The sequence below is a fragment of the Anopheles nili genome, chromosome X, assembly GCF_943737925.1.
Source record: "Anopheles nili chromosome X, idAnoNiliSN_F5_01, whole genome shotgun sequence".
NCBI classification, from domain to species: Eukaryota; Metazoa; Arthropoda; class Insecta; order Diptera; family Culicidae; genus Anopheles; species Anopheles nili.
Genome location: NC_071293.1, coordinates 6,436,455 through 6,573,125, shown reverse-complemented (window position 1 = coordinate 6,573,125; position 136,671 = coordinate 6,436,455). Strand labels below are relative to the sequence as shown.

General features: G+C 49.4%; 17 protein-coding genes across 21 annotated transcripts; 10 read left to right on the top strand and 7 right to left on the bottom strand.

Moving 5' to 3' along the window:
- Positions 1–6,276: 6,276 nt before the first annotated feature.
- LOC128728642 (serine/threonine-protein kinase Smg1) lies at positions 6,277–21,537 on the bottom strand. The gene is made up of 6 exons (XM_053822273.1): positions 21,445–21,537; positions 14,946–21,355; positions 14,475–14,877; positions 8,417–10,030; positions 7,152–8,358; positions 6,277–7,083 (listed from the first exon to the last, which is right to left on the bottom strand). The coding sequence occupies exons 1-6, from the start codon at positions 21,535–21,537 to the stop codon at positions 6,875–6,877; spliced, it is 9,936 nt and encodes a 3,311-aa protein (XP_053678248.1). The 3' UTR covers positions 6,277–6,874.
- On the top strand, positions 12,578–14,240 carry LOC128729203 (adenosine receptor A2b). Its single transcript, XM_053822860.1, has 3 exons — positions 12,578–12,993; positions 13,076–13,373; positions 13,440–14,240. Exons 1-3 carry the CDS (start codon positions 12,578–12,580, stop codon positions 14,238–14,240), a joined length of 1,515 nt encoding a protein of 504 aa, XP_053678835.1.
- Positions 21,538–24,271: 2,734 nt separating the features above from the next.
- On the top strand, positions 24,272–28,503 carry LOC128728785 (structural maintenance of chromosomes protein 3). Its single transcript, XM_053822431.1, has 6 exons — positions 24,272–24,286; positions 24,359–24,473; positions 24,573–24,712; positions 24,787–27,173; positions 27,243–27,474; positions 27,556–28,503. Exons 1-6 carry the CDS (start codon positions 24,272–24,274, stop codon positions 28,270–28,272), a joined length of 3,606 nt encoding a protein of 1,201 aa, XP_053678406.1. The 3' UTR covers positions 28,273–28,503.
- Positions 28,504–42,509: 14,006 nt separating this feature from the next.
- On the top strand, positions 42,510–45,822 carry LOC128728597 (uncharacterized). The gene is made up of 3 exons (XM_053822225.1): positions 42,510–42,616; positions 42,697–44,683; positions 44,720–45,822. The coding sequence occupies exons 1-3, from the start codon at positions 42,510–42,512 to the stop codon at positions 45,314–45,316; spliced, it is 2,691 nt and encodes an 896-aa protein (XP_053678200.1). The 3' UTR covers positions 45,317–45,822.
- A 75-nt stretch (positions 45,823–45,897) lies between these two features.
- Positions 45,898–49,987, bottom strand: LOC128728574 (ionotropic receptor 93a). Its single transcript, XM_053822203.1, has 18 exons — positions 49,885–49,987; positions 49,405–49,557; positions 49,204–49,340; positions 48,999–49,119; positions 48,768–48,926; positions 48,644–48,705; positions 48,414–48,569; positions 48,173–48,340; positions 48,011–48,110; positions 47,752–47,900; positions 47,524–47,694; positions 47,370–47,441; positions 47,180–47,289; positions 47,074–47,119; positions 46,853–47,015; positions 46,736–46,795; positions 46,514–46,674; positions 45,898–46,416 (listed from the first exon to the last, which is right to left on the bottom strand). Exons 1-18 carry the CDS (start codon positions 49,985–49,987, stop codon positions 45,898–45,900), a joined length of 2,610 nt encoding a protein of 869 aa, XP_053678178.1.
- Positions 49,988–51,704: 1,717 nt separating this feature from the next.
- LOC128728870 (beta-1,3-galactosyltransferase 5-like) lies at positions 51,705–53,202 on the bottom strand. Its single transcript, XM_053822520.1, has 2 exons — positions 52,143–53,202; positions 51,705–52,073 (listed from the first exon to the last, which is right to left on the bottom strand). Exons 1-2 carry the CDS (start codon positions 53,200–53,202, stop codon positions 51,802–51,804), a joined length of 1,332 nt encoding a protein of 443 aa, XP_053678495.1. The 3' UTR covers positions 51,705–51,801.
- Positions 53,203–55,228: 2,026 nt separating this feature from the next.
- Positions 55,229–56,776, top strand: LOC128728653 (protein stunted-like). Of its 3 annotated transcripts, XM_053822287.1 has the most exons (5): positions 55,229–55,269; positions 55,388–55,450; positions 55,525–55,655; positions 56,413–56,454; positions 56,662–56,770. In XM_053822287.1, the coding sequence occupies exons 2-4, from the start codon at positions 55,422–55,424 to the stop codon at positions 56,421–56,423; spliced, it is 171 nt and encodes a 56-aa protein (XP_053678262.1). In that variant the 5' UTR covers positions 55,229–55,269; positions 55,388–55,421; the 3' UTR covers positions 56,424–56,454; positions 56,662–56,770. The 3 variants fall into 3 exon arrangements, with proteins under 3 accessions (XP_053678262.1, XP_053678260.1, XP_053678261.1); XM_053822285.1 differs by lacking the exon at positions 56,413–56,454 and having other exon boundaries at positions 56,662–56,776; XM_053822286.1 differs by lacking the exon at positions 56,413–56,454 and having other exon boundaries at positions 55,246–55,310; positions 56,662–56,776.
- Positions 56,777–57,245: 469 nt separating this feature from the next.
- LOC128728722 (uncharacterized protein F54F2.9) lies at positions 57,246–59,318 on the top strand. Its single transcript, XM_053822363.1, has 3 exons — positions 57,246–57,865; positions 57,929–58,155; positions 58,223–59,318. Exons 1-3 carry the CDS (start codon positions 57,386–57,388, stop codon positions 59,127–59,129), a joined length of 1,614 nt encoding a protein of 537 aa, XP_053678338.1. The 5' UTR covers positions 57,246–57,385; the 3' UTR covers positions 59,130–59,318.
- A 2,718-nt stretch (positions 59,319–62,036) lies between these two features.
- LOC128728571 (uncharacterized) lies at positions 62,037–66,372 on the top strand. The gene is made up of 5 exons (XM_053822198.1): positions 62,037–62,049; positions 62,188–64,460; positions 65,727–65,960; positions 66,045–66,110; positions 66,199–66,372. Exons 1-5 carry the CDS (start codon positions 62,037–62,039, stop codon positions 66,370–66,372), a joined length of 2,760 nt encoding a protein of 919 aa, XP_053678173.1.
- Positions 66,373–69,534: 3,162 nt separating this feature from the next.
- Positions 69,535–81,508, top strand: LOC128729315 (uncharacterized). 3 transcript variants are annotated; one of them, XM_053822984.1, is made up of 8 exons: positions 69,535–69,848; positions 71,351–71,754; positions 76,581–76,693; positions 76,755–76,903; positions 76,973–77,237; positions 77,306–77,646; positions 77,722–77,878; positions 79,892–81,508. In XM_053822984.1, the coding sequence occupies exons 2-8, from the start codon at positions 71,679–71,681 to the stop codon at positions 81,425–81,427; spliced, it is 2,637 nt and encodes an 878-aa protein (XP_053678959.1). In that variant the 5' UTR covers positions 69,535–69,848; positions 71,351–71,678; the 3' UTR covers positions 81,428–81,508. The 3 variants fall into 3 exon arrangements, with proteins under 3 accessions (XP_053678959.1, XP_053678960.1, XP_053678961.1); XM_053822985.1 differs by lacking the exon at positions 69,535–69,848 and adding an exon at positions 70,179–70,363; XM_053822986.1 differs by lacking the exons at positions 69,535–69,848; positions 71,351–71,754 and adding an exon at positions 75,644–75,742.
- Positions 81,509–81,614: 106 nt separating this feature from the next.
- Positions 81,615–95,297, bottom strand: LOC128729284 (uncharacterized). The gene is made up of 5 exons (XM_053822951.1): positions 95,178–95,297; positions 83,142–83,781; positions 82,897–83,047; positions 82,699–82,815; positions 81,615–82,607 (listed from the first exon to the last, which is right to left on the bottom strand). Exons 2-5 carry the CDS (start codon positions 83,779–83,781, stop codon positions 82,490–82,492), a joined length of 1,026 nt encoding a protein of 341 aa, XP_053678926.1. The 5' UTR covers positions 95,178–95,297; the 3' UTR covers positions 81,615–82,489.
- Positions 82,691–85,246, top strand: LOC128729283 (uncharacterized). The gene is made up of 3 exons (XM_053822950.1): positions 82,691–82,784; positions 83,850–83,962; positions 84,061–85,246. The coding sequence occupies exons 1-3, from the start codon at positions 82,768–82,770 to the stop codon at positions 84,957–84,959; spliced, it is 1,029 nt and encodes a 342-aa protein (XP_053678925.1). The 5' UTR covers positions 82,691–82,767; the 3' UTR covers positions 84,960–85,246.
- On the bottom strand, positions 87,451–88,607 carry LOC128729285 (uncharacterized). The gene is made up of 2 exons (XM_053822952.1): positions 88,486–88,607; positions 87,451–88,348 (listed from the first exon to the last, which is right to left on the bottom strand). The coding sequence occupies exons 1-2, from the start codon at positions 88,508–88,510 to the stop codon at positions 87,582–87,584; spliced, it is 792 nt and encodes a 263-aa protein (XP_053678927.1). The 5' UTR covers positions 88,511–88,607; the 3' UTR covers positions 87,451–87,581.
- A 4,296-nt stretch (positions 95,298–99,593) lies between the features above and the next one.
- LOC128728570 (ubiquitin carboxyl-terminal hydrolase 30 homolog) lies at positions 99,594–101,395 on the bottom strand. Its single transcript, XM_053822197.1, has 4 exons — positions 101,314–101,395; positions 100,614–101,249; positions 99,773–100,565; positions 99,594–99,705 (listed from the first exon to the last, which is right to left on the bottom strand). The coding sequence occupies exons 1-4, from the start codon at positions 101,393–101,395 to the stop codon at positions 99,594–99,596; spliced, it is 1,623 nt and encodes a 540-aa protein (XP_053678172.1).
- A 3,521-nt stretch (positions 101,396–104,916) lies between these two features.
- LOC128728568 (exportin-6-B) lies at positions 104,917–108,703 on the top strand. The gene is made up of 5 exons (XM_053822196.1): positions 104,917–104,922; positions 105,027–106,286; positions 106,378–106,802; positions 106,887–108,399; positions 108,478–108,703. Exons 1-5 carry the CDS (start codon positions 104,917–104,919, stop codon positions 108,553–108,555), a joined length of 3,282 nt encoding a protein of 1,093 aa, XP_053678171.1. The 3' UTR covers positions 108,556–108,703.
- Positions 108,704–112,009: 3,306 nt separating this feature from the next.
- On the top strand, positions 112,010–112,702 carry LOC128729092 (adenylate kinase isoenzyme 6 homolog). The gene is made up of 2 exons (XM_053822743.1): positions 112,010–112,133; positions 112,204–112,702. Exons 1-2 carry the CDS (start codon positions 112,106–112,108, stop codon positions 112,695–112,697), a joined length of 522 nt encoding a protein of 173 aa, XP_053678718.1. The 5' UTR covers positions 112,010–112,105; the 3' UTR covers positions 112,698–112,702.
- An 8,610-nt stretch (positions 112,703–121,312) lies between these two features.
- LOC128729294 (histone deacetylase 4) lies at positions 121,313–127,776 on the bottom strand. The gene is made up of 12 exons (XM_053822962.1): positions 127,648–127,776; positions 127,467–127,574; positions 127,252–127,383; positions 127,117–127,187; positions 125,954–126,093; positions 124,892–125,101; positions 124,258–124,487; positions 123,720–124,199; positions 123,389–123,651; positions 121,915–123,304; positions 121,530–121,837; positions 121,313–121,453 (listed from the first exon to the last, which is right to left on the bottom strand). Exons 1-12 carry the CDS (start codon positions 127,774–127,776, stop codon positions 121,393–121,395), a joined length of 3,522 nt encoding a protein of 1,173 aa, XP_053678937.1. The 3' UTR covers positions 121,313–121,392.
- Between the last annotated feature and the right edge of the window lie 8,895 nt (positions 127,777–136,671).

Here is a 136,671-nt window from a genome sequence, read left to right as displayed (position 1 = left end):
CGAACAAAAAATCCCACCTTCGAAAAGGACATGAAAAAGAAACAAAAGGATGAACGACCCACTTCTTCAGTGAGAAACCGGCCATGAAAACAAATCGATTACGTATCTTGTCGGACCTCACACACCATCAAAGGGACCTGGAAAAGGTGTAACGGTAGAGAACGAAAAAAGGACGAAGGCAACGCTAAATGAAACACCATAAACCACTTGAGATATGCGCACGGTGCACAACACCCTTTTCAAGCACCTTACGAGGTGTGTTTCCCATTCTTGTGGGAAATTGGCGTGTCCATACTGATCCTCCCTGTAAGGACGAGCGATTCCTTCCTGCTGTGAGGACCTACGGTCACCTTCCACGCGATCACACAAAAAGCATCCCCCTCTTCCTCTTTCTATCGCCTTTTCACGCCGCATAAAAGGCTCACCCCACTTGAGATGACTGAATGACGACGTTTTTCTGGAGAAAGAGATGATATAAACACATACACCGATCGACTAACACAGTGGGAACCCGAAAAATACCCGGGGGTTCCATTCTCGGGAGTATGATCGGGGGTAAAAAAGGTGTGAAATATAAAACAGCGTGTTACCTGGGATTTTCAAAACCGTTTATTGGATGCGCGTTTGTGGGGGAATGCAAACGCCTAGCTTTGAGTGAGTTAAAAGTTCACACAAAGCGGAAAAAAAGAAACCACAACCCGAAGCACATTTTGGAAGCGCGACTCGAGCGGTTTAGGTTAACATATATGTTGTGGTTAGCATTTTAAACTGTTATCAAAAAACAAAAAGAAACCTTGCGAAGCAGCCCATCCACGAGCAGGAACGGAACGGGTAAGGCAAGGGATTCGCAGCCATCAGCGCATCGCGTAGGTAGCAGACGTGTCCACACACACACACACATAGCTCCGTCAAATCGCTAGTACACAATCGGCAACACCGTACATCAAAGGAACGGAGCAAGCAAAAGCAAATGAATGCAAACAAATAAGCAACCCAGAGTGACGATAGACGGGCACCCCGCGGGAGGGAGGGAGAGTTGCAGAAGAAGCATATTTATTTGCTTTTATTTACTCCTCACTCCGCATTGTTTATGCTGAAAACGCGATCTAATCAAACAAAAAAAGGCCTTTCGCCATATACACCCAACCCCCGGGCCGTGGCGAAGGAACCTCGCCCACAAACGACGATCAAAACCGTCCCGAGAGAGCCCGTGTTGTGTCCCGCTAGCGTGAGTGAGAGAGCCTCGGTGCACGCGTGCGACCGAAAGAAAAACGCTAAGAGAGCTAAAAATAGTACCCTCCCTTAAACCCTACCAATCAGAACCGGGTGGAGGAGTTCGATTTCGATCCGATTGCACTTGACAACCAGCGAACAAGAGCAAGCGAGAGCAGATCTTGCACGCGAGAAAGAGAGCAATGAGACGCGCGAAACAAATCGAGAACTCAACGTGTGTTCGGGATGGTTCACAGCATCATCTCGATCGGGTTTCAATAGACGCGTGTTTTGTTGTTATTGTTGTTTTCCAATGATAAAACCACAGCATCCCCGCGCGCCGGTTAAGCGAGAGAGAGAGAGAGAGAGAGGGAGAAGAAACGATGCATAAAAGAAAAAGCAGAACTAACTGGTGTGACGCATTCCATCGACGACGAACGCGTCATCAGTAGCGTAAACAGAAGAAAAGATATGGAGAAAATACCATGCAACGGCGGAGAGTTCAACGTCAACTTGGACTGTCAACGAGACACGCAACTAAACATCGACTAGACGTTGATTGGGGTGGGAGGGGGAGCAGTGGGGAGAGAGAGGGGGAGGTCAAAGAATGGGTGAAATTGAGCTTAGTGAAGGTTCCAGCTTAAACACGAGATTAAAGCTTTAAAGCATCCAAGAAATAAGCAACTGAAGGATAGTTTGTTGACATACATTTGTTTTGATTAATAGACCATGCGTTGAATGTGTTAAACTAAATGGATGTTATTCAAAAATTTTAACCGTAAACAAATAGAAAGTTTACTAATTTTATGGATCTCATTCAAGGGGTGTATTAAAGCGCTTATTCTGATAACCAACACTAACCAACATGTGACAGCAGGTTAAAAAAATCAAAAAGATCAATAAAAGAGTCAGCGCCAACGGACAAGCTTATCCCAAAACCCTCAAAACATGATACCGCCAAACCGTTCCTTAAAAAACCTTGGGATTGTGAAATGGCCCGCAGCATTCTACCTTCCGAGAAGTCCACTCTAATGAGCGGATTATAATTCCAAACCGGCGCCATAGATCAACACTAAGATCAAGACTACATTTCTTCGGGCGCCATCAAAGCTCCCATCGGCACCCAATCCGTCTCGTATCATCCCCTGAGGCGGCTCTCGAGAGGTAGAACGGAGCATTAAACTCTGCGAACGAGAAAAGATCGGTCAAAAACACATACACACACACACAATCCATCATCGGTTTCCCATGCAGCATGATGTGAGAGGAGGAGCGCAAAAGATCGCGCTCGCTCTCTCTCTCTCTCTCTCTCTCTCTCTTTCGTCTGCCCTGCCCTGGTCAAGAGACATCAAGAAATTGACTAAACACACTCCCTACTAAAAGGTTAAGAGAAGGCCATCACTGCGCGACCGATTATCAACGAGAAACATGGCGATGGAAGAAAAAAAAATGCTCTCATAAAAAAGAAAAAGAAAGAGTATCCCCGGCGTTCTGAACAAACAGCATCCCAGCAGACGATCGCCAAAAAGAAAACTAAGAAATGAACGATAATGCTCCCCAAACGGGAGATAAACATTTGCCGTTCCCGGCAGCTACGTGACGGGGGATCGACGAGAGTTCACATGTACTCATCGACTTGTTCTCACGCACACGAGACGCTCTCACCATGCGGGACCAAAGTGGGAGAGAGAGCGAGAGCACGCGCTCAGATCGTAAGCAACGTTGTTTTGAAAAGCATCACTCGGTAGAAGCGCTACAAACTGCATGCAAAAGCCATAACCTCACCAAGCCCCGTAGAATGGGTTTTAAACAAACACCGCACGAGGTTCACTTTTTGTTCTAGCTCGATCGCGCACACACACGTGCGCAAATGTGTGCTGGATAAAAAAAACCGGCGATCGCGCTCGATCAACTGTTTCGTGTGATCTGTGCCGTTCGCTGAGTTCGTGGTTCCCTTGTTCGTACATTCGCCTCGCATACACCCAACCCAAGCGTGAACAGGCCCCAGCGGGCGCGTGCTGTACGACATCATTCCAACACACAACAGCACACACGGCTCGTCTTTGTTTTCAACGTCTGCTCTCGCTCTCGCTCTTCGCTCTTAAGCAAAGCGGGTGTGCACGAGAGGTTTGGTGGAAGGATCGTGAACCCCCTCGTTCCTACCCCAAAATGCTGGCTGCTTTCTACCACGGAACTACCACCACACTCATCTATATTTTGCAAAAAATTGTGCAGATCGACGACCGCACCGGGCCGCGCCGATAGATTGAACGGAAAGGCCCCCAGCGCGACACATCACATGTGAGCGCCGCGTACGGAAGCGAGACGGGAACACGCCACCATCGGGCGCTCTCGCTCATGCGTCACAGCAAATCAATTTCGAACGAACCCGAACCGAACCGATCAACAATCGCGATCGGCAGCCAGCCGAGAAGCCATTTGACAGCAGAGAAATTGCACAAACACGCGCTTTTAGCAAAATGGATGACAAAGCGGAACACGCGGATTCAAATTGCATGGCTGAGCGGGAGGTAGAGAAGGGCAAGAGGGGGGGCAAGCAAGCGAAGAGATAGAAAATGCGATCTTACGGCCCTGGGGGTGGCACTACATATGCAAACCATTGCACATTTGGTTGGTGATAACATTTTGGAGTGAGTGAGAAAGCATCACTCGTTAGCATCTTTTACGTGCTCCCGAATAAAGGCCCAAGGCCCTCTTTTCGTCCAGAGCGAATCAAAAACAACGTATGCTACTTCTGACGATCACACACCAATACCTGGGGTGCGTCTGGGCCGGAACGAAGCATATGCTAAAGCAGGTATGTCAGTATGCGCGCAGAGTTTAAGAAGGCGCCGTTCTGCATCTATAAATACAGATCTCGTCAGAAATTCCTTTTTCGGCATGCCGACGGGGTTAAGATCGCGAACAAACATGTGCCGGGTGGTGTCCAGGCGGAGTACCAGAACGTGGTATGTTGTCACTAACGGTGCATAGGTGTAGGGCTAGTGGCATACATTTATGCGCGCATCGTAATGTCCTTCGAATTGAGAAGGCACGATTAATAATCCCCTTCGTGACGCCGGAAACCAATGAGGCGAAAAATAATCAGAACAACCCCCCAAAAGAGAAAGCTTTGCTTAGCCGAATAAAATCAAATACTTAATAAACCAAAATAAAATGTACTTTTAAAATTAAATCACTTACTTTAACTCAGGATCAGTGCACATGATCGCTCAGCGACAAAAGAACTCAACACACACTGCAAACAGCTGATGAAACCTTCACCACGTTCGTAGCAAGCACCGCAAGCAAATATTCTTTTGCTGTTCGCTGCTTCGACAAACAAAACTTTGCACACTTTGAAATGGGTATCACATGTGTTGATTGAAGAAGTTCAACGGGAAGACGCACGTTGATATTGAATCGATACGTAGATAGATTTCTTTCAATAACACACTTCTTGAAACAGCGGCGCGAATGATAGTATCAAACTTTTGCGCACTACGAAAACGCCATTTCGAATGAAAAACGGAGTCGGTAAAAGTGAAAATCACAGAATCACAAAAGCACACACGATCTATCGCGTGCATCGGAGGCAACTGTTATGAGTCAAATGCCGGCTCCATACTAAAGCGCACTATAAGAAGCTATTCGCTCATGCCTAGAACTGACAAATACAGCGAAGAACATCTCTCATATTTCCAACGTGACCTGCTCTCTCTCTCGCGAGCGTGCGTCCTCTCTTGAGAACAGGAACGGCGGCAAAGAGAGAATGAACAAATGAATCTCACTTCTGGCAATAAAGAATATTAGGAAGCGCAACAGGCAAAACCACTGACAAAATGACTTAAAAAATAATAAACATTTTTAACTGCATGTGTATCAAGTTTAAAAGATATCTTTATGGCAATGTTTCAACTCATCAAACCAAATTGATACAAAAGGTCTTTATAAAACGATGAGGTCGAAACTATCATTAACTAATTCAAGCTCTTATCACCTAAGGATAATTAAGCTTTTATTAAAAAAAATAAATTAAAACATTAAAGCAATTAAAACAACAAAACAAACCCATGGTGGCACATATTCTGGCATGTTATCTTCGAAACGGCCTTAAGCTCCCTGCATATCGATCACCTTATACAAACAAGAGAGCACACGCAAAAAATTCTCATTTCATATCTTCCTCTCACAATAAAAGTTAGAGGAAATGATCAAATAATCCCTTTTTTCGTATGAGAAAGAGCAGAGAAGAGAAAGGTAGAGAAAGAGCGGAAGAGATAAATAGGAAAAGAACTAGAAACAGGGCAAACAAAAATCACAGTTTAAACTAACCCGGACGATCGAGAAGAAAAACTTGCAGCGTACATAACTACACGAAAAAAAGCTCTAATCGTAGAATTGAGTTAGCAATATTTCCGCCACAAAAATGTCCAACAAACTAAGATCAATTCGACCAAAAACACGCATGAGGCCTGACATAAATCATTGAAACAATTCGCAATAGTACTAAAAGTAGCAGCAAACATATCAAACGAGTAAGCCATTTCAATATCGCAAAACAAAAAGCATTAACTTTCAAGAAAAGTTTATCATACGACCTGTCAAGAAACAGCTAGCAAAAGTCCTCAACCGCATGGCCGGTCGCCTATTTTCCTTTTAATTTCTTTGGTTATCTTATGATAAGCAAATTCGTTTACTTCGAGGTCTCAAGTAATACAAAAAAGTTATTATAAAATACATATGGCTTTGGAGGGGCATACAATACCTATTCTCCCCTTTATAAACATGGATTTTGAAAAAAAGCTCAAAATTACAAATGTTGTCTAATTTTACCATCCTCCTTGGTGATAGCAAAGGAACTTCAGAGTTTTCCATCCACCATGTCCATGGTCACTTTTACAAGCCTTGTAAACTTGAACATGGTTTCTAAAAAAGGCCATAAAGCCGTAAAGTCGGTGGTATCGTAAGCAGCTTTGAAGTCTATCATGAGAAGGAAGAGATCTCCTCCATGATCTGCCGCAAGTCGAAAATCTGGTCAGCGGTTGATTTTTACGTTTGTGAATCTCAGCTGAGATAATTTTGTTTCGTTTCTTTTTATTACTTATCATCACACCTCGTACACATCTCTACAATACCCTTAAATATCCTCTCGTTTACAGTCTTCGACAGTTCGTGGCCTACGGATATTACAATCACTTTCCCACGCGGGCTCCTGCACCTGCGCCGCGTGTGTATGTGTGCGTCCCTGAAAAGTTTGTTGGTCTTTTTTTCTCTCTAATCTCCCAATGTCTGAAAATGTCCCCTCTGCGTGAATGGAAGAACCGCGAATGGGATTTGAAGGGATTTCTATTCTCTCGTACGCTTAACTCGTCCTTAAACGTCACACATCAACTCCCCTCTGCCTCACCTAGCCGGAAGGTAACGATTTAAAAGCAAAAGAACGCGAATGCAAAGAAAAATAACGACACGCTTATTCATTAAAACAAACTAAAATGGAAACAAGAGCATGGGGCTCTTGTGCGCGCGGTGTGGAGGCAGAGAGGTACGACGGCGGCAACAATAAAAAAAACATCAACAGCACCTCACCTCGATCGAAAACCCCCTATTTACAAATGACGGCAAGCGATCGCTACGAACTACCGGGCGTCTCCATCGGCTGCTAAACCCACGGCGTCCAGCCCTCGTACAGGACGGCCAGGTTGTCCGGGTCCATCGCCTCGTCAATCATATACGCAACCTGCTCGGCTACGCTACACCGACGAGCCGGATCCGGATCACGTCCTTCCAGCTTCATGCGGATGCGCCGCCACACGGAAACGGCGTACGCGTTCCGTTTCTGTTCCTTTTGCTCGCGTTGCTTTTGCTCCTCTGTCGAAAGAAAGAAAATGGTATTAGCATCTATTTGTCGTTGATCGGTTTGTTGATTTTTCACATACTTCCTTCGGCACCGGGCACATCAGAGCCAAGCGGAATCGATGAAGGTGACCCATCTGTACCACCGGTATCGATGTGTTCGTCAACTGGTGGCTCCTCACCATCACCAGCGCCATCTGTTGGCAACTCCTCGAACTGGAACAACTGCTCGAATACGTCGTGCAGCAGATCAAGCAATTCGTCCACCTTCTCGCTAACATCCACGGTTGTTTCGGTCGAAATTTTGCCAGCTCCCTCTTTCAGTGCCCGATAGGAATCCAGCAGCAGGTCCAGGAAGCGCCGATATCGGTGCAAATACTCCCGCAACATAGCCGATCCGTCGATGCGCAACTGAGTGCGTAAGAGCGACCGGATGTCCCCAGCGATGTCGTCGTGGGCACGCGTGAGGGCAAGCAAACGCCGCGTGGCAGCGTGAAGAGCCGCTTGAAGTGCTTCATCATCCTGCTCCAAGCGAGCGATCTTCGTCAGCAGCTGATCGGTCATGTCGTCGATGAGTGCACGCACGTTGCTGATCCACGTTTGATCGATCGAACCCTCCGGATCGAGCAGTTCGACGAGGGCTTCTTCCGTCGGTGAGACAAACGAGGCCCCACGCTGGCTGCAGCTGGCGAGCATCTTCTGCCAGCATTCGAGCAGCGTTTCAAACTCAGATGGAAGCGTTGCATCACTCGCGGGACGCGTTTGCTCGTATCGCAGCGTAGCCTTCGCGTGTCGCAGGACGAGGTTGAAAGCACGTGTCAGCCTTTGGCTGGCTGCTGTGTGCTGCATTGAGCCATGTTCGTACGTATCCGTTAGCTCGATTGTACAAAGTGGTGGATGGACAGCTGCTGACCAAGAAAGCCGGTTTCGGAGTGATTCTGCTCGGGTACTCGCCACGTCGTACATTGCCTGCAGTCGCGGTTGCAGTGACTCGAGCAGGTGGATCGTCTCACATAACTGCTGCCGTTGGCACTCGATTGGCGGTGGTTCTTCATCTGCTGAAAGTGAGGCATTCGCGAGCTCACGCAGGATCGTGGCCACCGCCAACGGGACCCGTCCAACCAAGCGCAACCGGATGAAACGTCTAATAAAGCACCGCAATGAGGCGGGATCTGAATCGTACGCCTGTCGAAGCTCAGCCAGCGCCTGCAGCTTTCCGGCCACTATAAGAGCTTCGACTAACTCGTCTATTATAGCCGCCACCGTGTCCGGATATGGGCCAAGCCAAACCTGTAAGTACCAGAAAGATGAATATGCAAGCTGAGAGTGGTAGAATAGATGTACATACGGTCAGAAACGCTGCTTGCTTTTCGAAAGGTGACGATGTGAGAGTTCCTTCCTGGTTCGACCATGGTGACGTCGATGTTAACAGCTGCTTGAAGGCTGTCTCCAACCTGTCAGGATGCAGCTTCCTAGCACCGTCCTCCATCCAGCTATCGATGAGCACGCGTGTCATCGCGTCAGCCGTTTTAAGCGTGTCATGTAGGGCATCATCCCACACATCATCAGCTGCGGCCTCAAGGACACTCTGCTCAACGCTCACCATCAGCCGCTCAAACTGGTTGTTCAGCAGGATCTCCTGTTCGCCGATAGATCGATGAGGCGTATCCTCATCAAGACCACCGCCTATAAGTGCAAGCGTCACTTCTTGGAACTGCTCCACCGCCGCGTAATCCGACGCAACTCGCAGGATGTTGGCAAGCGCTCGCTCGCCATCCTCCGACAAATTGATTGTGCATGCTTCCGCAAGCTGGCGCACCACCGCCGCCAATCGGTTCACCGGAATCGCAGGAGACACCTCGCATGTCACGGCGGTACGCTCTAGCTCGATCAATTCACGAACCAACTGCTCGATTTTGCCTGCAGGTGTATCTGGTACGTCTCGTGGGAGATTTACGTGACGGCGGCCCTGCTCCACGAGCTCTTGCTGTTCCTGTATGACCTGCTGAGCCGCAGCCAAGCTGGTGGATAAGTCTTGCTCATCACCGTCCGCTAGCCGCCGGTACCAGTCACTGTATCGTTGGAGAGGATGTTCGTGTTCCTCCTGTTGGTGACGACGATCGGCGAAGTAATGCACGAGCAGTTCTAGTACTCTCTGTGCCATAGGAACCGCCTGACGGTGGAGGGCGTTCAGTTTTTTGTGAGCACATACGTACTGCAAGTAGCCGGGTTCCAGGTTGGTGAAAAGCTCCAACAGCGAACGGAACGTTTGCTCATCCGGGTGCTGACCAATCAGGGTGAGCCCTTCGGTTAACTCTTTTTGCAGTCCCGCAAACCGATCCTGTTGCGCCAGACGCCGGCAGTCATTATAGTGAGCGAGCTGCTGCAGCAATCGATCTGCTTCACGTCCAAGCTGGTCCCGCTGATTAGCACACTCGTCCAAAAGCTGCGCGCGAAGGGTCAACCGATTTGCCAGACTCGCCAGCGGATGACTTCCGAACGCTGTGTCGAGGTATTCCGCTTCACCGATCAACTGCAGCTGTTGCGATAGGGACGACCGTAAGCGATCGGATTCGCGCAAGTCTTCCCGTACATCGCGGATATCTCGCAGCAGCTTCTGCATGCAGAGTAGGTGGTGTAGCAGTTCGTCGCGGTTCTGGAACCAATCGGCGCGACATTCGGCGAACCGTACCGCCAGGGTGTCGCGGGTTACCTCGCGGTCTAGCTGCTTCTTCGCGAGGCTGATGTAACGTGTGGCCACGCTGCCTGGTGCGTTGGAGGCGGCAGCAGCGGTAGATACCGTTATGTCGGTGGCCGTCATCGGAAGTCCGCTGCCGATCTCCTCACCGATCGCCCAATCGACAAGCGGATCGTACACGAACGCTTCTAGCAATGTCAGTAATGTTTCTCGTCCTTTCTTTAGGGATTTGAGCACGTGCTCGCACGCCAAGCGGAATGTACCCTGCAAATGGGAAGATAGAGTTAAGCAAAAAAAAAATGTATAAGCGAACTGAAGCAGGGTGGCTCTGATTGGAGCAGTAAAATTGTTAAGTTTTCGCTGAAAGGGCTGAAAGTTTCTCCAAACAATTTGAAGTTTGAAATTATTTGAAAATTGTAAATTTAAATAGCTCTTCCATCAGTGGACGTTGATCGTGATTTCAGGTGGATGATCGAATCGTTGTTTGAATGTTGTAGCGATTGATTGTAGCCGTTTGATAGTTTGATCGATGGCGATTGACTGGTCGAAGCAAATTGTCTTTGATTGTTTGATAGCAGAACATTTCTAGCAAAGAGCATACCTAAAGCGGTAGAACAATGAATAATACAGCACATGAGCGCATGCTTCCCTCCAAGAGAGGGCCAAAAGATCTTCACACATAAATCTGTTACATTATCGTACACCATTGCGACGCCATTGTAACGCACGTGTCGCGTCACAGTGTGGCCACACTTTTGCACTGAATTTACTCCTTCCCCCAAAAAAAGCGAGCCTTATCGAGCGTGGGTTGATATCAGTAAATTTAGTCACTTAATTGTTTCTTTACCGACCCTAGCACTCACGCACCTCCGCGGTTCATCGATTATTCGATTTAGAGCCACAGAGGGGGGTCTTTTCCTGTTCGACGATTGTGGGAATGCAAGAGCATAAAGATAAAGCGAAACGCACCAGCTGAAACATTCGCACGGATCTTATGGCTCTTGCTGATGATAAGCGCGAAAGGTTCCCGTCATCCCTGCTCGGGGTGTGCTGCTGACGATGCTGAGCAACCACGCGACAATATATGCTGATCGTGCTAAAGCTCGACAAAAAATGGTGACCCTTTGTGGAGGGGTACCATGCGGGGGATGAAACCGGAAGATGAAGAACCCTTTTGTGGTGAAGGCAACTAACAAACGGTGGTCTAGTGATCAAAAATGTTTGAACTTCTTAAAACCTTACCCAACCTAACCTTAAAATCTGTGGGGGAGTTTCCATCGCCCCAAAATCGCACGTGGAAGCTTAAAAACCCGCAAAACTCGTTACAGTGTAACAGGTGGGTGATTGGACGTGAAGTGTCCAACTATTTGAACATACAATGCATGCACATTCACACAAAACCAACAATGGGAACAAACACACATGGGAAGAGCAAACACAGCTGACGTTCGATCGAATAAACCTAACCTGCCTCGCGGAAGTCTTCAGTGAGTCTTCGCCCCCCAAAAACGAAAAAAAAGAAAAGAAAAAAGAACCCCCCTGGTCATTCGGCATGTACTTTTGAACCCTGCACGCCCTACAGCTCACCGGAGACCGGAGGTAGTTTAGTTTTTGCTCCCTTCCTTCGCAAAACGTGCCGCTAATGATCGAATCGATATGGGCACAAGAGAGCATGGGCATATGAAACAACAAAAAAAAACACAAAAAAAATCAAGGAGGCACCCTTCCACACGCACCGCCAAGAACAAACATAGATTACGCTATGGTCGAGAGTGACGCAAAGCCCGAACCCGGTTTGAAGTGATGAACCGCGCGAACCGGTTCCGTGGTTGGTGCTTCAGGCTCGTTCTGGCACATGGTGGTGCATGGAAAATTGGGCTTTGAAGTACCCTTTTCGGTGAAGAATGGCGGTGGTGGTCCATCACTTCAACTCCTCATATTGCCTCTCACTTTATCTCTCTTTCTCTCTCTCTCTCTCTCTCGTTCATAGTGGCTTTGAATAAATGGCCGACATCTTCATTGTCGTGTGTGGTTTTTTGTTCATCCTGTGACTATTTTTTTTCATCCTGTGGGTACTTCCCTCTCAAGGTGCTTGCGGGTTTTTTTTTGTGCCTAGCTCACTTAAACCACGTGTAGCTTGTCTGTTGATGGTCAAAAAACCAGATAACTCGTCGATCGCATTCCATCCTTCCTCCAACAAACGGAAGTTACAGCTTGAATTCGAGATTGGTGCGAGGGATGTTAATTAAAGGAAAAAAAATGCCCATGTTGCGATTTCCACCCAGGAGCCCCGATGAGCCACAAGGAAATGTATCCGTTTCCCCCGACCGGATAGTGTGCGTGCGTGTACGCGTGTGTGCGTAAAAAGTAAATAAACAAGAAGCACACGCAAACCCACACGCATAGCGCGGTTTCGCTACGCAAACGCGACATCGTCCGGAAAGGTTCGCGGCCACGGTGTTTGCCAACCGACGTCACCCATTCCAGTGCAGCTGTCTGTGAGCACTCTCTCATACACAGACACAGAGTGCGGATGAGTCCGCGACAGGATAGGCAACGCGACAGTAGCAGTTGGTCGGTATCACGCGACGGAACACGCACGCGGCGGGAATTTTCCCCATTTTCCGGACAACCGTTGAGGTCGTGAGTGTGGCTGTGTTGCTTCTTCCGGAAGAACCGGCATAGTATGGCATCACCGGAACCGGTAGCGCAAGTCAGTTGGCCGCTTCAAGCAAAAAACATCCACCCCCGGTGCAGGTGAATCACAATCAACACGTGCCCGATCAAATCCTCCCCGGGAGGACACGGATTATGGTGGTGGTCGGTGAGCTGCCCACCATTGCCCAGGCCGGGTTGGTGGCGTTCGCGGATCGTGTGAACGAAATCCACAAAGATCTCGTAATCTGGATCGCGATCGACGGTATCCTGATGGTGTGCATCTTTAGCGGTAACATCCTGACGATCATCGCCGTGTGGTACTACCGGCGGTTGCAGTGGCTGATCTCGAATCTGTTCGTACTGTCGCTCGCAATCTCGGACATCTTTGTGGGGTTAACGTTGCCGTATCATCTGGCGTTCTATATGGGTGTTGATCTGGGACGCCAGAAGCATCTCTGCCTGTTGCGGTTCTTCGTGCTGATCATCGCGTGCAGCGTGTCGATCTGGAACCTGATCGCGATCGCAGTTGATCGATATATAGCGATCTGCTATCCGTTACACTACGCCCGGTAGATGTTCCCAGGGGTCTCTTAAGGTCCCGCTCGCAACACCACACAAGCGCTGGCTAACAGCGGATCTTCTCCTTTGCAGAGTGATGACGAAAAGGACAGCCCTCACGATCCTTGGGTTCGGTTGGTGTCTCGCGATCGCGATCGCAACGATCCCGCTGATCTGGAACAAATGGGAAACGGCGCAGGAGTGCGAGTTTGATGAGCTACTGCACCCGTGGTACGTTGCCGGTGTCATCACACCTATCTTCTCCGTCGTGTGGTTGTGCCTGTTCGTGGTGTACTGGCGCATCTGGCGGGAGGCTTCGAAACACGCGAAACAATTGCGCGCACATGGGCGCGCTTCCGAGCGATCCTCCAGTGATTGGAAATCGGTTCAGGTGAGCTCCCCCAGTTGTGTTCTTGCCCAACATTTGAATCTGAGTTCTTCTCCGGTTCGTGTGCAGGTCGTGCTGCTCATTATGGGCTGCTTCACCTTCTGCTGGATCCCGTACTTCGTGGTCGTGTTGACGCAGATATTCGCGTTCGTCGAGAACAGCTCACCGACGTTGTACAAAGCCGCATTTTCCCTCGCGATGGCCAACTCCATGATGAATCCCATCATCTACGCGTGGAAAAACACACACTTCCGGCATGCGTTCAAGCAGCTGCTCACCTGCCACAAACCGGTTGTTCCGGTGCCGGTAACTGCGCCGGCCATACCCAGCAACACCGTCGTAGGGCCCGGCTCCGGTGCAGCTTCCTTCGAGATGGTAACCAAGGTTGAGCTGGATGGTGTTACCTCGGGTCCACTGCCGGTGGGCAATCTCACCAGCCACAGCAGTCTCGCTAGTGTGGCCGATCCTCCAACAACACCGGGTCGGTTTGAGTCCGTTGTCGTCATTTCGCAACTCGCCGGAAGTGGGGGCAATCATGGTGCTAACGGTGGAGAGCACATCCGACCGGCAAACACCACCATCCGGTTGTCACTGAGTAACGACGAGCTGCCTGCAATGGTGACCGGCACGAGGGAACCACCGGCGGGTTCGTCCGGTGGTGAAACACCCAGACTTAGTCCGGCACCTTCCACGCACATCATCGCTGGTAGCATTATCATCAACAACTTCAACCTGTACGATCAGGCACGAGTGGAGCGGTTGTTGAGGCGCGAATGGGCAACAACTAGCACACCCGGAAGTGCCGAAGGTACCGAAGTACCGAGCATCAACACCTCCGACACCCAGTTGGTATCTGCGACAAAGCTGTAACGCGTTCTGCCCCTTCAAATGGCGAAGTGTTTCGTTAGAGTGTCCTTATAGTTCCTAGGTCTAGTGCGTTAGTACTCGCGAGCAGAAGCGACCTACTACTCTTGCGAACTGCTGTTAGCTCTAAGAATCGTTCGGTATCGCAAATATAAATGTACCCCACAATGTGTTTATCCCTCCCACACACACACACACAAGCCCAAGAACATCCTTCGAATGTTGCGTCCGATAGCTTACCTCAATACCGGTAACACCCAGCGCTTCCTCTAGATTCGGTGTCATCCGGAAGGGCACCTTCTCGGGTACGCGCAGCGTCTTGCCCTTCTCGAAACACACGTTGTAGTCAATGTGCACGATCTCACCGGTGGCCAGCTTCACCAGCATGTTGTCGAGATGCCGATCACCGAGCCCAATGATGTACCCAATTACACTCATCACAGCCAGCGAGAGTGAGTAGCTACGGGTGACATGCCGCCAGCTGGATGTGGTCGCACTATGGCACCAAAGTTCCTTCGTCAGTAAATCCCGCGGTGTCTCCTGCTGCAGCTCAGCCAACACCTGCTTGAGAACCTCCAGTGGCCACTCGCGTCGGCTTGCATTCGCCTTAATGCCGTGGCTGTGCAGCAACGGTGTCAGCTTGCTGTAGAGTGAGAGAACAACCGTACCGGTGATGGAACAGTCGGAACATTCCCGCACGGTTATACTCACTTGTAAAACAGCTCGGAAGGACGTATCGCACCCTTCGACTCCTTGTTTTGGCTTGCCTCGCGCTGTAGCCACTTTTTGTACAGCGAAAAGATCGGTACAGTGTTATCCACCCACGTGATAAGCCCGGACCGGGGTCCTAGCGGGATAACCGAGTAATGCTCCGCACGATAATGCGTCACATTCCCATTACAGTCGATCGACTTCGTCATCATGAGGTTCGCGATCGAGAGGAACTGCATGATGCGCTCGTCAAGATGCAGATCCTCGAGACCCTTCGATAGGTACCCAAAACGGCGGCCATTGTTGCCACAAAACGTGAGCTTTTTCGGGCGCGTCTTGGTCGGCAGAATCTGGATGTTGTTGTCCACCGAACGGATCAGGACCGGTGCCTGGCCGGTGTGTGTCGTGTCGATGCCGGGCATCGCGATGGCGGTATGCGCCAACCGGAGGAGATTCGGGCTGACGTCGCTAAGCCGCAGGAAGAAGGAAAAGCGCTTCTGGCTGCGTTGCTGCAGCTGCGTGTAGAATGTCTTGAAACGGCTCCAACCATCAATCGGTCGATTGCAATCCGCCTGCTCGCGTAGCTTCGTGAGCATGTTCCGGATGAAGCGATGGTACCGTTCCTGAAAGTGCCGCTCATGGTTCGTTTCGGCGGGGCGTGACGTGATGCTGTGAAGTTGTTCGAGCACGAATAGCAGTGGCCGGAGCAGCAACCGGCGCTTTTCCGCCAACAGGGCACGCCTCGCTTCATTCATTTGCCCGGACGCGTGTAGTCGCCGATATTCCGCCTCAAACGCCGGTATCCGCTTGGTGTAGTCAGCATAAATCTGCTGCAGCGAAACAACCCACAGCTCTTCCCAAAGCAACGAAATGCGCCGCAACTCGTGTACGAGCGTCTGCACCTGCTTCACGGTGTCCGGAATCTCGCGTGACAGGATATCCAGCAGGGCGTTGAAACAGAACCCAAGCCCGGAAGTGTCACCACCGGCAGGTTGTTCACCTTCATCGAGCCGGTTCGACACCTCGTCGACGCCATCCCGGATCACGTCCACAACGGTGAGCTGACCGGGTTCTTCCTGTACGGAGCCGACGACGGCCGGGAAGATGATTAAATGTGGTGCATCCTTCGCCACCCGGCACAGCAACTCCGAAACGCGCCTTCGAACGTACGGTTCGTGGTGGGCGAGTCGTGCGAACAGCTGTGGAGTGATTACACGCCACGGTTCACTCGGGGTCGACTCCAAGCCCTCCTCAAGGACCTCTTTTAAGCCAAGGGCGTGTTTCACGATCAATCGTAGCAGTCGCAAGGTGACGGTCACGGAACGAGCTCGCTCACTGTCTACTCCGTCGGTGGGTGTCGTGGACGTGTCCGTACTTCTACCGGAAGATAGCTGCAGGAACCGGAAATAAGCGGCTGCTGCTGACTCGTAATAGCCGTACACAGCCCGGTGATTATTTCGCCAAATGTCGATGATGGCGTGCAGTCGTTCCGGAGCTACAACACCCTCGAGTCCCGGCACTGCCCGGTGCAACGCATCGAGCAGCCCAATCGAACCGATCGTCGCGGAACTATCCAGATCAAGTTCCTCCTCGTCATCATCCACGTGGCGCGTGTCTTGCGCATCCGGTTCCGGCACGATTCGGCCCGGTTCGTGTTCATTCAGTATCGCCACGATACGTTCGCAATCCGCCAGCGACACACCCGGTTCGGTTAAAATGGCTGCCACTTGATCGACGCTGATCCTGGCACTCGAACCATCTCCCGAGGCACTATTCTCCACGATGCGTCGACCCCAGCGGTACAACCAGGAACCCAATGCGAACCAGGCCTTCGCAAGATCCGGACTTCGGTTGACAGAGCCCTGCAGTAGCGTGCCGATTAACCGATCGCACGGTCCAAGGATACCGGTGTGTGCCTTCCCGACCGGTTTCACGTTAATCGCCGGCAATAGTCCTTCGAGCCGTCGCACACTGCTCAACTCCGTGGCCGGTTGTTCACCGATCTCGCCCATTCCGGTCAACCAATCGGCGATGGTTAGCATAAAGCGTGCTGCCCGTTCCGTCAGCTTACCCGTCGTCCGGTTCCAGCTCGGTGTGAGCTCCATATCGTGCGCTTGATCCTGCTGCCGCAGCAACACGCCATCGATGGTGGATGTGGCGCAGGCGGCAAAATTGATGGCCTCCAGGCGCTTGCCCGGTTGACAGTACAACCACTTGCAGTGTTCGTACACGGCACGGGACAGATTTTCGTCCCAAAGCGCACCATCCGGTGGGTGGTCACGCATGAGCGCCGTGGCCACCTGTTCGAGGGAGAGCCGTTGCTGGCCGGCAAGCTCCGCGTGGTCGCGAGATAACCTCGTGGCGAGCTGCGATTTGTGGTAGTACTTTTCCAGTTCGCGCCGGCAGAGGGCATAGTTTTTCTCCTTCCGCCCGATCGACACCAGATCGAGCCGCAGATCGATGTTTTGCTGCTCACCATCATACCCACTGGCACCGGTGTCGGCCAGTAGGAACTCCGACCAGGCCAGCAATCGTATGAGCGTTAGCGTACCGTAGAACTTCTCCACATTGAGCGAACCAACACCGGCACCGCTGACGGTGGCACCATCCGACACCCGGACACGTTGGGCGATCTTGTACAGGATGTGGTTCGTGATGGTGAGCTGGAACAGGTACTCCCGGCAGCGCGTTAGAAGGCATTCCTGCAAATAGCACTGAACCAGCTCGGTGCTGGCGTCGATTAATCGCTCGCGTTGTTCGATCTGCTCCAGCAGGATGATGCCGGAAATGCTGTTCTCGACGGCGCAGATCATCTTGTGGCAGGAGAAGTCATTCGGGATGTTGTTCCCAACGTCCAGCAGCTCCCACTGGGCGATGTCGATCACGCTAACATCGCGCGTTTCCTCGTACCGCAGGATCGAGCTGATTTGGGCCGCAGTCACCGTGATCAGCGGGATTGTGGCCCGGGGTGTATCACTCGCTTCCTCCGCGAGCAGAAACTCATGTAGCTGCAGGTAGTCACCGGTGAAGAGCAACGAGAGCACCGTCTGATCGACGATAAATTCACGAATGTGTCGATCCATCTTCCCCTCGGTGGTCGTGTCGGCGAGGATGCTCCGAAAGCCATCAGCCGCCGTTTCCCGGTGTCCGGCGGCTTCTTCCGCTGCCATCCGTATCCAGGTGTACTTCCGCCCGGTTAACCGCTTGCTCCACACGTACACCCCGTACAGGGCGTCCGATTCCCAGTTACGCAGTAGCGCCCACACGAGCGACATCAGCATGTGCTCGAAGATGAGATCGTTCGTTTTGCCGGCAGCGACGAGCTCCCGGAGGACCGCTTCCGAGTAGCGGATTGCCATCTCCGGTTCCATGCAGTGTAGCGCGACCAGATCGACCGCGGTGCGGATGCGCGTGAACCATTCCGCGCACGTTGATTGGTTCACGCGGAAGAACGTCCGGGCGGGTTTGTCCAGCACCGGGAGCGCGTAGGCCGTACCCTCGGCGGCGTTGTAGATCGATTTTTCGAGCGCCTCCAGAAACCCGAGCAGGATGCGAGCGTGCCGTTGGTTCGCGATTGAGGTGCGGATGTCCCGAACGGGAAACCGGTCGTTTAGTGCCAGGATACGGGCGCACTGCTTCACGATCGACTCGATGCGCAGGAACGTGCTCTGGGGCTTCCCGAATGGTGTGCGAAGTTTGTGGGTAACGCAAAGCTGAGCCGCTTCCCACTGTGCCCACGGGATGAGGCAGCGTAGGTCACGCAGGGCCATCTCACCGTACCGTGATGGGCGGTTAAACGAGCGGGTTAGCAGCTCGTGCAGGTACCCACCAGCGTACGCACCTTCTTCCCGCCCGAACGCAATCCGGTTGAGTAACGCGCGCAAATCCGCCATACGCAGTGTGGCCGACGATTGCTGCACGGTGAAGGTGGCCGCAGCACCGCCTCCACCCTGGTACAGCCCGTTCTTCAGCTCACCAATCTGCTCCCACCGGTGCCGGTTTAGTCCCGTAAACTCGTTCACCTGTCGCAAGGAATGGCGTAACGGTAGCTTTGACAGCAGCACGGTGTAACGAGTGCGTAACGCATCGTAAACCGAGCACAGGTGCACACAGCACGCCTCCGCGATGGCCTGATATGAGACCGGGTTTAATGTGGGATACTGGCAGGCAACATCCAGACAATCGGCACACCGCAAACCGACCGATTCGCTCTCACTGCCGGTTTCTACCGCGACCGAGCAGACGTTCACCAGCAGCCGGTTGAAGTCGTCACAGTCCCGCAACACGTCGTGATATTGTGCCGTTTGTGTGACGATCGCGTGGCACCAATCGAGCAGTAACAGCAGCACCCGCTGGTCTCGGGAAGGCTCATATCTAAAAACACGCCCGGGTTCGATCCAGTGCCCCAGGATGGTGCCGAGGAACCGCACCTCAAGCCCAAAGTGATCCGCGGTAGGACTTTCAGGTTGCTCGCTGGGTACGGTAGGTTGGTTCTCCTCAGAAATCGCAAGTCGCCGGAACCGGTCAACCATGGTGTAGGATTTTGGCTGCAACAAAGCACTCGACGATACGAAATGGTTGTTTGCGCAACAGTGAGAGTACGCGGTTAGCAGCACCGCATATCGCAGATGAGCGTGGATACGCTGGCCCCACAGTTTGCCATCATCCGAAGCAAGCCGCTCTAGCAGCACGTGCAGCACCGGTTGATCCTTAAGCGTCCAGGTTATGAAGATGGAATTACGCGCCATTGCCAGCGGTGAGAGTATGAGCAGGTTAAACTGGATGCGGTACTGCAAGCGTCGGAAACCGGGCAGTGTACCACGAGGACCTGCCGCACGAAGACGTCCAAGTGCGTCCTCCATGTCGGTGAGGACCTTCCGATAGGCGGTCTGCAGCACATCGACGCTTTTGAGCGTTAAAATTCGATGGTACAGGAGTAGAAGCGCTTGTCGGACGGATTGGCTTTGCCTGAAGCGGGCTTCAAAGAATGGACCGGTGTCGAAAAGGAGCGGCAGTAAAGCGAGTGCTCGATGTTGCTGCAGTTCCGGACGGTCGATACCGATTAGGTGCAGCAATAGGTGTAGTAGTGCACCAAATTGGGCGTCACTGTAGCTTTCGCTGTAGCGCACGAGCTGCCCGATTAGTCGAAGGATTTCATCCTCCGTGAGAGGCGTCATGGGTGGTGAGGATAGCAGCAATTTCAGCATGATGAACTCACAGATGGCCGATATCGCGAGCCCATACGGGGGCACTTCAAGCAGCTGCAACACGATCGCAGTGATTGTGGCACCACAACGATCGAATCGCTCCATTTCGTCCGTGATGAACACCAGCCGTCCCAGGTTGTCGGACACCAGCATGGTGTCGGTGGTGTCTTCGGTACTGACGTTCGGGTTGTGCATGCATTTTAGCACGCTATTGAAGGCGGTCAGTAACGAACCGAGGTACCGGTTCGCATCCAGCCGCTGCTGGTAATCGTCACAATAATCGAAATCTTTGCACAACCTATCGATGTCCTCGCTGAACTGCTCAAGGAGATTAAACGTGACACTACGCTGATCGTACCAGTGCATCTGGAACGCCAGCAACACCCGGGCGCAGTGTAGCTTCACCTCCGTCGGTTGTGTCGTTTCAAGTTGCCACCCGACCACGATGTCGACGATGTCGCTGAAATGTGACGAGAATGCTTCGGCGTACGCGTCCGACTGCTCCACCATGATTTCCGTCACCAGCACGAACACGTCCAAGTTGTCGGTTTTCTCGAGAATTTGCTGCAGCAACCCGACCAGCCAGTCGGCGACGGGTTCCAGCTGGCGACCGGTCCGGTCCAGAACGATGGCGTGCCGTAGGGCGATAAGTGACGAGCGCCGGATGCGCTTTTGGTTCAGGTAGCGAGACGTCCAGCCCTGCAGGGCGGACGCGTCAGGCGAACCGCATACCAGCACGTGCAGCATCATGCCGAACAGTTCCGCCACACGGTCGTGGCACTCGCGCAGTCCACCGTCGAGGACGGACGTGACCGTGGTCGCGAGGATTTCGAACGATTTGCGCACGTACGAGGCGTTTGCCGGATCGAGCAGGACCACCTCCAACCGGTTGCACACGTTCAGGAAGACGCGCACATTCGACTCTCCCGTCAGCCGTCGCAGCAGCTGCGATATGCGCATGTCCTCGGGCAGGTTTGCTAGCTCGTGAGGAGGTGTGGCCCTTTCGTCGCTACCGGCACGACCTGCTTCCGGGGTGCTTGCCAGCTTTCGCGCTTTATCCCGCCGTTGGGCAGCTGCCTGCGCCCGCGTGCTTTGGTAGCGCTTGCCCCCGATGGCAGTTGGGCAGTCTGAACCCATGAACCACGAGTCTTGCTGGTCCGATGGTACATGATCGGTTTCATCGTCGGCATTCGCTTTGGGTTGCTGCAATGCGAAACATGGCTTGTGGTTAGATTAAGCTTTCAGGGAGGATTTTTGATGTTTTTTTGCTGCTGCCGCTGACGCTTCCTTACCCTTTGCTGTTCGGTTGGTTTCTTTTTTCCACGCCGCGGCTGCTTCTTCGCAGCACACTGTTGTGCTGATTTTGCGTATCCTTTTCCACCCATGATTCACACTGCGTCATGTCTGCCCGTGCGGTTCGAGTTTAGGTACATAAGATTCACGAATCTGAAAGAATGTGAGTCTTGCTTACATTAAGACGGTGACATGGAAGACCCAAACGCATGTTAGGTAAAACACGATTAGTTACAACGGATCAGTTATCCGTCGCGGTTCGAATTTGAAAACGTTGCAAACCAGCGTGGGATAAAACATTGCGTGTTAATAGACAAGTTGTATTCAAAAATTCAATCCATGCAGATCGATTTCAACTATTGCAGATCGATTTTCATGCACTATTTTGGCTTACCTCGGTATTGCGCTCAATGCGCTTGGATTTGTTATGTCAAGATTTGGCGCACGGCTAAGAACGAAGATGCCCGTGCTTTTAGCGATGACAACTCCGGTCACCACGCAACCGAGCTGCAGCGGTGTTACTGTAATCCTGCGCACGATTGATTGAAGAGGTCCACCCAGGTACTAACGCTAGATTTTAAGACAACACAAATTATTAATTCACCCGTTTTCTACTCGTTAGCCGCTAGCTATTGCTGTTTCGATTCATTTAATAAACGAAATGCATCGAGATAAACGCTGCGTGCTCTTGACGTTTTATTCGCTGTCACCCATGTAAAACACGACATGTCAAAACAGATAGCAATGCGGTGCGTACAAGGAAATTTAATAGCTTTATTTAGCTTAATACAATGTGAAACACTCAAACTGATATCATATGCAAACTAGTAACTTACTTTTAGAATGCTACTAAAAGCAATCTTTCGATTAGCGCAACTCTAACACCGACAACATTTGACATTTTCTACATAACAACAAAACAAATGTACACCTTCACCGAGAGCATTGTATTATCGGATATCACGTTTGACAGCTGAGAGAGAGAGAGAGAGACAAACAATCTCTTCCTAACATTCCTTCTCTTCCTAACTTTGGCGAAGAAACGACATCAAATTGCCTCAACATAACTATGAAAAAAAACCCACTTTCCAAGTTGAAAGCTACGCAGTTTTTCGGGTTGCGGCTAGAACAAAACTCGGCTTGCTTTCGAGACGAAAATTAACTCGCAATACAGACGTCCTCGGGGATAAAGATCCTTAGGAGCTTTGTAAAAAAATTACCAAAATAAAATAGCTTTACGCGAGCTCATTTCTCTGGCCAATGCAGGTTCATTATTCGCTGCATTCATTATTCATGTTGTTGTTGTGTACCTACTCATACAACAAATGCTCCCGATTCGTCAGACATTGAGCTTATTACATGGACTAGATAGTTGAAGTTTTCCTCGTGCTCATCCTCGTATTAGTATGCTTTCATGAAATACTGATTGATTTTAGTAGCATATCTACCATCATCGTCAATAGACAAACGAATGGTTCTTTACCCTAATCGTTGCTGATATCTCTATCGGATGTATCCTACACTGATTTATGATGATATGGTTTATTGATATTGGGTATGTCCAGTTTGAGCGTATGGGAAATTTTATATACGTGCTCATTTGTGAACCTTGTGACGTTGTATTTTACGAAGAAATTGTATATTTCCGTGCTTGTATACTGTATTTCGAACATCATACGTGTCATTCAGTAGAAAATTTATCTGAATATTGAGATTTTCTTCATAACTCGACGGACCAAAAACCAGATCACACAGCTGATCGTTTCAAAACAGAGAGTTCCAGCGCGCGTTCAAATAAGAGATAGAGTGAACGCCGTGCGACACTCAATAGCACCGGACGGTGAGTGAGCTCACTTTTTGGTGAAGTAGAGAAGAGGCAGTGAGTGGAAGCGAGAGCAAAGAGTGAAACGATAGGTTTGACGATGAATTTTTGACGGTTGTGGAAGAGAGGGGTGGCGAGAAGTAGAGTGACAGTAGTCATGAAGGCTGATGAGTGACTGGGGAATATAAAACAGACAGTAGAGCGAGTGAGATCGCAACATTATACCCGTAAATTTCTCGTTGGGTTTTGTTCACTTTGGTTGAATGTAGCTGTTGTTGCCAAAACTGGTATAATGAAATCAGAACTAACAAAGAAACATTTACGGACATGAGGAAGATTTGAATGTTCGTTTTTAAAAATATCTTTCAACCCTTGGGAATATAAATAATTTACAATAAACGATTTAAACTGTAGTGTAAAAAAAGTCATGCATAATAAAACAAAATCATCAGGTAATAAAAGACCCTATGAACTGTTAATGATTTTGAACATAGGGTGCTGACAACCTCTTGATTTACAGCTATGACGTCAAAACAGAATAACGCCGCGCTAGCTTGGGCATAGATTTTTTGTCGATTGCTTGGCGGGCATTTAGTTGTGTAAATTGTATTTTTGTATTAAAAAGTTGATGGGAGTTTGTGTTGTAAATTTGTTCATTGTAATTGATAGATTGAACTTTACAGAAAAAATTACAGATAAAGTTCTTCTATATAATTAAATTGTTCATCATAGTATGCCCTGATCGGTTTTTGTTCTGGCAGTGTAGTGTTTGCTGTTTTTGTGTTTTTGTGTTTTGGTTGATGCAATCACTTTACTATGGCTTTACATTTTCGTTAATTGTCTTTACGAAAATCATTTGCGTTGAACCATTACACTATTTACTGTTTCAAATTTTGATTTTTTGTCGGAGTTACATTTCTGATTCAAAGAGCAAACATTTTTCCATTGAACGTTTTGTATAATTTGTGCACATACGTACGGAGTGATTAATTCCAAGCGGCAAAATGCACATAAAACAGGTAAGAAATTCAAGAGCTTTCAAGAATTCAAGAAAAATTACATAAAAGCACTGTTCAATGTTTCCATTTCAGGTTATTATTCAGGGATTTAAAAGCTATCGAGAACAGACGGTTGTAGAACCGTTTGATAAACGACATAACGTCGTTGTCGGACGCAACGGGTCTGGTAAAAGCAATTTCTTCTATGGTAAGTTAAGTAATGATTGATTTCTTCTATGAGTGAAGAGTAACCAAAACGGCCTGAGCACCGATCGTTGTATGTATTGATATTTTATTGTTCCGGTAGCGATACAATTTGTACTTAGTGATGAATTCACGCACCTTCGGCCTGAACAGAGACAGGCTCTACTGCATGAGGGAACAGGCCCTCGAGCTATGTCTGCTTACGTAGAAATAATCTTTGATAATTCCGACAATCGCGTCCCGGTAAGTACAGATTTGCTCATAGTCACAATGAAATCAAACTTTACTATTAAAATGCCATTACTTTCTTACAACAGATTGACAAAGAAGAGATTTTCTTGCGCCGTGTTATTGGCGCCAAAAAAGATCAGTATTTTCTAAACAAGAAGGTGGTACCACGCTCGGAGGTGGTCAACCTGCTCGAATCGGCGGGATTCTCCAACTCCAACCCGTACTACATCGTGAAGCAGGGTAAGATCAATCAAATGGCAACGGCTCCCGATTCCCATCGTCTGAAGCTGTTGCGGGAAGTCGCCGGAACACGCGTTTATGATGAGCGTAAAGAGGAATCCATGAATCTGCTGCGCGAAAGTGAGGGCAAGCTGGAAAAGATATCCGAGTACCTGCGGACAATCGAGGACCGATTAAAGACCCTGGAAGAGGAGAAAGAAGAGCTATCGGAGTATCAGAAGTGGGACAAAGCTCGCCGAACGCTAGAGTATGTCATCTATGAAACGGAACTGAAGGACACGCGGAAGCAGCTAGAAGATTTGGATGTGATGCGTAAGTCATCGGGTGACAAGCAGAAGCTGCTTACTCAAGACATTCAGAAAGCGCAGGAACGGCTGAAAAACGCCCAAAAGGCTCTGAAGGATGCGAAAAAGGATGTTGTGACGGCAAAGGACGAAAAGTCGGTGTTAGCTACCGAGCACCAGCAACTGCTACGCGAGAAAACGAAGTTGGATTTAACGATTTCAGATTTGTCCGACGAGGTGCAAGGTGACAATAAGTCGAAAGAGCGAGCTGAGCAGGAGTTGAACCGCCTAAAGGTTACAATCGCGGAAAAGGAGAAGGAGCTGGAACAGGTGCGCCCGCGGTACGAGGCAATGCGACGGAAAGAAGAGGAGTGTTCTCGCGAGCTAAATCTTAAGGAGCAAAAACGTAAAGAGTTGTACGCTAAGCAAGGTCGCGGCTCACAATTCTCGTCGAAAGAAGAACGCGACAAGTGGATCCAGGGAGAGCTGAAATCGCTCAACAAGCAAATCAAGGACAAGATCTCGCACCAGAACAAGCTGCAGGACGACCTGAAGAAGGACATCTCCAAACAAAGTGAGCTAGAGAAAAAGATTCAAGATCACACCGAATCTTTCGAGCAGCTACGTGTGCAGATAGATGAGCATAATAAGAACTTTTACGAGCTGAAGAAAAAGAAGGATCACTTCCAGAGCATCCGCAATGATATTTGGAAAAAAGAAACCGCCGTGACTCAGACGTTGTCGGGGTACAAGGAGGAACTCGCCAAGACGGACCAAGCGCTGCGTTCGATGGCCGGTAAGCCGATCCTGAACGGGCGCGACGCGGTACGCAAAGTCCTGGAGACCTTCCAGCAACGGGGCCGTGAGTTTGCGGACATCGCGAACGCATACTACGGGCCAGTGATCGAGAACTTCAATTGCGACAAGTCAATCTACACCGCAGTCGAAGTGACGGCCGGCAACCGGTTATTCCATCACATCGTCGAGTCGGACCGAGTTGGCACGCAAATCCTGAAGGAAATGAACAACCAGAAGTTGCCGGGCGACGTCACGTTCATGCCGCTTAACCGCTTGCAGGTGAAAATTCACGACTACCCCGAGGATCCTGACTCGATCCCGATGATATCGAAGCTCAAGTACGAGGAGCGGTACGATAAAGCGTTACGCTACATTTTCGGTAAGACGCTCATCTGCCGTAACCTGGAGCGGGCGACCGAGCTGGCGAAGAGTACCGGTCTCGATTGTGTCACGCTCGAGGGTGACCAGGTGTCCTCGAAGGGGTCGCTTACCGGTGGTTATTTCAATACGTCCCGGTCGCGGCTCGAAATGCAGAAGAAACGCTCCGAGTATCTGCAGCTGATCCAGGACCACGAGAAGGAGCTGTCCGACTTCCGGGGCGAGCTTAAGCAAACCGAAGCCAGTATCAACTCAATCGTGTCCGAAATGCAAAAGACTGAGACGAAGCAGGGCAAGTCGAAGGATGCATTCGAGAAGATTCAGGCTGACATCCGGTTGATGAAGGACGAGTTGTCGCGCATCGATCGTTTCCGCAGTCCGAAGGAGCGCTCGCTTGCGCAGTGTAAGGCGAATTTAGAGGCAATGAACAGCACAAAGGAGGGCCTCGAGAACGAACTGCATCAGGAGCTGATGTCGCAGTTGTCAGTGCAGGATCAGCACGAAGTCGACTCGCTCAACGATGAGATCCGGCGATTGAATCAAGAGAACAAGGAGGCGTTCACGTCCCGTATGAGCCTCGAAGTAACGAAAAACAAATTGGAAAATTTGCTGACGAACAATTTGTTCCGACGTAAGGACGAGCTGGTGCAGGCGCTACAGGAAATTTCCGTCGAGGATCGCAAACGCCAGCTGAACAATTGCCGGAATGAGGTTGTGTCGACTGAGAAGCGCATTCGCAAGGTGTTGACCGACACAGAGGATGTTGATCGGAAGTATGTACTATTTACAAGCTGTTGAAGAGAAACGTATTCTTCATTTGTTGTTCTATCGATTAAATTTAGACTAAACGAAGCGATGAAGCTCCAGAAGACCTTGCAGAAGGACCTCGAGACCTGGGTGCAGAAGGAGAAAGAAGCGCAAGAGAAGCTGGAGGAAGATGGTAAGCGTATGGAAAAGTGGGCTACAAAGGAAAATATGTTGCACCAAAAGATCGATGAGTGCACGGAGAAGATTGCCGGACTTGGTGCGCTGCCTAACGTGGACACGAACTACCAAAAGATGTCCCTCAAAGTGGTATGTTAGCCTCATAATGTTGCATAGTGCCGTTTCGCATTTATTTTTTGTTATTTATTTCCATGTTCCCTGTCGATGTAGCTTTTCAAAGAGCTTGAAAAGGCCAACCAGCACCTAAAGAAGTACAACCACGTGAATAAAAAAGCTCTGGACCAATTTCTGAGCTTCTCGGAGCAGAAAGAAAAATTGTACAAGCGCAAAGCGGAGCTAGACATCGGCAAAGATAAGATCTGCGAGCTGATGCAGCTACTCGAGGCACGCAAGGTCGAGGCGATTCAGTTCACCTTCCGCCAGGTGGCGGCTAATTTCTCTGAAGTTTTCAAAAAGCTAGTGCCCCAAGGCAACGGGCACCTAATCCTGCGCACCACGACTGATGCCGAGGGCAACGACATGGAACGAGAGGTGGAGACATCGGACGAGTTCACCGGGATCGGCATCCGGGTTTCGTTCACTCAGCTGGACGCGGAGATGCGTGAAATGAACCAGCTATCCGGTGGTCAGAAATCGCTCGTCGCACTGGCACTCATCTTTGCGATTCAGAAGTGCGATCCGGCTCCGTTCTATCTCTTCGACGAGATTGATCAAGCGCTTGACGCCCAGCACCGGAGCGCAGTGGCCGATATGATCCACGAGCTAAGTGACCGGGCCCAGTTTATCACCACCACATTCCGACCGGAGCTGATGGAAAAGGCGCACAAATTCTACGGTGTGCGCTTCCGCAACAAGGTTAGTCACGTTGACTGCGTTACGAAGGACATTGCTCGGGACTTTGTGGACGACGACACTACCCACGGCTAGACTGTTTTGCTCTCTTTTTGCTTTGTTTTCTTTTATTTTTATATTCCTTTTTACCGCGAAAACTCGCTGACTTTCTATGATTTTAATTTCCAGCACACCATTAATTCGAATGCAACCTGTAGTCCGTAGCTAGTATGCTGTTTTTTGGTCCATCGGTTACATTTTGTTAACCGTACACCGTATTAGGAAGTTAACTAGCCGAAAGCGTTGGTTTCGAATTTAAATCTCGACTTAACCTCCCGTACACAGAAGTGGAACTAACAATCTTTCTGGCTTCGTGAAATTTCAAGTCAAAGAGGCTCTCATCAAGAAGGCTGGCCGAATTCCGGAATCCGGATGGTGTTAACTAGTTAGCTAGTTAACTAGTTTGCATAAATGTCGTCCTCATGTAAACCACCTGCCGAATCAATGAGGACACACAGAACTATTAACTAAACCTTACGGAATCTAAAATTCCACGAATCATTAGCACGAATAATGCCAATAAGCAGAGGTTTTGGAGTTAATACAACAATCCCTTTGCATGGCATCTACGATCATCTCCCAGCCATACTGTACAGGACTACACGGTTTCGGATCAATAAGTTTCATGATTTTAGGAATGTTGCTCGAACTAGAAACGTAATCACGCAAAAGATAACATTCAAGTCTTTAAACGGTATTATATCGTATACTATATTTTAACTGTAACTTATACTTGCTGTTTGTGTGAAGTAAATGTACCCTATTGTGTAGCTCTACCACATTTTATAATTGGTGTTGTTCAATGTACATACGTTGCAATACTATGGCTAAGTATTGAATTGTAAGGAATGCATCTCCGTTATCCGTTTTTGCGTTGTGGATGTCGATTACACATAATACATTAACTGCCGCATCACCAAAAAGGTGGGTGACGACAAAATTATCATTAGCCCTTTGGGGGACGTCAAAAACGCTCAATTAAAAAAATAGGCAATTTTACAATATTTAGAAAGGCATTATTCACAAGGATAGAATTATGAAACAAACATCAATACAAATGCGTGCAAAATGGAATACAAAGAAACCTAAGAGTTTATCATAATCCCAGAACGCAAAGTGTAATAGTCGGGGCAACTGTTATTAATACATATGAGCATAAGACTCTTATCGTTGTGTGGAATTTTTTTTTCCAAAAAAACACGTTACAGGTGTTTAAATCAATTGCTTTATTCATTTGTTTGTTCCATGAATATTACTAGCAATGAAGATCGTGAACATGTCAGTAATGCTTATAATTTCGATGATGCCTCTACCGACGGTGTGAAATTTAGCTAATACATCACTATGAATCCCCATCAATTAATTTACTTTAGATATAAACCATCCTCATGTGTAAGGAACATCAGACACACTTCATTCAAACCTGGAACCGCAGTGAGCACAAAACTGAAGGCTAGCACAAGCTTCGTCGATAGTCGACAGGCTTGCAAGCTAGGCTCTGTTTCGAAAGGCGTAGTGTCCGATGTAGATTTAATATAAATATTTTAAAAACTACTTTTAAGTTTTACTTTACTTTACCAAGCAAGCTAGGCATCCGAATTATGTCAAATGATGACCCGGAACATGCATGCAGGAATAATTATGTTTTAACTAACGATGGCAAATATGGTTGAAAATTAATGTGACCAACGCTCAGTTTCAAAGATATTGAAAAAAAATTCATACTCATTGTTACTGAACGTCCCATGATTCCTGGTGAAAATCAGTTCTTTTTTCTTAAGACTATTTCCTAAAACTGGCAAGAAAGTCCGCATGTTCCCAATTATAAGTATCTTACTGTTAAGTGCAAATGAAGCCAAATAACATTAACTACAAATTCGTAAAAAATATCTATGATTAGCTGATGAATTTGTCATAGTACAAATAACAGTAAAATATTGCTTTAATTATGGCAAATAAAGCGGATTTAAAATCCTTATTGTACCAACAAATTAACTAATCAATAGAGGTCAAATATGTGTAACTTCAGTAAATAATCCAGAAGAGCTTCAAAGCAAATGTAAAATTACTTAGTAATGTTCTAAACAGCTACTTTTGAAATTATGTGTTATGTTTTGCTTTAATACTATGTAAAACAGTTATATTCCTTACGATGACTCGTAATGTGACGATATGTCTAGCAAGCTTAGAATTTATTAACCGATCATTAGTAATGCGTATTTAGTAACTCATGCAAGTTTTATTCATACATAAAAAGTTTAAAATTAAAGGGGAATCCTCTTTATCCTGTGCTAGGGACATTTATGATGATAAACTTAATTTAACCGGCTTAATTAAGGTATTAAAGATTAGCACTACTGTGGTTTTTTTTAAATCAGCCCAACGGTGATCCTAATCCTGCATAAATGTCGCTTAAAGTTAAAAAAATGTACAGTTTTATTCTACAGTAACAATAGCAATAAATTTTAAAAAAAGTTACTGCAGTAAAAAAATCCTATATATGTGGAAGGACAATGTAGGAGCCGCTAGAACAATGAACTGTACGAGAGAATGGTACAGGACGACCCAGTTTGTAAAGTCTGTCACCAAACGGCAAGGGCTGCGAGCTATTCCGGCTCTTCTTGGAGTAAGCCAAGACAGCTTAGCAGTAGTTGCGTTCTATTATTACATTAGAGAGTTTTTGAATCACGATAACATCCAATGGTGTTAATAAAAAATCCGATTATCATAATAATACGCAATAGCATGCCGTATATTTTATCTCTTCTTTTCCTCATAAAATTAACTCAAGTCATTTGACTCTTCCTTAAATCATCCTGTAAATTGACTGGACAGACCTTTTCGAGGCGTAAAAGAAGATATAAATGGCAAGAAAATAAATAATTCACTCGCCAGCACAAGGGATTTTCAGAGCAGCTTTTAACGCCATGTGCATGTGTTCGAAAAAAAACAGTCCAATAACGCACGCATCTTCTCGGCTTTTCCTCCACAAAGCAGCCCGCAAACCCAGCCTACTATGCGTATACAAAATGTGCCCTTTTAAATCCACCCAAACCCCAATCTAAGCCAGTCTGGTTAAAGGGCTCAACGCCAACGAATGGCCAACTGCAACAACTCCTCGCGGAACCTCGCAGAACGGTCCCTTACAGCGTTGAGTGAGTCCCGTCCCCAAAAAGCGTGTCCCGTTCGTGACTGTGTGTCCCCGTGACCAAAACGGACCACCACGGGGACGGCCAATGATGCGAACCGCACACCAAAACGGCACCGGTTGCGTGTGAATTGGCGCCTGCAACGCAAACAGTGCCGGAGCTTTCACATTTCGGTTGCGTGACCGATGGTTTGGAGCGGGGGGAGGGTGCTACGACGTATGCGAGTGGGGGGTGGGGGGTGTGTGTGTTTTGGTGAACAGCGAGGGGGTGGGTAACTGCATCCCCACGCCCAGTTGGGCGTGGATTCGTGCGGACGTGAACGGATCGTGTGCCCTTCACTTACCTTCAGCGGTGTTGCGGTGCGCGTGAGTTAACCCTTGAAGTGGTACGTGCGAAAGAGCCCATTTTCAAGTGCGGTGAAACCGATGCCTTTAAATGAATGATACAAAATAGCAGTGCTTTGAAGCACTGTAAAACCAAACAACTCCTTTTTTGATATTTAAAAATCGTTAACATTTATGCTACCGTAAACCTTTACGAGATGATCCCGATGATGATCGCAAACAAGGGATGTTGCGCAGCCAGTTTACTGACAGAACGTACCGAGAACTGAAGTTAATACATTTTGTAGGACCTTTACCTTGCTCTACACGGGCTCCACATGTGCTCTTCTTAGATCGAGATGCTGCGAACCTGTCACGAAAACTGATCGACTCGCGTAGGCACTAAAGGGTTAACAGCTGGATGGGTGTAGTCGACTTCTGTGGAGTCCCTTCGTTCGCTCACTGAGCAGGGCCCCACGACTGGTTGACTCTGTCCACCACCCTACGCCCAAGGCCCATCACCCCACCCGCTCCCTCCCCCCCTTCTCCACTCCCCCGCCCTCCTTGATCTTTCACCGAGCGATCGCACAATTAGAAAAAAAAACAGCCCGAGTTCGAGAAATCTGGGCCTGGTGCGATTTTTCTCGGGTCGTACTTAACTGGGGCTTTACTTGTACGACTTCATGCGAGGTTTGCCAAGGTGTTCCTCGGGGGCAGCATTGTGAACCCAAGGCAGGGGAACTGACTGAGGCTGGAATCTCGCAAAAGGTGTTGTACTCTTTGCTCGAATTACCTCTGTCAGCTCCGCGGTGGGTGAAGTACACCAACTGGCAGCACTTTAAGATCTACTTCTTCGCTTTAGTAATGCACGGAAGTTGGTGTAATATCTTCCCGGTACCCACTTCCGGATTGGAAGCGCCCTCAACAAGCCTCTGACTGCTCCACAACCAACATTAGACAATGCGGACATCTCGAGAGTCGACGGCAGATGTATCTCCACTAGCAGCCGTTTTATTGGTTACTACTGCAGGTTCTTGGGAACCCTACTAAAGGAGTTTGCTGGAGGCTGAAGTGTAGTGGTCTGTTTTTTTTTCTTGCTTTTTTTTGTTAACAAATTTTCTCCAATCCATCACGAGCCGCAAGTCCGAGTCGAGTGTGCAAACTCGCTGCCGTGTGTGCGGGATCGTGCAGGGCGTCCTAGACAGGGGTTAGACAGGGGTGTATAGAATGGGTCCATTTCAGAGAGAGAGAGAGAGAAAGATAACCGAAAGGGTGTAGGGGAAAGGAAGGTGATGAGTGGGCAGTCGAACGTCGGTGGCGCCGCGGGAACTAGTTTGTGTTCGCGTGTACTCCCACCTCCCACCCTTCTCCATGGCCTTTTGCTTACCCCCCCCCATCCCTTCACAACCCCCCGCCCCCACCCCTCCCTTCCATGTAAGTTTCACAGCAGCAGGCGCTCCTACGGTGTGTGTGCCCCACCACTCGGTTTTTGCGCGGGAAACACCGAGCGAGATGCACGCGGTTAGGTTCGTGCGCAAGGAACCTCGCGAGGTACGCTCAGTCACGTATCGGGCCGGTTGGTGAGATAAAGCCTGCCATCACGCGGCGCCAAACACCACAATCGCGTCAAACCCGCGCACACTAAATCCGGGCCCACTATAGTCGATCGCGAAACCGTCCCCAAGCGGGGTAACTAAGACAAACGGGGGCAGTGGGGGGGGGGGAGGGAGGCAAGGATGGGGGTGGGGAAAGGGAAGCAAGTCCACGTGGAGGTCCTGCGGGGGGGGGGAAGGGGGATGAGACACCCACGAGCAGCCCTGGATAATCTCCCTGAATAAGCGGTTCCTTTTTCACGCTTATTCAGCGCCTTATATAGGACTTATACAGGAGTACGCGAGTATGCACGCGCACCGAGCCGTGCGAATGTGTGCATGTATGTGCGTGCGTGCGTGTGTGTGTTGTTTGTGTAATCGATTGAGCTAATGAGCCGATTTTCAATCTCAGATTCCCAGCACATCAGTCCAACCTCTATCAGTCTTGTGTCACCCTGTGCGTGTGTGTGAAGTGTGTCGTCAGTCCGTTCCGTGTGCGTGCATGCTGCGTTTCGTCCTGATTACGGAGCCGCAGAAAGCGTAGAGGACATTTGAGAGCTTGCGAAACTTCTGCAACTCCGGCTTCCTAACCTTTAAACCCCGGCAGTCTAAACTCGCGTAAAAAGCTCGCTCGTGGGGTGTCTCGCGTCTTAGTGCAAGTGTAGTGCAATCAACCGCGTTGTTGGGAGTCCTTTCATCAACCACCACTTCTTACCGGTTCCAGCGTGACCCGATCCGTTGAGCGCAAAAACAAAAAAAAACCAAAAGGATCCTGGAACTCCTCTCGGTTCTCGTCTAGTCCTGGTAGATGAGCCCAGGCTGCCTGCCTGTTCGACACCCTGTGGCAAGCGCGGCGACCAGCTGCAGATACCAACCAGGGGCTCCACCGTTGGGCACAATTTTCTCGGCCAGAAACAACTGCACAAACCGAAACGGCCGCGTGTTGGAGCAAAGGGTCCAGCTCAGCGCAATGCGAGGCTGCTGTCACCGACCGGACCCGGCGCCCGTAACCACCCTGTGAGTGTCGTCACAGTCGTCGACGCGCGTCCATCAACTACTTCCCGCATCCTGGGACAGGGATCTGGAGCAGCGGCACCGGAGCTCCAGCTCTATCAACCTCTTCCAATAGGGGGTTTTTTTTTGCACGATCAACAAGGGTTAGTAGACCATGGGTGCGGGGGTGGCGGAGGTGGGGGGGGGAGAAGGGCTATCTCTCCACCTTCTGGCTCCTCATCCTGCACCTTCTCCTCCAGCACATCCTTCTCGAGCTTGCTCGAGCTCGTACATGCTAATCGAAAGAGCAAACGTTACTCGTTTTTGTGCCCTTGTATGTGTGTGTGTGTGTGCATCTGCGTGTGTGTGTGTACAAAAGCCGTCCAAACCTCGCCACAAGCCCGTGGGGCAGGGCTGGGTAGGGTTTCCACCTGCATGAAAGTCCCAGGGAGGACCTGAAGGTCTACGAAAGGAGGGAGTCTCCCGAGCGAGAGAGAGCGATATTGCGTAACTGTCACACCGCGCTTGTTCCCGCTCCCACTCTCATTCCCGTCGCGTTCTGTCAGTGGGATTTTGTTTTGCTCCGCTTCGGGGTTTCCCTTTCTCCCCCACCCCCTCACTTAACCGCGCGCGCGCCTTCACCCGTCCCAAAAAATTATATCATCGCGATCGCGAGGAGAAAGCGTGCGCCGCGCGTGCAGCGGAACGTCGAGGACTGCATCGCAGGGGAGAGGGAGGGGGGGGGGGGGGTGAGTGGGGTTGTTGCGGGAGTTTGTCGGCCGAATGGAGCGGAAAATGAAACGGCTCGTCGGTAAGGGGGCAAGCTTCGTTTCACTTTCGCGCGCGGATGGCCGCGAGGACCTAACCTCAAAACGCGAAGCGAAACGAAAACGTGCACCAGGTGGGTGAGGGGGAGTGCGTGCTGGTGGGTGAGGGGGGGGGGGTGCTGGCGGACTCTCACTCTCTCTTGTGCGCGCCCGCGCGCGCGTGTCAACGGCCGTTAGCCGTTGCGAGCACGTGGTTCTGCTGTTCTTGAAGCAGCCATATTGCCGCCATATTGAGGTCGGTTACAGTGTCTGGAAAATGGACGGCTTTCACGAGGGATTCGCAACGAAACCGGGATGAAGGAAACCACGCGACAATTTACCGTGCTGCTGCAGCATTCACCAGCTGTTAAGCTGCAACCACTGTGCAACCCTTCGAGGGCGCTCTGTACTGACAAAGGTTCTCTCTACAACTGCTGCTTCCGATTAAAGATTCCCCAGAGATTGGCAATCTAATCTTAAATCCGCAAAGACGTCACGAGACGTTTGAAAACGATCACTTTTATTCTAACCAAGGATCTTTCGCGATTTATTCGCATGCCTCTCAGACCTCGCGGTAACTACTGACCATGACTTGTCGGGGGTTTAGACTCATGGAAGAATGCCAAATCACACAAACACCGATGAGAGGTATCGTGAAGCCGTCATAGATGCTCCAGATAGCAAAGCCTCCGATAACTTCAAAAAGCATGCTTCAGAACTCCTCAAAATGGCGTCCTTTAGACACCGAAGGGTTTATCACTGAAGGGTAGCTTGTAGGTGTCCCGCCAGCAAACGGTACGGAAAAAATGGACGAGAAAAAAAAGCATACGTACATGAACGACCCGCCCTGAACAAGGTGGTCTGGATTGGCATACCGGAGCACCTCAGTTAAGGTGGTTCTGCTGGGTTAAAAGTGATTTCTCCATCCCTCAACAATTGTGGGAACCAGCGAGTAGACCCAGTACTGCACCGTTGCAACTGCATCCACCCTCTACCACCACCCCCCCCCCCACCCCACCCCCCGTTTGCCACCCTCCCTGAAGCTGTTCGCGTACACCGGGGCGAGTGCAACGGTATTGTTTGCCAACTGCTGCTGATACTACGCCGTCGCGTGTTCTCCCTCTCTCTCTGTCTCTGTCTCGCTCTCCCACGCTGGCTCCACATTCCAGGGCTCTGTCATGGGGGGAGTCGCCCGGTGAGAGTCGGTGGAGGTGTTTGAGGGGGCATTTGGCATTCACATTTAGCAACCATTCTCGTTCGAGGTTGCGAGCTGGCCTGGCTTAAGGGAACGTGGAAGGGGAGCCATTTGGGTGTGTTTCGTGCCACCCCCTCGCTCTCTCTCTCTCTCTCTCTCTCCTCAGTGCCCGTCTCCCCGATGGGTTTACCTTGGTTAATTTGCTCTCTTTTTTGTTGTTGTTGTTGCTGTTGTTTGCCCTCCCCGATCGAAATGAGGTCCGTTCGCGCGTTGCGTTTCGGGGCTTTTGGTCCGTGTGCTTGGAGCGCGGGTGAGGTTGGCCTTCTAGTGAACCTCCCTCCCCCCACCCAAAAGCCCAACCCCTATTTGCCAAGTGTCTTAACGGAGCGGGCGACAGCCAACGGCGGGGGGTGGCTAACCACCCTTGGGCTCGCCCAACGGCCTCACGAGCAGTTTGTCCCGTTCGAAACAGTGACTCCTAACGAGCAAAAAGGGCTCTAAAGGAGCATGGTGAGGGTGTCCAAGAGGTGGGGAGGGCGTCCAATCCTTCCGCCCAGCAGCCGGTGGCGGTGCAACGAAAGGAAATCCCCCTGTGGGGTGGAGAGCAAAAAAAAAAAAAAAAAGAAATACCGTTTCCAACCCCAAAATTGATCACCATCACCACCACGAAAGCCGGATTCCTTTCCGTCGCGAAAGCGAAAGAACCTTGGCGGGTTTGAGGCCGGGCCGTTCCCTTGCTCTGGGTGGGCACCTCAGAAGGGTGCAGCCCTGTCCTGTCCACTTTATCGCGCTCAGAACACCGCGAAGAATGCCGAACAGGGTGTGACGAAATAATTGGATCAGGTTGGGCTCCGTTATGCGGCGTTGCGGTGGTTTTCGATTGCCTGACCTGCTGAGGAGATCGTGCCTGATCGTGCCTGATCTGGTGATCGTCTAGGTAAAAGGGGGGGTTGCATGTTGAGAGTGATCTGAGCGTAGTTGGTAGTATGTTGGGAAGGAACCTGAAGCTTGTCACAAAGGTTCTAATTTGAGGTACTTTTAATTGGAACAACCTCACAATCCTTAGACTATGAGATGTCAGGATTACTGACAGCAATTCCAAGTTGTAAGGAAACCCAAGTTTGACACTAAGATCCTAGTTCGAGGACCTTGTTGTTTGTCCTTAAATATTTCTTCAATAAACATCAAGTATCTTTCGTCAATGGGACGTCAGAATTCCTGGCACACGACGATAACGATTCCAAGAGGTCTTTAAACGACATCTTCACTTCGACCCTCTCTGACGTGGCATGAGCCCATTAACGTCACTCTTCGACGTGCAGAATCCTGCTGAGCACAACATCCGTCAACATCGTTTGGGAACTTCCAAAGGTACTTGAAATTGCTCAGCGCCAGGAAATCGTCATGCCCGTTCTTCAACGTGATCGTCGGTGTGTTGAAGCTCGACGACTCAAGATTCGAGTGCTCTCGTCGCTCGGCGATCACTCGATCAAGTCGTGCCGATCCAAGACGCCACATCTAGAGCGTGAGTCAGCGGACAGATAGAAGGCATCGAACATCCGGTTCGAAGGTACTGGATGCTAGGTTTAGGTGGCGAGACGACATTAACCACACATGATCGAGGCAAACACGGTTACACATGCATGGTTCCGGGGATAATGGAGCGGAATCCGTCCTAGGGTCACGAGCAAGAGCAGGTTTAACAGGGAATATGGTTAGCAACAAAAAAACGCAACCCCCGACACGGAAGCCCATCAACCACGGTCGCTCGCGCTGTTGACGACCCCAGAAAGGTTACAGAAAAAAATTAAAAAAAAAAACACGAACCCTTGCAACACATAGACGACAATTCCAATAGCGATTTGTTGGCGAGATTCGATCCGCTTTTTTGGTACGTGCGCGATGTCCGGTGTGATGTCTCACGCGATGTTAGCCGTCCATAAACGTCCCATCGCGATCCCCTTCGCGAATCAACCACGTCTAATCGAAAGCGTAACGGGGGGAATTGGATTTTTGTATTTTTTGACATAGCCTGCCCGGAGGCAGCAATCATAATGCCTTCCATCAGCGTGCCGCCTCAGGCGGCAAACCTTCCAATCGAACCGGTAGTTGGCTGCGTTTTTTTTGCGCCCTAGGCTTAGAGCAAATTAATGATCCAAGGTACGCGGTTTGGTTAGGTTTTCTCTCGCCAAGGTTAGTCCACCCCAGGCGCAACACTTCCTGGCTCCATGTGGCTCCGTTACGAGTCGCAAACATTGGGAGGGTTTCTTCGAGCGGGCTTTGGGAGTACTGACTGCGCGCAAGGCCGGGAAAGGTTGCTTGGAAGGCCACCAAGCTCAGGATGCTTGCTCTAATGGCATTTCCATCGCTCCGGTGTTCTTGCAAACTCCCACTTGACATTTTCCCTGGGTTCCACGGGTTCGAGGTTGAGCGTAATACTAGGGGTTGGGTATATTTCAGACTCCTGACATTCAGAAAGCTCTCCGAGAGCTGTCAGAACGCAAGCCTCAATCGATTTACGATCCCGTTGCAAGATGCCGCCCATACTGTGGCCTGAGCACGTGGTCAAACCCTGTGGCATTCCCCATACTGTCACAGCTGTCCAAACAGCTGTCGTCCGGAGGCCTCGGGCGGAAAATGCCGGCTGGCTGGTTGCGCAAAAAACAAAAAACCATCCCCAAGCGCCAAAACGGCACACCCAGCTAGACGAGGGAGCGATAAACCGAATGCGGTCAAGGTGACCTCGACCAAACTGCCCAAGAACCAACCAAAACAGCAGGTGTTGCTTCCCACGGTTCGGCCACAGTAGTTGCGCGTCCCAAACACATCGCCCAGCAGAACGCACGGATGGACAGGCAACTGGCACCGTATTAAATAACGCTTTATTACGGCAAAATTGAAACGAGAGGCCTTTTTCCTTTACACGCTTCGCAGCATCGGCAGCAGCATATAAACTGGTCGCGGTTTGTGTTTTGGAGCGTTGTTGTTTTTTTTTGTTTTTTTTGCCTGCCTTTCCTTCCCCAAATTGGTTTCATTTCTCTTCATCATTTCTCTTTTCTTCACCGGCAATCGTCGGCGATATTGTCGTAATGTTGTGCGGTTCGTCTGTCGCAATGGTTCGGCCGGTTTAGAGTGCGGAATCGGAGGATCCATTTCACGCTCGCTTGCGCTCGGCAGTTTTTTGGGGTTGCTGCGCTAATGAACGATCGAGCAGCACGTGTGGAGCAGGTCTTCGAACTTCTGCAGCGCGACATTATGTGATGATTGGAATTTCCTACGGCAAAAAAACACGAAAAGAAAAGCAAGCCCATCAACAACAAGCAGCACGGTTGAGGGAGCGAAACAGCAACACACGTATCAAAGCGCGGCACATTCGCGAGCGTGGTTTTAAATTAATTCATAATTAAACTTATTGCCTACGCCCCGAACGCACCACCCCTCATGGGTGTTAATTTTCGCCACCACCCCACGCGAAACCATTCGTTCGGGGGTTGAGGTTGCCTTCTCGCTCTCGCGCGTGCGCCTTGTGGCGCGTTCGCATGCGTCTTACATTTTCACTTCGCGGTGGAGCGTGTTTTTTTCCTTTTCTCTTTTTTTTTTTCTTTTTGCTCCAACCACCCCTCCCGGAGCCTGAGAAGAGCCCGCGTTATGGTGCACATGAGAGGCATGTGGGAAAGAAGAAGAAGAAGAAGAAGAGGAAAAAAGAAGAAAAAATGGCACTTTATGAGCGAACCAACATGGCGGGCGCATAGTTTTTTCGGTGCACGCGCGCGCGCACCCCCCCCCCCCCCCCCCCGGTATCCTGCACCCGCGCAACAAGCCGTTTCCCAGGAGAGCAGGAGATCCAAGCGCCCGATCGGTAGGCGCCCCCTTCGGTTCGATTATGATGCAAACGCTGACGTAAGGACTCGGCTTCAAAGCGATTTGCATAACATCCGATTGGGGACGGGGACCGGGCACGGGGAGAGACCGGGGGCTCGGTTGCAACGGGTGCGTTGGGTTGTTTTAGTTTCGGTCGCGTTGTAACACACATTTTTCGTGTTTTTTTTTTTTTTCGTGTGCCATGCTGCACCTCCACAAGAGAGGAGGTTGCTAGCCTTCCACGTGGGCTGACGAATGCGTTACGCGGCTTGAAGCTCCAGTGGCTTCAAAGAGCGTTATCTTCGTCCATGATCGACAGTACCGATCACCGATCAGGTTGCCCCGATCGATAGCTTCCTTTCAGCTGCACGCAGCTAAAGCCGGTCTTCAGGGTGTTACACCGCGATCGCGATCTTCTCCGAGCATACTGTGTGGCCTATCCACCAAAATATGAGACATAAGCCAGCATCCGGCGGTGATGATGACACCCCAAACTACCTCCACCCCGGGGGAGGGTGTCGAAAACGGTGCCCAACATCGAAGATCAACCTCACCGGAGAGATTTGTCACTCTCTCGTTCAAGGTGAAACCAACCAAAGGCAAGACGATGGGAAAACTAACCAACCGGTACTGTGTCAGTAGTCGTTCACCTTTCCAGGTCAGCTGGGTGATTGGCTGCGTGGCTTCCACACCATCTGACCCACTGAGATCGTCCGCCTTGAGGGGGACTTTTTTTTTTCTTGTCTGGATGTTCGTGGCCTCAGTGGTTCACTCTTGAACAGCCCGCTTTGTCAAGGCCTTTACGCTCAAACTGATACCAAACTAAAGCCACAGTAGCACCTGATAGCGGTGCAACTGTGGCTTTTACGCCGCATGTGGCCACAACCAATTTGCAACGCCTATCAGCAACTATCCTCCGGTGGGGAGCAAAGTACCCGTTATCCACGGCAGGTTTATGATCACTCATCATTGCTTCTTCTGCTAAATTATGAGCTCGACATCCGTTCCGCCGGTAATGAGCCGATGCGACTAATGTTCACCGATCATTGAGCTCATGAGCACTGAATGCAAGCGTTACTAATCGCTGTTGACTCGCTCCTGAAGCCGTGGTGGATGTGCATGCCCCAGGGTGCAGTGATTATTGATTTTTAATGCGCTTTGTGGTGGCATTCCAACACCGGCGGGTTGTAAATGTGTCTCCTGGTTGTCTCAGCCATCACGGCTGACTGATGTACAAGATGCATTTCAAACCCTCTCGTAAACCTGCACGAGTCATTTCCACAGCCAGCGGGCTACATTGGCAAGGGAGGAATTAAAAAAGAAAACCCACTACGTCATGTCATGTAACGTAACCCTGAACACGGTGCACCTGACTAACGAATTGGGAGCAATCTTTATATGAGCCTCCGTTACAGTGGTTGTAGAAGAGTAAAAACCAAAAATTAGATCATACATAAATCTGACCCCACCATCAGTGACAGGTGTCAAGCACGTGGCCCTTTCACGAAGCCGTTACGAACAGCGCCCCGATATTGCGCCATCGATTTGAACAAAACACCCCTTCAGGGCACCAACTGCCATGGCTAATCGCTCGGCTTCGATCGCTGACGATGTGCGCATCTTCAATGGCCGCCCGAAACGTCAATCGACGGCTTAATTTGTCAGCCACCCGTGCGAGACACCACGCGGCTTTCAAGCGTCCTAATGGTGGGGAGCGTTAGACCGGAAAGCCCTCGAACCATTGGAAACCAGTTCCAACGGGTGGGAAGGTCTGGAAAAACGCACAAAACCGACATCCATCAAATGTTGCTCATCTTTGGCCCTCACCTCACGCTAGTGACGAACGCGAGAGCGTGTGCCCGTCTCTCGTACGGCTACGCAATGATGGGGTTATGCAAAAAAAAAAGAAAAAAAAAAGCCAAACACAAACAAAAGCGCAAAAGACTCACAACCGACAAATGGGTGCCGCCTGGCTACCAACGTGCCCTAATCAGGCTGGCCGTCTTTTTACTGTTGTTGTTTCCAATTTGTCTTTGGGCGATTGTTTCGCGCCGCAATTTTGTTACATGCAAGATCACCGAGAAGGTGATGGTTGAGCAGCGGTTGATTGCAGCATCGTTGCGGGGGAATGCGACTGAGTGAGGTGGAAGAGGCGACCGCTTATCATCGGCAAACGTGTATGATTACATATCGTTCAGGCATCGTATGGGTTGTTCAGAAGCTCCAGCTGGGAAATTCCACTCTTTCTCTTTCGCCTTGGTTGCGTCAGCTAGAACCACGTGAGATGTTTGCCAGACAGCTAAGTGGGGTTATCCGTCTGATTTTGTGGCGCTAAACATCTCGTTCTTTGGCAGATGAATCGCAGCAACACGCAGGGTGTTCTTCTGCTGGTCTGTTCGCTGTGGCTGCTCATCTGCCTGCACACCACCGATGGTTCGGTGTTGGCAAGTGAGAACGATCGGTAAGTGAGGTTCATCACCATCCGGTTGCAGATCTACAGCTCCAGGTGTTTTTTTTCTGTTCTCATCCATTCATTTCCAGTGACAACCGGCAGGCTCGTGCCGTACGGCGTTCAGACACTGACGTATCGGATCGGGTTGAGGACCGCACGAATGCGATTGATCAACCCCTGGATGCGGCTCTCCAGCTGAAGTACTACGATGTGGTACAGGTCGACTTGGTCCAGAGCCTCCCGACTCAGGCTGCTGGACAGTCAGGGACAGTAGCGCTGGTTGCGGCAGGTGCAGGTGAAGGTCCAGGACAAGACAACCAGTCTGTGTCAGTAGCTCCACCAGCGACGAAGAGCGAGTCAGCTAAAACCCTCGCAGATCAGGTGGCGGAGGGCAAATATGGGCTGATCCATCGCGAGCTGTTCCAGCGTCGACCACAGCGGCTCGGCGTGCTGAACTACCGCCGTAACGAGGAGGTCCCACTAGACGATGAACGCAACTACGGTGGTCTCCGTCCAGATGAGATCTGGCTAGCAGAAGATCACCTGCTAGTGCTGAAGGGTGGCTCGATCAACTTTGGTAGTAACCGATCGGGGGCAGATGGACCTGCCGGGGCCTGGCAGCCCATCGACGACTACCGTGCCCCGGATCGGCAGGTCCAGATCCCAGCTAACCCCGCCGTACCGCCACCCTTTCCCGTGCAGCTCCGCGAGGACGGACCGATTGAGTTTATCCGTGGTCGTCAGGTGCCGGCATTTAATCCGTTCACTAACGAATCGGCGTTCCTCTTCACCAACAAAGCGTTCCCGGTCATTCGGCCGGAGGATTTCGGCGGGCAAAATATACTTGCCGGGCCAGCGGCGCACAATGCTTCTGGCCAGCACCACACCGGACTCCAGTATCCGCCTCCGGTCAACCCACCGCCCGTTTCGGACAACCGGACGTACTCGAACCCGTTCCTGAAGTTACCGCCACCGCCGGGGTTGCCTCTGGGACCGCCACTAGCAGGTCCTGGAGGTTCTTTGGATGAGCAGCGGAACCGCACTGGTCTCTTCCCGCCTGGAGACGAAGACGACCCGTCATTGTACTACCCTCCACCGTACACGTTCGAGTACCGCGGGAACTACACCAACCCGGTACCACCGGGTCCGCTTGTTCCTGGAATCATCTTACCACCACCACCGAACTTCTTCATCCTCAAACCGACGGTGTCGTCTGCCAACGGGACTGAGCGGGTTCCGGTTGAGCGAACAAAGCCCTCTAAACCACCCAAAACCCTCTACTCAGGTAGCCGCCCTACGGCGACGGCAACAACTACAACAGCTGCTCCAACTCCGCCACCTGTCAACAGTGTCGTGCCGCCCAAGATTGTGCCGTCGCGTGTCGAGATTCAGAAGGCCGTGTTGAAGACGTTCGTGCCGGTGTTGGAGGTGTACGGTGCTCCTCGACAGCCTGGTTCTAAGGTGCCCACTAAACGACCGCGCCCAAAACCAACTCTCCCACCGACAGTGACCACCACCGTGCCACTACACGCCCCATCGACTAAGCTGCACAAAATCCCACCAGAGGGCGCTCGACAGCCACCAGTCGTGCCAGCACATCCAATCTACGCCGAGTACTTCGATATTCGCACGTCCACGAGTCCACCCATCTGGGACGCAGGTGTATCGCCACCTGTCACGCCTCATCTACCCCGCACGTACCTTCCTGTGGCGGGTAAAAGCCGCCCGGAAGCAGCCCGTCCGTCAGTGGCGGCAGCTGCTATTGACGGGTCCGGTGACTACTTGGGAGGTAACACCTACGGCACCTACAGCCCGATTGAGCAGTTCCACCGGGAAGTACAGACCATCCGTCAGACGTTGCAGATCTACGAGAAGGCAAACAAACTTAATAAGGCTGGTGGGCGTACGTCAAAGGCGCACTCAGCTGGACCGTCTCTTGCTAACCTCTCGCTGTCGTTTGATGGTAACGTCTACCGGACGGTCTACCCGACGGAAGTCGTCGCTGCACCTCAGCCGATACACGTGGCCCAACCAGCAGCCTACCATCGTCAACCGCCACAGGTCTACCGACCACCTGTGTATGGAGCTGCCACTCAACCAGCAGGTGCTCAGTATGAACAGGCACCTGCCTATATCTACCGACAGACGGACCTGCCAGCTGGGTACTACGTCACTACGACAGAGTACGGCCGTCACACACCAACTGCGTACGGTGAGCAACACCAGCCTCCACCGCAGCAGTACTACCATCAGCCACCACCACCACCACCGCCGCCACCGCATCAGCAACCAGATCTGTCATACATCGCACCTGTCATCCTCAACAACGGCGCTAGCGGGTATAACCGACGACCCGAGTTTGACACGACCACCACCAAGTCCTACCTCATCCTGGACCACCGACTGCCGGCGACTGGCCGTCTACATCCTGACCGCCAACGTCAACCCCTCTCGGAGCTACCGTACCTGTACCGGAGCACCGGAACCGGTTCGCCAGGGTCGGCCAGTGAGCAGGGACTGCCAGCACGCAACCGGTACCTCGAGGGTGACATCCTCGTCAACTACAAGCATCCGTTGCCGGTGCTCAACCCGGACAGCGAGTTCCTGCCCTACCACCATCGGCTGAAGGTGCGCAAGCGGCAGAACGTGCGCGGAGCTGGTGAGCAGAAGCCGCGCTACCTCGGACAGTCCCTCTACAACCATCGGTAGGGTGTGTCGTGGGTTAGAGGAGGATTGTACATATATAGCTGGCACAAACTTCGCCACGTGGTTCCGGTCGAGCGGCGAGTGGGAGAACATTCGTACTACTATCTTCAAACTCCCCGAAAACCGCGGTGGTTCCGAAAGGCGGAGGATGAGCGGGGCTAGGAAATACTCACCTGTAATTATTGTTGTTTGTAATATTGGACGCTTTGGAAGCTGCTCGTGGGGGTACGGTTGCAGGTTAAGGTCTCTGCCATAGACTGTATAAATAAAATTGAACCCAGGAAAGAAATACGTAGCGCGAGAAAAAAAAATACAAATAATCACACGAACAGCTGGCAATTACACCTGCGTACCGCGCAGTATAGGAGGGGAATGGGCCTGCAATGATGCTAGAGTGTTTAACTAGGCTACTTTCGATTGCCATTATGTAGAAACCGAACAAAAGCCCGTGTACTGTACTTTTTTTTTGCTTTATCGCTTGATGAATACAAAACTATGCATCTGACAACACACAACACCGAAACGTAGGGTAGAATTGCCGTTGGGGAGGGTTTTCTTATGATTTTTTAACGTTTGTACGTACACTACTCTTTGTACTCCATCATCGCCTTTTTGGACGCTTGGTGCAATCGGTACCGGTGAACGGCGAATTCACACAAAAAGATCGTAAGTCCACCGATGAAGCCAAGCAGCAGGATCCAGTAGGAACCCGCCATGTCCGAGCTGTTGACCGTGTGGTTCTGGACGTCCATCACCCGGCTGGAACCGCTGCACTTGTCCTTAGCGGGAAGGTACTGCGCCACCCAACGCTGTATAAAACCAAACTGGTGCATGCGCTTAATCTCCTCATTTACCAGCTCAAGATATGGGCTGTCCTTTGGCATCACCAGTGCAATTTGCTCGTCCAGGAACTCGTCCGTGCTGAGCGTGAAGTCGCACCGGTCCGTCCGAAGGTACTGGCGCTTCATTAGATACCGCAGGTTGTTCCGCCAGTCGATGTGCACGTGTTGGCCGGCTTCGATGCGCTTCATCAGCTCGTCCGTCACTTCGCTGATCAGCAAGCTACCCTTATATAGTTGTTCGTACTTCGGTTCCGTTGAATCCTTTCGCAACAGATTTTTTTCACACAAGAATGTTCCCACGGGAAGAGAAAGTTACATTCGAACCCTTTTCAGGGAGGGCTGACGGGCGGAATCTTACCATTAGAATCTCCTCTAAAAAGGTGCCTTTACGAATGCTCCACGTCATGCCGCGATCGTTCCGAAGTAGTTGCATGATCCGATTGACAGGGATGTCTATCTTTGGAAACGTCAGAAAGGCCACTAAATTACCGCAATACGTGGTGACGATTACTAGCACAACTGTTAGGATAAATGAGGTTACTAGTAAACACCTCCATTCTTTAAAGGACATCACACATACCCAACCACCAGGTTCCTATGATGATACGCCCACTATCGGCATATGGAAGATAAAGACCTCCTGTAACGAAATATGATAGTGAAATACCACAAGACCACAGCCTGATCTTGAGCTGACCTTGTTGCAGCAGTGCTCCATAGATGTACCAGAAGCAGTTGTTCATCTTTCCGAGTCCGGTTTCGGTGGACTTGTTGTGTGCCTCGTAGTATGGACTAAGCTTATTGATGGCACACAGTACAGGACCCATTAGGGCTACAGCAGCTGCCAAGCACAGCCATGTCTGAAATGGTCAGATGTCCTTTCGTAAAACTAGAATGAATGATTTTTCAGCCACTTACGTCCGGTCCAAATGGAGACAGAAACAGTAGCACTCGGCTCAGCTCCCTGAAAGTAAGGCAAAAAGATTGCTACACCGTAACACTTGCCCTGGGAAATTATATATACCGTGGGCGAGAGATGACAAAACTGTACGTTTGGATACTGATGGGATCGGTGAAGCTAACGAATTTCTTCTGTTTTTCATTCACTGTTGAACCGATCGCTGCCATTAATATCTAAGATGATACAGCAACGGTAAAATAGGTTGAATCTGCAGTTTTTATATACATTCTAGGATAGTTCACTATTTTCATACCTTATTGCTCACAAGGGTGTTGAATATCTCCTGTGGGATATCGGATGAGATGGCTTTTACATCAAATATCGCCTAGTAAAAGAAAGCATCTTATAATACCGAATCTCTCATCGTATGATACCAGCATCGAATAATAAAAAGAAAAGAAATTTACCGATGCATTGCCTTCTATGGCAGAGCCATTAACTTCAACAGACTGTGCAATAACCATTGTGTAAGTAAAGTTAAGTTTGCGCGAAAGTTCGTTCAGCACATCGTACACTACACCGCTGTTAATCATCGGACTACCCGATTCATTATAAGAAACAAATTGCCAAGGAGGGTTCTGCAAGAAGAAAGATCGTGATAGGTTCAACTTGTACTTGAAGTTGACCATACTCACATGGTAGCTGTAGAAAACAAGCTGGACACCTCGGAATCCATACTGGGCATGTGGAAACAGGGCGTCAGTCAGCATGAAACCATCCTGTGGCGACCAGTAGCCAATGTCTAGCATAGAGTACTTCTTGCGCTCTAACGGATCTAGGCCCTCTTTTGTAAAGATTGAGAATAATGTGTTATCAGATAGTCAAGTTCAGTCAACGGCTCGCGGTAGCAGGATTTGAAAAATTGAGTAAATTCGTTAAAACGTTTGATCTCACCAGATAAAAAGTCCGTTCTATAAACATAACCCCAAGTTTCCGCTGACTGTATCTTCCAGTACGAACACTTGTTGCACTCATCCTTAGAGGTGATAGCGGCCTGCGTAGGATTCAGTCAATGAATAATACAACCGAGCCGACCAGTGTTGTTCACCATTATACCTTTATCATGGCTAGAATCTTATTCTTTCGCTCCATCTTGGTAGGCCGTATAATTTCCCATTCCTCGTCAGATATCTGTCCAAAAACGACCTGTTCTTCGCGGATCAACTTCGAGATGCTGCGGATAAAGTGGAGCAGATACTTCTCCATATAGCACAGCACGTTAACCTAATTAAAGTCGAAGAAAAATGTTAAACTTGTTAAGAAATGGCGAAAAGTAAATGCAGATCCCATCACTTACGGTGCAATTTTGACCTGTTGACCCGGCGTTGTAAACGAACGCTACGTTATCGCCCTCGTTGATGATGGTGGAGGACGAGGTAAAGTTGCTACTGAATTGATCCGTGTAGGGCAGCAAATAAAGCCACTGTGCTGAGGGGTTCACTAGTTTTAGATCCTGACCGATGATATGGCAGATAGAGAAAGAGCTTATAATTTTTTGTAATTTTCCTGTTTTGACATGCAACAAACCTTGGAAATCTCCATTAAAAGCGTCAGTGTGCCTACGCTGACAATGGCGATGAAATTTTTGCCTACAAAAAAACCAATGCAATCAATTCTTCCCAAACTGCATTGTAGGAAGCCAAAGAAATACCTGTATAAGTCGTCGGTATGCCAAGGAGCGTTTTTCGAATTTCTTTCCGCTTCTCCCAGCTGTGCGTTGGAGCATTGATTTTGAACTCCGTCAGAGTAAGCGGCTTAATGCCTTCGCGGTCCTCAAGCAGAGACAATATGCAACGGCTGATTTCAGAATCTGTATTGACGAAAGAAATGCGCTCTTTTAGAAGACAAGACAGAAAGAACCACCTACTCTCTGATGGAATACCGAAGACTTGATCGTAGAGCAAAGTCGCCGTGCGCCAGTTAATCGACCGAGAACCCTTCATATCAAGTATGATTTGCGATACTTCGTCGAAGGAGTTGCTCGTGCCATCGCTGCGAGGGATCTGTTAATGGTTCAAAACATAACCCAAAAAAAGGATGCTTAATTCACACGACACTTGCCGTTAAAAAAATTTTCTTCACCCTACCATGATTGCGTTGTGAGCCGGCAGCCGGGGACAATCTGGATCCGTGATGCTCATCATTACCAGCCGCTCACGCACCGCCTCCTGGTATATCTCCCAGGTGTTCTTGCAGTTCGAGACCGAAAGCACGGCGGAGAAGTCTGAGAAAACGAAGCATCCATTGAACACGTGTCCAAAAGCACCACGAAACACGAACGCACCTACCCCGCTTAAGGTTGATGCTCGTCCAGGAGTAGTATTTCACGATCAGGCCACCATTTTTCAAGTTCTCTCGAATGAGCTTCTCCACGATGTTTTTCGTCTCTTCCACCGTTTTATCATATTCAGCTCCCAAGTATTCCCGATCGAGGATGATCGCTGAATGGAGGAAAAGTTTTACTTAAAAAAACCGCCAAAGAAACGGACCGGAGAGTAAACTAAAACTACGATCAAGAGATCACGGTTCCGCTTCTGCTTTGCTTAATGAGCAGTTTGAAGACAACCATCACGCTGTCGAGCCTCTCCAAACATCATGCAAATTGTTGGTAAAGTAGCGAACAAACTAAAGCTTTTCTTTCGGATATGGTTGAGCGATGATGTTTGATGAAGCTTTCGCGAAGCAATGCTGAGTTTGATCGTGGAGAAACTGGCTCCGAGACTTTCAACGGATCGTGCACTGCTAAATTTAAACTACTTTTAACTTGCCAATCGAAGCGTTCGTTGACAGTAGCGACGGGAAGTCGTCTCCCGTGCAAGGACCTGCGAAAAGCGCCAACACCACGAGTGTGGCCACAATCCGTAGCGCCATCGCCAGCAGGATGTGAGCTCGTTAGGTTCAGCCCACGTGGTTCACCTCTCGACTGTCCAGTCTGGCGCAAATGGCGCCGAGTTTTGTTGTGATGCGGCAGCTGACGGCTGAAAAGGTCAACGAAACCGGCACGAACGGAAACCTACGCATTCATAATTGAGAATCAATTTTCGATTGCAAGGATGCACAGGTTCAAAGGTCGGAAAGTGGTCTTACGCTGGCCGGTTGGGCTCGAGGGTCCTGAAAAGAGGATTTTGGTTTTCGTAAGCGTTTCTCTGCATTCATCTATAATGGAGCGCAACAGGATCTGCTAGACAGGGGAACTGATTGATCGGCTTGATTTGCCGAGGCTTTCAGTTATCTTCAAATATTAAAAATCAACTCCAAGCCAGTATATATCTTACCGTGATATTACACACTGTACCAATAAAATTCTCCTCAATACGAAGGAAAACCTTTAAACTCTGTGCAGTGTATCTATTATGATGCAGCAGTACATTGCATTAACAGAACGTAAGCCATCCTGCCAAGGAGCATTTTTGGAGTATCAGTATAATGCTCTAAGTGAAAAGTGAAATACATTTTCATACGACGGCATAGCAGAAAAAAGTAGCAATCAGAAAATGCACTACAAAATGGTACAAATACTACATTTAAAAAAAAAAGACAAAAATGAAATAAACAAAAGCCTTTTACAGTTTTCACTATGTCCTTGCCAATCGCTGAAAGCGCCGAGCACTCTTACACGAAAGCAAATTATATTTACAGCCTTAAAACATAGGAGCATCGCTATATAAAACACGTTTTCTATACAAACATCTTCACTTAAGCTCTCGAACGCTCTAGCTATTGATAGTATTGGAGTGATACATGTAAGTTTAGAAATATGGGATATCAAGACCAGTATATATAAATATAAATATATACTTATACACACACATACCTATGTCAATATATATATATATATATATATATATATATATATATATATATATATATATATATATATATATATATATATATATATATATATATATATATATATATATATATATATATATATATATATACATATATATATATATATATATATATATATATATATATATATATATATATATATATATATATATATATATATATATATATCATTCATTTATAAAGTGTGTTTATGTACCTTTAACATGTTTATGTACTTTTGTCTTTTACAGAACCTTTATTTCGTCGGGGTAAAGGAAGGGGGAATTAAAATCTTGTTCACCCACCGAACCTAGCGCCCTATTTATAATAGCAAAAAACTTACACTGTCGCTACGAAAGGGATGCACATTGATTCTTATACACATGCTGCAGCTAATACGTACATCCCTTTCGTTAAAACCCTACAGCCGTAAAGCAGTGGAATGTAACAATTCACATATTCAAAAGGCAGGTTTTGACGATGTTACTTAGTTTTTCATCTTCTTCCTTTTCATATATATATATAATTTTTTTTGTTTTAATTTGCAGCTTTAGCAAATACCGGAAGAAGAAGCTCTTAAAATAAGAAATAACGTTACGAGATGATTGAATTTATTATCGGTCGTTTCTTGGTTTTCCGCCCCCCTTCGATCCTTTTTAAACGATCACGTGATGTCTTGAGGGGTTGAAGAGAAATTTTGAGCCCAAAAACAAGAGAGAGATTCTCAAACAGATAGATAGAGAGACAAAAGGACGGCAGATAAAAGAAGAAAAAAATAATGCAGCGGGTTCACGGTCGTGGATAAAATTGGATAATACCCAAAATAATAACTTAAAAAAACACACACAATACTTCTACGTGCACGAGACGCTTGTGTCGACCTGCTTTTTCCATAGGTCGAGTTGCTCGTTATTCTTGACCATGTGGATGCTGATCGCTTTCTTGATGTTGCACTGGTTAAACGCTATCCGGCGGTTGAGGAACTCCTTCACGTTGATCCGGTGGATGTTTAGCAGCTGCGCAACGATGCCGGTCGTGTACACATCCTCCAGCTTCAGGTAGGTTTGGCTGAGGGACTTGTCGAACATCTCGCGAATAATATCGGCCGTCAGTAGATACGCTGGTCCTGGGGAATGGAAACGAGATGTGAAATTACATTTGTAACAGCGCGTGCGAAGTAGCGACGAATCCTTACCAGTGGTGAAGGGTGGAAAGACAGGCGGATAGTACTGCTCCGGGCTGACGTAGTATTTGGACTTCTTGTTGCGAATCGGTTTCCACTTCTTCGCTAGGCGACCAAAAATCGTCCGCCGTTGGCTGCTGTGGGCTTCCATAAACTGCAGCAACTTCGGCACGTTGATGAACATGTCATCGTCCGTCTTTAGCAGAAAGGACGCGTTCGGGCAGTGCAGCTTCGTCCATTCGAGCAGCGAGATCGTCTTGAGCGTGAGATTTCGGTAGCTGTCGATGAAATTACCGCGTATCAAATCGCTGTACATGTAGCTTTCCGCAGCCAGCTGATCCTCAATGCGAGCCTCATCCGTCTGCCCCACGATGAAGCCAATCGAGATATCACGCCGGCTACCGTAGTGACCCCACGATTGCCGGATCGCAAGCCGCTGCTCCCGGTGCGTCGGAGCGGACGTCACCAGGATGAGTAACGACACGTCCGTGCCGTTCCGGGGGCACAGATTCGCGACGCACGCTCCGTCGGGAAGGTGCCCTGAATGATATAGATCGCGCGTTTTGATCACCCGCTCGCCATCGGTCTCCGTGGCCGTCGGTTGCGGTGCCGGCGGTTGCGATGAGGAGGATGAAGATGATCCGGACGCGGGTCCCTTGACCGCCGACGGGTTTGGTATTCGCTGAATATTGTCCACCTGCTCTGGGGCAGTTCCCTCTTGCTCTTGCTGCAGCTGTTGCGCGAGCTGTAGCGTTTGGTTCTTTTCCTGCTGCTGCTGTACGCGCTCGAGCGTCTTCGTGAGCATGTTAAAGCTGCAACCCTGCATCACTATCTGGAACATGTTGCATTTTTGCCGCTCGATTGCGGCCGCCGCCGGTCCGATCGCTTTGTCCGCGGCCACCGACGATAGGGTGCGATTTGCCAGCGGGCTAGGATCGTTCTTCCGGTGGTTTGTGTACCGGCGCGGCTCGAAGATGAAGTGCCGGCCATTGAGCGACGAGTAGAACACGATCGTTATTAGGATTACAATTACAAATATTACATGCGACACCTTCAACCCCGGGCAGGGCATTATAGGTTGCTACGGTTGCGGTTGCGACTGTGCGCGTCGAGATCGTGGGCGAGGGAACGGATCCTTGCTTTGGCACTGGGTGTAGAGGTCCTGCGTGCGTTCCAAAACACATCAAGGAAGAATGTATGCTACAACGAAAGGCGATAGATTGCATTAGCTTGGTGATGATGGTTCAAGCAGGAAGAAACATTTTATAATAAAGCATTATTGTAGTGATACAGCTTTGCAATTAATTCTAGCCCAACCAAAACTTTGGCACAAAAATCCCACTCGCAGAAAGAAGGAAATATGATTAAATACGAAAAAAAATTAATGCACAAAATGATTTCATCGTTGGTCGCTTGTCTCATCTGAGGTGATCAAATCAAAATCAACAAAACTGAAGGAGACCCACCGGACAAGGTCGATGGAATTTAAACGCTGTTCTCAAGGCATTGTACCGAATAGAAAGGTCGTTGCGCCTAACCGGGGAGAGGGCAAGCATCCTCAATGCCAAACCTCCGCAACACCAAAAGCGAAACAGACGGGAAAGAACATAACCCTGAGCAGCATATCGATGCTCGCAAGTTCCCTACCGTATCTATGCTCGCGATTGCCCTTACGACTCATCAGGTCCGGTGGAGAAACCGGTTCATCCCTTCCCGTACTTCGTACGTTAGACCTTGACAATTGTGGATAGTTCGCGGACACATTCATCTTCCCGTTTCATTGGAACTTGGGGAGAAGGGAATACCCAGCGGTTGAGCTCATCATCACTATTTCCGCCAATTTTTTTTCCTCCCTACAATCTTGCTGCTAGCCATTGTCTAATGCATGTTTTGGAAAGCAAGCAAAAGCTGCATGCTGGTTATCATGTAATTTAAACGTAGCTGCAATGGCACTGTCGAATGCAGCATTTCCTAATATATAGCTTTGGAAACGAACCCAGCTTTGGTAAGTACAGCACTAGAGAGCACTGCTCGGTGATGGTGGAAAAACAATTTTTGCAGACACGCTGCTCAATTGCCTACCTCACACACTCTTTCGTTGAGGTGGGGAGGAAAGCTTTTTGGCTGCGATGGACAACTCACCTGTCTGAGAAACGCGTTGTAGCAGATTTAAAGGGTCAAAAACCGACGGTCGGATGTGTTGAATGCCGCGTGTTGCTTGGGAATCCCGATCCCGCAGGATGAAAGCAATCACTGCCTGCAACAGAACATGTTCGAGGATGCACAAAAACGTTTGCGGAACGGAAAAAAAAGCGTTAGCGATGGTTGCTCTTCGGTCGTGTTGTCATCGCTTTCGGCCCATAAACCAAGGCAACCAATGGGGTACGTACGTACACAACACACAACCTTTCGTCTGCCTAATGGTGCAAATCGACGGTGAACGGTACCTAACACATTGGTTTCACGCGCGAATTAGCTCGTAGATTACGATTTCGCGTATCTGTTACACGATAGTGCTGCCTAATGCATTTCATTACGCTTTGTTTGGCTAATAATAGTCGCACAAGTTTCTAGCGCAATTCACATCAAACTTGATCGAATACAAAATGTCAGACGATTGCCAACAACAATCCTCCAAGGTGTCACCTAGAGTTGATACGTGTTTTGAAAATTTTGTGCATTAAACTTTGGTTACAATGAAAAAAAAAATTGCTTTTGAAATTTGAATATTGATGTCGAACAGAATGAAAAATAAAAACTGAACCTGTTTTTCCAACGGTACCAGAATTTTGGAAAGAAGTAACAAAGATTAGTCAAAATTAAATGAACCGAAAGAAATTTAAATACCTTCGCGTTGTTTCTAACCATATAACAAGACCGTCTGTTCCATCTTATAGCAAATTTTAATAACGAGTATTTTTTCACTTATTTTAAATAACATTTTTCTTGTATTTTTAACAAATCAAATCTATTTTTTATTAATTTTATTTAGATATAAAAATGCCAGTTTTGAACATGCTGGCAGTTTTAGGAACTGACAGCTCTGTCAAATCGACACGCATTGACAGTTTTTCGTCACACACACATTTTCTTCTGTCGTGCTTGCTTTTTGTGGATTTTCTGAAGGGTGATTGCAGTGGTAGGTTCTTGTTTTTCTCACGAAAGAGAGGTTGCTTTGATGTAATGCTACCGGAACAACAACTATAAGCAGACTTTGCGCTAAGTTTCATTCATTAATTATCCATTTTACACCACAGATCGACTCCAAGCTTCTAAAATCATAACGTCAAAATGGCCGCATGGAGATCAGCTGGATTGAAGTGAGTACTGCGGAATACAGTGTTTGTGCATTATTACATAACCGGCAAATTTCAATGATTTTGTTGAATTTTAGCTACATCAATTACTCCAACATCGCCGCTCGTTTGCTGCGACAGGCCTTGAAGCCAGATCTGCGAGCCCAAGCTTCTCGACGAGACGAATCGCACATCAAATTCACTAAATGGCAGGGCGGCAAGCCAGAAAGTAAGTGGTCATTAGAGTAGGCCGATCGAAGTAACTCTACTATGCGGGTAAAGTGTTAGCGTAATCGTTAAAAGTGGGGTCGGTATCAACCTTAAACAATATTTTTGCTGATTTTTACCAGAATTGCATCAAATTGATTACTTCTGTTCAGTGTCCTTTCATAGTCACATTCTTTTAGTGCTATTAATAGAGGTTTAAATTAAATGTCTAAAAAATAGATATGATTTTGCTTCTATCTATCAATTAGAGAAGCTTCATAAAAGATGAACGGGGTCTATGATAAAATGAATGTTCCTTAAAAAATATACTTCTTTGATTTACGTGAAGAGTAAAAGGGATCAATTGAAATATTTGTGGTTCATTCGAATCCCTTCGAATTGTCGTTCCTTTTTGTTTGGTGCAAATAGATTGCACATGATCAAAACAGATAATTCGTAACAAAAACTTGAATACTTGTTAATTATGGTTTGGTTCTCCTTGAAAAGTAATCGTTTCTTAAACTAGGGAGAAACCGCAAGTAATCCATTGATTTAATGGAAACGTGTTATGCTATATTGGAATTGTATTTTATGCAGCTTTTAAAACTGCGATCACACGAGGAGGCAGTACATGCAATTATTTGTACTCTTGGTGCATTCTATTGTTAAACTAGATAGAATCACGAAAGTTGCATTTTTTTATTTTTTCCGCGGATAAATCGTTTTCTAAACTCTTTTAAATCGTTAGCCTAACATTGTTATAATTGCTATTTTTACAGATGAAAAATAATTTCCCTTAGTGTTTGGTTAGTTTATCGATCGTAAGTTATGGTTTCCAGAGAAGTGTTACCTGTGTGTTTGCATTTGATTGGGATTCAGAATGTGTGGCAATAATCCAATATCCTGACTTTTCGTTTGACTTTTCCCTATTAACCAAGATTTGGATGCATTTTCTTGGCATGCTTGCGTTAATAATGCCGCATTTCCTCAACAGTCTTTTGATATAACTATTTGTTTTCCATTTGCAGAGACCATCGCGGAATAAAATAGAGGAAGGTTCGTCATGGTGTACGTGGAAATCCCACTTTAACGCATTGTACTACTAGCGAACTTAATAAACCATGTGAAATTGCCGAGTTGAAGATCAGGTATTTTGTAGTCAATTGTCTCACGAAAGAAAACATTTACTCGTTCAACGAAGGTGTAAGGTATGATAGCGGATAAGCATTGGGAAAACTACAAAATGATTAACTTAATGCGACAAAAAATCACGTGTTGAATCGCGGTCAGCCTTAACGTGGTGCTTAGTTTGATCATGCTTCGGTAAAGGGTTGTTTAGCTTGAGATAGGGGTTGCATGATCTTGTAAAGCAAGTATACCATACATAAGGCTTCTTATCGTGCTGGTGGCAAGATTACGTCGTTTGTTTTTGTTGTACTATTGATGTCAGCCTCGCAGTGGGGTTATACACCTCCTCTATACCGTTGACAGCTGATATAAAAACAACATTGTTGAATTTAGTTACAAAAAGTCTGACATGAACTCCACTGACACTGACAGTGTGTGCTTAGGATCGTGTAGGCAAAAGTGACGTATAAACAAATCGAGTAAAGTCTCCGGATTCTACGTGCCCGTTGGCGGTATAGCGAATTGGAACCCCCGTCATCCGCGGGGAACGGAAACTCAGGATCCGGAAGGCCCATTCGATGAAGATTTAACCTTCGACCAACAGTGGGCAATAGGACGGACACCATGGTAGAATACACCCGCACAGTCAGCGTGCTGCTGGTGCTGCTGATGTGTGCAACCCCGCTGACGTACGCGCACGGCTGGGGCTCGGAAGACATGGAGCTGTTCGATCTCGTCGAGGAAGTGAACGAAAACTTCTACACCCTCATGAACATCAACCAGACGGCATCACTGGCCGCGATCAAGCGAGCCTTCCGGACGCTGTCGGTTGTGCTGCATCCGGATAAGAACGATGCCGAGGACGCAAACATCCGGTTCCGTAACCTAGTCTCGGTGTACGAGATCCTCAAGGATCCGGTTAAGCGGGAGAAATACGACAAGGTGCTGAAGGAGGGCATGCCGAACTGGAAGTCGGCCCTGTACTACTACCGGCATGTGCGCAAGATGGGCATGGTCGAGAGCGCCACCATTCTGTTCCTCGTAATCACCGTAATGCAGTATTTTGTGGCGTGGGCCGCCTATGTCGAGAAGAAGTACACAGCGGTAAGCAAACGCCACCTTGGGAGACGTTTGGAGAGTTTTGCTAATATTTTTGTTTCGTTGTAGGAGCAAATCGTGGGCAGTAAACTGAAAAAGTTGAACAAGAAAAAGCAGACGAACGTGCAGCTGGAGGAACTGATCAGCGAGATTCCTTTGCCAAGCATAAAAAACACTCTCCCCTGTCAGATCCCGGTGTGGGTGTGGAAATTGGTGACCGGAACACCAGGCGCCATACGGCTCATGTTCGAAATGTACTCGCAGCAGAAAAAGCTGAAGGAAGAAGAGCTGCAAAGGTAGGCACCACCAACTTATGAGTCATGTATGTAATGTAATGCTAACGTACGGCGTGTAATTTTGCAGGGAGCAAGAAGAAATCGAGCTTCAAGCGTCCCTGGAAGAACAGCGTGCAAAGGAGAAGGAAAATCGCACCCTGCGCAAGCGATCGAAAAAGATGCTGGTGCCGGAGAAGACGGATGAAGAGCTGGCCGCATACAGCCAGCGCATCCATAAGCCGGGCCAGGATAACGAAAGTGGAAAAGGCCCATCTACAGCGGTGCCCCAATCGGGTGGTCTGTGGACCGAGGACGATTTAACCGAGCTGGTGCGCTTGGTAAAAAAATACCCAGGTGGCACCAGCAACCGGTGGGAGCTAATCGCAGAACTAATGCAGCGCTGCGTCGAAGAAGTCACCTACATGGCCGCCAAGATGAAGGAATGCGGTTACCGTTTACCACACCAGGTTGACGGTGCGAGCTCACTCGACGCACCAGGGGCTGGTACGGTGGCAGCCTCCGTGGCAAAAGTGAAAACGAAAACACGCGACAATACCTCGAGCGAGGCCGCCAGCAGCACATGGACGCAGCAGCTGCAGCAAGCGCTCGAGGTCGCCATCCAAAAGTATCCCAAATCGGCCAACTACGATCGATGGCAAAAGATCGCAAACAGCGTGCCGGGTAAATCGAAGGAAGAGTGTATCGCGCGGTACAAATATCTCGTAGAGCTTGTAAGGAAGCAGAAGACTGCCGCCTCACCAGCAGCGGAAGACGAGCAGCCAGCTCCCGCGGGACCCGATGGGGACGATCAAACCCAACCCGCTACTTCCGAGGACACGCACAAACCAGACGACGAGCCAGGGGACAACAGCGAACCGGTGGCTGCCGGTGGCAAGAGCCAAGCGAAGAGCAAACGACGCGAGCGCAAGAAAGCGAAAGCATACTACAGCTACTCGGAAGATTCGGACATGTCCAACGAGCCGGAGGAGATTTGATAAGCCGTCCGTCGCACGAACGCACGAAACAACAAAACCATCTGCTTAGCAGTACGGCACGAACGATGGTGGCCAACCTGGATCGGAGTTGTAATGTTTTTCTTCTTCTTTTTGCTCGGAAGTGAGCTTCAAATCATTGTTGGCGTTTTGGGTGGGGAGGCACGTGTTGGTAAAATAAATAAACCTTACGCCAGCTGCGTGGAAATGGGTGGGATTGTTTTCCGCTCATCCTGCATTAACAATAACAAAATACACACACACACACACTCGTGTTCTGCCTTTGCTATTGGGACGGGTAATTCCAAGAGAAGAGGGATCGTGAGAGAAAGAGAGGGAGGAGGGCTTTTTGGGCCCTCAGAACGGACGTGCGAGTTCGTGTTGATTTTATTGTTTATTTTCCACCTTTTCCCTCATGCCGGGAGGGAGTGAAGGGAGGAGGGGTGGAGGGGGCAAAAGATCTTTGGCCTCTCCTACCACACTCGCAGACAACCCCCCACCCCCGCAACGGGTCCGCTAATTAAACGCCTTAATTGCCGGTGCATTGAATCGAAAGACTTCAACAGCCGGTGAAGCAACGAACCCCGACGAACCGATCGCGGAGCTTTTAATGAACGGCACCGGTATGGCAAGCTTATCAAATCCACGTATACTGACGGACGGACCGCGTGACAATCCGGTGTTGAGTTGGCTACCGTGGGGCGGGAGGGGGATGAGGGTGTTCGAGGAGGAAAGGGGAGAAATGGCCACCGGCAGAGCGCGACGGCCGCGCGCAAATCCTCGACCGAGCGCTCCGCCAAAAAGGCACGAAAGAAGAAAGGGGTCCGCTTTCTTTTTTTTCTTTCTCGCTGCTACCTTTCTCTCTCTCGCGGGCGCTCTCTCTCTCTCTCCCTCTCGGACCGGCGCGGCTCGCGGCTCCACCGGAACGGCGCGTATTTTCACTGGCATTCGTACGTTCGCAGTGCGCGGCCTGAGTTGGCGTGCGTTTTTTGACAATCCGTATCGCCTCCCGTGCGCGATGCTGGCTGCTGGATGTTGAAAGTTTTTTGTGTGCCACCTCCCCGTGCGTGCGTGTGTGCGTGTCTGTTTGTGTGTGTGCGCGCGTACGTGAAACCCTAGCTCCTGTTCCGACGGTCCTGTGGCCACGCATTCGAGTGCCACACAGGTGGATTTGGCCACCACCGGCACCCTCCCAGTGCGGCCTCCCACTGGCAGCCCCCTCCCCAGGCCAGGCTCCCCCTCCCCCACTGAGTGGATGTGTGTGGAAAATCGAGCCACTGTGCATCCTCGAGCGGTTCCAGAGGGCGCACGACACGATTAAAACAGGTATAACCGGACCAACCCCCGAGCAGGTGCCGAGATCTCGTGCGGGTGGTAGGGAGGCAGGGAAGAAGAGCAGCCACCGCCCTCCCCTTTGGTGGCGTGGCACCCCCCCTGGTGAGGGGTGGAAATGTGTGCGGTTTGAAAGTTTTGTGCCCCCGAAAAAGGGCAAAAGGGTGGCATCGAAATGGGAGGCAAGAAAAACCGGAACGATCCGGTTCGGGCGGGGGGGGGGGATGCCCTTTTTCTCTCCCACCCCAAGAAAACTGGCAATTCTCTGTTTGTGCGTGTGCGTGCGTGCGTGTGTGCATTTTTTTTGCTAAAAAAAACAACTCAAAATCCAAATCCGGCTCCTGGCATTGTTTTAAGACACACGGTTGAGCTTTTCTGTGGAAGAAAATGTGCGTGGAAAGCAGAGGGAGGTTTGCTGGGAACGAGGGATGTGCTCAGCTTCCGGCCAGCTCCCCTATTTTCGATTCCAACCCTTCCAGAAGCCGGGGTCCATTCGACGGAAGCAGCAACATTCTGGAAATCCGTTCGATCGCGCTGTTGTTGCTGTTATTATTGGTTGCACGTACACCCGTTCTGGCCCGCCACCGCCCGACACCATCCTCTCAACCGTCCGTCCATCAACCGTCCGTGACCGTTGGTTTTTTTTTCTTTTTTTTTTCTAACGCCACCCCCTTTCGTGTAACATACTTTCTCTTCTACGCGCGATTCCAGCAAACGGCTTCGCACAGGCACACACACACAGAGGCTGGTGTGCGCATTCGTGTCCCCTCTTTCCACCCCCCCAGGGAAGGGGTGGGGATCCAGATTTCCCAGATTCTTGTTCCGGATGCTCCACATACGCGGCAGAGCACCTTCTCAAACCTTCTTCGAGTAGATTCGAGATTGAGCAGGGGGAGCTACTCGACTCAGTTGGGCACGGAAGAGGGTGTGGGGTCGAGAAGTGAGGGGTGCGGACAACGGGGAGCCAATCTTCAGTATTCTGCCGTTTTCTTTTAAATTGCAACAAACCAACACGCTCGCTTCGGTGCGTGTTAAAGAAGAAGCCAATGGAGAGAGAGAATAGGAGAGTGAAAAAAGTGTTGTTGTTGGCACCAACATAGGATGGAACGGGGGGGAGGGGGGGATAAAGCAACAGATTGTAGTCATATGTTGAGCCATTAAGGCTCTCTTGCACACACACACAAACACACATGTTTGGAGCTTTCCATTCGCTCCCGCATTCATCTTCCCTCTTTCTTTCATCTCAAATTGGCTGTGTGCTTTTTTCTTCTTTCTCCCTCTCTCTCTCACTCTCTCTCTCTCTCTCTCTCTCTCTTATGTATGCATCTTCTTTCACAGGTGGTTAAACTCACCCCCCTCGAAGAGCTGTCCCGCTTCGCTAAAACCAGCTTTGGAGCAGCAAAGGAGCGAGTGAACCGGAGAGAGGTTGGCAACAACAACAACAAAAAAAGCAAAGAGCAAGAGACCGATAGAGTGAGAGCAAGAGAGAGAGAGAGAGAGTGTGAGAGAGTGAGAAAGAGGAAAGTGACCACGAGGGAGTCCCGGGAGGCGGAGAAGCAGAACGAACCAACAGCCTAGATGGACTCGGACGGTGCAGCAATGACCGCAGCTGAGCAGCAACAGCAACATCAGCAGCAGCAGCAGCAACAGGAGCAGCAACCTCAACAGCAACAGCAACACCAACAGCAGCAACAGCAACAGCAACTAGAAAATCCATTTCTCCCGAAAGCAACGGTATATGCCGTCGGTGCCGTCGACCACGATCTCGAGGCAAAGCACGAAGAGGTTGTTGGTGGTGGAGATGAAGGTGGTAGTGGTGGTGATGGTGGTGCAGCTTGTACAAGGGAAGAGCCTGCGTGCGAGGGGAGCCCAGAGAAGCCCCCACCAGTGGGCCCTGAAAGCGAGCATTCCCACTGCGACTCAACCGAACCCCCGGAAGAAGAGAAGGGGCTGGAGGATGCACCGGGCGAGGGGCCGCAGGTCTTTATAACGGCACATGCCACCAGCGGCGAGGCTCCGGTGGTGGTTGCGATCGACGAAGCGTCAGAAACCGACAACACTCTGGCCACGATCGTCAGCGATCACGGAGTGGCTTCGATCGACGGTGCGCAACCTCAGCAACACCTGCAGCCGCAACAGCAGCAGCAACAGCAGGTCGTGTACGTACGCAGCCCGACCCCGGTCGAAGGAGTCACACCGACGGCGACATCCTCGACGCTTGTCCACTGTGGCACCGGGCCGGAGAGTAACGTCGTGCGGATACAGATTGTGCCGGTGGAGTGCGCGAGTGCGTCATCAGCAACACCGTCCGCAACACCGTCACCGACGTCACAGCTGTCAGCGTTAGAAGATTGCAACAATAACAGCTTAAGTGGTGCGAGTCCTTCCGCGAAGTGTCAAAGTGCACAGGTAACGGTCGTGTCGTTTGGCGGCCCGTGTGATAGTGTGCAGCGCCCCCTAGCGGAAACGCACCGGACTGCAACCGAGCGTGATCCCGTGCTAGTAACGGTGACGTTCGAGGATCGCACTGTTGTTAGTGTACCTGCGTCAGCGCCACCACCGCTGTCAGAATCCACCGCCAACGGCTGTCAGAATTCTCCCACGGTCGAGGAAGAAGCGAACGGTGGAGATATGGTGCAGAAGAAGCTGATTGTACCGAAGGGTGGCGTGGCGTCGGGTTCCACCGATCTCGACGGGTCGGCGTACGTTTACTACATGGCAGCAATGGCAATGGACGGTGGTACACGGCCAGGATCATCGGCGTCGGCGTCGGCGTCGGGCGGCAGTAGTGGTCAGTGTTCGCCAAGTGACATGCTTGACAGCGGTACCTGCAGTGATATCGAGCTCACACCGCCACCATTACCGAAGAAGATGTCACAAATGCTGAAATCGGCGGTGGCGATAAAAACGAACGCCCATCAACCGTCGGCGTCACCGGCACCGGCTGATAACGCGCCGGATACCGTTATCGCCCGGGCGGACCACCAACACCAGCAACACCACGAGTTTCAGCGATTGCAACACCGAGCGAGCGGTCTCGAACCACATCAAACGCTTGTCGGCCTGACATCCGACAGCCCGGACAGTGCCCGGCAGCAGCAACCTCAGCAACCTCAGCAACAACCGCCGCCGCCGCCGACGTCCGGCAGCGCCGTCGGTACCGATAGTGACGGTTCTGAGTCGTGTTTGAGCTGTGATTCGCTGAACTTCGAGCATCTGCCGGGTTTGCAGCGAGCGGTGGAGCTAAACGGCGCTACTATCACCGGTACGGCACCAACACCTAACCCACCGACCGGAACCGGTGCTGGGGAGCAGATCCGACCAAAGCCCCCGGTGTACGTGGCCGGGAAACGGAACGGAGCAGGCGTGTGCACCCTTCCAGACTCGCTGCTGGCCGCCATCCGTGGAAGCCGCCCGAAGGTGTACTGTACGGACGAGGAAGACGCCGACATCGAGGAGGAGGACACACAACACTTCCGGCCGGTGTCGAGCCGTGATGGCAGCTCGGCATCGCTCGAGCTGAGCAACCCAACGGTGACCGCGACGACACGCTCCATTCTGATGGACAAAATCAACAGCCTCGAATCCGGGAACCGGACACATCACCGGGCGTCCATCGATCAACCGGAACCGGATCCAGCAAGCAACTACTACCTCCAGCATCTACACCACCAGCCGCACACGATCAACGATCGCGCGCAGAGCAGCTGTTCGGCGGGTTCCCTCACGACAGACAGCGTGCGCAGCAATCAGTTCGAGAGCGATCGATTCTACAAGTTCCACATCAACGAGCGGGCACGGGTGGACGGTGTAGAACCTGGAAGTAGCTCCCCCGAGACCACGCCGTCGGTGGTGGATGACGATGAGAGCTTCGCTGGGCTGAAGGACCTCAGCAATGGGACGTCCACGATCCGCAGCAACAAGGGTACGGTGCGGGGCGTGAAGAACCGCGTCCGCAACGGGATCGCTACCTTCCTGCAGATGCAGCAGACTGGCCTGAAGGTAAGTCACTCCCTGAGTACGTGTTTTTTTGTTGTTGTGGCATCTTCAAGAAAATCTGCATCACGTCCCGGAAGCGTGATCGTGCCGTGACTGCCCGCGTGCTCTAGCGGGCTTCCTGGTAGGGGTTAGCCCGGCAAAAGGAGGGTCTCTAGTACCTATGTGCGCCTTTCACTGCGTCTTCACACGATTAGCGCAATGCGAAACGGGTTCGCGTTCGCATCCCACGCCACAATGGCTTCTTGGCGCCAATTGGCGATAAGCGCCACCTGTGGGAGTTTTTCTTTTCTTATTGCGGTCTTTTTGCGGGAAACTCCAAAGTGCGCATTGCGCAATTATGTACGCTAATTTCGCACAACGCGCGAGTACACGCATCAATTTTTGTGCAACAATGGGGCGCCCACGGGGAATTCGCCCTGCTCGATCCTTTTTTTGGGGAGCCAGACGGCCCGGCAGCCTGGGAGCGTCGAGGTTGGGCATTGTGAACACTTTTCACTTTCGGTGCGCAACATCTACGCAACCCCCAACATCTACGTGTCGGGTAACACCTTCCACCGAGGTGGCCCGAATGTTCCGGATAGCGCTCTGCTGAGCAAGCAAGTCACCCGCGTCGCGATGGACAGCGAAAGGTGTGCCCGCATTACGTCGAGATGTTAATCAAACAACGCGTCTTGTCTCGTTACCGATTCGGGGCCATCGGACCGCCCGGCATGTGTGAAGGGACCGATCACCGGATCGTTGATCGAGGGTAGCTAGACGAGCCGTTTTTATGTCATCCAACAGCCCATCAGCGCGCGCTTTATCGGGGCCAGTATCCTCATCAATTCCAGTGTCCGCGTCCAAGTGAAAGGACGGACCTCGGGTGGCTCTTTTGGACGGCAGGGTTGCGCTCGTTCGATGCAATTTACCTGCAATGGGGACGCACGCGAACTGGGCCCCACATCGCAGCCTAACGGTGTTTAGGATGTCCGGTTGGGGAAACGCGCGGGCAGAACCGGTTTTTCGGACGTGTCGCGCCCGAAAAACCGGATCTGGACTGGTTTTGCGCTGAGCGCAGCCTTGATCACAACCTGGCGCTGACCCACATTTGGAACGTCCGCGTTCCAATCGGACCGGGTGCAGTACACTTTTCTGGTCGTTGCTACTGGTGGTATGCAAAAAAAAGAAAAGAAAAAAGATATAAAGTAGAACAACCCAGATGTGTGTCACTCGCGCAGTGCAGCTCTGTGACGGTCGGGCTATAGCTCTCATTTCTCGTTTCGCACGTAGAATTACAAAGACAAGGAGGCCGGCAAGGTGGTCGTGTACAGCACGAGCATGGGCATCGTTCGGGAGACGTACACCAAGTGTATGAATGTCAAACAGATCCTGCGCACGCTGCTGGTGAAGTTCGAAGAAAAGGACATCTTCATGAGCAACGAGTACCAGCAGGAAATTAAGGAACGCATGCAGGTGGACACCATCAACATCCCGCAGGTGTTCGTGGATGGCCAACACATTGGGGTAAGCTGGTGGCATCGCATTGATCACAGAAACTAACCTCATTTATGTCTCTCATTGTCTCTTCTCTTCTTTCTCTCTTCCAAGGATGCGGAGTGCATCGAACGGTTGAACGAAAGCGGTGAGCTCCGGAAAATGCTGAAACCCTACAAGGTACGCAATCCTACAAATAGCCGTGTGCGAGACCTCGCTTCTCCAGCTCCAAGTATCCTCCTTTTCTTTTCCTGCTTCCCAACGACAGTGTCTGGAGTCGCCCTACATGTGCAAGATGTGCGGAGGTTACAGGCTGCTGCCATGCCCGTCCTGCGGCGGCTCGAAGAAGTCGATCCACCGGAACCACTTCACCGCCGAATTCATCGCCCTCAAGTGCATGAACTGTGACGAGGTCGGGCTGGTCAAATGTCACAGTTGCTGAGCGCGGGCAACTCGTTCCTAGAATCGGTTCCGGTCCCGATACTGATGGTGGTTAGTTTGCCCGATCCCCCGCTCTGGATCGTGCGTGTATCGCCTTCTCGTCCACCTGTTATCAGTGTTCTTGACATCAGTGTCCTTGAAATGTCCTTGACTACATGACGGTTGGAAGCACTTAGATTAGGGCAAATCAGTGATACTAAAAGGGATTTACTAGTACAGGAAACCCTCCCTAAAGCAAACAAGTCGATCGGGGCGCTTTAGCACCATCCCTTTCCCTTCCTCCTTCGCTTCACGGCCGGCTCTGGAACGATTCATGACGTCACGCATGGTCAGATAGTTTTGGTTAAGATTTGTTTTGTTTTTTTTCATCCATTTTTGTTCCATTTCGTTCCATAATAATTTCGGTTTCGTTTTATGCAGCATTAAGCACATATTTTATTGGACGATATTTTCGGTGCCTGCTTCTCCTCCCTTTACCCTCTACCCTTACTCCCGAATTTGCGGAAGTGAGAAGCCACTTTTTCGCATACCCTTTTTGCTTGAGTTTTCCATCGCTTCCCTGTACTCCAAATACCGAGGTTCAGACCCGGGCTAGGCGTGTTATTGTACATAGAACGTTCATATGCGAGTTAACCCTCTTGAGCAAATGTAATCCTACGTTATGATCTAATAGCGACATTATTATCTTAATAATCTACACGTGTGCATATCGTCGGCGTGCCGCAATACGGAAGCGACGGAGCCGATTAGGGACTAGGGAACCAGAATCGGGTCAGCAGTGGCGGGGTGGTACTATTTCTCGAAAATAATAAAAAAAAAACGTCAAAATATCCAAACGACCAAGGCTATGGTGGATCTTCTTATGTTGCGCCCGGCAATTTATCAATTATCAATTTATCGTTCGGTGTTGGAATTTGGCTGAAGATACCATCAAATCTGACGTCTTCGATTGGTTGACCGTGATTCTAGTTCTTTCTCTCGCTCTCTCGCTACTATGTGGTTACTAGTGATTGTCTTATCACGCCAGGAAGATAAGATACCCAACCGTTCCCGATTATTACGATAAATTACGACCCAACAAGGACGGCGTTTCGATAAGTGTTGACATGTTTACGATGGGTAGAAAAAATGGCTCATTGTGGAAAAAAATAGGAAAACAACCAGGGAAAATTTATGGGGCTCTGTAGCCTTCTGGGAAGTTGGACTCTGGCGCAGATGACGTAGGTTTCAATCTCTCTGAGCCGATCTAAACCGTACGTTAACGTACTTTCTCAATAGTTCTTGTCCCATTTAAATAATTCGTGAAGCATTTAAAATACTAAAGCATATTATATATGGTTGGAAAGAACTGATTCAAAACGTTCCATCAATACCAGAATTTAAAAAACGTTCAGAATTGAAATTGATGAAGATAATAAATAGAGAGTAAAAATGCCAGAAACCGAATCATCACCACCCTCGTAGCAAAAGCCTACAGCCAGTGGTGTTCCTACAAAACGTCTAATTTTGCAACACTGTAGCTCCATTTCAAATGCAAACTTGCTCAACGATCGCTGAAGTGTTTGATTTTGACATAGGTTTTTTGTTTTGCTGGCAAAAACACCAAAACCAACCACATAAAGCACCCAAAAGTGACATTCTACGGTGAACGTCATTTGGCGAAGTGGCAACGATCACTAAGACGAAAGCCGGTAAAGATGACGTGCAATATCGACACGACGGACGCAGACTAAAGAGAAAGGAACTGCGAAATGGTTGAGATTCTTTTCTTCTCAACGCACTCTGATGTGGACATATGTCAGTGGCCTGAAAGGCGTGACGGAATGATACTTTCATACCGTTTGAATTCGCACCACGTTCGTAAGATTGATCGTATATTATTTGAATAGCGAACTGCCTAAGAGTATTCAACGCGACGTTTAGTGACTTCATTTGCATCGATCATGACCCACATTTTAATGCGAACGTCTCACCGCTTTTTGATGTTCTCTCTCGCTCTCTTCATTACCGCTGGATGATCGCCGAGTGGCATTCCCGCTGCGGGTAAATTGCTAGTGGTTTGAATTGCGGCTGGATATCGTTGGGTGCTGCAAACCTGCGGTATCTTTGCGTAGGCGTCATGCAGCCAACGCACACACGCACATCCGCTGGTGTTGCGCGTACATTGTATCGTGGCACAATCGCACGGCCGGACGCATGATCATTTCCTACAGCGGTGATGGCGGTGGTGGTGGTTAGGGTGGAGGCAGTGTGCCAACCAAGCGCAATCGAAGACGCTCGATTATAAGGGGATAAAAAAAAAGAAACATAAAGTCATCGAACTGCTGTTCACGGAGGCGTGCATGAGGCAGCGCGCAAGAGAACATGCGAAAGAAAGAGAACACCACAACGCATCGATCACCGATGAAGCACTCTCAGCTCGCGAGAGCGAAAGCTCGCGTTATCTCACTCCCACGGGCAGGCTCCCGCGAAAACCGCGATCGTACGCGCGATCGTTCGCCGAAGTGGACGTGCGCTAGTGTGCGATGAGCATAGCACATGTGAGCGAGTCCGATGGTAGTGAATAGTACACATTGCGTGCGAACGTACTTAATACCCAAAATGACGCACCACGCGCTGTCACCGCGGTTCGGTTCAACGATCGCAACTGTCAGAGCGAGACGCACGATGTGCACGATTGAGCTTTCGGTGCTCGGGCACGATCGCATCGATCGAGTGCGCGGTAAGCACGCGCACACACCCAAAGCTCACCATACCGGAGGCCGCAAAAGCACACAGAGCGTTCGCTGCAGGTTCGTTTTTTCCTTTCTTTTCGTTTTTGTCACCACCCTTTTAGAAGCCGCCCACCACAGCGGTCAAGTCAAGTGCATACGTGCACTTGCGAGGGTCTGCCCCAAAGCTCACAGCACGCAGCAAGCGAGACGGCGCGAGAGAGAGAGAGAGTGAGCGAAAGCGCACGGTGCAGATCGAAAGCTCTCCTCTCGTAATGGGTCGCTGGTGTGAGTGTGAGGGCCACTGGACGAGCAGCGCCAGCAGAAAGCAGCCAGTAGACCCACGAGCTGAGCTGTCAAGGAGAGCGCCACGCACGGCAGCAGCAGCAGCAGCCACTTCAGTCAACCAGACAGCCATTGGTGTCCGAAGCGTCGCTAGCCCGCACGTCGGCTTTAGTAGATAGGTTTGCTTCGTGCGCGCTGTACTCTCGCTTGCTGGCTTCCTGGCATTCTTGTCGTCCTGGAATCCACGTCCTGTCATGTCCTGCCTACGCTCGTCTGTCACCGTTTGACCCGGCGGACCCACATCAACCCGGCCCGCGTGCGGGGGAGAGAGGGCATTGTGTGTGTGTGTGCTTGTGTTTGTGTTTGTGTGTGTGCATGCGTGTATGTGCGCCAGCCAACATCTGTCGCCATCGTTTCCGGTCGCACTCGCGGGTGCGATGCAGAGGCGTATCAAATCCGACTCCAGCGGCCACAATCCATCGTAAGTTCACGGGTTGTGTGTGTGTGTGTGCGTTTAGATATATAAGGGTGGTTGAGTTCTGGGACCCCCCCGGTTCTGGTTCCAAATCGAGATCGTACCATTCGCCATGGTTTTCTGCATTCCTTCGCGGCGGTGGACCAAATCCAACGGTGGAATGCAGAAATCAGGCCCGCGAGGAAATAGAGCGAGAGCGAGCGAAAGAGAAAGGTGGTTGAAGGGGCGGTGGAAAGGGATGGGGGAGGAGGGGGGGTGAGGGGGGGCGGGCTTTAAACGGGTGCAGTAGTAGGCTGTGCGCAGTGGAGCCCATAATGTAACGAGGTGCAGACGAACCGATTGCCTGCGCCACTGCCGCGCGTTCTCGTGTACCTGTGTGTGTGTGTTTGTGTATGTGTGCCTCCGTGTGTATGTGTGTTTGTGCGCCGCTTGCGCACTAGCCCACGGAGAGGAGTGAGGAGAAAGCTCGGATGCATTTCGAAAGGAAAACAGCGGCAAAAAAAAAGCTGCTCGCGCGAAAAGTGAGCAAACGTGACGTGAACGTGCCCGTTGGTGGATGAGAGCAAAAGGAAGCAAAAAAAAAATCCCCCCCAAATGCAACATGGCTGCGCAGCGGGGTGAAGGGGGGTCCCGTGCTGGCAAATGAACTCCTGACGGGCATTTTGCGCGTGTATGTGTGCTGCGGCCGGTGTGAACGATCGAGGCGATGGTGATCGAGTTTCTCCACATCCTACCAAATTACTGCAGTTTTTGGGGGGCGAAAGGGAGGAAGACGAGAGGGAGGGAGGAGAGGGTGGAGGAAAGGAAAAGGAAGGACAAAAGAAGAAGGAGGGCTCATATCACTTTCGCTTGCTTGGATCAACGCACACATACACACGCGGACACCTGCAGAGATGCCATTTTGACAGCGGCCACAGCATTCGGGCCACAGCTCTACTATCAATTGCGATCCTGCAATCGGTCACCTTTCCCACAGTCTCGTCCATCAACACACACACCGAGTGAGAGAGAGAGAGAGAGAGAATGAGAGAGAAAACCCGTACAGCGGAAAGCTCAGCTGCTGTTGATCGAGTTGTTACTTCATCCTCAAGGCCGAGTGAACGGTTGCCGAGTGTGGCCAAGTAGGGGAGGGGGGGGGGGTGCGGTGGCGTCACCGTCTCCACCAGCCATCTTTCTCTTCACCTTGCTCCCCGCCCTGTCCCTGCCCTGGGCCCTCGAGGCTGGGAAGCAAAACAAGCGAAAGCGCAGGCCACGTAGGAGAACGGCCATATGCAAACCGCGCATTTTCACCCTCGATCATTTTCCCTCGATCAAACATGCTGCCAGCGGATGGGGGTGGGGCTTTTACGGAGGTTTCACCATTTTATCTCCACGCTCCGGCTCCGAGGCGAGCGGGGAGAGGGGGGAAGGGGCTAATTTTCGGGTTTCGTTTTTCGGCTTTCCGTTCTTCTTATTTAACTTTTTTTTCTCCTTCTTCTTCTCCGGCGCCACTCACCGTGCGCACGTAGGGAAAGGTAGCAGCCCAAGCAGCACGTTCGCAACGATAAGTGAGGTTTGAGAGGATCGAGAAAAAAGAAAAAGAAAAAAAAACCACCCCATCTCCCACGTGTGGCCACGCTCGATGTTGCCGGCCACAGTGCCGCGGGACTGTACTGTACATATTAGATCCTCAGCGGAACCGAGGCGTGACGGAACAGTGATACGAAGGATTTGCGCCCAGCCGAGCGCACGTACAGCGAGCTCGAACCGTGGCCGGGCCTGCGAACGCCATACTCTAGTCCTTGCCCGGGCCAATGTCCTACGCGCGCCCGCTTCCGGCCATCCCGCTGCACCACCATGTCGTCGAATACTGACCTCAGCTTCGAATGGTCACTGCTCACCAAGAAGGACTGCCTCAAGTGGAACACCGCCGGTAAGTGTTCGAGTGCCGCCCGGCCAAACACGCCTTTGGCGGCCATGTTTTTTTTTTGTTTTTCGTTTTTTTTTGTTTTAGTTTCATCCACCACTCACTTTCGCCCCTTTTCGCGGCTATGCCACTCCCGTGAGGTGGGCCCTTGGGAAAGGGGGGATCGGGAGGTGCTTTCACTGTAAAATATGAATGTGGAGGCGCCCGATCGAATATGCTTGGTGGTGTGCGACACCTTATCGGGTTTTGGGTGTGGTTGACGGTGGCCACTGTTGAAAGCCACGGCCCAACGGAGCCACCTTTTCCGGGAGTTTGTATGATAGCTGGTACTTAGTGCCTTACACTAACCGTCTAATCTTTCTTTGGATGTTTGCCTTTCTTCTCACCTGCCGAGCAGCTACTTCCTTCCAATACGCTCTTTGGCATGTACAGTTCTTCGGTGTTGCAACGGTGGTGTACCTTTTAAGATCAATCACCTGGTGGGTTTCATTTTGTAGGCTTTCCATTTAAAAACATGACTCAGGTAGGGATAGTAAATGGTGAACGTACTGTGGCTGTTGCAGTTTTGGCAGGCTCTAACAGGAGTGTAAAGCCCCCACGTTTAGATTCGGGAAAACGGCACGAAAATGGAGCCTCATGTTTGCACTGCTGGTCACATACAAGCCACGCAGCAGCACATTGAAGACGATCACAAGAAGGGCCATGTCGCGCGGTGATAAACGCATCACCGCGATTAACGTTCCTTTCTAGCTTACATCATGGCGCGCGCGAACGCGTAATGGAACGTGTAAATAATGAGACTTTTATTTACTACGTTATGTTTTCTTTTTGTCTTTTTTTTCGGCGGGCTCATAACACGTCGCCTGAGCTCACCTGCCTAAAGTTCGCGAGTACACCAGGAAAAGCACACACATTTTGCGGTACCTTGTAATGCTTTATGTCAACTGTGGGCTGAAATCATCGCTCCTCAAACAGATGGCATCATCATGGCGCGTGCAAACGCATCCTTTTCACAACCAGTCCGCCATTGTTGTCGGATTCAAAAGAGGGTGAGATCATACGATTAGTATCCGTTGGTGGGCAACGCAAAAACTTCACCTGACAGGGCGCGTTACTTCTCCAAACGGGGCGTCGACCTTGGCGCGTCAATTCGACTCAAGGTCCAAACTCCCCACTCTAAACATCACACTTCAGCTCAAGCACCTTGTGATTGCTATCTTGCGCGCTCAAATTGCCCCCGATTTACCACCGGGAGCCGATAATACAACCTTTGTACGATAACTCCCCACCTACCGTGACGTATGGCGCTGTACGCCGTGTTATCGCTCGATCGTTCATTCGTGCACTGTAAACGGTAGCGAGCACGCACACGATTGTGCAAAAAACCGCGCGTCACACTGCATGGCCGATATGTTTGCCCATCAGCCGATAAGATAACTGATCTCGAAAGCCCCCACGTCATGGTGCAGTGGATGGAGCGCACTTTTGGGGTCAAAGGTTCACGCTCACACTCTCATTTTCTCGCTCGCTCGGCGATGTACGATAGCGGGCCGATCGAGCGCGCCGATCGTGTGAAGAAGGTAAATGACGATAATCGAAACCGAGGTAAGCTGAGTGTCTCGCTGGCTGCGCGAAATGACGTGCCAAAACGAGTGAAGAAAACACTTGCCGTTTCTACCACAGGTGCACTTTTTCTTTTTTTTTGTCCTCACCCCATAATGCAGTCGTCAAGCGCCACATTTTCGGGCCGACGGATGAAGCTGACGTTTTTCTTTTTTTTTTTTTGGCGACACTTGGTCCACTGCAGAGATGATAACGTGTATGCGTGTGTTTGTGCTTTTGTTGAGCGTATCAAATTTGGCAATCGATACCACCGATGCATGTGACTATGCAGACCATCAAGGTTATATTTGGGATTTTGTGGACGTTGCTTCTAAACCCTTCGATGAGTAGTGAACTGGAGGCTGGGAATTTGCAAACGAAACAAAAAAGAAAAGAGCGACGTTTTGCTCGTGTACGTGCATGACGTGCCTTATGACGATTACTACGCAATACGCTGCTACGTCAACAAAGATGCTGTAATTGAGGCAGCCACCGTCCTAAATGTCGCTCCTTGTAAGTGTCCGCAAAAAAAAGGAGCACGTGCTGTTGTGCGAGCCGACGCGTACGTAAATAAAGCTGAAGCGGAAACGATAATGGAGGTCAGGTTACGACACTTTTTTTGTGCTGTCGACTTGTGCATAAGAAAAGGGTTTTTTTTGCTTCAGGAGTCGATCATTAGTGTTGAGCTAAGGTCGTATTCAAGGTGCACCATCAGCGCTAAGCTGTTTTGATATGAGTACACCTTTGAATGTTTGAAGCTGTTTTTTTTTCAATTTTCAAAATGTCTGATTAACCCTCTAAACTCCTTTACTGGAGCCGATAAATCTTTTTCAGCTAAAAACGATCATGAAGTTCTGTTTCGATGTATGAAATACGAATAAAGAGTACAATAAATTCACGTATTAATATTATTTTCGAATATCAAACAGCCTCTCTTCTGTCCATGAAGGGTTAGTGGGATATACATTATCCATGTATTATCTCATTTTAATTACTGATTTAGCTGACTACCATTTTCGATAAGCAAGAGATAAAAAGGCTTATAACTTTGCTGATCCTTTCAACCGCCTTTCTCGAAGGCTTCCCTTTGTATCACCCAAATACATCCCTTTTTTAAGGTTTGACCCTTCGTACAGCTGGTTAGCAAAAAAGAAAAAAAACGAGGGGGAATCTCCGGCCGGTTTGGTGCCGCCGGTGGAAAACAAAAACAATAACCGAAGAAAATGTTCGAGTGAGCGAGAGCGAGAGCGAGAGAGAGAGAGAGAGGGCATGCGAGCGAAAGAAGCAAACGATGACCTAAACGAGGAGCGTGCGCACGTTGCACGAATGCCCTTTCCACCCCAATCAATCCTTCGATGGCGACGGTTTTTCCCCTGCACCCAAGGGGTGGTGAGGCTTTTCACCCCCTATTTTCACCACCCCTTTCCTGTCAGCGCAGCGAGCCTCTCTACGTCGTGGGCTTCCTTCTGACGGGGCATGCGTGGCAGACACGAACACACACTAGCGTACCATCCTGTCCACCAAGTGAGAGGTGTATCTGTGTTGCGCACTAAGGAGGAGGTCGGCCCAGTCGGGAACGTTTGTTGTTCACCGTCAGTCGCCGTCTGTGAGCGGTCAGTGCGGCAGAAGTGGACGTTTTCTGTGGAAAACAACACCGTCTTGTGCTTCATCTTGTGGTTCTCCTATCAGCCAACCGGGCAGCACAAAACCTGCAGTAGTTTCGGGGCGGTGACGGCAACCTTGCTTATTGCCATTTCCGGTTCCACCATCAACCCAACGCCCAACCAACCAAGCTGGGAAAAGCGCCGCCTTGTGTGGTCGGAAAAGTCTGCCCAAGTTCCGGCTTTAGCTGTTCGCCCATTTTCCCTTCGTGCGTGTGTGTGTGTGTGTGTGTGTGGGAGTGGGTGCGTATGTGCCCTACCATCGTTTCCGCGAGCTCGAATTCATCATTCATCAAACCCGCAAACTACGCCACGGAAAAGGACATTCCAAGGAGTTTTTGTGAACACCACCCTTTGGGAGCCCTGTGACAAACCAGTATTAAAAAGATTTTCCTTACCCCTCCGCCCCCACTCTCTCAATTTCTTCTCGCTACATCACCACGGCGCCAGGACGAAACGTGGATACGTGTGTGTGACCGTGCACGGCAGTGAAAGGATCTCCTTTTTGCGACCCCAAAAAAAGGGTCCCAAACTGCGAACGCTCAACCCCTGCCAAAAAAAAGCCACATTTCCTCTTGCGTGTACGTGTGTGTGTGTTGGTGTGTGTGTGCCCTCTTCCTCCCTCCCGCGAAGGGACAGGACACAGGGACGGTAGGGCCATCGCCGCATGGCCGGCCTCAACATGTTCGACGATCCGCTCGTCGATGAAAGCTCCCAGTACATGCTGGACGGTAAGTTCACCCCCGCTGTGTATGTCGGTGTGTGTGTGCAGGTGTGTGTGTGTGTGCTCCCCGCATGTCCTTTGCATATTAGCTTCATTTAGCATCCCTCTTCCCCATCGAACACGCTTGGGGGTTTTTAGTTGGCCACGTTTTAGTTGCGTTTTTATTCGTTCTTCATTTTTTGTTGGGCTTCGTCCTTTTTTTGTTTTTTTTTATACCCACCACCGTTTTTTCATCTCCCTCTTCTGTTACCTACCCATTCGGTATTGCGCGTGTTTGTGTGTTTGCATGTTTGTGTGTGTGTGTCTAACTCACCCCTCATCAAACTCAAACAGCCTGCTGCGTTGTATGTCAGATTGTGTCTCACCCTATTGCAAACAACGCACGTCTGGTGAATCGAACCTGCAACCTGTCCACCGGCACATGTGTGCGTGTGATGAATTACTGCCCCTTGAGATAGCACACCACTGCACCGTTGCACAATTGCACTTAAGGGCTGCTCACCGTTCTGCTGTAGTTTGCTACTCCTCTGCTGGGGAAGATGTTGTCAGCTTGTACTACTGCATGGCGCACGTTAGAACGGGGACTCTACTCAGCACGCAGGTTGCGGGAGTTTAAAGGCTAGCGTGGAGAACACCACCTCAAATTTACCTCCGAACATCGCTCAGCTTTGAACCATGCACTATTATTCATGCCAAACCCTAGTCGAGCTTTAATTTCAGCTGTAACCCTTCACTAGGGCTTTCTTCTGTTGCTTACTGCACGAGCTACGTCCTGCAACAGTGAGCAAGTCACCTGACTAACGCCCTTTCCCTTCATCTCTTCCCGGGGTTTGCGCCTTCGGTAGACTTACAGCTAGCGGCTGAGCTGGGCAAAACCTTGCTAGAGCGGAACAAGGAGCTCGAGGCGACACTAAAGCATCACCAGAACATCATCGATGATCACGTGCAGGAGATAGAGGTGAGTAGAGCGTAATCCTGTAAGCCGGATACGTGCTAATGCCTGTTCCCTACCTCTGCAGTATTTAACGAAACAAAATGCAGCCCTACGTGAGGTGAACGACTCACGCATGAAGATCTACGAGCAGCTGGAAGTCAGCATCCAAGACCTAGAGCGGGACAAATACAAGCTCGCGCTCGAGTACCAGGCAGAAAAGAAACACGTCAAACAGTGAGTAGTGCACGTGACGTTCACTTGACACCTGACACCTGACACTTGACGCTCTCCAACGCTTTCCAGGCTGTGTAGTAATATTGAGAGCTTAGAAACCAAAGTAGAGGAGTTAAGCCGATCGCTCGACGATGCTCGCCGACAAGCGGAAGCAGATCGAAGGACCAAGCAGACGGAGCGGCTTCTCGGCCAGCAGCAGCTGCAACCGGCCACACCGCCGATCATCGTCGTGTCCAACAGCCAGCCTAGCCATGCATCGAAAGACGCCAAACTGAACGCATCCCGACAGGAGGATGGCACCACCACCGGGAACCAGCGACATACAACCAGCTCGGTATGTCCTCTTGAAGGTCGTGCCATTGTAGCCAAGGTCACATTCTCTAAATCCCCTTCTTGCTGCAGTGTCAACAGAAGGGTGGAGCGTCCTGCGTCGCAAGCCAAAGCACCGATGCCCAACAACCTCCAGAGGACGAGACAGACACGGAAAATGTCCGACAGGGGGACACTGGACTAGACGAGCTAACCTTGAGTGAGGATAACGAGGAGGTGTTGCGCATCATGCAGGAGCTTGGACGCACCCAGAAGTGTCTGCTGTCAGAGCAGGGCAAGGTGAGCGAACTGGAGGAGCAGCTGGCCGCGATCGCACAGGAGAACCACACGCTGCAGTCGAAACTACTGCAGGTGCACACGGTAGACGAGATGAAGTCCGTGCACGATGAGCTGTCAGTGTTGGAAGAATTCAGGTACGCGTGGTTCAGCTTCAGGTGCCCACTTCTACAATTGTTAACCGTTGGTGGTTCGTTCTTTTTCACTGACAGGCAAGGACCCGTCTGTACCCGGTGTCTGCGAGACCTCGGTGAGCATCCTGACAACGATTCCATCATCACCGGCACGGAGGACGACGACGCCAGCCTGATGGAGCTTATCCACAACACGGAACTGCCGCAGCGCTTCCGTTCGTCCGTCACGCTGGAGGTAGCGTACCGAGCTATACCAGAGTTTGTTCCGAGGGTTCCATTCCTTGGTGGTTTCGTGAACCTTTATGGCAGAAGTGGGACATTGCCCTCTGTTAAGGGCTGCTCCGTGGTCTTCCGCTCGTCCTTATTTCTGACTTTACTTCATGCTACCGGTCCTAGCTCTCTTTCTCTCTCACATACACGCAGACACACAAAACACCCAGACACAAACTTTCTATATCTCTATCTCTCTCTTCTCCATGACTCTGAAACAAAGGGTGAGTCAGGTACTATGACAAGTGATCGAATTAGGAAGACGGTATTCTCTAACGTTCCAGCACCTGTTACTACTTTTATCATACAATTGCACTTTCCTTGTATCTTAGTATAGTTTTATATGTTGTCACATTATAATTCGTGATGTTATTTAGTGCTAATATGCATGGTTCTACCATTCCTTGCTGTAGTTACGTGTAAATTATGATGTTATGAAGTCCGCTCGTAGTAGTAGCACGTGTAGTTTTAGTAGCTGTAGTAAACTAACACAAAGTTCTAACTTGCACGCATTCTATGTGGCCTTCAACGACCCTATTGTTTCGCTTGTTGCGCTTAAATTGACCCTCAGTAAACCTCCCAGAGGAAAGGATACTCGATCCTCTACACTTACGCTAGGCCAACTCGCATCCTGGGGCGCCAATCGACGTTAACGAACTCCGTACAACAAGCCCAGAAGACGTGCTCGGGGTGTTCTTCTCCCTTCAACTTCTGCATCTTCGTTCGCTTGATTGTTTCGTTGTGTCATCTTATACCTTTCTTTCTTTCTTTCTTTCTTTTTTTATTTTTTTTTTCGTTTCATTTTCTTTTTCTAGGCCAAATCTTGTACAATCTGTGCACACTCATCCATATATCTGCATGAGCTGCCGGTTAATATCGTTAGGCTTTTGCTCGAGCTCTGGCTGCTCGTAGTCCGCAAGTTCACCATCCTCAAGCGGATGCTAACTTACTTGCACCGACCTGCGTTGCTCATACATCAGCTAATCAGCGTGCCGACGTGCGAGCAGCTCAACTACCTCTGAGAATGCGACGTCAAACCCCGCCCTGCAAGTCCTTCACCCTTTCTATCTATTCCCCCTCCCCCCCCCCTCAATCCCATCATGCATTTACCCACACTCCTTGCACTTTGATACGACAAAAATGCGCCTTTGCAATGGCGAATTCTTATTTATTTCGTTAGTATCCCTGCCGAGTAGCACGTGCCCTAATACTACCTTTAATGCATCCAACCCGATTAACAAAGCCTTTTAGGGAGCGCAAGATATGGCACATGTGCATGGTTGGGTGAGGGTGGCAAATGAAAAATACCCCTGGCCACGAGGGTCTTCCTTCGGCTGCGTACAAAGAATTTAAATGAGGGGAAACCGAGAGTAACGTCTCGCTAAAAACGGCTCCATTAATATGCTTAGATTCACGTCCCTGTTAGTAGTTCGGTACCGAACAGTGTTCGGTGCCATCTTCTATGCTTGTACCTCGATATTTTATAGCCGATTGGCCCCTAAATAAGCTCACTACCACTTCCAGCAGCTCTAGCTGCCTCCGCTGACTAAGCATGATTTACGCTGTATGTATATATGTATAGTTTGTTGGGTAATTATTTGTAACCACTCTAACGACCCGGCTGCGCTCTCGCTTGCACAACCGTGGGCCACTACTAATTAGCAAGTAAGTGTATATGTGTCTTTTTTTTAATATTTGGTAGAATAAATCCCACAAAAAAACCAGAGCAAATTATGATCCATGTGTAAAGCGAACTTTGAACAAAACACTCTCACAAAAAATTAGACCATTTAATTCGTAGCGGGTTTTGATCTGGAACAGAGTTCAGATTGAGAGAGAGAGAGAGAGAGTATAAGGACCGGTGATTTTGGAACGAGTACAGGAAGACCCTGCGAGGTTTGGCCCCACGTGGAGGCGTCGAGAAGAAGTCGAATTCACTAACATCAGCTCCACTGTTGCCGGTTAACGTTCCTTACAGATCCTGCCGACGGAACCGGACAGCCTGGACCTATCTGTGAGTGACTGCGCCGGTCCAACCAACCCCTATCGCGAGCTGGTCGAGAAATATGAGGCCCTTCTCGAAGTACACCGCCAACCCATGATGCGAAAGGCAGCAGCCACGGATGAAGCGACGTTGGGCGCGGGTCCGACCGCTTCCGGCAACAACACACCCGTTGACAGCTGTCAACCACAGCAACTTGGTGGAGATCCGATTACCACAGTTGAATCAACAACGGCGCCACGTTACATGATTGAGTTTGGACCCGCAATGGGCGTTGGAGATGGACCACCGGAGCAACGAAGGGCCGAATGTTCCGAGGCGGAAACGGCCAGTTCTGGCTACTCGGATGAGGTCAGCAACAAAGCAACGCAGACGGATGAAAGCCCGCGGAACTTCCTCTGCACGATTGCGGACGGTAAAGACTGGCGATTCAGCATCTACGAGGACGAAAGCGCCATCGATTCGCGGTTCCGCTTTAGCCCGGCCCATCGTGAGCTGTTCCGGGAGATTTTTAGCGTGTTGCGAAAGGCGGCTGAGAACCGGGACGAAGGTGACCAGCTGCCGTTGTTGGATGATGCAAAGCCAACAGTTGGTGCTGTTGTAGCGCGTGGTGGAACAAGTACCGTTCCACCGGTAACACCAGCGAACGAGGAACCTCCGGGTGGATGCTTCCCAACAGGAACCATACTGCAGAAGCAGGACGAAGAAGAGGATGACGACGAAACGGTTAGCTTCGTATCGTCCTCCGCTGTCAGTGAACAGTCATTTGCGATGTCGGAGTGCATCACAAAGTCGGAACGGCGACGGATTGCACGTCAAGCGAAGGCCGCTAGTCGATACGCTGAGGATCTACCGGAGGGTGATGGCCAGCAGTTGCAGCAGCAGCATCATCCGCTTCAACAGCCAGTTTCTGTTGACGGGCGCGCCCACCAGATGGCGTATCAACCGCTGGATTACATCTCCGTGGCGGTGGGCGTTAATAAGCGCAAGTCTCGCCGTCGAAGCCATCGTCGGGAGGTTGGCCAGGATGGACCGGGTGTGTCCCCACAGACACCTCAAACCCCAACCTCCTCTCGCACCGGTAGCACCCGTAAGCATCGACCCTGCTTCCGGCCATGGAATCCTGAGCGCGATGGTGACACCGGTGCTGTCAGTGGCAACACCTCCACGAGAGCCGGCCAGGTTGCGGAGTGGAACGGTGACTCGCTCACGATCTACAACCGGACTAAGGGCAGACCGGGCCCCACCAGCACCCCCGCCATACCGGCCCAATCGCCGGCGGTGCGGTCCCGGCGTTCGAGCGAGAAAAAGCGCAACCAATCCGGAGCACGTAATCGGTACGCGGATCTCGCGGACAACGCACTTGGGGAGGATGTGTTCGAGTTCCGGCCATCGTCTGCCTCGCAACACCTGCACAAGCTGCAGAAGCTTGATCTGTCGTATGCGGAGGTCCTGCGTCGGGCTGACGGTGGTCAGCCATTCGCCGCTCGACGTCAGTACAAGCCACAGTGAGGTGGGGGAACGAGCGCGAAACCAAGGGGGGGAGGAGGAGGGAGGGGAGAAGAAGGGCCAAACAAGAGTGAGGTTGAAGAGAACTGCAAATAAAACACTTCCCAAACCTTCGTTCAGTAACACGTTAGACTTTCGTTCTTTCATCTGTCAGAGGTCGTGAATCATGTAAGGTGACGTTCGGTTTTATTGTAACGCGGCTTTACAACTGTTACAAATGCTTGTGGGCTAGACTCTCTCTATCGCTCAGCTCCTTCGAGTTTTCGCTGTCTCGCTACGCTTTCTAGGAAGTTTGTTTTTATTTACCGATTACAGCACCTGTCTCTGACTTTTCTCTTCGTACACCAAACGAAACGTCAACAACACTCGCATCCTCCTCTAGCAGCTGGAGAGAGCGCCACGCTGTACAGGTGCAAGAGCGAAAAAAGAGAGGTCTCATAGAAAGGAACAGTACACAGGTGTGGCACAGATCTGCCAGAACAGGTGACAGATGGGGCTCGTGTGATGCGTTATTTTTGGAACAAACTGTGTTGAAACTTTCGCTGATTTTCAGATGAAGTGCAAGTAGATGTGCAAAGGGGGACGTTACCCGCACAGTGAACGTTCTCTACCGGTTCGTGGTAGTGCAGGAGCAGCTCAGAGAGCATTCCATCGTTATCCTTCCTTCGTTATCCTTCCATCGTTATCCTTTCTTCGTTACTGAGCAGGTCGGAGAACGGCAGACACATTTCGAGAGAAGCAAGCATTTGCGTATGGAGAAAATGCCTTTGAAAATGACCACCTACAAAAATACACGCATACACGCACACACACACATTCGCACTCACACTCGCTACATCCAGTGGAGGTTTTTCCCGCATCCCTTCGCCGGTTTCCAGAGCGTATATTCCACCTGCGTCCCTGATGCGGCTCCATGCGGGTCCTTCCATCGTTTGTCGCACTCGCAAGACACAGCACACACACATACATACACGCACATACACACCAAACAAGGCACAGACACACCGGCAGGCACGGGAACGTGACAACGCACGCGCGCGCGCTCCACCAACAAAAATGGCGCAGTCAGTAGCAGCGACATCTGTCGGCTGGGCAGTCGGACTTGAAGTTGAGGCACTGGTCCAGACAGTAGACGTCAGCACCCTCGCGGCCTCGCAGTTCGCCTATCGCTTCGCACGTTTGCCTACCCGCCCGGAAGCGAAAGGAAGAGAAGACATCGCTCAGCTTAGACAACACCTACGAACGGAACACCTGCAGGGCGATACGATACTCACGGGCAGTGACACACCGTCTCCGGACAGTTGGGTGGATAGCGCAGGCAGTTGCTTTGGCACCACTCCTCCATGCCGATGAAGCTGCGGTAGGTCGCGGTTGGCAGGCACACCTGGTCGCTGTTTGTGGCAGGGGAGAGAAGGTTTCGCGAGAGGTTAGAAACGGTAGGGAAGGTGCAAGAGTCCTTGTGCTTTGCTCACCGGATGATGAGCGGGTAGACATTGTCCGGTTTCGGGTCACGGTAGTCTCGGTAGTACAGCAGGAATGGGTTATTGTTGCCGACGAATAATGGTGGCCGGCCTCCACCGGTGTTCGACACGATGCTGATGTCCGCACAGTTCCGGAAGGTTTCTAACGTCGCGCGCGCGTGTGTGTGTGAGAGAGAGAGAGCACAATTTTTAAAAAAGAAAAGGTTGACAGACCGAGTGACAGGTGGATCCATTACCTGGTCTACCGCATCCAACAGATTCAGTGCCGTTATCGCAACGACCCCACATATTACCGGTGAAGTACGTCCACTGCAGCACACACTGGGTACAGCTGACGTATAGGGGTAGCTGGACGCGATACCGAAACACGTCCTTCTTCTTCGCGTCAGGTGGAATGAAGAACCTAACTTCACGGGTCCCGGACAGGTACAGGGGATAGCGATCGAAGCAGTCCTGAGTTGCCTCCGCCCGTGGGTTGTTGTTTGGGCAGAGATATAACTCGAACCTGCCCATATGATTCGCCGTCAGCTCGATCTCTACCTCAAGCTCTTGACCGGCGACGTACCGGCGGGACACGATACCCTTCCCATACTCTCCACCCGCCTCATGAGGCCGTGGTGACCGCAGGTGGTACGCATCGCCACACACACCGCAGTTGCCCTGGTTCTGCTCCCACTGAACAGCGTACCCACCGCAGAACAGCTCGTTGTCGTTGTAGTTGACCGGGTTAGGGAAGCCAAACCGCCACATCGCGTTACGAGCTGGTGGTTCCATCATACGACCGTGTCCATGAGCTGCTGGTGGAGTCCCAACGATTAGCAGTATGACTGGAAACAGCCATAGGAACCGTGGTAGACTCCTACTAGACGCGAACATCTACAAGAGATAGAGGACGGTGGTGACGCCAGTGTCAGTAAACATGTCGTTGTCGGTTTCATTCGCAGACTCAACGTCCCAGGTGAGATGGTGATGGTCCGAGCGTTGTTCGGGGTCTTGTGCCTCGTCACACAGGTGTTTGGGGGTTCCGGAGTCACAGAAGACACCTCCCCAGTGCACGGTAAGAGAAGGTTTCTTTTTTTCGGGGTTCGGGGGGGATTTTACGGACCACAACACTCTAAAGTGGACGTACTTGTCTCTTCTGCTGCTCCTCTACAGTGGGCGATCACTGTGATCATCACACGACCACAACCAGCCAGTTTGAGGAGTACTTTGACATCGATCGGATCGGCAACAACCGCTCCGAGCAGAACGTAATCGACCTGACGCTGTACGTGGAGGTGCGCAACATGCAGGAGGAACTCGCGATCCTTCTCTCAGCTAGCAACCGATCACGGCAACACCCAGACTACGGACGGACGTACGAGATACGCATCAGCAACGTGTACACCGTCATCTACAAGGAGACACTGCGCATGTCGGCACATCACAGCCACAATTTTAACTTCTTCCCGGGTGAGCAGTTCCGGCTGCGCATTCAGATCACACGAACCGGTCATATCACCGTCTCGGTGCCAGGTCTCCAGAAGTCCCTCATCCTCACTGTCCACGATGAACGGCCACCGATTGAGGTGTCGTATATCAGCTTTGGTTCGCGCATGAACGCCTACCCGGTGACGTTCTACTTCAACTGTGGTAGTGGAGGTAGCCTGCGGCCTCTACCAGGTCCGGTCATCTCTAGCGGGGTTCTAGACTCTCAAGAGGAGCATGGCGCGCTACCAGGAGCTTCCCCGAGCCAGGGTGCTGACGAAGGATCATCCCGACCGTCGAACGAGGATGATCACGATGACCCGGAGGAAGATGGAGGTGGACGACGTTCGGAATCGGTTGGGTCACAAGATGGCGAACCTGCCCGATGTCCTGTGTGTCCTAAGCCCGAGAAGTGTGAGGTCATCGTTAAGGCGTGCTCCGACACCTCCAAGGATCTACTGATGCAAGCGTCCGGGACGGACAGCGAGAAACAGAAGTACTTCTTCTACTTCAACGTCTACCTGAGCAGTAAGGGCGAGAAGGCACCCAAGGGGACGGGCACGGATTCTGCGAATCAGATCGCCTAAATGGCCATCTGGAGGATTTCTTGAGGACACCGACGCATACATATCGGGAGCCCGGGATTGGGCAGGAATTTCGCACACGCTGGCACGCACACGACTGCTTCCGGGAAGGAGGAAACCCGAAGGGAAGCGGGAAGCACTTTTAACTATCTCGTTTTTAACAATCTTTAGCTGCAACTTGATACAGCCCACGGCAGTACGTTTGATCGCTGGTAGATCCACCCTAGCGCGGGTTTTCTAGGTTAACTCTTCAATAAACATCTTCAATAAACCTTCGAAGCATTTGCAGACCTGATGATGGTGGTGTTGACATTTCGCTGTCAAACTCGTCCTGTGGGAGGGAGTGGGGGGGAGAGGGGGCTCATCACCCGGTCACTGGCCTATCACAACAACCCACAAAGTAATCCCGGACACCTTAATGGCGTACAGAAATCGCATTAACTCGAGCACCGCACACACCCACAACCGCTGTCAACGCTAGCTGTCAGCGTGTCAGCTACTTAGCAAAACGTCATCCAGCAGCATCTAACTCAGCAGGCCCCATCTGCCCGGGGTGCGTTCTTCGCGCTTCGTTCGCCTCCAGCTCGGCCGGTTTCATCCCGGAAAAGGAACGCGCTCTCAGCTCGCGTCCATTCACCTCAACCGATAACGCCGTCGACGATGGCGACGACGACTGCAACAGAAAAAAAAATAAAAGGAATGCCCTGGGAATGGAGCAACACCAACCAAGAATGGTGGCCGTTACGCAAAGGAAGAAAAGCAAAAACCGGCCCGATTCCCGGGTCCCAGAACGCGCCCGCGCCTAAATGCCAAGGACATTCGAGCGCCCCGCTCACCCGCTCACGGAAACCGCTCGAAAGGGCAATCCGCCCGATGGTATTTCTTTTTAAGCGCGGGGAGGGTTGCTTTTTCGACGTTTTGCGACGTTTGCTACGCGTGCGTGGTCCTTATCGTGGGCCCTTTTGCGTGCTGGAATGCCAGAACCCCCCTCTACTCACCTCCCCACCTAAGGGCTCACGACTCCCAGCAAGTTGACGAGTGCCGAGTTCGCGGCAATTAGCGAGCTTTTGTCTTTCGCGGCCCGTCACATTAATAAATAAACTCACCTCATCCGTGGGAAGTCTCCACCCAGTCCCGGAAGGGGGCGGGAGGGGGGGGGAGGGTGAGATTATCCCTCACGAGCGTGGGGGGGCAATAAAGGGATGCGAAAGGAACGAACTGGGGCCTCGCGCAGGGAGGATGTGTTAATTCGCGCCTGCAGATGCTGAGCCTGTAATAATATGAGCTGTACACCACGCTCTCGATAAGGAGCCGTTGTGGTTTGACATTTGCCGCCAACTGCCGCCATTAACGCACACACACACACACAGAGACACACAGACACATGCGTGCAGGCGGTGACCGCGAACGGCCTCCGAAAAGATGCGCCTTAACTCCAGCCTTAAGGGCGGCAGATTATCGAAGATGACCGATGCTGACAAGCGCATCACAGCGCGCCCAAAAGGGGTCCTATTTTTCATCCCTCTCCTCCCCCTCCCTCTTCCCCCCCCCCCCTCCCCCTCACTCCACCCCTGGAAGGACATTCGAGCGGGTCGCGGGTGTGGCGGTGGCGCGACATGTCAAACTGACCTTTCGCCCGGTTACGCACCGTAATCGAGTACGGGCGCGCGTCCCGCAAACCCGCTGTCTAAAGGTTAAAGCTGCCTTTTTATTACTGAAGATGCGAAGATTCTACGGTGCGTCCTCCAAGCCCTGAGGGGGCCCTTTTTTTTTGCGCTCGCGCGCGGCGTTGTTGAAGCCTTTGTTTTGTCGCCGTATCCGCACACCCTTCAGAGGTCCGGCGGCGAAAGCAGATCGCATCCTCGACATTAACACCGTGTTAAGTAATACGGGACACAGACGCCCGACCCGTACAGTGGTGTACACGAAAATGGCAGGCCACGCACCTGAGCGGTGTCGCGAAAAGGGGAAAGCCAAATCCGCTCTGGATTATATTGGCTGACATTTCGACGCCTGCGATGTCAGATGTCGAACACATGTTGTGGAATAAAAATAATAAAAAAAGGAATAAAAAAAACTCTCGACCTCCAATCGCGGTCGCGACATCTCCTGCCATCCTGTGTCCTTCAGAGCTGCTCGCTTTTATTATGCGATAACGCGATCGTGCGATACGGCACACTTAACCTTTTGTCGGGCACTGTACCGTGGCGAATGGAGGCGCAGAGCGCGAGTACGATAAAGCGAAGCCACCAGAGGTGGGAGAGGGAGGGAGGAGAGTGCGAGAGAGAAAGATCATGAAAGAAGGCTAAAACGCGAACCCGGGCATTTATTTCTGCACATGTTTTATAAGTCATAACAGCTAGTAGCCGGGGCGGCTCGAATGCACCAGACGTCCATAAATAATGCAGCGTTCGCTTACCCGCTCCCGGTTCACCCCCGCCATCCACAAGCCCCCCCCTCTTCCTCCCAGCCCCCCACCACCACGGAAGGGACACGCTTCTGGTTGTGGTATGAAGATGTTTCGCCAGCCACACACAAAACCCGGCCCGGCTGACATTTTCGGGCCCAGCCATTATCGAGGTAGCGCTGTCCAACTCCACCGAACGTCTGGAGCTGTACTAGGTCCTAGGGACCCTCGTCAGATGTACGACGTTGACCACCGGCCAGAAGAGGGTTAGATCGCGTGCGGTTCCGTGTTAGGTAGAGGTTAAAGTAGAAGTAGTACCGCTGCTGCTCAAGCTCACCGGTAGAGGCGGTATCTTTGGTACCGGAGTCACCACACGCCTTCACGATCACCTCACAACGCTGTTTGGGGCAAACCGGGCAGGAAGCGTTCTCCGTAAGCGGGAGACTAGCTGGAGCGCCGGCTATTCCGTCAGCTGTCACCTCAACTGCGGCGTACTGCGGTAGCCCACAGCCAAGGTAGAACCGTACCGGGTATGCGTTCATACGAGACGCGAAGCTGACGAACTGCACGTCAATGGCTGGTCGAGCGTCCACAACCTCCAGCAGAGGGCGACGAGTGGTTTGGTCGTTTACCAGCACGGTTAGGTTGCCATCGCGCGTCAAGAGAAATCGCAACCGGAAGCGATCGGATGGGAACAGCTTATCTGTTGGACTGTGGTACGCCTGCATCTTGAGTGTCTCGCGGTATACCACAGTGTACACATTCGTCAGTCGCATCTCGTAGGTACGCGCAAAGTCCGGATGCTGACCGGAACGGTTCTGAACGGATAGAAGTATCGCGAGCTCTTCCTGGCGACTGAGCAGCTCCACTGTCAGGCTGACGTTGAGGATGTACCGCTCGGAAGGTTCGTTACCGATGTCATCTAGCGCGTAGTACTCGTCGAACGTCCCTGACGTGACGGTGTGCTCCAGACAGCCCGTCGGTACTGCTTCCCAACAGGGACACGCATGCAAAGGCAGTGACATTTAATTAGGTGGCTTGTTGGGAGCTTTTCCCCCCAACCGTGGAGGGATCGTTTGATTGTTTGGCGTTTGCTTGTAGCTACGTTGAGCAGAACGTTACCATCGTCAGGAGCGTCGGTGGCCATCACCACATACGGAAGACACCCAAACAGCGCCCATTCCACCGTGAGCAGGGAGATGATTAATCTGCCAAAAAACCTCCCGCAGCCATCGTGCGCGGTGAAACACACTTTCCACATGGTGGGCAAATAAATTAAGCCGCGATTTGAATAAATCTCTCCACTGGACCGCCCCCTCCCCTCACCACGGCCTCCAAAAAAAAGGGGGCCAAACACACTCCCAGAAAGAACCGCGAAGAACGCGAGAATCGCCGCGAAAGCCGGGAGGAGTGCGTCGCCGCAGTTCCCGCTGGACTGAAGGTTCGGCTCGGGTGCGAATGGACCTGATACCCCAACCTCCAGGCTCATGGCGGGGATTTTTGCATAATACTTTGATTACGATATCACCACATGCGCGCCAAGAGCCCGGCGAGAAAGGCGCTCGGGAGAAACACGGCTGGACGTCTTGTACGTCGCAAGGAACGCCGAAAGGAACGTCGCAGAAGAAATGGACGCCCTCGCGCGGCTTTGGTGGTCAGAATTGCGGAAGCATCGGAGGCGTTATCGCGACCAAGCGCAGGAAATGGACACGCGATATAGTGCGAGAGCTGTGGTGTGCCCTAAAGCGGGGTGGGAATTCGTTCCCAGAAAAAAAGCGCGTGACGTATCGTATCGCGGCCCGTCATTAGCACTTATCGGAATGTCAAGTTGCGCGGGTCGTCGGTTGACATTTCGGGACACGCCGACGGAGAGCAATGGCCAGGAAGAACCCGTATCACCGTACGCTTGGAGCGTCGTAAATCAGCGCGATTGCGGGCAGAGCTGACAAATTAACGGAACGCACATGACGCTTCAACCGCAGCGAGGGCTGATAAAATATGGCCGACGGGTTCGCTTTGCTTATTGACGCGAAACAAGCCCAGGGCTCATTAGCACCCGAACGAGCTGTTTGTGAGCACACTTGGGAAAGTTGCCCGGGGTAAGAATGAAACCGCAAACCGAATGGACGGTCGCGAGAAAAAAAATGCAAAAATACCGAAACCCTAAAAACCGACACGCTTTTGTCCGCCATTTTCCGCTGATCGGAACGTTTTTATCAGTGACAGCAGAAGGCTGGGGGGACAAAAGGGTCCAAGGGATTAGAAAGGGATATCCCTGAGGAACAGGATATTCGAGCCGGGTGCTCTGGTTTCACCGTTCCCAATCGCCCGTTGCCAATTAATCGAACAATTAATCAATACCGCAAAATGTCAAACTGACAGGGAGAGTGCGTGCGCGCGGGAATCTCCGGTTCGGTTGGGTTTGGGGCTCTCAGAACACCCCGAAAGGTGAGCGATTGCTAAGAAGCACCACAGGAAGAAGCCGCAAGCGTGTTCTTAGCTGAGAATAACCTCACAAAAAACACGCACCACTCGATAAGCGCGGCGGCCATTGTGTATGAATATGTCAGCATGACACACCGATCGATAATCGTGTGCGCGAGAAGGTAAATGTTAAGGACGGCAGCCGTTGGGGATTGGGGTTTTTTTCTCGGTGGGGGAAAGGAGGGAAAAGGGGGGTTTATTTTGCCCCCGGGATGGGGACAATGGGGTATCCGCTGTCAATCAGCGGACCGATAAAGTTCAGCCCGCCAAAGTGCTCCGATCGGTCAAACAATCGCAATAATTATCCCGAAAAACAACGCGAACGCGGCCCGACCGCCGTGTAAATACCGCAAAGGTCAGTAACCTAAATATCAAGGTCATTTAGTGTATCAATCTTGCTTAGCCGGGCTGCTTGGGAGGCTGCGAAGGCCACAACACGAGGGGGAACCGGCGCGACGAGCAGAAACAGGAAGAAGGGAACGCACATTTATCCTCCTTACATCCCGCCTGGTCTCGCCGGTATTATAATATTAGATTATGGCGGAACGGTTCCAAGGCGAGGAGGGAACGATGTGCACGCAGGCGATCACGATTTATGCTAATTGTGTGCTCGTTCACGCAAGCACATTCATCGTCTCGCGTGAGCGAGCCGAAATCAATCCCCGGAGCTTCATTTGCCTGTCAAATGAAGCCTTAATAACGGTGACAATCGAAGCCAATATGTCATATGCGCCATGTTTCGAGAGGCCAGGACGAATCGGGAGCTGAATCTGGAGGCGAATAACGCAAAAGAACAAAAAAAAAACAAATAACCCAATCAGCCACCCCAGCCAAAGGCAGCGGTGGCTATTTTAATATAAGACCATTATTTCCCTGTCAAATGGGGCCGCGTCGTGTTGGGGCTGTTTGCTTTTTTTTTCTTCCGTTGCCATTCCGTTTGTTTTCGACAGTTAACCTTTCGCAAAATGGGCGAAGACGGCGAAGGACATGCTCCTGCGACGCGTGCACGCTGGAGCGTCCCAAGATCCTGAGATGTACACGCCCCGGATAACTCCCTCGACCTCCAGGCCCGGGCGGTTCTATCGATCGACGGTCATATCTTTCAAGCTTGATCGCGCTATCTGCCGGTGTTCTTGTTTTATTATTTTGTTACCCCCCATTGCAATTATGAGTGCGCTGCACCAGCGCGCTGCACCGGCCAAGAAGGTGTACGATGGCACGCCGGTGTAACTTTTGGCATTAAGCGCGGCATTCCTTGGCGCGATCCGATGGCGCATACATTAAGATACCCGGCGCGCCGGAACTGGGAGGGAATCGAAGAGGAAGCAGAAGAGAGCAAACTACAACAAAAAAAAACGGGAACTGGATGCAGGATCAGGATGTTGATCCCGAGGATAGGGCCGACCCCCAGCAGAACCGAGCCGGTTGGTGACATTTGCGAGCGCGTTGGGTGATGACGCCTGACAGCAGCAGCAGGAGCGCCCATCGGGATGGAACTGGTTTCAAACAGTATTGACAACCTCCCCCTTTGCGGCATCGGTTTTTCAGATTTTTTAATGTGCCCGGTTTTCGGCACAACCCGGGGGGTTTGGGGGGCGAGTAAGGAGAGAGGAGGGAGAGGAAGTGCTTTGATTTTGATGCCTCCCAAGCCCGGTTTCTGAGCGCCCGGTTTCGGGAAATATCGCGCACCCGAGAAGAACCAGCCACGCTCTCTAAGGACTTTGAAGGATCATGGGCGTTCTAATTTGTTTCTTTTCATCCCTCACCCCTTAAATGGGCACGACTTTGACGGATGATTTGCGTTCTAGTTTGTGTGCTTTTTTCTAACTTCCTGATGGACACGAACTGTCAGGTAATCAGGGTGCTTATCGGTGTTGATAATGCTCCAGTTATCACCGTTTGACAGCTACTGTTACAAGATGGGGATTATCCTGCGCGGGATTTAGACACTCTGTACATGTACCGGTTCTAGGATTGCTGTGATCACAAGACAGCTTCCTCCCTGCGGGTGGGCCAACCGATATTCGCGCTCTCTCTCTCTCTCTCTCTCTCTCTCTCTCTCGCTCTCTTTCTTTCTATCTATCACCAAGAACCGCCGAATGTCCCGCGTGACAGATGACTAGTAAGAGCACGCGAAAGCCCACCGCTGGTGCGCGTTTCGAACACGATACTTAAGGAGGAGGGCCATAAAATGTTATAGAAAATTCTCATATTACCACCAACGGGGCGATCTTGCGGTTGTCCCACTTTCGCGTCGCGCCAAAATGCCAAAATATATGCTAAACGACAGCACCAAAAAGACCCCAAAAGAAAAAAATTTTGAAAAAAATCCCGCAATCTCCCGCCCACGCACACATACAACCGGGGCTAGGCATTCCGGGGCCCGGTGCCTTTCGCACTGGTGGCTGTCAACTCTAATCGATAACGAAAGGCCGTAAAACTAATAACTTTTAAATAGATGCGAAGTGATGACTCCGTTTGAGCGCGCTGCAGCTCCAAAACTCGCACCTTCGTTTTGATCCAACCAGATCCCGTGATCTCATCCGCAGCTTCCGCCCCGTGGGGGGGGGGGAGTGGTGATGAGGAGGGGGTGGGGGGAGGTTGAGAAAAAAAAGACAAAAAAGAGCACAGAACGCTACGGACATGGGAGGCTTTTGGGGGTTGAACAATGGCTCGCAGCTCGCGGCGCTCATTACCATACAAATTTGCTCGTCTTAGGCGGATTTCTTCCCGTTTTTTTTTTGTTCATTCCACCCAGAGAACGCCATTTCCCGTTCGCTATCGATTTTTAAGACAGTCCCCTACCATTCGCTTTCGTCCATAAAATGGTCTTTTTTTTTCTTTCAAAAAGGGGGGGGGAAAGATCAAAAATCAAAAATTCCCTAAGGTTCCTATATCGCGGGTGGTACGTTGACTTCAGCCCCGTTTGCCGGAGCCGTTCCACAAAGTGTGTAATAATATTTCTGAAAAATGTCAGCTTTAGATGAGCGGCGACCAGCGGGCGGTGCGTGGAGGAGCGTGGTGGAGCGTTTCGTTCGCGTCACGCCTGCGAGCTGATGTAAAGGAAATGTAAATTTTTTAAGCCTCCCTCAAGGGGGTGGAGGGCTTTGCATACGCTTACAGGGAGTTTAAAAATTATTTTTTTGTGATTTTTTTTATTCGCAACATCAACCCTACAGTACAGGGGTGTCTATTTTTCACACCCCGCCTCACAAAGTCGCGCGAGGTTCACGAACTTTGTGGCCCGAATCATTCGATTCTTTCGACTCGGGGAGCTTTTCCTGGACCGCCAGACCGCATAATCGGATCCGGCGATCGTCCGTGACGGACCCCCCTCCGCCTTCTCACCCCTTTCTGGGTAGGCGAAGAGAAATTAATCACCCCCGGGTGTGCGTGAGTAATTGGGCTGTAAAAGTGTCACCCGCAAATGTCGAGGGCGCGCGCGCGAGAAGCCGCGACGTGTGCCGGTTTTGTGCCACGCGAGGCCGCACTGTCGCTTTCATTCTATAGCCCGCACCACCGTCGAGGGTTAGGGCCGGCTCTTGTGTCCTTTTGGGCTGCACCGGCGACCGCCAGTCGCAACACCGCGAAAAGACGTGCCCGTCATACCAGAACGCCCTGCCGAAACGTGTGTGCGGGCGCGTTTCGGGGCTTGCATCGATATTCAGGGGGGGGGGGGGGGTAGTGGAGGGGAAGGGGAGGGGAGGGAGGGGGTGCAATGGGAAACCAATGAGGGCATCGAGGCGTGACACTCTGACGATGCGTTAGTGAATTAATATTTGTCTAACAGTGCGTCCATTAGCCTGAACCCTGCTCAAGGTGTTTAAAGGTGCGTGAGGTGATTCATGGTTGAGTTGTTTAAAAAAAATAAAGAAAAAAAACCCCACAAGGGGATGTCCAGATGACACACGAGAACGTGTTAGGTGTGTGTATGAGAAAGTGCATCACACAAAAGACGCTCCTTCCTGGCGAGAACTTAGATCATACTTCTTGTGTAGACCAACGAATAGGATCTCCAGAATTACTACCTCAGTTTTGATCGTGGAGGTTGTAGAATTTTCCCCTCCCAGAAGAAGCGATTTAAATGATAAATGTGCGGCTTAGTGAACTCAAACCCAACCAGCTGTCCGGTGACCATTTTTCGTGTTTTGTATGGATGGTCCCACCCGGTTGGTGGTGCCGTTTTTTATTTGGTCCGTTTTCTACTCAGGCGCCCACTTAAATCACCCGAAATCAAACATGAAACGACGCTCCGGAGCCGGTTATTTAAATACCCTCCCAGAGTGAGAAAGAACGAGAGTGAAGAAGGGAAAGCGAGCTAGAGACGATGGTTCAACCCCTATAATGAGAAACAATTAGTATTGGCTAGCCGAAAACGAAGGAAAACGATGCAACCGTGCGCGCCCGGTCGAACTGCACGACCAATCGAAAGCAAACCGACCCAAACCGGGGAAAATGTATGTAAAATAAACACACGCACGAGGGTGGCGAACGTGTCACGCTGTGTCGGCGGGGTTGGCGCTCATTCAAACGATTTTTGGGCGAAGTTACCCACCCGGGCGGTGGGACGGCGATGGCAACAACTGCAAGGAATGCGCGCGACGTTAATGTTAGTTAAAAAACCATCGAAACAGGGTCGGCAGGCGGGTACGCTGGGTACATGTTAATCAAGCACTTACTGCCCCACCATCCCTGAGAAGAGGACACTTTGAATGCGCTCAAGGCAACCCCGCTGGTTTGCAGAGGTGTTGGAACGTGCGTGAGCGCCCTCCTGAGCACATTTTGGAGTACGTTCAATGCTTAAGTGGCGGAGGTTTTATGTGCGCTCAATCCGCCGAGATATGTGGAGCAGAGTGGATTTTCCTTTCGGCTTGTGCACGGAACTAGGAACTAGTGGCTGGAAACGTGGGTACTCGCAATGTTCCAGCGTTTGGCGCGTTAAATCGAAACCCTCGCGTCCGTTACACTCGATCACGCACGTGGGCGAGGAGATTTGGATGGCTTCCACTTGACAGCGGCTAAAAGTGCTCACTTGTGCGAATTCGGGAAGGATCTCGCGTCCGTTGATTGAATTGATTGCAGAACGGTTGAGGCGGAACCGTGGCGCGGTCACGACTTCGTCCTTGCGCGGGAAAGATCGACGGGAAAGTTTAAATGTTTTGCCTCAACAGCGCTCAGTTCTTTCCACGGATTGTCACGGTGAAACGCGAAAAATTCGCAGCAAAATCTTCCACCCCGCCCAGGGGTGGAAAAGGAGCAATAGGGAGCCGGGGAGGGAGGAAGGGAAAACAGGACGAAAACAACAAAAATTGCTAGCATAGCTAAAATACCTGCACTTCCTGGGTAGAATTGGATCACGTGTTGAAATTACCGTTTGCACAGTTTCGCTTTAATTATTTCCCAACTGCCACCCACAACGTGCACAGGACACCACTCACGCACACACACACGCACACGGGGAAAATGTTCGCGCGGAAAAACGACCGGGTTTTCTTTTTTTTTTCGTGCTTTTTGCTGTCTTCTCGACAAACACAAAACCGCGCGCTCAACGCCCGGCTCAGGGAGCCTCGCTCGTGGATAGCAAAATTTAAACTGATCCATTCGAGCACCCGGTCGACTGTCTTTATTTTTTCGATCACACCCTCCCTCCCCACTGAGCGCCCTCTCCCTCCCCTCCCCTCTTCCTCCCCTCACCCCCACCATCCTGTGCGTACGCGATCCTGCCAATTCCCACCCCGCGAATCGATCTCGATCCCGCTTCAACCGAATCCACCTTCACTGCTCGAACGGCGGCCGCGTGCTCGTGCTGTCTCGCTCTCCCCCGCTCGCTCGCTCCACCATCACACTCGCTCCATCTCGCTCGCACGCCCGCCGAAAGTTCGCACGCACGCCCGCCCGATATCGGGTTCCCGATAAAGCGCGCCAGTGCGACGACTTCGGCTTTGGGGATGGGATTCGGTTGGGAGAGACAAAAAAAAACAGGCAAAAATGGAGATCACACAAAAAAAAAAGAAAAAAAAAACATCCCTGCAAGCGTCCGCTGACGAAGGGGGCACAAAATCCCTGGAGCTTCTTGGGGGAAAGAGGGAGGTCTCCTGGCTGCCTGGGGGGGGGGGGTCCGGAAAGACACGCGGCCCTGCCCGAGGACGAACCAGAACCAGAACCCTGGCTGCGTGTGTGTGTGTGTGTATGTGCCTTTTACTTTTTTGCTAAATAGGGAACCCAAAAGCAGCCCGGTTCGTTCCCGCGCTAGGTTCCTGCTGCTGGGGGCGGCTTTTTATGGGGCTGCTTTTCGAAAGGTTCTGTGCCTGCATCCATACGTGTATGCGTGTGTGTGTGTGTGCATGTGGCTGTGTGTTCACATGGTCAGATTTCTCGTTTCCCTTTCCGCAAACCCGGGAAGCTCCTTGCGTTGCGGTTTTCTACAGAGAGCTTTTTGTGGCTGCCTTATTTTTTCTTTTTCTTTTTTTTTCTTCTCTCTCTCCCCTCCCGCCTAGCCCGAACCCGCGAAACATCCCCCCCCCCCCCCGGTTGACAGATTGGGAGCGCGTTCTGTCCGGCCACAGCTTCCTGGGTTTAGTCCCGAATACGGTCTGAGCATTCCCGCAGCCAAACGTCCACGAGACCATCTTTTTTTTGCTGCTTAAACGCGGGATCTTCGTTGCTTTGTCGTGTTTGTTGTTCGTTTTTTTATTTTGGGGGGTTTTTTTTATTGTGTTTTACCCCCCAAAAACCGACTCCAAACCAGCCGACCAGGCCGGCGAGGAAAAGCCGCAGGTTTTGGGGAGGATGAAGAGGATTTAACATTTCCTTCGCCACGGGTTCTTGATGTCACGTTTTTTTTCTGCTTTTTCGGAGAGGATTTCGCAAAGTTGCAGCTTTCAAGCGACACCAACGAGACAGGTGGAGAGACTAAACGTTACACTCGAAGCACATGTTGCGATGTTGCGCTTCGAAAAATAAACTGCTCCAGAAGCGTGTACTAATGGCGGTGGCGTAAAGCGAAGCAGAAGAATTCAAATTAACCGTCCTTTAGGGCTTCCCGGGCGAACGTGTTCGTCAAATGGGCAAAACAAGCAACAAGGATGAAGGTTCTAAACACGGACCTTTACGAACCTTTACGAAACCCCTGTAAGAAAAGTAAATGGTTCTCCGATCGCCCGAATCGAGTAGATGCCCTGCCCTTAAAGGGCTCCCCATTCTAGAGTCACCGCTCGCAAGTGCCTTTCTAGGAACACGGTGACGGTTCAAGGCGCGCACGTGAAGGACGATACCGGTTCGTTTGTTCGATTTTATTTGATACTCTTCCCATCCGGTACAACGACGCTTTGCCCGGTTCTTGGCACTTCCAAAGCTCTCCCAAAACGTGCTGCTGGCGCCGTTTGGCGGCATCGTGAAAGTTTGCCCTTTTTCGGGGGCTAAAGAATACGGCCAGACGGTTGCGGTTTGCGTTACCGGTTACTTGTGAAGAGTTTATTTATGAAATAAATAGCTCGTTTCATCTGGGGCTCACCTTCGTTCTGGCTGCAATGTAAATAAGAGCATTATTCATATTCGATGGGCAACCGAACCTCGACGCTAGGTTTTCGTAAAGCTAGCTGCAGCAGTTCGTGCTTAAGAGAGAAATGTCACTTTGAGTGTGGGAATTAGTTTAAAATGTTACTGCTCCAAATACCGCTCTTGAAGGTGGTCGAAATGTGGTCGCTAATCTGCCTCCTAAGCTCCATTAACTACCCGTTTCTTCGCCTATCTCTTAGATGTCCTCATTAGATCAGATAACCGGTGTGTAGTCCTTGCTCCAGTACCTACGCAATAACTTCATCGTTATGACCTCAGCGCAACCGGTTCTCGTTCTTAACGTCCACAAGTAGTACCGCCGTTTTGAGTGAATCATTGAATACTTGTAGTATTCTATGTGCTAGTAGTTGTGGGCTTTTTTCTATACGGCTTTTGGGCTTTTACAACTGACTCAACACGAATAGCGCTCATCCTTCCTGCCGCACTCTTTCCGGAGAGTTTCTAACCACGGTCGGGTTCATACGTTATTGCTATGGTATGCGGAAATAATACATGAACTTCCCACTGCTCTATCATCGGATAGATTTATTAGTTAGATCCCTTTTGTAATAGTGCAAACTCATCATTATTAGTCATCATTACAGCGCTGGTAGGATCTCACAGACTCTTTAATATATCATGGGATGCGTCAGCTAATTGCATTTCTGTATCATAGCGTTTGACACTGACCACTTTCTTTTGCATTTTAAGTCGTTTTAGATTATCGGCTGCTTAGTTGACATTACAGCGATTTAGCAAATGCTTTGATTTATTGCTTGTAACATGTATTTATTGATTCTGTTCGTTCATTACCTAACGTACCTCAACTTTTTGAATTTTCTCCATTTTTTCACCTTTGAATACTCTCTATATCGACACGTTATTACCATTTTAATGTAATGTGTGCATTATAACGTTCGACAAAAGCAGCAGTTCTTGAAATTTCAGTAAAGAATTCGAATATATGGCTGCATCTGTGCCGACGATGACCAGACACTTTATCAAACAATCTCATCTTCATTTGCACATTTGTCGGTTTGATTTGTTGGTCAAGATCAATATTTATTTTCGATTTCTTAAGCACACAGTCCCATAATGCATCGCATACTGGTTCTCTTACATATAGGCTCATCTCAACTCCATAACGTACGTCTTAACGTTTGCTAACTGTGCTTTCAATGTTTCCAAATAGCGCCCTTTAAACACTACGTGAAATACGCTCGATTGATTCACCTGATGGCTCATCAATTCAACCTATTGGATTCTTCGGTTTCATTTGTTCTGCTAACAGCTACAGTTTTGATTTATTCTGTAGACTAACATCTACAGTTTGGAATTATCGACACTTTGGCAAAGAGAGTAACCTAGCCTTCGAAGCAAGCTGCAGCTTATAAACCAAGTATTATTGAGCTATTCTTTGAGTGGTACGTATTTCATAAACAGGACTATTTCACGTTGTAGTTGTACTCTCTCCTGAACGTGAACAATCGTGCCCACAAATACGTTATACTATTATTTTTATATTTGATTTTTGAAAGCCTTAAATCAACACCCATTTCAGGCATAATGGAGGGAAATGCAAGTTGACAACACAAATAAGCATCCTGAAGCTAGTAAGGTTTGTCAATACATGTTTTTGCGCCCCGGATGTACATTTAGCGGTGAGCCTATTAGCTAGGGTTGTTCATGTTTAGCCTCTAAGCCCTCGTTGTAAAGTAATTTATTATCAACATCACTTTGTATAAGGCTAAATAAACTGCCAGTAACTGGTTGAGGAGAAATAATCGAACACTGTTTCCTACAAAGCGTATGAAACAAACACAGCAAGCGCTTTCTCAAAAGCACTTTTGAGAACATTGAAAACATGTCCCAAGAAATCTTTGCAAAAGGTTTTTGCGTGATGTTCGTGTTTCTAGCGTAACGACATTAACAACAAAGTAAGCTTAAATGCTAGTTTTGTTTCTTCTCGCCCTTGTGGCGATAGTTAGTTCCGTTTAATCTCATCCAAACACCCTCTAGCAGACGTTCAGGAGCACATGCAAGAGCGATAAGAAGTAGTAAATGCGCACAACAAATCTTAAACATCCTTCCCAGTAGTACATCCATTTAACAGTAAAACTCGTGCATAGGTTAACTTATGTGCTGTACATCACAATTCCAAAGTTCCGCTCGCCTGCACGGCTTGCCATTTAAGCGTACTTGGACGATGAACCGCGATCGTAGAAGAGCATGTAAGCGGAACTGTTAAGGACCTCCTCGATGGGCACCTCTCGCACCACGGTATCCGACGTATAGTACCATCTGAAATTGGGCAAAAAAGGAAAGCATAAGACTTCGAGAACGAATACGATGATGGCAAACAACATACTTGTAGGAGTTTCTCAAAGCGCCACGTCGATACGTAACGAAATGACCAGCGTTGGCTTCGCCGGAGTGCACGATAACCGCGAGAAGACGGTATAGATTCCTCGGGAACATCGCGCCAAACGTGTACGATCCAAAGCTCGTCGAACTGGGCGTATCTCCGGCACCACCGCCACTGCCACCCATCGCATCTAACCCGCCGGGATCATTCTGCACCATGCTCATCAGCCCGGCCGAGTACAGTGAGGTCGTAGAGCCCCAAGGCGTGCTGATGTTGCTGTTCAAACCCGGCTGCACGAAGCTGTACGGTGCCATCGAGAGTGTCTCCGGAAAGTGCACGCTATCGAGGCGTTTGTGCACGCGGCCACTAGCATGCCAGGTCGTGCGGGCGATGTGAATGCAAAGACAGGCCGGCAGCTTGCTAAACGTGAGTGTCTTCGTGTGCGTGACCGTCTGGTGGCACGAGTCGCACTGGACTGCGTCGAGTGTTTCCGGTTGGATGAAATCCGACAGCAGATTGCCGATACCGAGCCCGGGTGCGGCCGCTTCTGGGAGTGGAAGTGTGATGCTGTCGAATTTGTCGTACCGTACAGTGGATTTGTAACCGCAGCCACCACAGCATAGCTGGCTGCCCATACCACCACGGAACGGGTGTGGGATTTGGGCTTGCTGCTTGTCACCCCACACGGACACTCGTCCTGGCCCGCGGTTGAGCCTCTCGAGTGAACGGTATGACGCCGAGTGGCGTTTGCCAACGAAATGGTGTGCCGGATCTGCTACCGTTCCCGACTCGTGAGCTGGGATAGGAATAGGACGTGCGGCAACCGGTTGTCGGGCGCTAAAACGCCTACTGGCCACTCCAGCGAATGCCGCGTTAATGGCGTGCGTGGGTGATGCACCAAATTCAACCAACGAGCTTTCCTGGGACTGTTCGTCGTGTTCCGTGCACACCGAGTGTGGTGAGTCTGGTGTGTGCGCTTCGGAGCGTGTGTAACGCATCAGGTTAGTCGACTCGTCGTACTCGGCGTTGCAGAAATCCGACAGCATAGCGCTGGATGGTCGGGCTGGGATCGCGCGGAACTCCGGCTCACCACCTACACCCTCGAGCGCATCCGATAGGCAACCGATTTTGCGTGGTTTCGAGACTTCCTCCTCCAACGAGCTTAACATTACCAGCAACAGCTCGTGTGCGTCGTGTTCTTCCGGTGAAATCACCCATCCGAGAGCGTGCAGGGCACGGATGACGGCGCCTGGCGCGTAAGGATCACCACGCAGCGTGGGATGCGTTCCATTCACCACCTCCAACACATTCTGCAATGACGAGACGAGGCTCTTTTTGTCTTTGGTGTTGTGCAGCTGCAGCCAGGCGATGAACTGTGGGCATGCGGCCAGTGCCTGGAGTAGTGTGTTAAGGAAGCAGGTTTTGCCGAAATTATGCAACCCAGCTATTTGGCCGCGACGTTGGCGCAGTTTTGACGATCCTGCAAATACACAACGAACCGGTTATTGACTTCCGGTGCGGTCAGCGAAATGCATGATACTTACCGGAGGGTCCCCAGAACACGAACGCACCAACGACGACAGCCGCCGTAACGCCTGCTGCCATCAATAACTTTTCGCTTTCCATGCTACCGATTTTCTGATCAGTTTACCTTTGTATCATACTACCGTATTTGTATCAGTTGAAAAACTCAAGCATCTTATGGTAGCGACCGTAAGACTTACATTTCTTAATTTCTTTCAACGATACTTCTAGGATTCTTCGATACTGTCTTATTGGTATTACAATAAATTGCTACCGCTATCACTGTTCTATTTGGTATTGTTGTTGAGAAATGCTGCACAATGTTCAATAAATGCGTGTCTCAGGATTGACGTACGATTGAAGTACGTTTGTGAAAGCTTTTCAATTTGCAAATGATTTTCATTTCCACAAATCACAAGCTGTATCGATCAACTCGGTAATTGTTATAGTTTTTTCTTTGTTATGATGTTTATTTCTTTTTTTCAATTGGCAATGTCAAGGCTCTGCTTCAATTACAACCCTGTGTCTGAAAGCTATATATTCTGTAGGAAATCTGGGCAAAAACCTTTGTTTAAGCATTTTATAATGCCATTTGTTGATGTGAATAATTTTAGAATGGTAGCCTCCTATTCATAATAGCTGAGAGCATAAATTTTAAATGTCGTGTGTATAATTTCATGTTGCGAGCGTTTCCCAAGGTATCTACATTATATGTGAACAAAATGTATCACCTGTGACACTTGAAATCTGTGTCGTCATGAAATGTCAAAATCATTGTTTTCGGTAAATGCACGTGTCGGTCGGTTTATCGTGCCTCTTTCCTGTTAAGAAAACTCAATTCTAATGGTGATAATCATGAATAAAAAACACGTTTCCCGTAAGCTCAAATCTTCTTGGCGAAAACACATCGATATATCGGACGTCGAGAAGTTTCTCGAGGAGCAACGGCAGGATGAACGCACTGGGCAGACGGAACTTCAACCCGACAGTGAGCTATTTCAAGAGGAAAAAAAGCCGCATCAACCAAAGGCAACGCTACGGGAGATTCGTAAGAAGAAATTTGATGAACTACCGAGATCCTTGCTACCGCTGGTAAACACATCGAAGGTTTCGGATCCGGTTGTAAAACGGAATGTAAAGAAAATCAAAACACCATTCGTTTGCAAAACTGCCGCCCCAGTGAAGATACGAAAACACTCAAGACCGAGTGGGATCGCCAAGGCAAAGAAAGAAGACATCTGGGCGCAGGATTCTATTCCCGAGGAACTTAAGAGTGAGTGGATTAACAGAGATCTGGTTTTTCACACATTAAAGCATGTCGGCAAGCCTCTGATAACCAAGCTACCTGAACGGTGCGACAAGTCTGAGAAGGAAATTCCCCTTAAAAAGAAGCTGCCTGCGGGAGGTATTAGCTACAATCCGGCGATTAATGATTACATTCGTCTGAAGAATAAGGTCGTTAAACAAGAGAAAGCCGTGATAAAAAAGGAGGAGCATTTCGACAGAGTTGTTACCAACATGATTAAGAAAATATCGCCAGAAGAGCAATACCGTTTAAGTATTCAAGAAATGTCGGAAGGATTGCTTAAAGCTGAAAAAGGCGAGTCTGAGGATGAAGAGGTTTCGCCCACTGATGCACCCATCGTCATTGCAAAGCGAAAGAAATGCGTATCCAAAATGAAGAAAAAGTTACAAGAACAAAAATTACAAGAAGCGAAGTTGCTCAAACAAGAGCTTCAAAAGTTTAAAGAGATTGATCGTGTAGATGAAATCAACAGAGAGATACAGAAAGAACAGACGAAAGCCTCGATCAAAGCAAAGAGAAAGGCCAATAAAACGAAAAAGCAAAACAACGCGCCGATCGACTTTATTGAGCCTGGCCAACTATCGGGAAGCCTGCGTACAATTCAACCATTGAATAATCTTATATCTACAGGAATTATGAAAGCTCGCAAGATTAGTATCCTGACGAAAACGCGTGCTGAAGTAGCGCGTAAAACTCGTCAACCTAAAATGGTGCGTTACACGCGAAGTTCTCATAAGGTCCCGCTTTCGGAACGTGAAGATTTATCTGTAAAATAAAACTCCATTATATTTTGATATTTACTAATAAAAATGCTTGTCTTTTTTATTTTTGATGTACCTGAAATATTTTAATCGAGCTACTCAATTTCACCATTTTCTTCAATCATTTAGTACTGCACTATATGAATTTTTTTAGTTAAAAATCGTCGTTGCTATTTTTCTTGGAAGAGAAAATATTGTTCGATTTTAAAATCCAGCTATTGATGTTGTCCGTTCGTTGAAAACTTAACGATGCCAAGTTCTTCATTCAAATAGATAACTGTCCTACATACGCCTCAGCATGACAGAGAAATCTTGTTATACCGTTTCTTTGCAAATATTATGTCGACTGTTCGTTAAAAACTTAATGAATGTACCATTCATCTTCATTCAAATGAAGTAAATAAATAACTGTCCCATAAATGCATGTAAACTGAGGTTTTCCTAGCGTTAAAAATTGCATGTATGCTACACCGTTTTTTAAATAATGCCATTAACTAAACTACGGGAAAAAAATATTTCTTTTATTTGAAGAACAATAATTCATCATCGTAGTTTAGGCTATCAAATTATCATTCATTTATTATTAATTTTCAATGTATGGTAAGTGTAAACTGTTTCAACCCCACTCAACATGAACGCAACAATGTATCTTCTCTTTTGCTAATAAACAAAAGCTTTCAATATTATTCGCGAATTATTCACTGTTTTTGGAATAATTTCAGCTTTCTATTTTTTCCAATTTTCAATCATTGTAATTAGAATGAAAATCAAACCATTTGAAATTATGTTCAGCGTTAAATAAGTTAATGTTAACTGGCGTTTATTAACTTGATTTCGAATTTTTCTTTGTCGACTTGAACTTTGATGGATTCAAATTTTCATATCAACCCGCTCCATTTGACGTTCATTTTGTCAAAGTTCATGAGTGTGTACGCGAGTCATTGTTTCGGTCGGTGTCTTGCTGGTGAAGATTTTCGTGGTTTTCAAATACTAAATGGCACCTAAACCATAAATTTTCTAGCTTTGGAGGATTCCCAAAGTGCACGGCATTGTAGATAACACGAAGGTGTGATATATCTCACATTCGATTGTGTACCCCTTGCTGTTTCGTGAAGTAATCCCAACGAACGAAGAAGAAGAACTAGAAGAGTTCTTCTCCGTTGGTCTCAAAACGCAGTTGGCTTGGGTTCCGCACTAGAGTGAAGATTCTTGCGAGTTTGCAGTGAAACAGCTCCATTTTTCAAACCAGTAATCATTGAAAGTTGCATTCCTAGCCAAACGCAGTATTTTACGCAGCAGGTTCGCCTGCGTGGTGTGGCCTTGCTGCTCGCCGAACGTTAAATTTTACGACGCAGTATCGGACGCTCGGGTGTGCTTTTCAAGATGGCGTGTTTTTCTTGAACCATCTTGGCACTAAATTAGCAAGTATTTTTACCAACAGTATCGGTAGGGGCGTTTTCTAAACGCAACTGCATCCGAGCATTCCACGCCAGAACGAGAAGGAGTGTAGGTAGAAATTAGTATAGCTTCGAAATAGATCGCTATCCCTCGAAATCATGATGGTGAGTGTTGGTGTGTCGAATTATCTGGAAGGAAATTGCTGCGTGGGTTATTCTTTATTTTTTTCATCACCGGGATCTCTTTACTTCTGCCTCATTTCGTACAGGATGTGAATCATGTGTTTAACGCCCCGCCCCATCAACCCGTGCCGTTGGAAGTCGAGGTGCTCCTGAAACGCTTCTATCACCCGGAAACGTCGAATGAGGAGAAGCAAGGCATCGAGGTCCAGCTACACAACCTCCAGCAGACAAGCTTCAATTGGCGGTTTTGCATCACAAACATGAACCGGTTCGACAGCCAGTACTTATGGTTTTTCGCCGCCACGACGGTAGAGTCGAAGATTAACCAAGGCTGGGAGTTCCTGGACGAGTACGAGCAGTTTCAGCTGCGCCAAGGGCTGTTGGATATTTACACCAACTACCCGGTGGATGTGCCGGCGCTGCAACGAGACAAAGTTGCGCAACTGATTGCGTTGGCCGCACGCCGCCAATGCCACATATTCCATGAGTTTGCCAGTCACGTGCCGGTTCTGCTCGACCAGAAGTTCATCCTCGGGCTAGCGCTCACACGTGCCATCGGCGATAGCGTAACACAATCCTTGAATTCGATTAACTCCCTGGAGCAGCGTGCGTTCCATCAAGTTATCACCTCGCATGCGTCCATGCTATTGCGCGCCCTAAATAAATACTGCGCCTTTTTCGTTGTGTGGCTGAATGGCGGAGTGACGGATTCGGCACCCGGTTCGATCCAACCGGCCCGTTGCCCGCAGTACTCATCGGAGCTGATGCACGTCCTGCAGCAGTACTTCACCTGGGTCGAGCTGTCCAACGTAGACGCGTCGATGATCAACAATGTCGCATTTATCTCACGCCGCTGGGACGTGAACCACGACATGGCCATATCGGCAATAGCGGCACTGTGCGAGCTGCAGTACCGCAACCAGAAGCTACTGCCGGAAACTAACAAGCAGATGCTCATCGCCATTTACGAGCTGTTGCGCCAGCCCCGGCTGACATGCGCCGACGAACTGTACCAGGACAAGGTGACGGAGGTCCTGCGACTGTTCATCGATCGCAGCTGGCCGTACCAAAACCCATCGAACGACGTGCCCGTGGACGGGATTTTGCGCCATATGCTGGAGTTTACCGTCAGCTCGTACGGTCCGAACGCGCTTGCGGAACGGCTCGCGATCTGGTCGAACATCTTCCGCGCCCATTATGATCTCGTTGATGGAGGCGAACACTCGCACTGGAAGCATACTGTGATCAAATACGCCTACGAGCTCGTTGCTATCACCATGAACAAGATGATGTTCCGTTCGAATCCCGACTTGGCGAGCCTCGACAATGAAGAAGTCGACGAAAATGTAAGCGCACTGTTTCTTGGGAAGGATGGTTACATTTGTCATACAACAAATGCATTTTTTTTCTCTTTTCGCTTCACTCCGTTCTTTTCAGGCCGAGACGGAGCTGCAGCACTTCTACCACGAGTGCATCGAGCTGATCATGAAGGCAATCTTCATGTATCCTCCCGCCCTGTACGACAAGGTGCTGGATATGGTCGCGACCGACGAGTCCTGCCCGTACAACCAGATCCTGCCCGTCTTCCAGGTGTTGAACCAGCTGGGCCAAGGCAACACGTACGCGATGTCGGTAATGCCAGCGACCCAAATGCAGCACCGTCTGCGGGATTTTGTCGCCAACAGCTACTTGATGGTGCGGTTGAGCGTGTTCCTGTACGGTACGTCGGATTCGCTCGATCGGACGATCCACCGCCTAACGGTTGGCCACATCGAGCTGTTCGTGCAGCTGAGCGAGAGTGCACCGGTGATTGCGGAGCTGTTTTCACGCTTGGCCCCGGTGACGCCGGATCTGATCGCTGGGTGAGTTTCCTGGACGAGGTTCAATTATCCTTTTTTACTTACGAGCGTATTCGTTTTCGCTTTTTATTTTCACCCCCCGTGCAGGGTCGCTCAATTGCTGGCGGCATTGAACAAGTTCCTACAATTAGGGCCACCGCGTTTCGATGCCAGTGCCCTGTTGAAACCAAGCATGGCACGGAACATGTCGATCGCACCGAGCCATGAGCTGAAGATGCAGTTGCTGATGCAGCTCCCGAAGTATCTCGTACCGCAGGGATGTTTCACCCCACAGCAGTGGAGACCCATCACGAGTGCGGTCCTTAATATCCTTTTCATGATCGCGGATTACGGCATGCTGGGCCATCAGACGTGTGCAACCGTGTTCGATGTGCTGCATCAGGCTGGCATTCCAAGCTCGAAGCTGACGCATCTCGATAAAGCGACTGCCACCATGCTTCGGCACGTGATTTCTCACTGTCTGCTTGACATGGGTAATGGCACGAGTCTTGATGATTCGACGCAACCGAAGAATGACGCACCGATGCTGCTGGAGCAGTACATTCAGTTTCTCGGACATGATCTGATCGAGTTCGAGCCGGCACGCTGGAACACGATGTCCCGTGCCGATCAGGTGGCCACCGTCGCTAGCCTATCGACTGAGATCGATCATATCACGGAGTTGATGAAGTTTTTCGCGCTGTACAGCAACACGATCCGTTGTCGGTTCTCGTACATAGTGCAACCGCTGGTTGAGAAGGTCCTGAACATCTTCCAGCGCACGATCAACCTCACGATGCTGAACGAAGAAAGCGCAACGGTTGCCATCGTCAGCTCGTGCAGCCTCGTGAACGGGTTGCTTGATTTTTGCCACGCCACCGTTTGCTGCATCCAAACGCAGCTCGGACCACGCTACGTCGAGGACATCGTCCAGCTGCTGCACGATATGTTCTGCGTCGAGCAGATGCGCGGCATGCAGCGGCTCCGTTCGCTCACGACGCTGCTCAACACCTTCCGCCACCTGGTGTCGCACCCGCACTACATGAGACTGATGCCGGACATCGTGCGCATCACCATCGACGACGTGATGCCGGTGATATCCGCCCGTGACCGTTACACGGAGAAATCGGACGCCAGTCGGCACGTGGATGCGTGCAGTTCGCTCTACAAGCTGCTGCACGATATGCTGCACCACCGTTGGCAGTACTTCGTCGAATCGAACGTGTTGCTGCGTGCGGAATCGGCGGCCGCTGGCGTTGCGGTTCCGCGCTTGCTCAACCAGCAGGAGCACTTTTTTGCGATCCTGAATGCGTACGGGTACGCGATTTTGCACTGCCCGACGTACTCTGGGGTCGTGCGCACGGTGCTGGCCTCGCTGGAGATGCTTGGCTATCGGCGGAATTTGTTTGCGTTGCCGTTCTTTAGCGAACATATGCTGGCACAGTTTATGCGCTCGCTGCTCAAGCTGGTGCTGCTGGAGACGGGCTCGGTGTATCAGGAGCAGGTTGTTCCGTTGCTGCACGCCATGGCACGGGTCAATGCCAGCAAGCTGAACATGACGATCTTCGAGCTGGGGCTTTGCACCGATACGCAGCGACTCGAGCGGCTCCGGGACGCGATGGTATGGAGTGCTCTTTCTTTTTGGAAAACCACCTCAACTGACTTGTTTGATCCTTTCACTCATCACCTCTTCCAACAGGACCTGCCAACCTTCCGGGCGCAAATGGATCAGCTCATCAACGACTCGAGACTGTCTCTTCGCTGCCATCAACCGTAAATGGGGCCCTCGCTAACCCCCTTTATAGGGACGTGCCGATCTCATTGCATCTTCTAGCTGCTTCGAGCCATACAATGGCGGCCCTTCCAGTGTGACACGTGTGACGCTGTGCTACTTTTCCTTCCAAGGTGGTTTCTCCGCAAACCCTGCTCCCTTTGCTCTCAGTAGACACACGTTAGGGTTTTTTTTTCACACACACGACACACGTTAGGCTAGGTAAGAGGATGTAAAAAGGGATGAGGGGCAGGGGGGGTTAAGTGTCGCATTTGCAAGCATTCGTTTCCTTTAAATTTCATTACTTTCTTTTTTTGCCTCAACACCTCCGCGGTGAGGGCGTATTATTACTATAGCATTAGCTTTAAACAACCAAGATTAGTTTTTGCCACGGGCCTGCCCGTTATTGGTAAGCGTTTTGCTTTGATCTCTGAGCGGGAAAGCGTTAATTAAGCGCTATCGATACAAAGAGCGTATTTCTATCGATTTCGCGGATCGTTCACCAATGGCATTTCAGTTTCACTCTTTTTTACGCACAGACAACAACCGACGGTTGCGGATGTAAGGATTGTTTTTTTTTCTTTTTGTATGTGGTTAAAGCACCACGTTGAATGGGATTATTCCCGTTTTTTCTTCCTCTCTGCTCAACCCAGCACCGACAAACGCGAGAACCGAATTTAGGATGCAGCAATCTGTACCCAGCATTTGTTGCTGCTTGTGCGTTTCGTTCGGTGAAAGGAGCATTATATTATTCTATTTAACCAGCATGTTGTTCTTTTGTCTTTTTTTTCGTCTACACCGTCGCGTTCCATATTAACACAATATCAATTTTTGTTCACGCATTTCAATCGTTTCCGGCAAGAGATCGAAGGCATTTTGTTCCTTGCTGTTTAGTGCCTCCAGGCGCAAAGTTTTACATGCGGATTGTTTTAGTTTTATTAGTTTTTTTTTGCTTTGCTTTCAATCAAACGGCGACACGCCTTATCATCTCCTTTTTGGAGGCAGATTTTGGATTTGCTCGATGTTAGGCTTCACACAGCATGGATTCACCAGAGGTGGCGCTTTTTCCAAGGTCCCGGGGGCCGCCGTTTGGACCACAAATTGGTTTCAATCTAAGCTCTCTAACGCGCCACCCGATTGCCGGAGATACTGTGCTGTTTGTCTTTGTCCAGTTCGCCCATTCGTTCTGTATTCCATCCGGTTAAACGTTCGTTTTGTCGTCGCGGTAATATTTGGGGATTCTTGGGGTAAAACTTAAGCATTCGCCGAACGCATTTGAAGCATTTGCGAGACTCTCCGGCGCTTAGTTCCGGAACGTTCCGTACGCAAGAAGTGAGACGACCGAGCGGACCACCAGTCAGACGAATTCCATGGATTTAAAGCAAACACGAACGTGATATAATTTTGACTTGTAATACTGAAATAAAACGTGAGTAACGAGCTGGTGTTTGCCATTCGCTTTCTGTTTGTTTCGGTAGCAAGCATCGTCCTCAATCAAAACGCGCCGTATATTTCGACAATCAACCGCTAGTGTTCACTATCAACCCGACGCTGATATCAACAGGATGTGGAAATGTTGCAACAATCAAAACTGTACACTAATCGTTCTACTTTTAGCTATACTTATCCCAATGGAGGAAATGCAAATTGAATTGCGAAGACGGTGAAGTTTATGGGAATCTTTGTTGTTTTTAGGAGCCCGTGATACTTCTAAAGGCTGTAGCCACAGCATGCTTCTTGGAGGAATTCTCTTATTTATCGCTTTCTACTGTCCGTGACACGAGCCGGAACCGAAAGCAGAATATTACATTTACATAGGACGATATGCATTTAAGCAGGATTGAGCTTCTGAAACCTTGCTTAATTTTAAATTTATGGTTTCACCGTCGCCAATGCAGGAGATATTTATGCGAGATAAGACGCAGCTCGAAAATGTGGCCCCGTTGACTCGAAACGGGATTGGCGATAAGCCTTGGAAACATAGTTATCATGTTAACATGGAAACCTGAATAACATTGCCTTTGAACATATGATTTTTTTGTGCGTAGAGAAGTGCGCACTTTAATCGCTCGTGCATTATTGCTTGAAGCTCAGATAAAAGAAAATATGTGGCAATACGTACCACATTTTTGCTGTTTGTGAGGAACGTTTCTTTCGATATATGAAAGTGTTTAAAATCATCCTTAAGACGTTGCTCTCAAACCTGAATTGACTAAATACTTTTTACTACCAGTACCCGAATGGTACCAATTCAAAAATCGACATTCTGTTACGGTATTCCATTTTGTAATATATGTAATGGTATTTTTTTGTCTCGATGAACGGATTGATGCATACATTTGCCAAGTTTGAATATGTATACTGGCAATTCAGAAGATAATCAAGCATATCCGAGATAATACGCTGATGGAGTGAGAATAAGGTTATTCTGTAACTTCTAAAAAATGCGACGACAAGCTTCAATGGTCGTAATATTTACATATGATTTATCCGTATGTAATTATGACCACACCATCATCTGATTTTTATCGAAACAACCATCTTGAAACTTATTACTTCTGTTAAAAAAAACGAAAAATGTAATAAAACAAAAAAAGGTCCCGTGTTTTTTCTTCGCAACCGGTAAGTATATCGATTTGTTCAAATTATCCCAATGTTTCTTACAAATGGAAAGCGATGAAATCAACTTTTAAAAACAGTCAAATTGAGTTAATGTATGCATGCTTGTATCATGAACAGCAGTTCTTACAACTCGAGCCCGATAAGGCTACGCGATAATTGCGTATAAATAGAACGCATGAACGTTTGTTTACTCTTTTATTTGAAGCAAAAAAGCAGCGCAATTTTTTTCCTAACAACTTGAAGTAATTATTATAGCGATCGACTCATTGCGGCTACAATGGTATTCATAGGAGCTCGGTATCGAAATGGAACCGATCAAAAATATAATTAACCAAAAAGTAAAACAGATAAAAAGCTTACAAATGTATTGTTTTACTATTTTTGTATCTTTTTGATTGTCGAAACACGCTGTTCCGCGTCTTTAAATAATGTGTTGAACGAAAACAGGAATATTACATTTAAAAAAATGATGAAATTTAAGGCTCATATGTTGTACATCAATTTGACACATGTGCTGTCAACAGGAACGTGTGGTCTTCGCGGTTGTTTGTCGATCATATTGTTGTAGCGACGTAGTCGAACAGTTTTTTTTTGTTTCAATTGAAATTGAATGTAAACCCTTTACACTAGCGGACGGGATTAGTTGCCAACGACGTCGCGATCAGTAAAGCATCTAAAAAGGTCGGTTGACTGTTGTTTGATGTTGCAAATGTTACATTTCTGCTCGGTTGTGGTTGCTTTATTCTACCACTTGTATCTCGTTACAGTTGCCGGTACCGGAAGCAGTAGGCGGTGCAGGTGTAAGATACAACGTGGACGACACATTCCCCGGTTTGTCGTGGAATTTAAACGGTTCCAGTGAAATGTGCTGACAGGAAGCACAAGCAAACAGAACCGAAACACTTTCCTGGGATATCGTAAAACAAACCAAAGCATGGCGCTGCCAAACATCCTCGTTACCGGTACGTTTCCGGGGTCCGGATTGGTGATAGTCGTGGCTTATTGCCTTTTTTTATTTTGCACCCCTTAAAGGCACCCCTGGCACGGGCAAATCGGAACTTTGCCGGCGGCTGTCGGAAAAGCTCGGCTTCCAATGGCAGAACGTGAGCAGCATCGTAAGCGAAAACAAATTCGTCGAGGAGTACGACGAGGAGTTTGAGTGCCCGGTGCTGGACGAGGACCGGTTGCTGGATTTCCTCGAACCGCTGATGCAAAAGGGTGGCCACTGTGTCGAATACCACAGCTCGGAATTCTTCCCTGAACGCTGGTTCGCCGCAGTATTCGTCATCCGGTGCTCGACCTCGCTCCTATACGATCGCTTACAAGCGCGCGAGTACGGCGAACGCAAGATCAAATCGAACATGGAGTGCGAAATCTTCCAGATCCCGCTAGACGAGGCACGAGATGCGTACCGGCGAGAAATCATCTTCGAGCTGACGAGTGACACCGAGCAGGATCATGATGCAAACTTGCAGCGCGTGCAGGACTGGCTGGACCAGTGGAAGGCGAAACACAATAAATTGTAATCGACCCTTCGACCGTTTACGCTGTGCACACCCTTTTTTTGCGTCTCCGGAAGGTTCTCGGGAGTCATATTCGGTCGGCAAATGACGGCCCGGATCTATCGCGTTAGGGCACTTTGAAAGACACCATTTCAAAGGGTTAGTGGGTTGAATAATGGAGCGCAATTATTATTGATGGCGGAACGCCAATCTGGGATCTCGGGCGGAGCGTACGAAAATAGAACAACTGCGCATCTGGTCGCTTAAAAGCCGGCCCAAGTGCACCTTCCAGGCTGGGTTCCTCACTAACACCACTACCAGCAAAGGGGGAGAGGGTGTTCGCAGGGCGAGTGCTCTTCGGTACATCTATTTCTGGACCACCTCAATTCGGATCGGCCCAGCTGGCGGATTCGCTTACAGCGATCAGGATGCGAACTCTAGATCCAACGGAATTAGGTGAGCTCATAATTCGGGCATGTGAACAAATAACGTAAAACGTGCTACAAGCGCGAAACCTGTGCCTTTTTTACACGCTTTTGTGTTACTTTCACAGCCATCATTGTGCTTTTGCACACGATCCATAGTTGGATGTTTCGATAGCTAGATTTAGTTCAATTTTAGATTTTCAAACTCCGTAGCACATGCTTAAAAAGCCCTATCAGGCACATCGACCTTTGAAATACAAAATTGATTAATTAACATGAACTTTTGAATATGCTAGAAGGTTATTTCTTTACTCATTTACACGTGATTCAGTTATTAATTATTTTCTGGGGTACTTTCACGTGGTCTCCTGCGCCCTTTTAAACCTCTGCGCCGACTGGGGAGATCAATCTTCAGTTATAGAGCCTGTCTGTTGTCTTTTAACACGATCGTGGTAACATTTTCATCTGTAACGGTTAACTTTTCATACATCAACGCATGAAGTAATTAAAGCCAATTCTTTAATGCTTCGATTTAAATCAGTATATTGATGGATGACTCCAAAAAGCCTTACAACACCTTACAGCATCAGCGGATCACATATAAAAAAATATCGTGACGATATTTGCATAACAAAAATGATGTCTACACATAAATTATAGATTGCGCGAAGCATGCATCAGCCATTGAGTCCTTTAACAGTTTAGATGAGTGCTAATACAAAAGAACATTGGATAAAGGAATGCAATGCAGACACATATTACTGATCACATCTTATTTAATCGCTCAAATATTATAATGGTCCAGTCAGCATATCCGAATGTCCTGTTGGAGCTTAAATCTTTTTTTCGTTGTGTTTGTCAAAAGAGCAAAACAGCTGTCGTCAAACGGTAAGGTCCATCAAAAGAAGTGTTATTGGAAAAATTGCCATGTGTAGGGGCTTTCGGATGGTACAACCCACAACGTACTACAGGAACGCAAGGAGCAGTAGGGAGGCCACGACACTCTTGCGACTCCCCCCCCCCACTTTCCAGTCCAGGGAAGCTCTGTTTATGCGTAACATATTTTATTATACTCTTTTTCCTCTCATAAAATACTTTTTTGTTCTCTTAGAATAACAACTTTGTTTTTTTTTTGTTTGTTTTGCTTAATAGGAATGTCTCAAGATGATTAATTATTATGCGTTTTACTTGCAACATACTTTTTTGACGTATATTTCGTGTTGGCGTGTGTGTATGACTTCTTGGGTACCGTGGGTGTGTTGGGGTGTTTTTTTTTCCTTTTTTTGTTGCTGCGTCTGCTCAATGTGCTCTATTAGCTAGCGCGATGGGGCGGCCACGTTTTCCCACAGGATAACTTCCCACGCACCTCACTAGGCGCACTAGGTCGGGTTGCACCTACAAACACCAAAATCAAAATCCAACGAACCTTTCTCTCTCTCCCTATCTTTCATTTCACCCTTTGATGAGGCACAACGAGGCGCCCAATCCTTTATCCCTGGCTCTTCCTTCATCTAGGATAGCTAGGTTAAGCAAATGCGCCACAAAAAGCCTGCATTCAAACGGTTGTACGAATGTTTGTGTGTGTGGGAGGTTAGAAATATTGAAACTCAACTCCTCCATTTTCCTAACAATGCCTTCTTCCCTGTGATTTAAGCTTTTGCCTCGCAATCGACCACTAGGTTTCATACAACTCTTTGTTCTTAGCATCCTGGCGACGAACGAGGAACGCCCTCACCGCATTTACCGGTGAAGTAGTAAAGCAAGGATCATAGAACACTTTGATCCTTGTGACTGGCGATCTTTGCATGTACTGGAGACAAAATTACAAACAACATTCATTTCAAATTGTGCATTATGTGCCACTATTTGCTGAATTTAAGAGAAAAATACAGAAACTACTGTAGTCTGTATATTGGTTCTTTTAGGAAAAAAAATCCTGTACATGCTTTACATTAAACCTCGCTGAGCTAGAAGAGGACTGCGAGGATTAGCCAAAGGTCTCCATTGTCTAACGGTTTTTATAAGGTTAATAACGGTTAGAGAGCACTTGGCAGAAGCTAACACCACTTTCTCTGTTCCTTGTTTAACTATCTCTGTCCCTCTATTCCCAAACCTGCACAAAATACGAACTACTAAACTCCAAATCTACGAGAGCCGTAGAGCATCCGGCTTTTCTAGAGCGCTCTAGTGAGGATCACTAAATCTAGTCAAGGTTCGTGGTAAGGTGTGTGAGAAAACGTTGCTGCCCTGATGTATTGTTATCTTTTCCCTGGTTTGCGATCATTTTATGAGAATCTTCACAATATATTTTTTTTTTCTAAACACAAAAAATTGATTCATTCAAACCTAAAAAAAACGTATGAAAAGTGTAAGTGTCCAGCACTTTCGTTTCGTTTCGTGTTTCGTTTGTTTTGTTACAAAAAAGGCGCGCTCTTGCTTTGTTTTTTTTTCTTCTCTCTTTTTCTGTTGTCCCGTTCTATCCTTCCAGCCCTGCCTACTCCACCATGCAGGTGCCGCTGCCGCTTCTCCCTTCTCCATCCACCGTTGTTCGGCTCTTAATTTGTGGCTGCTACAGACATTCGTGAAGTCGATTTGTATGCATAGTTTTATGTATTTATGCATCCTTTCGTTTAGATGTTGCTTGCCATGCTTTTCGATTTAGTTATTGTTTTTTGTTTTGCTTTATCTACTCTCATTCTCTCTCCCTCTCTGCCTGCTAAACGGCAAGAGCCGTCCTGTTAAATGTATGTCCAGAGCCAAAGAGATACCGCGTGTGTTGTGTAAGGATTGAAAGAGCACAGATAAGGACAAGGACGGGACACAAGGACAACACACGAATTGGGATAGAGTTTAAGATCGTGGAGAGAGATCATAAGAGAGTACAGTGCAATCGCCATTTGCATTTTGCCGTCATATAAGTCTTCCGACGTCTGCGTACAGACGAAAGGTCGCTTCTGTTAGGTATCTCTATTGAATCTATTGTTACTTGTTTCGTTTCCACCTGTTTGTTTCTCTTCTCCTTGTGTTACCATTTTGTTGCTTGTTTGACGTCACTTCTTTCTCATATGCATTTGTTTGTTTTAGTATACCTTGTTACCCCATTGCTTGGTTATTACGTTATCTTCTTACTTCGCTTGTTTCTTTGTGAATTTCTTCAATAGGACATTCCAACAGGGGAGAGGTAAAACATAGAACATTTATCTTTGCGTTGCGTTTTTGTTTGTGTTGATAAATTTTCTCATTCGCTTGAGTCACACCCTTTACGCATATAAAGGAGAATAATCTATCAATACCTCCTTCTCGCAATTTTTCGGGAATCAATTTAAGTCCTTTCATCCATTTTTCATCCCATCTTTGCCTGTTTGTGTTCTTCATTACGCCTTCATTCATTGAATTCTTTAATTTCTCTTTCTTGGTAAGAATTTCTCCTCTTTTATATTTTTTGTTCGCTACCTTGTTTAAAATATGTTTTCATTTGTTTAAAATGCATTCGTCTGTATAGCTACCACCGCTTTCCTCCTTTTGAGCGCCGCTCTTCAAAACATATCTCGGATCTTGTTCCCTCTTGTGTACTCACGTGTGTGGCTATGTATCGCTCCTGTCTTACGGCATTTACACACACAGCGAACCAAACAGCTGCAGCGAAAATTAGCCAACGAATCACGAGCTCTCCGCTAGTTAAAATAGCAAAAACCTCCAAAATAATGCGTACGACGCAAGTTCAACGAACTTTTCTCACGAGGCAACTTTTGAAATTTTGGTTTGTTTAGCTCGGTAAACATTAGTGATGCCTTACTATATTGTAATTATTGAGCAAGGGTGAACAAAAAGAAACGGATGTACAGATTATTGCCACATTCATTAAAATATAGCTCTGGAAATATTAGCTACGAGTTATAGTTGCGCAGTAAATATATTTTGATTTAGGAACATGTTATTTTTTTTTGCAACTAAATACTGATACAATTGTGTACTTCTAGGAGGACTGTATCGATACGATCTGGAATTGCATATGCTTCCTCGTTTTGAGCTTGTTGAACTGAGCGACATTCGTGCATGGATTGACATTTTTTTGCACATGTTAAGTTCGCAATGTGCGTAAACGCTGCTATCGGCTACTTTAAGCATGCGATGCGTGTGTACATGGTGTGTGGGTGAGCTTTTAATTGTTTAGAGGTTTCTTTGTTAGGATTTTAACATATATGTTCCATCGTATCTCGTTGAACACTGCCATTCTCTTCTACATATCTCTTAGAATTTTCTATACTTTGCTTTTTTGGCTTTGCCAACAAGCGGTTGTTGCAACATTCATTTGTTTTTGTTTTTTTTTTTCATTAACTTCTAGTTCACTTATTAAATATAGTTTTGATTCGTTGATTAACAGACACCCACATCCACACACGCGCACACTCAAAACAGCGATCCACGGACCATTAAAAAAGGGAGCGGGCGAGGAGGATGGAATATCTGAATTGGATTCTGCTTTTTTTGCCACAAAACAAAATCTCCCCTCCACACACGCACACACACACAAACATGTACGCACACATACGTTAACCACATCTTTTAGCCTATCAAATATTCCTAGCATTTTATTCCTCAATAAAGTAACCACCAATAAAACATGGTTGCCCATAAAATTGATTTTTTTTTTATACGTTACACGTTCGTTCGTTATACCTGAAACTATGATATCACTGCGAGCTTCTTCTCTGAATCGAATTCACATCCTTTTCCTTTTTTTTTGTTTCTCTTTTTTTCTATCTATCGCGGAGCTTTGCCTGTGCTGCAACTTTCTTTTATTAGATTACCCATACTATATGCTCTCTCTCTTGTTAAACCCATTAGTACTTAAATCCTTCTTCTCAGAGGCAGCCCAACCATAAGGAACGCTTACAGTTAACGCATCTTCAACGATCAAACACACCTCAATTTGACAAGATAGAGGAGGGAGGGAAAATGCAAAGGATCCGCCGCCGGGCGAGAGTCTAAATGTGCGAGAAAGAATGTAGAAAAAGTGGATAAAATCAAAACTGCACTTCCCCCCCCGGTGTGTGTGTGCTATAGAAATGTCCTTTTTGTCTCTCAAACATGTAAAGAATTAGCTTCTCCTGTGCATGTGTGGTTGGGCATATATGCGAGATGAGCATAAGTGCAGATGGTGATCAGGAACAACAATAATAAGAACAAAAGGACTCCGGCAGCTGTAATTAAGAAGGAGGTCAACGAATACTAAAAATGCTTGAGCAATTATGTCCATTACAAATGAACAATGTAGGCAAGAGGGATGGGAAGGATATATGCCTCCAATTACAAACAACGTGTACCAATAACACATTTACACAAACGGACGCACAATTACACAGGCCGGTACACTCTGCTTTCTAGCTTTCCTGGCAATCCGCATAAATCAATTTAGTGCACAATGATTCTCAGCATTCGTTCAGCGAAAATAGCTTCCAAATCACACCATTTCCTTATCTGCCATGTAGACTTCCTTTTTGCTAGTTTTAAAAAAATTTCCCACATCTACCACGCGCACGCATACACAACTACAACATGAAACTATGTTTTTGACACTCCGATACTAAGTTTCTCTGATACTCCGCTCCCGATTTGTAGTGGCTTAAAAAATTGTACGACCATTTTACAACGCTTAGTAGTTAATAATTTAGACGGAATTCTTGATGACATGCTGATTGGTGCACTGTTTTGTGTTTGTGTGTGTGTTTTAACGTTCCAGTTTTAAATTAACCCACATCACCATCATCGTTAATAGCCCAAATTCTTTGATGCTACGTAAGTGTTATCCTCTTTTCTTATTTTCTTCTTTATGCTTATTTCTTCATTCCATTCGTTTTCTATTCTTTTTTTTCAACAATTTTTTTCCGTCACACAAGACTTCAACTGTGTATAGGTACATTTTCTTAATAGTTCAGCGCTGTTTCCCCCCCTATTCAATGAATGTTTAACCGCGTTCCTTTTCTTGCTGTAACAAATGCATGTTCTTACAATAGAACAAACATATTAAAACCTGTCCAGAACAGAATTAAACAAGGGCAAAGCTTAAACGTTTACCACGGGTTTTGTGTGGCCATGGTGTGTATGTATTGTCTCACACACATTGGAGAATATACCGTATTTTACGCGTATAAGAGACGCTCCTTTAATTTTGAAACAATATTCTGGGAGAAAAATGCTTTCTAGTCATACAAAAAAATGATAACTTGCTTATTTTTTCCGACTTAGCGGTCTAAGCCGGCTTCTCGACAAATAGGAACCACTCGGGGTCAAGTGTCAAATCATTAATCCAGGACTTGCCGATGTTCACATCTCTCTTCATCACTCCATTCAAATGTTGAGCATCCTTACGAACGTACTCAACAGGAGTTCGTTTGCTTAGAATAAGGGACATGTTTCAGAGGTATATGTACTGTCAGGGACGAGTACTGAAACTAAAAATGTCTTGTATTCAGCTTCAGCTCTAACTATTTCGCACTTTGATTTCTGACACGAAAGTGAAAATGGCTAAGCTAGAAACGGAAGATACTTTAAGCGCTTAATGTGTATCCTATTTTCGCTCAAACCTCAAATATCGCAATAAAAATCGAGTAAACCTATATTTACCTCCATAATACCGGTAGTAAAGGGGTCTCTTATACACAGTAAAATACGATAATCCCTGCAGCGGTCGCGTGTGGATATGTGTGTATTAAAGTGTTCTAGACGCAAATGTGCTATTCATTCGATTCCTCAACAGCCGTGCCCCCTCCGCCCCTCACATAACTCAAAAACCCACACAAAATTGCATACCCATTGTGTCATGGTCAGCAGATACTCTATTGGTTGTCAAAAATTGTCTAACTGCTCTCTTGTATGAAGTTCATGGGCTTGATTTTGTCCGCCTGCCAACCTTTTTTATATTCCGCTCTTTTGCTTGTACGCGTGAGGGTGTGTTTCCTGATGTTATGCCATACTTATTCCTAAAATATTTTGTACACATGTACACTTATGAAATTCCAAGGCGGCCACACCGAGTGAACCCACAATTGTAACCGAGACAAAAAAAACATAAAACGACGGAAATATCTAAAAGAGAAAGAGAGACCGGAGGAGAAAAAAAAACTGAAAAGTTAAAGGACAAACGGAAGATGTATGTGTGTGTGGGTTTGTGCGTGCTGTGCCGCGGAAAGAAAAAAAAGGTGCTGCGATTCCTTAATCGATTTTTGTCATATAATTCCCTCTTATCTTCCTGATTTATTTCCGTGGTTTCACGCCGTGTTGGGAATCCCGTCTTACAATTAAGCTCTCAACGCATTTAAATATGAAAATTCTATCCATATTACCGGGACGACTAACGTACGGAGGGAGAGGGGGGGGGGGGAGGGATAGGGGACGGAAAGAGAGGAAGGAGGAAGAAATTGTCCCTTCACCACGCGCACGGTAGCGCGCATTTCACTCATTAGGTAGTTCTATTTTTTTGTTTGCATTTAGAAAAAGTTAAATTTCAAATTGTTAAGCATTATTACACTAAATAAACCCTCCCCCGTATGGTTCGCTAGGAACGTATTTCGCCTAATGCATTGCCACCGCCACCTTCCACTATCGCTTTGTCTGTGGAACGTGTGAAAATCACGGTTCCCTACCTTCCGGTTCCGTGTGAACGGCTAAGCCGGAAATCACCAAAAGGAGAGAGAGAGAGAAAGAGAGAGATAAAGAACAGACGGAGGCAAATCGAACAAAAATACACACACACACACATCATTCGCTTTGCGACAGGATTAAGGATAAACGCTTATCCCCTTTCTTGTACCAACGTGTCTTGCCTGCAGCCGTGTCGGAGCAGCTTTCCAGCGGGGTGATCTAAAGAAAAATCATGTTGCTTGCAACATACATCACATTGTGGCCCTCCTCTTTCTCCTTTTTGCTACCCCTGCATGCTTCTTCTTGCATGCGTGCGGTCTACTAGTTTAAGTGTGTACGGTGGCGATGGTGGCGGCGTGTGTACACGATTAGACAACAAGTAACAAATTCTCAACGCGCCTGTTATTTCTGCTTCTTCCTCTGTCTCTCTCTCTCTCTCGATCAAGCAACACGCAGGTTGCGTGTCCTTTCGACCGAGTGGAACACGTGCACGTGAGGTCTCACGGTGCTAAAAAGAGAAAATAAACTACCCACCCAAAAGCAGGCTGAAGGGCGGCCATTGTGGTTTTTTGTTCCAACCGAAACACTGCCTGCATCTGGTTCGTCGGTCCGGTTTCGGGACATCCCTGGGAGAGGGGGAGGATGGTGTCTTATTTCGACTCGTCCTGATCCATCGGTTCCTCCGAGTCCTCGCAGGACACGTCCGACGTGCTGAGACGGTGAGAGAAGGAGCAACGATCCAAGTTAGCGAGAGGGGTTTGCGAGCTATCAGCGCGTTTACACTTACCGCTTGAGCGTTTGCATCGACAAACCGGCCATCGCGGTAACGGTGTCTGATTCCTCCCGTTCGCTGCTGTGAGCTTGCAATGCCGACAAACCGACGGTGTGGGCAAGCCGCTTAACACACGGCCAGTGTGACACCTGAATGGCGATCGTTTTCTGCAATGTCTCGATCGCCGCCTGACACGGTGGCCTGGCCAGTTCGGATGGGGCGATGGTGGAAGTGCTGCTCTCACCAAGCAACGCCCGTACACACTCCTCCGCCGAGTCACAAATGGCAGGCAAATCATAACCACCTTCAAGCGCGAGTACAACCTGCAAAAAAAAAACGAAACGAAAGTTACCACGTGGTGATGAGCTCCTGTACCACTTCGACCACCGTTTGTACGTACCTTGCCGTTGGCAAGCTGCATAAGCTCACGTGTCAGATGTCCAAAGCAAGCAGGCGACACGACGTACCCACCAAGCGGAGCCGGATGTCCAACGGCGGCATCAAACCCGGCCGAAACGAGCACAATATCAGGCGCGAAATCCCGCGCAATCGGCATCACGACCGTACGGAACGCGGCCAGATACTCAGCGTCCCCAAGCGGGGGGCTCACACCACCCGACCACGCCACATTCACGTTGTACCCAAGCCCACCACCAACGCCACACTCGGCCGGACCACCGGTTCCCGGGAAGAAGTTACCATCGTCATGCCGGTGCACGGAAAGGTACAACACGGACGCATCGTCGTAGAACGCCTGCTGGGTGCCATTGCCATGGTGCACGTCCCAATCGACGATCAGCACGCGCCGGATCTCGTGTGGCACCCGGTGTCGCAGCAACCGAGCCGCCAGGGCAACGGAATTGAAGAAACAAAAGCCCATAGCAGCGTCCGCCTCGGCGTGGTGGCCTGGCGGGCGCACGACGGCGAACCCATTGCGGTTCTCACCCCGGGCCACCTTGTAGCTGAGGTCAATGACGCACCCAGCGGCCATACGAGCGGCCGCCGCCGTGTGGTGCTCGTTCCACGTGGTATCGAGATCCACACCAACGCCACCGCACGCAAGCCGCACGAAGCTGACACGGCTCGTGTCCACCTTCTGCCGGTTGAGCTGGCTCGTACCGAACAGCAACGCGTGTCCTTCAGTGTGTACCGCCTGCAGTTCCTCCTGGGTGGCTTTGCGCGATCGCAACTTATCGCACCGGATGGCCAGCCCGGTGCCGACCAAACGCGCCCATACGCTTTGCAAGCGGCCACTATGCTCCGGATGGTTCGCGTTATCACCGCAAGCGCACACGTGCTTCAGCATCAGGCTGTCAAACGCAAGTCCGGTAGTGGGGCGAAGGGGTGCAGCCGTTTTCGGGTGGCTGGAACCGATGATGGCGGATGCGGACGAGGAGGTAGTGAGCTGAAGTGCAACCCCCGGTGGGCTACCACACGCACCCGACGTGGGCGCGTTATTCGGGGCAAGCCCTTCATGCGTGTAGCTAAGCAGTGAGCGGCTGCGATTTTGCACGGTCAGGTTGACCGGAGGTGGAACCTCATCATCCGCTCCACCGGTCCCGGGTTGGCCGGTGTCCGAGAACATGCTTTGTGGGGCTGTCGGATCTCCCCGGCCACTACCACCACCACCACCGCCTATCGAGCAGAGATGCACGAGTGGGCTGGAAGAGGTGCGCGAGAGAGGCCGCAGCAAACCGGCCGCCGTGACCGCAACACTGCTACTTCCTGCATGATGCTGGTAAGGATCTTCCAGCATGGATAGCTGCATCGAACGACGCATATAGAGTTCCCTTTCACGATGGAATTGGTTGTGCTGTTGTTGCTGCTGTTGCATAAGGTCGGATAGATGTTGTTGCTGCTGCTGTTGTTGTTGCTGCTGCTGTTGCTGTTGCTGCTGTTGTTGCTGGACAGCGTGATCGTCGTGCGAGAGCAGGTGCGATTGTGAGGTGCTCTTGATAACGCTGCTCGCCAGCACCGTCTTGGGTGGTTGCTTTTTGTCAGTTAAATCGATTACTTCATTAGACTCAACTTCTTCACGCAATTGCGGTTCACGATTGACACAGTTAGCGGCACGTGTTAGTGCTGTCTGACGGACCTTCTGCTTCATGCGCATGTGCTCGTACGCCTGCCGTTCAGCCTACAAAAAAAAAGAAAGCAAGGCGTGAATCACGTATACAAAACCGTTAGAACTCTTGAAGAGCTTACCTCGCTGTTCTCGAAGTGCGTTTGCGTAATGTTCATCATGGCGGCGGCAGCAGCCGCACTGCTCGCTCCCGCCAACATCGGATGTCCAAGCGGAAGTGGTGCTGACTGTGTCCGCCCAAGTGGCCGATGTCCCTGCTTGTGCAGGCGTGCCTGAGCAACATGTGCATCTGTAATCGATGCCTGATGATGGTACATAGCAGCCGCTGAACCAACAGCACCGCCACCAGCTCCAGCACCACCTGCTAGATGGCTCCGATCGAGCCCCACGACACCACTGCTGGCAGCAGCGGCGGCAGCGGCTGCTGCGGCTGCTGCAGCAGCCGCCACGGCGACGTTCTGCTGCTGCTGCAACTGCTGCTCAGCAATCTCCAACATCGGGTTGACGAATGCACCCGCCTGCCCACCGATGCCACCCGCACCGAGATGCGTCGGTCTGGCTGCGCTGAGAGCCTGTTCCAGGGGGGAGTACACAGTAAGGATCTTTTAGTTATCTGTCCTTTTTCATACGAAGGACACCGCTACGTACCAGGTGAGCGACAGTGGCGGCGGACGAACCAAGGTGTGGCCGTCCGAGCGATATATTCGGCATCGAGGGTGAGCTGAACAGTGACAGGTCGTTGATACTCGAACGGGACGCCACCGAGCCATACTGGGGGTCTTCGTTCTCCTCCTGGATTGGAGCGTTAGTAGGAGACGCCCGGCTTCCCACGGTTGGCGGTGAATTTGGGCCAGAATCGGTCGTTGCCACGCTGGCTGTCGCCGAACAGTCTGTGGAGGGTAATGAGGAAAACATTTTGCGTCAGGTAGGTGATGGAGTAGTTGGACAAAACCCGAGTAGACAGCAGTAGTAGGGTTTAATGACGGTGCGCGGAAACACACCCACGACACCCTCCGTTTCGGGAAGATGAGCAATGTTACACATGTTTGTTAGTCAAACGATATAACACGGCACAAACGCACAAAACAGACAACTCAAAACACGTTGTTCCCGCTCATCCCCCGGAGGTGAGACGAGACATCCTTCCGTTGAAGGTGGTAGGTGAAACGCACACATAACAAAAAAAACACGATAAGCGAGCGGCTAATAGCGTGGGAACGGCATTGTTTGACAGTTCGCGCTGTCAAACGGGGGCCCATTAAAGGGGGGCCAAATTTTTGACGGGGAGGAACACTGTTCCTCTTCCGCACGGCAACACGAGTCGGGAGGGGGTTGGGTGGTAGTAAAAGCGTTGCATACGTACTTGTTTGCGCGAGCTGGCTGTGCTGCTGTTTCTGGAGTCGGCGCAAACGTTCCTGCCGACGGGCGGCCAACGGTCCGTTCAAAGAGCGCTTCTCGATCACGCGCTGCTTGAGGCGAATTTTCAGCAGGTTCGGCTCGGATGCTGCGGCGGTTTGGAGGTTAGTTAGTGAGTAAAGTAGTGCTCAAAAGTCAGCCCAAAACAAAGCGCACCGCTGCGAGGTATGCCTCCGTTGGGAAATGAGGGAGGCGGGGGAAGAAGGAGGGGGGGGGAAGTAGATATGGAGATCCTGGTGAAGTAATATGTGTGTATGTGTGTATAATAATTCATTTCATTCCTTCCTGGAATAGCACGCACCTTAAAAAAGGAACAGCTCAAAATAGGGAGAGTTTTAAAAGAGAAATTAAGATTGTAAAGAAATTCGTACTCGATAGTGCATTCGATTCTAATGCAAAACACACCCGTTCGAGTCTCAGTAGATCCGAAAAGGGGTTTAATTCCTTAATAATTCGTTATCACATTTCAAGGATGCTCTGACGAAGCGCCCCAGCCTTCAAAAGAAGTTGATAAAGGCACGATCCTTGAAGCCAAACATAAACGATTCATTTGCGCTAGAACAGGAGCTTCTCTTCTGAGCGAACAATAGTAGTCATAAAACATATAGCGAGCAGGAAGTTTTAGCAGGAAAAGGATTGTCAGGACCAATTAGTGGTAGTTATAACAAGAAGTTCGTGCGAATGTTGAGTTGATATCGTTTTTTTTTTGCGCTCACGATACTTCATGTACACAAAAATAGAAAACAAACAAAAAATGCATACTCTCACACACACACATGCATGCAATTGATGTTGGAGAAAGAGAGGGGTAGGATTGCTGTTCATGCTTGGTAGCATTTCGCGCTGAATGTAGCCACACATCAGCTGTTACAGAAGTAGGGAAGTAACGGAAGCGAAACACCTGCGCCCCAGAGTGTGGTCGGCACACAAAACGTCCTACCTGTTTTGCGGAGTGGAAAATCGGGATCGTATTTCGCAATCGCGCTCGGAGGTGGAGGAATTTTGTACGGATGCGAGCTGACGGCTGCAGCGACCGCACCACCTGGCAGCGACTCGCCGGAGGATGACTTCACGACGCCCCTGTCAATGTCCGAGACAAATGTTAGTGGTAAAGGAAAAAAACGGCGACACGCGAATGTTGCGGCTTCAAGGGTTCTAGACTATATGAAGATGATCTCAACGGCTGGTCAAACTGGCTTTATATAGGTAATACGCGATGCTCGTACAAGCTACGCAACCTCGTTTCGTTTTAGTTACTGTGGGAAACATGTAATGGGACACACTTTGTGCAGATATTGAATGATTGATCCTTGACCTAGCAATTAGAAACAGTTTTAGAGCCAGAATCACCAAGAAACTTGGGTTAGTAACAATTTCACTTCTCTACGGTCAACTCTTAATGGCAGAAATTGATAACCCTACACTATATCTGTTTTACTATACACTGAGGGGATAAATATGAGAGTTTATCGTTTGTTCACGAACTTATAGGAAGAGGCTCGATAACTAAAGCGTGCGATACAAACACACGAACAGTTTCGGGTTAAAATCTCAAATGAGCCTCCTCCGTATGCAGGACTAATTATCCGACTAGGTGAAAATGTCAAGTCACAGATAGCCTTAATAAGGCAGGTCCTGGTTATACGTTTGTTGAGCCATTTAAGAAGAAAGAATTGCGAATTTAATCGAAAATGCTAATGGTAATATAGATCTCTAATATCACGTTAATATCATTGTGATCCTTCAAATGAAAATCATATTTTAGACAAGGAAAGTGTATAAAAAGAGTAGAGTTTTCACTATTTCCCCCAGTCCAGCTGGTTTGCATTTTTATGATTCGCTTTAACGACTTTCTATGCCTCAAAATGTTTCACAAAGTAGGATAATCCATCAGTCCTGCATACTGGGGAGGTTCAGTCGAGAATTGAGTCCTTCACATCCCCAAAAGTTAAAGATCATAAAAAATCGTGCCTCACAAAAAAGGAACACACAAGAGACGGTAAAAAAGAGCACAGAATAGACGGGATCAGTTCAGTTTTCCAACCAGCTTCTTATAGTCATAAAATAGCCGCTATTCTAACGCAAGGACGCTTTGGCATTTACCAATTTCTGTAGGGCAATGGAGAAGTTAAGCCATTCGATGCGGCGGCCTGTTTTTTCTGTATTAGGAAAGTCTGAAAAAAGGACATTCTCGATTAATACCACCGTGTGCGGAAGAAGCGCATCGCTTACGCGTACCTGCAATTTTTGCTTCACTTCCGAGCTCGCGTTCGCACAGCAATCGTGCTTCTCCTTACGTTTGATGGCCTCCCTTTCACGCCGTTCCCGTTGTTGGGCGGCTTCCTCTGCTATCCTCTGGTCGCGTAATTCCTGCAAACAACAAAAAAACGCACAATTTGAGCGAATGGTTCCCTCTATCAAGTACGCACCGGGCCACGTGCGTAGAAGCGAACCTGAAATTTGTGCTCCAATTGCTGCCGGTGTTGCATCTCGAGTTCCTTATTCTTCTCCTGAAACGCATGCCACAGCTTTTGCTTCTCAAGCTCCTGCTCCTTTTGCAGCTGTCGGGTGTACGGAAGAGAGAAAATCAAAAATTGGTATCAAAAATCGCCACCTCGCCAGGACACTACTCACCTCCAGTATTTGCTGACTGATGTCGGCCGGGGCCGCTATCTGCGATGAGGATGCGCTACTGTTGAGCGCGATGCCGGTATTTGGTACGACTAGTACTCGGTCTCTTCCCATGGTCGAATCACGTGCCATTTCTACGGGGAGGGTGGCAAAGTAATTGAAAAAATTAAATCTACCACCCCAGCAAAGCAGCCCCAATGCGCCACTTTAACACCTTGAGTGCCAAGCGTCTTTTTTTGGAAATTCCACAGAACGCCACGATTCAAGCGTTACATGCTCATATGTGTTAGCAACGATTGCAACGGATCTAATTCTTAACGTCCTTGGTTTGTGATGAATTTTTAGCTTTCTTTCCATTCATACGTATTCCTTTTTGGTCCTAAATTGATACTTGTAAATAATGCGGGTTCCAAAACTTGAGAAAATGCGTTTTTATCGTCACCCAAAAGTGGATGACATGGCCACCTAGAACATTTGCCATCACCCACTTTTGGGTGACGCGGCTTCAAGGACGTTAAAGCAGTTCACCCTCCCCGGGCGCTGAAGTTTTGGACCCAGCGAACCAACGACACGAAACTACTTTTCGTGCAGCACCTCGTCCTCTCGGAAGGGTCCTTAAAAGACCTCCCAATTACCTTCCACCCACCCACCCCCCTCCCCCTTCTGCTCCACTGATTAAAAGGGTAGCCGCATTGCCCGGCAGACATGGGGGTGTGTGTGTGTGAGTGGGTGTGTTTCGGAAAAATCCACCTCACACGGAGGGGTTGAAGAAATACGGCTGCAAACGTCGCACCCTTGCATGTGTTCGATGTTTTTCTTTTTTTTTGTTTTTACCCACACCAGCAAGGAAAAACAATGGAACCGAACCGGGAGGAGCCACTATTCCCTTGCCCTTTTTGCCTAAGGGATATAGGGCGGAGTGGGTGGCTGGGCGGATGCCGACGATAAGTTATGGATCGTGGAAAGCTCGCCCACTCACGCATACACTCGCAACACTCCATCGACCGTACGACGGGGGGTTGGGGAGGGGGTGGGTGGGTGGCAGGTTAGCTTCGTGCGCAGTAAAGTAAGACGAAGCTTCACCGCCACCGTCACCACCTGGAGGGTTGGCTATTTTTAGACCAATCGATAGATTCTGCCCTTTAAACGCGGTGCGGTATGCCCGCCACCCGCGCACCCTGCCCATCTCCCCCCCCCCCCCCCGCGAACGTCAGGTGTCGCTCACGCTTCCCACGATGAAAGTGTGTGGGTTGCTTCTTGGGTGGTTTTGGAATTGTTTGGTGCTTCCCGCCGCCATTATTTGACGGTGATGTGTGATTGTGTGCTGGACGTTCCCGAACCTTGTCTGCACAACGGAAGACATCCTTTCCATCCTTTCGGCGGGTTTGTGTTGATGCACAGCAAAAAAAAACCACCAATCAACGAGCCAAAACAAAAGCCACATTGAGGTGTCACTGGTGGGGCGGTTTTTGGCAGTCAAAAAATGACACCCCATCGAGAAGAAGAAAAGAAAACTCGACTTTGATACAGGGTGGCACAGATTGATGAGTGCACGGGTATTTCCCTCTAATGACACTCGACGATCGGTGGAGCATTTGAGGGTAGCGAAAAAGAGAGAAAGAGAGATAGCGAGCGAGAAAGTGGAGAGGGAGACTTCCTTCACGAAACGCAATAAAATAAACGCCAAATAGGAGCCATAATTTTGCCACCACCATCGGCTATATACTGATCCGGAAGGCGGGAAACCGTGGCGCAGGGTGAGAGGAAGGTAGGAGGTGGTTCGCTGAACGAACAACGAACATAAAATGTATGTGGCCCCAAGGTCAAATCCCATATCCATGCAAATGGCTGTTTTACCGAATCTATATTTAACCCTGCGCGAAAACTAGCGAGGGAAAAAGGAAGAAGTAGTAGAACAAGAACGGAAGCAACACAGCGCGCGCGAGAGAGAGAGAGAGTAAGCTGATGATTGACGAAAGGTTGAGCGAGAGAGAAAAAGAAAACGTTGGTTGAAATACAACCGACATACATGCAAACGCACATACACACATACACGCGTGTGCGTGCGTGGGGGGGAGGGTGGGTGGTGTTTATATGGTTCACATGTGGCACACATGTGCATATATACCATCATTTCGGACGAATTTCCACCTCCAACCAAAGCCCTCCCCCAGCCACTTACATGAGGCATTACATCAACACGTTACAACAGGGTGTTTCGTTCGCAGATACGCAGCTGGCCAAGAACAACAATCGAAGCATCCTTTTGGCTGCTGTCATCGTTTGCCGTCAAACTGGCAAGATGCTGATGCTGCTGCACACAAACGAACCAAGCCTAACCCTGCGAGATTACACGACGCGACAGCTCGCACGCTTGATTACAAATTCCATTATCTAAATTACACACGGCACCGTCACACACGCACGCACACGCACACCATCCTTTGGCCACTTGTCGAACATCTGTCATCGCCGAGGCGTTTGCCGGCCCCAAAAGTGTCACCTTTTGTTTGGGGCAAGTTTGCTTGCTGAGCCGCGTGTTGATTGTTGTCGAAGCGCTAGTGCGTTGTTGTTGCGATTGTTTGATAGTGGCAGCTATGTCACGAACACGCCCCGCCCTCCTCGGGGTTGTCTCTCACCTTTCGTCCTGTTAACTTCCGACTTTTGGTGCTGTTTCGTATCAGGTTCTAGAGCTTCTTTTCTATTGATCAAAACAACACACGCAATAAACAAAAATACCGCCTCTAAATTAATCGACCTACAGTGTGGGGGAAGTGGCAATTAAAATCTATCACCCAAACACACACACATACATATCTTTCGCTTGCCTATAATGTGTTGTTTGGGGGGATCGCGATCCACAGTTTTTAAAACACCATCCAGCTCTCTCTCTCTCTCTCTCTCTCTCTGATAATCGTGATGCAGTGCACAACACCACGGTTGAGTCACTCGTTCGCCCAGCTCAAGCTTTCTCGCTCTCACGCCTCAATACTTGATTACCGATGGTTTTGACAGCTCGAGCCTATCGCAAAGTTTCAAACAGAGCACACTGAGGGCACCGAGAAACGCCACCAGCAAGATCACGTCCTCTAGGCTGGCTGATGGCTGTGTGGGCTCAATCCGGGGGCACATACATGGTCCATCAACCGCACACAACCAACCAACGCAGCTGGCGATGTCACATACGCGGCTTAGAGGACCTTTTGTAGCCATCAATCGACCATCATCGGCAACTTTTTACGTCAAACGACCGCTCGTCTCCATTGGCGGGTGTGACGCACCCCTACCGTACGTTTTGCCCTCAAACAGGCCTCTGCCCTGAACCCCCTTTTTTTTCTCCAACGTTCCACCAACCACCGTTCCGCACCAACTCGCTGGTAAAAACAACATCGTCACCAAATTTGGCAACCAAGCAAGCTGCTTTGCTGATTTTGGCTAACCGAGAGCTGCTAGAATTACACACACCTGGTACCGATATCAACAGCAACCCCTCCCCCCCCCCCCCCGCACCTTTTTCTCAAATATCCCCCTCAACGCCTCTCATTTCCACCCATTATCAACGAACACAGACACATTATATATGCAGCTCATACGCGCACACACACACAGAGCGTGTCGCGTCATCGGGTGTCAATAGTTCGTGCTATTTTTTGCCTCCCATATATTGAGGAAACCCTCCCCCCACCCCTCCTTCTTTGAAACCCACCCCACCCACTTCCCTCCACCAATCGGTGGGTTGACCGTTCGTTCCGGGCTCCCTCCATCAGCCTTGAGAAGAAAAGTCAGGGTGGCGGAAAATTGAACTATTTTCAACCCCCCCCCCCCCCCTTTCTGGACTTTTCCCCCTCAGGCTCCAAAGCACCACCCCTAGTCTCCATCGTGCTCGCTGCCGTCGTCACACCTCAACGGTAGGTTTACTGCTTATTAACATCAAGATTCTTATCAGATTATATGGTTGGTAGTGCGAAACCTCGCTTCCTGAGCTGAACATTCGGTGGACCAGAATCGTGGAACTGGTGATCACGATTGACCGGTTGGGAGTTCGAAAGAAATGGCTACGTGTGCATGGATGTTGGCACGAAAGGCACAAAGAGGTTTCCCATCTTCAACTAAAGCCCTTATTCTGACGTAATATGTCAAAAAAACCCTGTAAAATCCAAACACATCCACAACGCCCGCGAAGTAAACTGCTCATCTTACTGTTCCTAGAAGGGAACTCTCTGTTCTGCAGCTATCGAATGTCCAAATAATTCCATGATGCTTTCCAAGAACCACGCCATGGTTCACCTCGTAAACGTGAGATTTGATCGTGCCAAACTTTCGGAACCCTTTTTCGAGTGTTCCAAACAACCTACAGGTGGTATTAATATTGATAAGCGAACCGGCGGGCTTGATAACCGATCTGCAGCCACCACCTCTAGCATATCTGTAAAGCTGTTGACAATTATGCAGTCCGTGAAGTGTCTGGAATCTCGTAGAACTTCGTGAAAGGGTTTTCCGTCATAGTTTGTTGTAAACACGTCACACAGACGTTTCTATTGTAGGTTTAATCGTCAGTTAAGATCTAAGCAGAGTATATAAAGCAGTTCTTTGAAAGTTTAAGAGCAGAAAACGGATAATGTTAGGGTATTGGCCAATTTCATGCTCCTTAGCATTCACAAAGGATGCGAACACTAATCGTGACGTCTGAGAGACATCTACGGACGTTAGATCTTGCATTGTAGCATCTTAATGGCGGCGTGTGAGCAGGATGGGGTTGATTCCATCACACCTAGTAGATAAATCACCTGCTCCAAACACGGATGTAGACTTTCCTCCAGTGACCTCCAGAAAACCATTTCGCCTCGGCCCTGAAGAAGCACCACTAACTTCCCTTCCAGCGTGCAACATGACAGCTGTCAGAATTAAGTGTCCACTTCTCCACCGCCACGACTGCTCGCGGGTGGTTGTCAAAATGTGACTAATAATTATTTCCCAACAAATGATTGTTATTAAAAGCGGCCCGAGAACACGGTGCTCGTAACTCAAGTGTGTGGGTGTGATCATCTGCTAGGTCTGCTAGACGTGAGACTTACGACGAGACACTAATACAGCACGCGCGAATCTCATACACCTTCATGGGCTGAAGACGCGCGAAGCAAACGTGTAGAGAACAACACAAATGTCGATGTTTTGAATGCACTGCGCTGTTGGTGTTGTTGTTGATGGGGGTTTTCGGAGCATCCCTGCTCCCACCTTCCATCGTTTCCTCACCACCTGCCCTCGCCGTTGCATCTTACCGAGAGGTTGCTCCACCATTTTGCAATAGCCATTTTTCTTCTCTCCGCCGGTGGACCAGATGGAGCCAGCCGTTGAAGCGGCGGAGCGTATTCCAGATCGCAAATGTTTTCTTATTTTTTGCCCATCCCCCCTGCTACCACTTCTGCCCCTATCCTTCCCCGCTTTGCAAAAGCAATAACATAGCGGTTCCTACCCGAAAACGGAGAACCGCAAACAAAAAAAACACCCGATATTGGTGCCTTTCACTCTGTAAACTGGACCCAATCGGGCGTACGAGTGGGAGTGGGAAACCTGCTGAAACCCCAAACCCCCTTTCTCCCTTCCAACCTGTGCCGCAGTATACCCCAAAACGCAGTCCCCCAGCTGTAACGCAAACCGGGAAAACACAACAGAGCGACATGTGTGCGATTCCCGTGAACGTAGAATGGAGGGTGAGTCGATGGGTGTGGGGGGGAAGGGGAGAGAGAGGAAATGCACACATACGATTCCCGCGCTCACAACCACACACACACACAGACACACACACGAGCATCCCCGTGGGACAAGCTAGGTGAACGCCAAGTGGCCTACAATCTTCTCCTAATCGCTCTCTTTCGCTGTTACCTCCCTCGCCCTTCCTCCGCTCCCTCACCAGCACCGAGAGCCTTACTCCACCATGCCCCCCCTTCCACCCTCACCTTTTTTCCCTGCTCCCTACCCTTATACCAAGCCGCTTACACGCACCATGGAGCACATAAAGAACACCAGAAAACAACACCAGTGTCTGTGACACACGCACGCACACACCCACCCACACGCACACACACTGCACCGGTGAAGGAAAATGTGGCACTTTTCCGGGGATCGCGCGGACACGTCCTTCCGTGTGGAGCGTACTACTGGCAATAATGCACGCAACGCCGCCAGACTGGGGCACCCGGATTCAACATGTAGCCGCAAAATGGGGTCCCCACCGTGTGCCGTGTGAGTGACCAGCACCCATGAGTGCCAGCCCCATCGTTTGGGCGGCAGGGCAGGCACTCACACGCGGTATCGGTGTACCCACCGTTCGGGTGAATGGCGAGGGGGGGGGGGTTGTGCAGTCCTGGTGGGGTGCACTCTTCTTTCCCACCCGTGCTGCTTTTCCGCACACACATACACAGACACACACCGACGCGTATCGATAACTGCTGAGCAACAAATTGCGCATACAGCCTACCCGGGATGGCTTTCCGATGACACACGCGTGTATGTGTGTGTGTGGATATGTGAGCACAGCATGAAGCAAGAGAAGGGAGGGAGAGAGAGGAGGGGAGGGGGCTCTATATTTATTCGAACAAGAAGATGGACAATTCAGCAAAGGCCGTTAGGTTCTCACCTCCCGCGGTTGAGTCGGTGGTGTTTCGCGGGATGCTTCAAAATATGGACAAAAATATAACCTTTCGCGCTCGGCCGCCGTAGGTGTATGTGTGTGTGTACAGTGGCAATGTGTGCTCTGGCCTCCATATATATGTGCTAGGGAGGTGGGGGGTGGAAGAACACGATGGCAACCTCTGTGAGTGCTGGCGAAAGCTGACCGCGCGCGCATGCACGTGTAGGAGGGTAGAGCGAGCAAGAGAGAGAGAGCGAGTGAGAGAAAGAGAGATAACAGCTAAGATGAGTTACCAAATACCGCTGGGAAGTATCGAAATGCATTGGAGATACTATTGCTGACGCCACTTCTCTGGGTGGTTCTCAGTGGGGTAAAGCGCGTTCACTCACAACCACCATCCCTCTCTCGCTCTCTCTCTCTCTCTCTCTCTCTTGCTAACTCGCTGGTTGATTCTTTTTCTCCATCTCTCCCTGACGAACTGGATGCCTTAGCTCCAGCTTGGTGGAGCACTCATTTCAGTGCGATTTCTAGAATAAATGGCCCTACGCTAGAGAGGATGGTAGAAACCGAGTGAGGTCTCCAACACGCTCTCTCTCTCTCTCTCTGTCCCACGAAGGGTGCGCATTCTTGGCTACTTCCGCTCTTTTCCACCCGTCGTACCGCTTATCTACACCGAGCGGAAGAAGAAGGTCCTCACTCCCTTGGATTTCTTGGAATTTTATAAACAAACTCATGAGCCCACTGCTCAGCGAAGGAGAAGGGAGGGAGGAGGGCGTGGTGGAAGGGAAAGGCAACACGCCGCTCATTTGTACAGCCCGAAGATGTTTGTGGAACACGCCAGGATCCGTTTTGAGGTACGTGAGAGCCCGCTTCTTCGGCGTTACATTGTTCCCGATCGCGGTTGTCCTTGCACACGTTTAAGCCGCCATTTCATTTGTTTGTTGCAATATCACACCGCCATTACACCTGTCAATTGTGCGGTTTCACCGTGCCAGGTTTCACACGTAGTCATCACGAGCTGTCAAAGGAAGGAGGTCCTAGTTGGAGGCATCCTAAACATCCCTCTAAGGCGGAATGATTTCTCGCAAAGATAAAAAGGCAACGATCGGCTTTTGCGACACACATTCACACCCACCAGATCAGGCCAATGACCTACGCTGTTGTGCATGGTTGCTACTGAACACAGAGCAGTTATCGCTGGACGTCATTTTATGTTTTTTTGCATCTAACGGGAATACTATTCGCGTTGAAGTAGGCGCTCTCCTGCAGGTGTCTCGAAAGGAGTCTTACTTGACAGGATAACATCCCAACCGTCATAATATTGTTGTGGTTCGGCAAAACCCTACAACAGCGCCAAGTTGACGGCTCATGTTTGAGGATGAGAAAAAGTATCTAAAGCAAGCGTTTCGCGTGCTTCGCGAATGGCGTTATCACACAGAGACAGGATGCAGCTGCCCAGTCCCGGGTGCGATAGGGAGTTAAAAAAAATAAATAAAAAGGAACAGTAGCAGGGATTGGCAAGGCACGCGGGAAGATAACAGCTGGAGGTCTTTCACTCCAGCACCCTTGCACATTTGTTGCAAATATTGGCGTTTTTTGTTTTCGGGGTAGAACTCAACCCACCTCAAGAGGTTCAACGAGCTGTAAATGTATAGAACCAGCGTGCTGTCACGTTCGAGAAGTTTGGGGAAGTAACTACAAACGTTTATAGACGTTCGAGGCGCGTAACGTGGTACATTATCTTTCAAATTAATAGTTCTGTTAGATGTCAACTAGATCGTTATTATTTTCTTCAACGAATCCCGTTTGGAGGTTCCCTTCCTGCTTTTGACGACACAACTGCAATTTAACCACTGACAGTAAGATGAACAAATACCACACAAATCTGGGATATATTTATCACCAATTGCTATTTAGTAGGCGATTGAATACTTCGGGGTAGAAGAAATCTTATCCCGAATAATTCCGGTAGACAAATTGAAGTCTTTTTAATGATTACTTCATTATGGGCTTGGACTAATGGACGGACTTTCTCGAATGCTTCCTCCTCTCGCTCCCCCATCGCTGTTGGGGGAAATTCTCACCGCCCTCTTTCCCTTTCTCATCAACCTAAAGCTCGTCAGCTAAATCCGTACATATTTTGCGATTTAGTCATCGCCTATCGTCGCTCGTTATCCAGGATAACCTGCCCATCAAAAACCCACGCCCACCCGTCCATGGAGGTCCTCGCGAATGTGCCTTCTGATGGCAAGAACACTCGCCCCCCCCCCCCCCCCCCCCCCCCCACACACATACGCACAAACACACAAGAGCAGCGTCCTGATCGGCAGGATCTTAAGACGAGTGTGTCTTCTTCACGGACATTTTGGCAGGAAAAAGCGAACGGGCGAGCTCCA

Bases quoted from the DNA above. Each gene is read 5' to 3' on its own strand.
- LOC128729315 (XM_053822984.1), top strand. From the start codon at position 71,679: ATGTCGTCGAATACTGACCTCAGCTTCGAATGGTCACTGCTCACCAAG. The intron at 76,904-76,972 runs GTGAGTAGTGCA...AACGCTTTCCAG, and splicing joins GAAAAGAAACACGTCAAACA to GCTGTGTAGTAATATTGAGA. The intron at 77,879-79,891 runs GTAGCGTACCGA...CGTTCCTTACAG, and splicing joins GTTCGTCCGTCACGCTGGAG to ATCCTGCCGACGGAACCGGA.
- LOC128729294 (XM_053822962.1), bottom strand. From the start codon at position 127,776: ATGGCACGTGATTCGACCATGGGAAGAGACCGAGTACTAGTCGTACCA. The intron at 127,188-127,251 runs GTACGCGTAAGC...TCCTTTTTTCAG, and splicing joins AAGTGAAGCAAAAATTGCAG to ACTTTCCTAATACAGAAAAA. The intron at 123,305-123,388 runs GCAACAACAACA...CCATCGTGAAAG, and splicing joins CAGCAACAGCAACAGCAGCA to GGAACTCTATATGCGTCGTT.
- LOC128728870 (XM_053822520.1), bottom strand. From the start codon at position 53,202: ATGCCCTGCCCGGGGTTGAAGGTGTCGCATGTAATATTTGTAATTGTA. The intron at 52,074-52,142 runs GTAAGGATTCGT...TCCATTCCCCAG, and splicing joins CTTTCCACCCTTCACCACTG to GACCAGCGTATCTACTGACG.
- LOC128728574 (XM_053822203.1), bottom strand. From the start codon at position 49,987: ATGGCGCTACGGATTGTGGCCACACTCGTGGTGTTGGCGCTTTTCGCA. The intron at 48,341-48,413 runs GTAAGTGATGGG...GACTTTAATTAG, and splicing joins CAACAGGTCAAAATTGCACC to GTTAACGTGCTGTGCTATAT. The intron at 47,901-48,010 runs GTGAGATCAAAC...TCTTTACAAAAG, and splicing joins TAGAACGGACTTTTTATCTG to AGGGCCTAGATCCGTTAGAG.
- LOC128729285 (XM_053822952.1), bottom strand. From the start codon at position 88,510: ATGGCCACCGACGCTCCTGACGATG. The intron at 88,349-88,485 runs GTAACGTTCTGC...GTTGGGAAGCAG, and splicing joins CACCGACGCTCCTGACGATG to TACCGACGGGCTGTCTGGAG.
- LOC128729283 (XM_053822950.1), top strand. The intron at 83,963-84,060 runs GTAAGAGAAGGT...GCTCCTCTACAG, and splicing joins AGACACCTCCCCAGTGCACG to TGGGCGATCACTGTGATCAT.
- LOC128729092 (XM_053822743.1), top strand. From the start codon at position 112,106: ATGGCGCTGCCAAACATCCTCGTTACCG. The intron at 112,134-112,203 runs GTACGTTTCCGG...CACCCCTTAAAG, and splicing joins GCCAAACATCCTCGTTACCG to GCACCCCTGGCACGGGCAAA.
- LOC128728722 (XM_053822363.1), top strand. From the start codon at position 57,386: ATGGTAGAATACACCCGCACAGTCAGCGTGCTGCTGGTGCTGCTGATG. The intron at 57,866-57,928 runs GTAAGCAAACGC...GTTTCGTTGTAG, and splicing joins TCGAGAAGAAGTACACAGCG to GAGCAAATCGTGGGCAGTAA. The intron at 58,156-58,222 runs GTAGGCACCACC...GTAATTTTGCAG, and splicing joins AAGGAAGAAGAGCTGCAAAG to GGAGCAAGAAGAAATCGAGC.
- LOC128728571 (XM_053822198.1), top strand. The intron at 65,961-66,044 runs GTAAGCTGGTGG...CTCTCTTCCAAG, and splicing joins TGGATGGCCAACACATTGGG to GATGCGGAGTGCATCGAACG. The intron at 66,111-66,198 runs GTACGCAATCCT...TCCCAACGACAG, and splicing joins AAATGCTGAAACCCTACAAG to TGTCTGGAGTCGCCCTACAT.
- LOC128728642 (XM_053822273.1), bottom strand. From the start codon at position 21,537: ATGGGTGGAAAAGGATACGCAAAATCAGCACAACAGTGTGCTGCGAAG. The intron at 14,878-14,945 runs GTGAGTATAACC...CTCACTCTACAG, and splicing joins CCTTCCGAGCTGTTTTACAA to CAAGCTGACACCGTTGCTGC. The intron at 7,084-7,151 runs GTATGTGAAAAA...TTCTTTCGACAG, and splicing joins TGTGCCCGGTGCCGAAGGAA to AGGAGCAAAAGCAACGCGAG.
- LOC128728597 (XM_053822225.1), top strand. From the start codon at position 42,510: ATGAATCGCAGCAACACGCAGGGTGTTCTTCTGCTGGTCTGTTCGCTG. The intron at 42,617-42,696 runs GTAAGTGAGGTT...ATTCATTTCCAG, and splicing joins TTGGCAAGTGAGAACGATCG to TGACAACCGGCAGGCTCGTG. The intron at 44,684-44,719 runs GTGTATGGAGCT...GCAGGTGCTCAG, and splicing joins CACAGGTCTACCGACCACCT to TATGAACAGGCACCTGCCTA.
- LOC128729284 (XM_053822951.1), bottom strand. From the start codon at position 83,781: ATGTTCGCGTCTAGTAGGAGTCTACCACGGTTCCTATGGCTGTTTCCA. The intron at 82,816-82,896 runs GTGAGCAAAGCA...TGCCACAAACAG, and splicing joins GTCTACCCGCTCATCATCCG to CGACCAGGTGTGCCTGCCAA. The intron at 82,608-82,698 runs GTGAGTATCGTA...CCGGGCGGGTAG, and splicing joins GAGACGGTGTGTCACTGCCC to GCAAACGTGCGAAGCGATAG.
- LOC128728570 (XM_053822197.1), bottom strand. From the start codon at position 101,395: ATGGAAAGCGAAAAGTTATTGATGGCAGCAGGCGTTACGGCGGCTGTC. The intron at 100,566-100,613 runs GTTTTAGCGCCC...TTCCTATCCCAG, and splicing joins CGCTGGAGTGGCCAGTAGGC to CTCACGAGTCGGGAACGGTA. The intron at 99,706-99,772 runs GTATGTTGTTTG...GCCCAATTTCAG, and splicing joins GCTTTGAGAAACTCCTACAA to ATGGTACTATACGTCGGATA.
- LOC128728653 (XM_053822285.1), top strand. From the start codon at position 55,422: ATGGCCGCATGGAGATCAGCTGGATTGAA. The intron at 55,451-55,524 runs GTGAGTACTGCG...GTTGAATTTTAG, and splicing joins TGGAGATCAGCTGGATTGAA to CTACATCAATTACTCCAACA.
- LOC128728785 (XM_053822431.1), top strand. The intron at 24,713-24,786 runs GTAAGTACAGAT...TTCTTACAACAG, and splicing joins ATTCCGACAATCGCGTCCCG to ATTGACAAAGAAGAGATTTT. The intron at 27,475-27,555 runs GTATGTTAGCCT...CTGTCGATGTAG, and splicing joins AAAAGATGTCCCTCAAAGTG to CTTTTCAAAGAGCTTGAAAA.
- LOC128729203 (XM_053822860.1), top strand. From the start codon at position 12,578: ATGGTGGTGGTCGGTGAGCTGCCCACCATTGCCCAGGCCGGGTTGGTG. The intron at 12,994-13,075 runs GTAGATGTTCCC...TCTCCTTTGCAG, and splicing joins TATCCGTTACACTACGCCCG to AGTGATGACGAAAAGGACAG. The intron at 13,374-13,439 runs GTGAGCTCCCCC...GTTCGTGTGCAG, and splicing joins GTGATTGGAAATCGGTTCAG to GTCGTGCTGCTCATTATGGG.
- LOC128728568 (XM_053822196.1), top strand. The intron at 106,287-106,377 runs GTAAGCGCACTG...CGTTCTTTTCAG, and splicing joins ATGAAGAAGTCGACGAAAAT to GCCGAGACGGAGCTGCAGCA. The intron at 106,803-106,886 runs GTGAGTTTCCTG...CCCCCCGTGCAG, and splicing joins ACGCCGGATCTGATCGCTGG to GGTCGCTCAATTGCTGGCGG.